The sequence below is a fragment of the Saccopteryx bilineata genome, chromosome 3 (genome assembly GCF_036850765.1).
Source record: "Saccopteryx bilineata isolate mSacBil1 chromosome 3, mSacBil1_pri_phased_curated, whole genome shotgun sequence".
Lineage (NCBI taxonomy): Eukaryota > Metazoa > Chordata > Mammalia > Chiroptera > Emballonuridae > Saccopteryx > Saccopteryx bilineata.
Window position 1 is genome coordinate 16059867 of NC_089492.1, and position 120435 is coordinate 16180301.

The window sequence follows — 120435 nt, forward strand, 5'->3', positions numbered from 1 at the left end:
GAACCATGTCCAAGTAGGGTATGGAACCACATTTGTACGGTCACAGAAAAGTGGTAGGAACCTCTGTGTTTGCCTTTTATCCTCCAGTCATTTTTTTCTTGGACACAAATGAGGTCTTTTCTTGGAAGGGTGAGACTCAGTACAGAGAACACCACTCAGACTGTCAGGGAAGGAGGCATCGAGCAGAGGTGGAGGATGGCGAGAAGGGACACCCTGTGGGGACAAGAGACAGGAGGCGGAGCTGGCGCACCATCAGCCCGTCCACTGAGGCCACGGCGGAGCCCACTGGCCCCATGGCTGCAATCCCGCCTTGGTGTGGACTGGGGCTTGGGAATGTTGGAACAAAAAACCCAAAACCTCTGTTCTTCCCAAGAAACAAAGTCAGTTATATTTTTAGCAAATTTCAACTATAATTCTTTGCATGAATAAAGCTCATTTCCTCCTAAGAACTCAAACGCAACATCCAAGAAGGCCCCTCATTTGATGCCTCATTAACTGCAGTGTCCCTGCTTCGCAAGTCTCACCTGCACGAGGGGTGGAGTGACTGGCTCCTGGGCAAGTTTCCTGAGGCTCATGAGAACGGCAAATCCAGACCAAAAAGCAGTTTTCCCTGCAAGGAGGGTATCCAAACTAAGGCCTTAATAAATGAAGTTTCTGCAACTTTCCTGACTGCACTTGGCCTCTCTGTGAATTCTTCAATGTGAAAACTTAATGTTCCCTCAAAGCACCTCGCGGCCTGTTATTTGTCACCATTCTGCGGGTTGGCCGGGCAGGTCCCTGCGGTGCTGGCTGTCCCGTGGGGCACCTCAGTTGTCCAGTAGGCTGAACCAGTTCCCTGTGAGGCTCCCTCCAGTCAGGGCCAGATTCGGAGAGAGCAGGCCAGAAGCTGCCAGGTCTGTGAGGACTAGGTTCAGCTCACACCATGTCATTTGTGCCATCATAGATGGTAAAAGCAAGTCACATCGCCACCCAGATGCCAGGACTAGGAAAACAGACTTCACTTCCTCAAGGGAGGAGCTCAAGGCTTTGTGGTCCTGTTTAACCTACCACATTTCACTCTGCCACAATTCTTTTCATTCCCATATGCCAAATATGCTCATTTCCTCCCAATACGGATCAAGTCCAGTATTTCGTGATCTTCATCTTTGGATTGTGGTCCAGAGAGCGATGAGACTGCCTAGGGTGTGGCTTTTTAAAATCCAGAATATTGGGTGACCTGATTAACTAATTAAACTAGTTGACACTCAATTATATATCCAGCACAGGCTGGTGAGGAGGGATAGGAAAACTGTCGCAGATACTTCGTTAAGGACTAGTGACCAGTCAGTCCATAGCAATTCTGCAATCCAGCTGGGCATATGTGACCAGTTCACTGTCGGGCAGTGAGTATGAATCAGACTTCATTTCTACTACCTGGGCATGGTGCTAGCTCATTATTCCTGGCTCTGCCCTCTGGGCTCTTGGCTATGACTTTCTAGGAAATCTCTTTTCTATAAGAAATAGTCCCTGTTTACAACTAAATAGTTTTCTCATCCTGCTTCCTTCCTGTTGAAACTTGGTGGCCTGGGGGCTTCTTCTCTTTGTGATATAAATTCCTTAAAACTTGATGTACTTTTGTTGTGATGAAACTTCAATGAAGTGCAGTCTTTTCAATGAATACTGCTAGAAACTGTATCTCTACATACAAAAGAATGAAGGTGGATCTCTCCTTCACACCATATATAGAAATGGATCATAAACCTAAATATAAGAAAACTCTCAAGTGTAAAAACAACCCATAGAATGGAACTAGAATCTAGAATTGATAAAGAATTCCTACAATTCAATAATACAAATACAAAAAATCCAATTCAAAAAACAGTAAAAGTTGACATTTCTCTAAATGGTCAACAAGCACATGAAAATATGCTCAGCCTCATCAGTTACCAAGTAAATGCAAATCTAAACCAGGAGCGACAACTTCACACTTCATATCATTTATCATATCGTTTAAATCAGTAAATATTTCTAAGATCTTAAAAAAAGGATTACATAACCACACCTTTGGTATGATCATTTTCCTAAGGCTACTTCGTACTTTGAGAATCTTTTGCCATTGGAGATACTTGAAATGGGTACCATTTTATTTCCCAATCCAGAATGTCCTAAGCCCTTAGTATCACTTAAATTCTTCTGGAAAACAATAGTGCCTTCTTTAGCTCATCTATCTTTTCTATATCTTTCCGTATTCATCTAAGTCAACAAATGGCCCCTGACACTTTTAACATTCTGCCCGGGGATAACCTTAACTGGACTCATACGTCCATTAACTACAACCTCTTTTTCCTAGGTTACACCAGCAATAGTTTTCCCAAATGTATCACTGCTACATGCCACAGCTGATGTAGGTGTGCCCTTGGCGCTCTCTCCCCCAAGAAAAAGGGTCTTGTTGGGGGGAGGGGAGTTAGGGGATGGGAAGTAAAGAGAGACAAAATATGTTGACAAAAAATGACTTGACTTTGGGTGATGGGTACGTAACATAATCAGCAGTTCAAATGCTATAGAGATGTTTACCTGGAACCTGTGTACTCTTTTATTTTTTAAGTGTAAGGGAGAGGGATAGACAGGAACAGACAGACAGGAAGAGAAAGAGATGAGAAGCATCAACTCATAGTTGCGGCACCTTAGTTGTTCATTTATTGCTTTCGCATGTGTGCCTTGCCCTGGGGCACCAGCTGAGCCAGTGACCCCTTGCTCAAGCCAGCGACCTTGGGCTCATGTCAGCAACCTCGGTGTTTCGAACCTGGGTCTTCAGAATCCCAGGTTGATGCTCTAACAACTGTGCCACTGCCTGGTCAGGCGAAACCTATGTACTCTTATTGATAAACATCACCACATTAAATTTAATTTTCTAAATAACATGATAAAAGAAAAAAGGGGTCTCACTGCTTTCTTCTCATTTTAAAGAGTATGAGCTTTCAACATTACTCCGAGCAGCAGTAAATAAGGCCGCAGAGTAGCTGGCGTCTCAGCTCAGCCTGTGCTCTCTCCTGCCATGTACCTCTCAGGGCCCCTTCCTGCTTACCTTCCGTGGAGGTCAGACAGGCTCCTCTCCTGCAGCCAGCTCCGAGTGTGTGCTGCTGTCCGTGTGCTTGGCCTGCCTCTTCGCCCACAAGGCTCGGCCTGCACCACGTGGCCTGTACCTCACGTTCTGCTCAGCGCCCTCTCGGGCTCAGAAAAAACACCATCAAGAAAATGCTAATGGGCTCATACCCTTAATATAAAAGGACCCTTACAAACCAGTGAAAAAAGTCACAATAAAAAAGGGCAATTAAAGGATGGTCAATATATTAAAAACGTGCTCTCCTTTACTATGTTCAGTCATCAGAAAGGAAACGGGCTCTGCTGTGGTGTGCAAACCGAGCTCTTAGAAATGCAATTTGGAAATAGTTACCAAACATCCTAAGACCCACAAAATCCACTCCTACTAAAAATGTTATACTAAGGAAGTATCAGTAATATAGTAGAAAGACTCATTAAAGTTTTATTTATAATAGGAAAAAATTGATCCTGTAAGTTCAACAAGAGATTGAGTAAACAAATTTTGGTTCATTTGTATTATTCAGTTTAAAAAATAATAATATAAAAGTCATGAAACTTTGTAAGTGAAAAGCAGACTATAAATGAACAGATACATAAGCACCAATGCACATATACATTCAAACACACACGTATGACCCAAGTTTGAAAAGATTTTTAAAATAATTACATATATAGTTTAAATATACTGCTCATAAAAATTAGGGGATATTTTATCGTTTCATATTCATTTTGAAATATCCCCTAATTTTTGTGAGCAGTATATTAACAGAGGTTACCTATACAAAATGGGGGCAATGCTGGAATTTGATTCACTCTTCTTTGTATTTTCCTCATTTTCCCAGATTTCTATAATGGGGAAAGCCACTGTTTCTCCGGGAATCTGTACTTAGTCATTTCTGCTATTTCATATTTTCATAATTTCTGCTCCATCTTCATTTTTGATCTCAAACAAACTAGTGCCCAGTGGTGCCTCCAGAGCAGGAGTAAGGCAAGAAATTTGAAATTTCTGTTTGAAATTTTTTGCCAATATTTTCTACATCAGAGCAGTCCAACAAGTTTGGCTGTTGAAACACAAGAGGAAAGTCATTGGTACTCTCTTATTTGAGGCTCAATCATTTAAACAGAGCTGATGACAAAGACATTTACCAAGAAGTAAAGAAATATTTTTTTCTATTTATTGGAATAATTAAGTAACCAAGAGTAAAATTTTGAAAACGTATATAAAAATATTAACTTTAAAAATTAAAATATAATGAAACTATAAAATATGGATATAATTCAAAATACATTAAGTATCCTCTAAACTACATCAATCATTTGTGAAATCCTTTGGAGAGGTAATATCCGTTCTTTGAATACAATTTGAGATTTGTTCATAATGTTCAAACTAAGGAAGGAGTCGCAGTGACAGCTCTGCCCAGTGAACACTGTCCAAAGAGGGATTCTGCGCTATTTCTTGCTCATCTTTTCTAATACCCATTCAATCACCTGGAGGGAGAAAAAATATGGTTATGGTTCATTTGTACTGAAAATATAAGTGCTAGAAAAAGATACTGTTAGAACTTCAAAAGAGTATGATAGACATTTTAAAATAAAAAGTCACATGTCAAAATCTTAAAAGGTTTTATCTTAAGAATGCGTTTTATTTTTGTTATAACTGGAGAGCACTTTTTGCTTGAGTTCCCTGGCAGAGTATGACTTCTCTCACTGGACAAAAAGACAATTCTGCTCTATTTTCTCACCTTTATTTAAAAATGTTTGCAAAGGGTCACTAGGAAGAAATCAAGCCTTTCAAAAGAACTAATTAAAATGGATTAATTTTTCCAGCTCTTCGGATGATTTATTTTCTGAATTTTTCTTGCCTAGCATCATGTTAGAAACTCTTGTTCACAGAGCAACCTGTTAAATCCCAGTAAATACTCTGCTTGCTTACGTCTATTACTGAGTACTGTACAGACGCACAGACCACAGCATCATAGCTGCCCTCACCTAAAACAGAAGTGTAACTGAACGCAGTTCCTGGGAATAACTGATTTACCTGGACAGCATTGTTGTTTGCGGTCTTCTTCATTTCTTCAGTTAGACCCCTGGAAGTTTTAAGATCCTAAACATAATAAAATAGAGTGCTTTACAACTTGTACATTAGACTGCAGAGAACAGTCATTATTCAATAAACTAGAAATTTTCCTTTATGTTTTGTCATCTCCTGTGTGAGAAGCACTCCTGAAAACTCTGTTAGTCCTTGGGTATCCAGTCATGTTTAAAAAGATACTGAGCACGTTACTGGAAGCTCTGCCTTGTGCAGAGCTTATTCACGGGTTGCTCTCCAGGGCGGTCAGGGCTGGTTTTTCAATGCTGTCTCTGATTTTTCTCCAGAGACCACTTCCTGCCCTATCACAGCGATGGGGAGGAGAGCTCTGTGTAGTTCGCATTGTGGGGTAAGGACGTGAGGAGCGAGGCGAAGGGCGAAGGCTCCCCGGTTCCTTCGGAGAACTTGATCTAATTTCCATTTTCATCCTGGCACCTCGCCCCTGCTCTCCACGATGCCTGGCGCCGAGTCCTGGGCATCTCAGAGACGCCGTCGGCCGACCTCGCTGCTTCTCACTGGTACTGCCCCAGGCGGGCACTCAGGTTGTAACCCCTCTTACTCGGCTAGACCACACTTCGGTGAGCTTTTCCTTATTCACAAACCTACTGAAAAATGTGTCTACCTTTTCTCCTTTCTTCTTGCCTTGGTTTTTGTATTTTAATATTGTCTTTCTTGAGACTTTGGAAAGGAGGGGCATTGAATACATGTCATCAGTATGCATTTTAACTAGAAACTCACATAAAACTGTTTCGGGTCTGAAACTCTTCACACTGGAGCTAATCTAACACCATCTAAGTTTTAGAAAACTGTCCCCTGAATGGCTGATCTGTCCCATGTCTTACAACTAATTAGCTGATACTGGACCCAAAATTAGCCTTTTCAATATATACTCAAATTAATATTCATTAAATATTTCTGGAAGCTTATTATCAACTTCAAAGACTCGTAAGGGAAATACTGAGGACACAAATTAAAATGTAGTTTTCTATATATGAGGACTAAAATCAAATAAATCTAAATATTTTAGCTTCAATTTTTCTAGCTCCATTTTTAAAAGAATCTGGCACCGTGTTATAGCAATCAGTGTAAAAAATCCTCGATAAACGCTATTTCCATAGGCGTGTAAGCACATGGCCGCAGTTCTGCCGTTGGAAGGGAAGACACCGTACCTTCAGGTAGAACTTGGAGATCTCAAAGAGACGCTGGCTGCAGGCAGTGAAGCACTCATGTGTCTCAGTGATGCTGTGTTTCCTCAGGGTGTCAGTAACCACTTCTTTCAACATCTTGAACAGAACAGAAGGTATGACTAATAACTCTTGGAAAATGTACAAATATCATTTCAGCTTTACAGTTCAGTTCTATAAATTCCACAATCCTGTGGTTATGCCACAGAAATAAGCACACAAAGACAAAACAATCAGGAAGAAAAGCGATGTGAAACATTTCTATGTCCATACACATGTCACAGGATAGTATCTGTTAGCAAGAGATGACAGGAGTATGTGAAGAGAGGAATTCAGATCGTGAGTTCTGAATCAAAATCCGAGTGTAAAAATTATACATAGCAGTGTTTTTATTTTTTATTACAAAAAAATTTCAAACATTGAAAAGTAGGGATTTATGATAAATCTGTCTTAATGTATCAAACACCATCAGGGAAGATTAATTGGTGGCTAATTTTGTTTCATTTACATACTGGCCATCCACTTTCCCACTATCCTTCTTAAACTGGATTATTTAAAAGTAAATTATAGATACCATTTCATTTGTAACATTTTTAGATACACATTTTCAATGAATCAAAGAAAGGAATTTCTCGCCATATAGAACTGAGACAGAAAATAAACCTTTACCCGTGTATGCTTCTGTGATCTTGATTCCTTAATTGGCCTTGGTGCTTTTGTTGCATGCCCACTTTTTGGACCTGAACTGGCCTTTGTCGTGACTTTGGAAGTTTTACGGCTAATCACTGGAACAGACGGACAAGGCACAGCTCTCTCTGACCGTGGCTTTCGGGATGTCACTGCACAGTGGTGATGGTGGGTACTGCTACTTGTCTGAGAAAGAAGAGAATCTGAACTTTCAGATTTCACAAGCCTATTGTGGGGGAAAATATCAAAAACCTAGATTAAGATGAGGTCCATTTCCAATCCTATATGTTAAAACCATATCCACTGACACATAAACCCAAGTAACACAGACAAAATTTCTTGCTACTATTGCAATCAATATCATATACAGCTGTTCCTTTAGTTCAAATGAATGATTAAAACGAAGAAGGCAATGAATGACAAACTAGAATTTCAGCTAATAGGAAAAGCAACAAGCAATACTACTTACTCCCCAACAATTCACAATTTCTCACATACCGGTAAATAAGCTAAGGAATGCCTGGTGGTGCTATTTACAAACTCAATACGCATGTTAAGTACTTATACTTTTTCATTAAGATGATTTTGCTGAAGAAACGGTAACTTATACTTATTGTACCTATGCAACTACCTATGCAAAATAAAATGTGTTAAATACAAATAAAACGATACTGCTCACAAAAATTAGGGGATATTTTATTGCACATATTTATTTTAAAATATCCCCTAATTTTTGTGAGTATATAAAACAGACTCTTGCTTTATTCTTTCTAATTATAAGACAGGGTCTCATATTCTTCAATTCTGCTAACCAATGGGCCACAGTATACTTTCTTTTCTAGAATACATGCCAGAAATAAGAAATAGTATCACATAACACAGTATGCTAAATGTTAATTGATTTGCATTTTAGCTTTATTATGTGTAAAAGGGACAATGAATTTATAAAGGCCTCATGAAAATAAGTTAGTTATTCAATATCAGAGAAATAGTATTCTAACATTTTTAATTGTTCAAAAATAGATTTGAAAGGTTTCACTTTAACATATTTTATACGTTTTTGAAAGGTTTAAACACAGTAAGAATTTAAGGCTTGCTTTAGATGCCAAAGACATAAAGTTCAAAGATTCTAAAAATATATGAATTGGACAGAAATTACAAGTTTATGTGATTTGGAGATTTCATTTAGCTAGTAAAAAAAATGTATCTAGAAAAGTTTCACATAATACATTATTATATTATGCAGACTTTAAAGCTTTATTTATATGAAACAAGCAGTTTTAAAATGGTGTGCCTCATGGAATGCCTTTGGAAGGGGCTAATACAGCAGGAAGCAGGGAGAGAGGGAGCAAGGAAAACACCCTCTTCCACAGAGCAGCTCAGCGGCTTAATCTAGCACACAAGAGCTCCCGTATTCCATGGCTTAGAAACTTTACAAGCCATTGTGCTAATGAACTGTATAGTAGCAAATAAAGCAAGAAAGTGTGTTTTTTCCAAGTCATTTCTTTTCATAACTTATAAGCAAATCATCAAATGCTCACAATAAAAACAGAACTCCTGGTATGAAGGAATTAATCTAAAATCTATGCAGAAAACAATTTAAATATATGAAAGGCTCCCATGGGGGCGGGGGAAGAACTACTTTCTGTCGAGATGCTAACTGTATGGACTTAACATAGCACCTTTTCGGGGGATAAAGGCAACTCAGATCTTTTGATTTCCTTTTCGATCGGGGTGCTTCGGTCCGGAGTTCACCCTGTAGAGCTTCGCCGTTGGGGACACTTCCAGGCTCCGACAGGACTGCAGGAGATGGAAGAGGACTCAGTACAGTAGGTACTGGAAAACTCTCTCTGGTGCAGGTAGTTTGAGTTTCAAAACGAATAAGACGAGACTGAAGTTCAGAAAATCCTCCATCTCTTTCTAAAGATTTTCGGTCATCCAAGCAGTATCTAAAGGCGAGAAAGATCATTACAATCAAAGCCCTCACCACAGCAATGGAGCTTTTTCCCTGCCAATTTGAAAAACAATAGAACACTTACTTTAAAAAGTTCTTAGCTCACTTTCTAATAATTGTTGGAAGGCTGAGTGAATGATCCCTTCCCACACAAGTTTTTTCTAGCCTGCTAGATGACACGGCAGAAGATTTAAAAATCTCAAGTACCACCTGATTCCTCTTTGACTGTTTCTGGGCAATAAATTAAGTTAATCCTCTGGCTTATTTTCAAAATAACACAGTTGCTGTTTTAATACCTTTTAAATCTCTACCCACCTCTGATTTCTCAGCATGGCTGAGATGCAGCAACATGAAATGCTGACTTCTGTTAGAAAAGGCAAGTTTATTTTCAACACAAAGATTAACAGCATATAAAAGCATTTTAAACTGGCTCACCAAACACAGCTCAGAACATCTTGAATTCTTCCTTTGAAAGCGACTTTCCACCTTACTGAGTGACTGACAGGTTTTCCTTTAAACCCTGCGGCTGTCTCTGCATCTGGCTTCTAGCTAAACCTGACTAAGGAGATCAGTGAGGTGTTAGCCCCATGAATGCTTTGGGATCTGAAGAAACCCCACGTTGGTGAGTACAACAAATAAGCACGTCGGGACAAGCCCTACGGGACAGGTGACCTTGCAGAGCTCTCCGTCTCCCGAGCTGCAGTGACTCGAGGAAACACTTCATTTCACACACTGATCACGGATAAGAAAAATTAAAACCTTTCTTGGTTATCGGTCTTCTTCCCGGTAAAATTCCAAGATGCTCCCTAAGCTTTGCGTTCAGTGCCCAGGGAGTGTACTGTTACCTTAACAACGGATGGGGTTATGAGAGTCTTCTCTTCCCTTCACTTACATATTTGATCTCAACGAGGACAGACTAGGGAGCCACACTCACTGGACTTAGATCTGGCTCTACCACTGAGAGCTGGGTGAACTTGACCAAATTACTTAACTTTATCTTGGCTTTTTGTTGCCTTGTCTACAAAGTGAGACTTACAGCAGTTATCTCAGAGGGCTAGTGTGAGGATTCTTTGAAGGGGTATAAGTAAGCACTTCGAATCAGTGCCCAGAACCTGAAGCAAAGCAGTCAATAAATGTATGCTGCTGCCGGTCATCACGGTTATTATTATATAATCATTAACATTAGGCTATTTTCTATCACAGTGTATCTTAGAGCATGCGGATAATACACGGAAGAGTCAGAATTGAAACCCAGGCTGATGACGTCAGAGCGTGACTTGAACAGTGTAGGGTACTATCCCTTGTGTAAGGTATACGGATCATCTTCCTCAGAGGTCACACTTGTCTGAACCTTAGAATCATCTGAAGAATTTTAAGAAATCCTGACACCTGGTCTACATATTCAGAGTTTCTGATTCAATCGCTCGGAGGTGACACCCAGCCACAGGCATTTTATTAAAAGCTGTGTGGGTGATTCTAATGTTGTAGCAGGGATTGACAGACAAATCTCTGATCTAACCCAGCAGTTTAATTTAACAGGAGAATACGAAGCCTCTAAGTCGGAATGTTAACTGGTGGCAGAGTAGTGACTAGAACCAGGCTCTCAGTTCCCTAACATCCTTTCTCCAGTTTGTTGTTTAATAAAACAGATTTCACTAAAAAGCAGCAGCAAGCCGAAGATTTACTGGTAAGTCCAACTTTAATGATAGGCAACTAATAGAATCTATAGAGTAAAATCAAGAACGATAAATGTGTAAAGAGGTTCTAGGTAATAAGCAATGTAATAATACCTAATCAGCCTATGCAAAATTTTAGAGAAAGAATGCATATTTTGACCCTAACAGAATATTTTTTTCTATTCTAAGAGTTTGATACAAAGATGTAGAATTTTTTCTTCCAGCTTTAACATCTCTTGTCACAGCTGTTCATGTCATCCCTTTGACTGAATTTTAATTGCCATTTAAAATGTGTTCAAAATTATTATGTCATTGGTACGTTACTTAATAAATAATAAACAAAACCAGAGTAACAAAGTGTGTACCTGACATTAGTGAAGTGAAACATGCATGCTCAGGTGAATGACTACAGTTCCATATTTTCTTGCAAAACAACTAAATGTTTTTTGCATCCAAAGGAAAAAAAAAAAGTATAAAATGAAGCTATTTTTGTCTTGTAAAATACGAATGAGGCAAGATACTTCCTACCATACGCTACGCCAGTGCCAAAGAAAACATGAGAAGCTGCCAAATCTCTTGAAATAGATGAAAGAAAATTCAAAGCAGCAAGAGGCTGGTGTTACCAACTGATTGTCACAGTTTGACAGTGGAGTTTAATTTGTTGTTAAAGATAACAGAGCATCAGATCATCAGTATCTTACACTCAAAGATAGACTAGATAAGGTAGGAAACAAACAAGCCATCAGTGGGTCATCTCACATTGCCTCAAGAAACAGTGAGTTGCGCTTGCGCAGTGTATATTTATCCTTTTCCACAGAGTCCGTGTGTCAGATCAGGGGAGAGCTCAAGGGCTCTGACGGCTTACAGCAACACAGGAAGAGAAACGTTCCGTTGCAGTCTGATATTTACTTTAAAGTGCCCCTTGAATTTTGTGCCTACGGTCCAGTCTATGTTTAACATAAATAGGCCCCCACTCAATACACCTTGATCTTCTTGAGAATAAAAGCACTTCTGGATTCACTCTGCTCACCTCCTGCCACTTCCTTAGTTCAAGCTCAATGCCCCAAGTTTAACAAGATTAAACTTATAAAGGAAACTTGAGTCACAGCTAGATTTATTTGCTTCTAGGGGTGGATAGCTAGTAGACAAGAAAACTTCTTTTATAATGAATCAGAACCTCATAACAATATATGCGTATAAATTAGTAAGACTGGATGTCCCTCTAGGCCAATTGGGAAACAGTGCTCAAAATTTTGTGAAGAATATATCCAAATTCTATAATTTATATGTACCATTCAATTTTTTTATAGCACACTAAACAGATGAAAAAAGTATAGAGATGAGATTCAGAATAACCAAGAGAAATTACAGCATTTTGGGGGAAAATATTTAAAAATACGGTTATGTTAGATACTTCAGTCATCTGTTAAAGTGGAATTATATAACTTATTCCATCCAAATGAGTGCTTTAGTGAGCTTTTAGGGCTGGAGAGGAGAAAACCAGTTTCATGGGGTCAATATTTTGACCATGTAGTAAAAACAATGTTAATATTAGTAAATCTGTTAGTAGAGTTGATCATTATTGTGGCACTGTTTACTGTTTCAACTTTCAAACTCAAATTACACTAAAAATATCTTAAATTCTTACTAGGTTTCACAAAAAAATTATCAAACAAAATGGAAAAAATGCTTTACAGCTGATGAAATAAGAAATAGAAGTTTAGATATATCATTTGAAGATGTGAAAATAAATAGAAAACTCAGACTGAAAAGGGAAGCCAAGGCCCTGGCCGGCTGGCTCAGTGGTAGAGCGTCGGCCTGTGTGGATGTCTCGGGTTCAGTTCCCAGCCAGGGCACACAGGAGAAATGACCACATGCTTCTCCACCCCTCCCCATCTCCTCTCTTTCTCTCTTTGTCTCCCGCAGTCATGGCTCAAATATTCGAGCAAGTTGGCCCTGGGCACTGAGAATGGCACCATGGCCTCACCTTAGGTGCTAAAATTGCTTGGTTGCCGAGTAATAGAGCAGCAGATCCAGAAGGGCAGGGTATCCCCCCTCCTCCCATTAGGGGACTTTCTGAGTGGGTCCTGGTTGGGGTACATGCAGGAGTCTGTCTCTCTGTCTCTCTGCCTCCCCACCTCTCACTTGAAAAAAAGAAAACAAAAACCAAATCCTTAAATTTCATAGTAGGGAGTCAGTAATATGTTATATGAAGATATTAAAATCTTCAAACAAATAAAACACTTGTTTCTGAAAATGGGGACCAGAAATCACTCATTTTTATTATCAACTTTTCTATAATGCTTAATTCCTAGGTCTTTAATAAAATGAAAAAGAAGGGAGAAAACAAACTATCCTATGAACCAAGTTTTTATATACTAGAACAAAAGAGGCTTCCACTTCAATCTGACTAAGGTAAACTTAGTATAAATAAAAAGTTCAACCTGTAATCTTTGTACAATATATAATAAAGAATACACAGCTAAAAATACAAACAGTCTAAACAAAAAGTTTAGGTAAATTCAAGTTTACTCAGGAAACATACCTTTTTGATGTGAGATGGACAACCCTAATCCTCTCAAAAAAGAAATTCAGTTCCTTGAATACCAGAAATAAAAAGCTTAAACTAATGGCATCTCTTATCTTTTTATGATTCAGTAGTTATCTCTGAGTTGCCTGTTAACAATTGAAATTCTGAACAATTTATGATTTATATTTAAATTAGCACTTCATAGGGGACTTCCTTTAGTAATGATTCATTACTAGATGTCAGAGTTCCTACTGCTCATTTTAAAATCCTCAAATCCAACTGTCTTTTTCACACTCAGAAACAGAGAAGTTTAATGTCTTAGTTTAAGGTTGCATGTTCAATTATGGTGTTCCTTGTTATGGTTTACTGGTATGGCTCTGATTAAATATAAGTTATCAATCTCTTCTGTTATATACCTAGGCTGTTTCCAGATGGGGCTATTATGAATAACACTGTATGTTCTCGTAGGAGTCTTTTTGCAAAGTTGTATCTTCATTTCTCTTAGGCAAATACCTAGTAATGGAATTTCTGAGACTCAGGTCTGAGTTTGCTCAGTTTCCTCCGAACCTGCCAGATCCTCTTTTGAAGTAGAGTTATCACCTTAGGCTCCCACCATCAGGGCAGGGCCGTTCCCACTGTGCCACAGACTCGCCAATGGGCATCAGTCTTTTCCATTTCAGCCATTCTGGAGCTGACTGAGAATTTTATTTTTATGGATGTTCTACGTTTTATTTAACCAGACCGTTAATGTTAAAACATTATTTCTAGTATTTATTTTTAAAAACACTCACTATCCTTGCATTAATGCATAATAACTCTCAGTGTACATCACTGATTTTTTCATTACGCTAAATTAATCAATCAGCTGTTATTAGCATTTGCTAATTTTTCTATTTTATATTTCTTGCTAAGATCACTTCTGATAGTTATGGTTTTTATTGCTATTTTGAAGGGGTTCTTTTTTATTGTGCGTAAAATTGGAAATAGCTGGGTAGAGAAAAACTATGCTTTTTATATGTTTTGCAAATTCTTCCACTACTTCTAACAGTCTTTCAGGTCTCTTTTCCGCAAAACAAAAAACAAACAAAAATACATTTGGTCTCCTTTTCAATACATATAACTCTTTAAAACTATTTCATTTCCCTTACTTTAATTCATTGGCTAGGACATGCAGAACGATTTTTAAAAAGTGGTGATACTAGGTATTTTTTCTTGCACCTGACTTTAATAGGAGTTTCATTTTGACGTCCGAAAATAAAGTAACTAAGGATTTTGCCCCGAGTGGCAAGCATGAATATTTTTTAAATAAAATAAGTCTTACTTAAATACAGCAAGGAGCCTGCACATTCCTAGAATGACGTGTTAGGTGGTGATGGTGTATTTTCTCTGACCACACTACTAGCCAGCCAACGTTCTTAAACTGGAAACACTAAAGAAATTCTCATCTTCTTCTTTCTCAGCCCCAACAGCTAACTGGTTTCTCAGGTCCTTCACATGGCTCTTAGTTTGTATTTTCCTTCCTGTTTTTCCCATATTGATAATAGCTCAGTCTTTCAACATCTGTTGCTTAAAATACTTCAGTTTACCAAAAGACAATGAGATGTCTTTCAATGAAATAAGCCCACGCATCTAATTTCATGCTTTAAAAATAATGGTTTTCTACTGCCCCCTAAAAGTCAATATCACTTTCCCTGCCAGGTCAACAATGACCTTCACGACTTCATTATGACATGGTCTCATTGTAATACAATAAACGTATTAAAAAATGAAAATACTACTTCCTCTAGAATCTGCACCTCTGCATGCATTCATCCCCCCAAGATACTCCTTTTCTGTCAGGTTAACACCTAATCACTCTTTCAAACTTAGTCCAGACATCCTCTTTGAAATTCTCTCCAATCGCTCCTGTCATTAATCTGTTCTATCTACTGGGCATTAACTATCAATACTGTAACTTTATACTAAAATTTTGTGTTTCAAGTATACAAGCCAATAAAAAGAATATGTTTCTGGGGGCCCCTGCCGGTTGGCTCAGGAGTGGAGCATTGGCACGGCATGTGGAAGTCCTCGGTTCTATTCCCCATCAAGGGCACAAAGGAGAAGCACCTATTTGCCTCTCCATCCTCCCCTCTCTCCTTTCTCTCTATCTATCTCTTCCACTCCCACAGCCAAGGCTCCATTGGAAGAAAGTTGGCCCGGGCGCTGAGGATGGCTCCATGGCCTCCACCTCAGGCACCAGAATGGCTCCAGCTGCAAAGGAGAAACACCCCAGATAGGCAGAGCATCACCCCCTGGAGAGCATGTCAGGTGGATCCTGGCCGGGCGCATGCAGGAGTCTGTCTGACTGCCTCCCCACTTCTAACTTCAGGAAAAAAAATAAATAAATAAAAGAATATGTTTCTGGCCTGATTAGCCCCTGGTACCATGGACAGAGAGTTGACCTGGGACCCTAAGGATCCGGGTTCAGGGCCCGAGGTCGTTGGCATGAGTGTGGGCTCACCCGACTAGAGCACAGGCTCACCAGCTTGGGCATAGGGTCAATGGACTGAGTGTGGACTCAAAGACATGACTGCATGTCTTTGGGCTGGCTTGAGCCCAAAGGTTGCTGGCTTGGGCCCAAGGTCACTAGCTTGAGCAAGAGGTCACTGGCTTGGCTGGTCAAGGCACATATGAGAAGCAATCAATGAACAACTAAGGTGCTGCAATTATGAACCAATGCTTCTCATATCTATTTCTTCCCATCTGTCAATCTATCTCTCTCTCTTTCTCTCTCACTAAGAAAAAAAAAGAATGTTTCTGTTTTTCAGTGATAAACTTAAAAAGTTGCTTCTTAAAGATTAAGGTAAAATCAAGTCCTTTTCTATTTTAATTTATAAAAATATAATGTCTTGCCTTAAGAATGTCAAGTATTTTACAAAATAAATCTTTAAGGTCTTGAAAATTTAACATAAAATATATTATTTATTATCCGGTTCCTCCTGAAAACGGTAGGTGTGCACATGCCCTCAGAAAACTGCTAACACCTTTAAGCAAGAGAAGCCTTTGAAACTGTATTCAAACTGGTCATTTAAAATTCTACGCTAATGCACACATAATGAACATGTTATAAATGGAACACATTTCATATAATACAGTTTGAACAATGACAGTGAAAGAAGTAACCAGGGAACACTAATGTGATCTGTAGTAACGCAGGAACCAAAACAATTTTCATTAAAACAGTAATATCTAGCAATTAATTATAGAATGTTTAGTCATCAAAGAACTTTTTCCTACAATGGAAGGCCAACTGTGCGTACATACCACTTTGTTTTTTGACATACTTTCTCTTTGGCTCTGTATCTCAAATCATATCACTTTATTACGCTCACTCTTAAAACCGACACAAGATACGCTACATCAGCAACACCCAGAAGAGTCCACTGCAAATGAAACACTTACTCAATTCCATGGTAATGGCACACCGAGGCTGTCTCAAAAGGCAAACCTCGCAGTTTCCGAGGACTAAGTTCCGGAGTCAGAACAAAAGTTTTTTCCCTGAAACAAAAAGTGTTTCATTGGTATTTAAAGTTTATTTAATGACGGAGAGAAAATTCCAGAAAGTGTCTGAATAAAGAAGTCTGACTTCCTTCAGTACAACTGAATCTTACATGAAATAAAAGTTAAGTTGCATCAGCCAAGGTAATAAGAAAATGAAGCAGGCACTGGCTTGGGGATTTTCCGTTCCGTTTTCTGTGCCTCACGTTTCTGAAATTGTAATGTCAGTTATGTTACAAAACTATTCTGAGACATGGATTAATCAAGAACGGAAAATGACTTGTAACGGAAATTCAAAAAGCAGCATTATTCTGGAAGGGTTTTTTTTCCTTGATGTAGTGAATAAATGTGTATGCCTTTACTCTTTTCTGCAGAGAAATAATTAAAGTCAATTTGAATCTCTGGTAACAAAGGATGTATTCACTTCCTACCATAACACATGGAGGACCGAAGTCTTTCTTTTTCTTTCTTTTTTTTTTTTTTTTTTTTTTGTGGCAGAGACAGAGAGAGTCAAAGAGAGGGACAGATAGGGACAGACAGACAGAAAGGGAGAGAGATGAGAAACATCAACTCTTTGTTGTGGCTCCTTAGTTGTTCATTGATTGCTTTCTCATATGTTCCTTGACTGTGGGCCTACAGCAGATGGAGTAATCCCTTGCTCGAGCCAGTGACCTTGTGCTCAAGCTGGTGAGCCTTGCTCAAACCATTGAGCCCCTGCTCAAGCTGGCGACCTTGGGGTCTTGAACCTGGGTCCTCCACATCCCAACCCGACGCTCTATCCATTGCACCACTGCCTGGTCAGGCGACCCAGGTCTTTCTTTACCTGGGAATGTAGGTGTCTTGACACTTATTTTTAAGAGTCAGCAACCTTTTAAATATTAGGGGGCACTAGAGACTAATGGCTGACTCAACTCTTCCGAGGCAGGGTTAAAATTAATCATACGGTGAGCTTATGTAAAGTTCTTTTCATAACTACACCTAGCAGGGGACATCAAAGTCTCAGAAGAAGGCCACTGCACTCAGGCTGAGCTCTCCTGGTTACTCTAACAGGTAGCCCCTTTCTCTGCCTGAGTCCGGAGGCGTGTTCTAATGTACAGATCGTGTTCCTGAGGCACACACAGGCTGTATGGGAACAGGAGGATTAGGCATCAGTGGTCTTTGCAGTACTAAGAATGAAAGACCAGGGGCTTGAAATCAGAAGATTTGGAAATGGTATATAGCAAGGTGTTGGGCAAACAAGTTTGTAACAAGTGTTTTTAGTTTTGCTCACTTGTATTGGGGCAGTACCGTGTGTGTAGTCTCTGGAAGGCTGCAGGTGCTTGGGATTGCCTGCCTCCATGGGGCGGCGCCACTGTTTGCTACTGTTTGCCTGAGAAGGGGTATTTTCCTCCTGGCTGTTTTGCTTGTGGGAGAAAGTGAGTCCTGAGAGTCAGGAGTGCTGAGGGGCCTTGGAGCTCTGTGAGAGGAGGAAGTGATCTTCCCTGCCTGTTTGCTCCTCCGTCAAAAAACTTTAATAAAGGAATGGCCCACCGTTCTCCTGCTCCACAGTTCCTTTACATCTGCCCGAATCCACTGGGAACCTGCGTGGCCATGGCGGCACCCACTGGCCTTACAAAAGGCAAGTAGATAGTAGAATACAAAGAATACATTTTCTAACACATTTCCCCCCTGCAGCATTAGAGATGAAACTGCGCATCTGCCACTGAAATTTATCTAGGGTGCTGTGATAAGCATTTGAAATTATTATGTTAAAATGTAAGACATACGCTCTTTAATCAGTGGTGGGATTCAAATAATTTAACAAACGGTTCTCTGCCCTAATGACTGTTTTAAGTATAAGAAAAATGATATACCAAAAAGTAGTTTATTATTTCACGTATTTAATACTTAAGTAAAAACAATAAAAGAGGTACACAAAACTAGATTATAAGAACAAATTTTAAAATATTAATGAAAAAATATTGAATAATACCTGACAAAAAAACAATACTGTTATTTAAGATATTTCCATATCGCTTCTTGACTGGCGTCCTCACAATATTTTTCACCTATGGACGAAATAAACATTTCTACGGGCGCTTAGAATACGCGGTTGTGCAGATGAATGTTCAAAAAGAGTAAGGAATGTAAATGTGTGATTTCCACAGCCGCCCACCTTAGACAACCCTGATGACAGGTGCCATTTTAACAACCGGTTCGCTGAACTCAACAAAAATTAGGTATCGATGCTGCCAAACCGGTGCTAACCAGCTGAATCCCACCACTGTCTTTAATCAATTCTAAAGACCAGATTTTACATTCTAATGCATCCACTTAAGCATTCCACAAATAGTAACACTGACAAATTGCAATGACCCCAGTATTTTGATGACTATAAAAGTGAATAATTTTGGGCCTTGGCCGGTTGGCTCAGCGGTAGAGCGTCGGCCTGGCGTGCGGGGGACTGGGGTTCAATTCCCAGCCAGGGCACATAGGAGAAGCACCCATTTGCTTCTCCACCCCCCCTCCTTCCTCTCTGTCTCTCTGTTCCCCTCCCGCAGGCGAGGCTCCATTGGAGCAGAGATGGCCTGGGTGCTGGGGATGGCTCCTTGGCCTCTGCCCCAGGCTCTGGAGTGGCTCTGGTCGCGGCGGAGCAACGCCCTGGAGGGGCAGAGCATCGCCCCCTGGTGGGCAGAGCGTAGCCCCTGGTGGGCGTGCCGGGTGGATCCCGGTCGGGTGCATGCGGGAGTCTGTCTGACCGTCTCTCCCCGTTTCCAGCTTCAGAAAAATACAAAAAAAAAAAAAAAATGAATAATTTTGTAAGAGAACTGTTTAGGTATCTAGCATTTTACTTCTTTCCTTTATCACACTGTATTCCATTTCTTACTTCAAGACTTCTTAGTAACTTTAACTATTTTTGCTCAATTTTCCTAACTCCTTGTTCTTTCTAAAAGAAACATTTTAATAACCATGGGCTTTGTCAAATGTGTAATGTGTCCTTAGTCTATCACACAGGAGCCGCGCCTGAACTTCGTCTACTGGAATGGAGCATTTAGAGTGGCTCCTCACCAGGAGCATTTAATAAGAGTCCACAGGGTTTTCGTTCATTGCCATGGAAACACATCCCTCAACCTAAAGCTTAACGGAAAATATATTTGATAACGATGCAATTCTTTACCAACATCAAGGACTAAATAAAACTCCCCTACATAAATTACTTGTAACTACAGGAAGAATTAAATATACCTCCCCTACAACACTGCATCCAGAAAGCCATCTGGCCACAAAGAGTAATGATCTACATAAATCAGTTTGGGCAGACCCCTCTGACACTGCCAGTTCAAGCTTATTGATTCATAAGGATAATAATCCAAAACTAAAGAGGTGAAAATGTGTTCATACTCCTTCACTTTCTTGATTCCCACAGAAAAGGATACCAACCTCTTAAAGCTACGAGAAAAGGAAAATTACTCTAAAATCACACAATTTTTATGTCATTAAGAAGATGAAGTCATTAAGACCCAGAGTAAAGATCCTCCGGTTTTCAAAGTCATTCCCTCCTCTCTCGCTAGCAAATGTGCACATGAAGGCAATAAGCTGTATTATCATTTTTGAGATATAACTACCTTCAAATAGATGCTTTCCAAAAGTTAATTTAAAACCAATATTTGACAAAACAACCTTTGTAAAAGTGAGTGAAATGATTTATAACTTTAAAGGTCATTTGAAAGAGTTTTCAAAATAATGGATTAACAATTAAAAAAAAATTGGGGTCATGAACAAATGATTCAAATCTCCCAGGTACTTGATGTCATGATTTTACCTGTAATTAAGTCAACTGCAGCAACATCCCGTTTTTATTAACAAGTAAGTTAGCAGAAGTTGTCTTGGAAGTCAAATTAGTTATAAATTATTCATGTAGACACTGAATTCTTACTTGGTAATGTTATAGTTTCAAAAGAATTTTGATTACATTTTCCTATTTTCTCCAGTTGAAAGACTGTGCTTTTTGCTACTATTAGGCATGACTGACAATGTCATGCAAGTACACAGCAGCAAAATCAAAACTAGAAAGTAACACAGAAAAGAGAATTACAAATATATATTTGCAATTCAGATGATCATTGTCTCCTAAAAAGTACCATCCTTGGTATACAAAGTAGCAGCTACTGAATTTTATAAGGAACACGCTGGGGTTAGTTTTATTATTTCTGTTTCCCCTACATTCAATACCACTGAACACAAGGACATTTGGCCATAGTCAAATGTGATTATGGCCAACTTATAAACTTTGGGATCACCTTGTGAATTGTGCCTAAGTGGTATAGGGCATCAGTGAACTGGGGAAATGAGATACCACACACTTTTTTAAATGGTTTTTAAAAATTAGTTGGAAATTATAAGTTTATAACTTACCCCTTTCGAACTTGTAAAGGTTGAAGATCGCCAACTGGTAATCCATCTGAGTTAAAGAATTTCAGTAATTCTTTAGCATCCAACAACGTGATCGAATCCCGTGCACTCTCTTTATGACCCAGCAACTGGTCAGATGAACAAGGCAATGAACCAGCTCTGAGAAAATAATGTTATATAGATGTATTAAAAGTAGATTAGAATCCGCCATAGTCAGGAGAAGAGAACATGAGCAGAAACCGGAAAAATACACAAAGAAAACTGGAGAACTACACATTTAGAAAAAAAGATTAAGCAAAATCTTTGCAAATCATTTAGAATTAAAGTTCCTTTAAAAAACCTGTGGATCACAGTGAAACCCGCAGTTATCATATTAACAATGATACTTAACTGAAATAATTACATCCTTTATAAATGATGGCATGATTAACTATTTAATGTGAAGTTATCAAATCCATAAAATTTTAATCAAAACTCTCTTGTATGTTCTGAAACCTCACAATATCGTAAAATTGAAGGGGAGAGTCTGGCTGTCCCGTTTCCTATGAGCTGGAGAGATTACTCGAAGCACAACCATGAAATGAGGCAGCAATCAGACATCTCTCCCAGACCTCTTCTCACCACGAGTACAGCATGTGGGTAAGTACTGCATCATTATGATACTTGAAATATATGCAGGACTGTATACTTTTCACTAGGTTACATACAATCTATTCTTAATCCTCCACAACTTTCCTTGAAAATGACAGAATAGTTCTTAATTCAAAATCAAGTTAATGCCTGATAAGTACTTTGTAAAGTGAAAATCACTGTTCTAAGCCAAAAAAGAAAAAAAAAAACCACAACTCATTCCTATTTTTCAGATAAAGATACTAACACATAATAGTTTGTATTACAGACCTAGGGAAACATAGCTATTTGAAACGACACTCAGAAGTAGACTGACTGTGAATTAGGTACTATTTCTACTCTATCACCCTCTATATAAAACCAAAAAGCTCTCAGAAAGTTTTAAAAACTGGGAGGAGAAAATCATTTCCGTTTCAGAGAATTTAAAGGCTTTATCAAGTACTGAGTCACAGACTGGGCTATAGCTCTGTCACCAAAGCATAAATAAAACACTCTAATACTGGCACATAAAATTAATTCCCTGACTTCCTATCAATTCAACTATTTCTTGATTATCTTACTACTCAAATCAAGCATTTACTGATAATTATGTGATTAAAATGTTGACATTATGGGTTAGGACTTACATTTCTATTATTAAAGATCAATAATATATTGATGGTGCCCCTTTCCCATTCTCTTTATTTTTTAAATTGAAAATATAAACCTAATTAAAACAATCGAACAAGAAAATATTAAAATATGTCCTATGAACTTTATAGTCCAGGAGGACAAGAACCACATTATGAATTTAATTTAATTTTTATATAGCTATTCTCTAATAGTAACTCACAAAGGTTTCTTAATGAGAATTACTTTCATTTGTTTTACAGGCTGGATGTAATAGAGAAAAGAATAATTTGCATTTATATAGAATCCTGGACACAAGGATATCAAAGCAATTTAAAAGATTGTTAGTGATAAGTTATACTACCAAATACATCTTGGGTTAAAAAAAAAAGAAACAAACACCAAAACACTGACAACACTTTATTTTGTTCAGTGTCTCAAGCTTACAAAGTATTTGTTCATACATTATTTAAATTTCACAACTTTGAAGTAGAACTGGTATTGTCATCCTCATTTTAAGAACGAGACCACAAAGTCACAGACAAGTGACTGAGTTTGTCTGAAAATAAACTCGTATGACTTCTGAGTTTCACCAGGGATTGGTCCTTTGTTCTCCAGTTAAGCCCTTTTTACCACAAAACAAATTCTGAAAATGTTCAACATAACTCTTGTCCACAACCAAGAATTCAATGGTATCTCCCATATTTTGAAGTGTCCATAAGTATTTAGAGCATTTACTTTGTAAATCTCATTGTGAGGTACTAAAAAGAGTTCAATGATAATTTATACACTCAGAATCACTGCTCGTGATTTAGTGTATAGACTGACTTGAAATAATAAACATGCCAGTGTAGAATGAGGCTGAAAAAGTACAGTAAAATAAGTTTCATGAAAAAATAACAGAGTCCTCAAGTGTTTAAAGAAGGAAGATAACAATGAGTTACAGCATTTAAAATGGCTTACGAGAAAGGTGATACTTGATCTAGAATCAGGGGTCCCCAAACTTTTTACACAGGGGCCAGTTCACTGTCCCTCAGACCGTTGGAGGGCCGCCACATACGGTGCTCCTCTCACTGACCACCAATGAAAGAGGTGCCCCTTCTGAAAGTGCGGCAGGGGGCCGGATAAATGGCCTTAGGGGGCTGCATGCGGCCCATGGGCGTAGTTTGGGGATGCCTGATCTAGATCTTGAATGACAAATAAGCTTCTAGTTCAAGATGATTAAATAAATACTTTAATCTCCCACTAAACTAACTGAAATTACAGTGTTGAAATACTAGACACTAAATTCCTAATAGGTATAAGAAAAGGAAGATGTAAAAAATGGTGGACCAGAGTTCAATGAATTTCAAAAATCTATAAACTAGAGCAAGAGCCTCAAAGAGAACTAGAGAGAAATCTACAAAACAGGTAGAATGTGTCTTCTTCATCCCCTCCCACAAAGCCACAGTGACTCTAAACCTGGATTCACAGAGTGGCACTGGGTAGAAATCAAACGACATTATTTTAAGAATCTCACTAGAACGGTTATTGAAGTACCACCCTCCCACACTATACCTTACCCCTGTGCTCTTTTACCTCCAAATTAAAGACAGAGAAACTGTTCTCTGAAGACCTAGAAAAGGTGTCCACCCCAGTGTCAGTGGGGATGTCCCCAGAGTACATCCCCTTAGTGCTGCTGGGTGAAGACCAAGGCTGCATAGCCAGGTGTCCCAAAGTGAAGCTTGCCAGGCATGCTCTACCCTGCATTTTCCCCACCCAAATACATAAACAGGTGACACAAGTTGGGAACTGGACTACATGACTATAGAGCAAAGTATATGCCAACTACCTATGAAGAGCAGCCTCGCACTAAATTCTTAGCTGTGAACAAATACAAACCCCCAGACACTGGAGAAAAAATACACATGCCAGAAAAACACCAAAGGAACAAAACAAAACAAAATCAGACCCAAGGAGTAATGAGATCATTCAACCAACAGAAAACAAGTTAAAAGACTCTAATATTGCTGTAGTATTTTCTCAGTTCTCATTACCAATAAAAGAACAGGTTGTTAATGAAAAGACAGGGCAGGGAACAGATAAGAATTATTAGAAATTTAAAATATGAGTACAAAAACATTTAACAGAATAAAAGAAAAAATCAAGGAATTATCCCTAGAACATAGTGCAGAAAAAAGATGAAGATATTGATTATTGAGAGAAAATCAAATTAGAATGAAAAATTAATCCAGAGTACCTAACATTAGTTTAAAAAGGTATTTCAGAAACAAGGGGAAAAAATGGGAGAATATTCTCTAAAAAATAACAAAATAATATTTCCCAGAGTTGAAAAAAAGACAAAAGTTTTAAGACCAAAATACGTCACACCATGATGGCATCATGTACTTTCAGAACATTCAAATTTTAAATGTTCCAGAAACAGAAAATAAAACTACACACCTGTTAAGAAACAAAAATTGAACTGGCATCAGACTTATTAAGATATGAGATGCAAGAAAGTACAGGTTTAATTTAGAAATACGGTCAAAGGAAATACCAGGATAATAGTTGTCCAGGCAGAAAGGATGAGTGCAAATAGAGTAGGTGTGAGAAAATGGTTTCAGAAACATAACAATTGTCTATTGCAAATAACATACGGTGCAGAGGTAGAAGGAAGATTAAAAGGGAAGAGAAGTAAGGGCATTAATTTCCTCATCTTTCACGATGGGAAGTGTAAAGCCAGTAGCCAACATTGTGGCCATTCACATGCAGGTTCGCATTGGATTCGGACATTCGGTAATGAAACAACAGAGCCAAGAACTGATGAGCCATCATCTTTAATCCTAGCTTGCACCCGGCGGGCAAGTAAAAACACACACTGGGCTCCAAAACCCAGTCACATTCAGTGCTCACAAAGCTACTGACTTATCCGAGTTTCCTAGAATCAAAGGTTTCTAGCTCACCAGACTTATTCACCTCTGTTCCCCATCTCCTTCCTTCTCCCTGCACAAACTCTACACAAACTGGCTTCTCACTCAACACTCCACCATCTTGGCTGCTTCTCCTGGCCTCCTCCACATGGCCTTTCTCTGCTCTCTGCTCTCCTTTCTAATGCTAATCTCAGGAACTAAGAGCTCAAGCTCCTGTTCTGTCCCCATTTTATAGTGTAGAAATCAAAACCTTTAATCCAATATACAAAATAGGGAAGTCTCTAATACAAAGTCACTTATCAGAGACATGATGGGATTGCACCACCCCACATCAAAAAGGGTGGGAAAAGCTAAATCCCAAAACCAAGCCCCAGGCTCAAGGATTCTGCCTGCCCACAGCCTGCCCCCAACACACATTTATATCATCTGGGTGATGGCCTCCACATGGGCAGCGCCATCTTTAGCAAAGTGAGCATAATACATTTTATCTGCCCAACAGGAAGTAAGGACACACTATCTAAAATGGATGTACAAGAAAAAGAAGTTCTTTTGTGAGTAACCTGTCCTTTTCCCCAATCTTCTTTCTAGACTGAATCCTTCCTCCTGATCTATAAACATGAGAGACTCTCAGGGAATGGTCTTATACCTTTTTCTTTTCTCTCTGTGGTCTCATCAACTGATTTCATCCATTAGCTGTATTTAAAAATCCCTCTTTGTGACAACTCCAAATTGACTTCCATATTCCTTCTCCAGTCCACTTGATATGCCCACTGGCACAATGCATAGGTCAGACTTAGCACACCAGCAGAAGAATCCTTGATTTTACTGCCCAACGCTGTCCTTAGCCCAGCTTTTCACCATCTTTCCAATCCCATAAGCCAGAAATAGAAATCACCTTGGACACTTCTCTTTGTCTATCCTCCACATCCATTCCATCAAAGAAAAGTTTCCTTCTGGCTTACTACCATAATATACCCCAAATTTCTTCTCCACAACTACTCTAGCGAGAAACCAAAGTCATCTCTCACTTACCCTACAGAAATGCCACTTAACTGATCTCTCTACTCCTAATATGTGCCTCCTGCAATCTATTTTCCACAAAAGAGCAAAAGTAATTTTGCAAAATCAGATTGCATCAGTTTTTGGTATAAAATCCTTCAAAAGCTTACCAATGCACTGACAATAAAACCCAACAGCCATCTGACCTATAATGTACTTCACTTATTTTTATCCATGAGGTCTCAGCTCAAACAAAACCTCCATGGAGAGCTGCCCCTGCTCATCCAACCTCATCTAAATTAACATTACTTCTCTCCCCTCAACAAATCAGATTAGTCTCCCCTAGTCCCTTTGTTTCCTTAATGAGTTGGGGAACTAATTAAGTCAGTATTCAATAAGTAGCTGTTGACATATATGAACAAATGTTATAGCCAGTCAGAAATGCTATCAACAAAAGTGCTAAAACTAAAAATGTGATTTGCAATACTTTGGAAGAAGGCAATGTAAGAGTTAAATCCTTTCTCTCTTATTCATTATTCCATCACTCAACAATTATGTACTGAGTGCCTACAATGTACTAAAAATAAAACCAAAACCAAAAAAACAAAAATAAATTCTACCTCTACATTAAATACATAAATATAAACATTAAAGAATGTAAATAGAAGTAAGTAGAAGTAGTTTAATGTGGCTCAAAAAAGAAGAAAACTCTTACTTCATTTTATATGCTCCTGTATGCTTAAGCTGTTCTTACATATTCACAGACTAATGTAAACCCGATGCAAGTTGGTCTGAAAAGCCATTCACTAAAATGTTCACTGTGGTTATGTACACCAGAAAGTACAAGTAGAAGCCAGGGGAAGAAGATGATTTTCTTGATGTATGGCTAATACCCTATTTATCTATCCATCTCATCTCATCTCATCTCATCTCATCTCATCTCATCTCATCTACCTACCTGCTTACAGTAGTTAAGTATGTATTTCTTTTATAATAAAACTATACAAAACTATTATTTCGTGAACACAATGTAAGAAGAAAGTTCACTTAAAATACTGCACTGTTTAAGTATTACCTCATTTTTTGTTTAGCTTTTTCAAATGTTTCCAGATTTCGAAGAGCATGCCTTTCTGGCCAGTCTAGAGGACTGGGCTCCGTTTCACTTGCAGAAACGGGTTCCACAGGACTGGTGTCTAAAGAGAGAAATACACGGAGCGCTGAAAAGGACTCACATACTGAATTTTGCTACATATAGTAAAAATGTACACATGTAGACACAAATCTGTGTTATTATTTAAACTTATAAGACATATTTTAATTTGACCAATATATTTTATTCGTTTTAATAATAAATAGTGACTCTCATAAATGCCACACACAAAAGAGAACTAATATTTAAAGTGACAAAAAAACTTACCATTTAACAGATTGGAGGTATTAATTTTGTCTGTTTTTCTGAGAATTGTTTTAGGAATAATAGCATCAAAATGATCTAAGAAGTGTTCCCTTGTGAATGCTAACAGACTTTTGAGTTCCTCAACAGAAATTACTGCAGGTTGCTCTGCCAACTTCCTCCTTTCTGCAAGACAACAACAGATCAATAGGATTAACTATATCACTATTACTTTAATCCTCTCGAAAACATACCTACTACTCATTTTATGAGAAATATTTCCCAACTAAAACAAGTGAATTTGTCCAGCAAAGCAACATTCCTGTGCAGGCCTGCTTTCACTTTAATCCCACCTGTAGATAACGGCAGAATTTGGAGTTACGTGACAGAATCAGAAAAAGAGTGATTTGTTCACACTGCACACCATGATAAATGCTGAAGCAAGTTTACAGAAGTTTTCAAAGATACCTTGCAGAGCCTGATGCTGATGTCTGTGTAGAAATAAAACCTGGAAGACTTTATTGAAACAAGTGAAATGTGATATCATGGCCACTGCCACTTATTTCTCCTCTGTCCCCAAACCTAAATCAGAGTACAGGAGGAGAAAAGACAGCGAAAGCAGCAACGACAGGAATGAGTTTTCTTGGGAGACAGGATGGCAGGGTGGGCAAGGCGGAGGAAGGGTCGGCTTGGCACCTGCAGTGGCCCCACCAGGGAGGTGTTAGGAAGATGCTGGCGAGGTCCCGCCTAGGCTAAGACAGGACTGGATGCATGGATGTTTACGGAGGGAGCAGTGAGAACCAAATGTCCCCTCCCCTCCACCCTCCAAACCCCATAGCCAGATGAGTCTGACCTCATTTTTTAGGGCAGAAACTGAAAAGAAGGGGTCTCCATTAACAGGCGGTACTGTTGCCGGGGCTAACAGGGGGTAAGAGTCTCATACGAAATGGCTGGACTCCTAGCCCTGTGGTCAGAAAGCTAGCAGCTACAAATGCCCGCAAAGGCTGAGGCACTGGATGCTCCCAGAGAAGAGACTCATTTTGATATTGAAGTGAAGGAAGGGACAGAAACTCAGAACCATTGAATTGTTACTCCACCACTCTGCAACAAAGCTTGCCGGATACTATACTAGAATGCGGCATACAGCACTTCGCATTTGAAACAGGACAGTCAGAAAAAAAAATCAGCAGACATGTAAAGAAAGACGTTGAAGGGAGGGGGACTCTGCATTTCCATGACCCTATTACACGTGTAGGAACTGAGGGACACTCCCCACTCCCGTCTCCCTCCCATTGCTAACAGAGCTAGTCTGGAGAAGAAACTAACATGATCTGATCAGCCACTTCCTCCCTAACTTTCCTCTAAGCTAGCAAGTCCAAAGAGCGCATGCTCTCTGCAAGGTGGCCACGGCCCTGCCCCCCTGGGTTGATCTGCAGTTGCTTAGCTTGGGCACCCCTTCAGGGGAGAAATTCAATTCTTGGTGTACGCATCAGAAAACCTACTCGGCCATACACCTAACAGGCCATTCCCTTCAGTCCAGCTTTATCTGCAATTTATCACCATCTGCGTGTGTCTTAAGTTTATTTCTTAATTAGTTCCAACTTTGGGAGACTAACAGGGTATTATTTACTATCTCCCAACTCACCCTCAATTTAAAAAAGTCCAGGGTTGAAGAAGAGAGACTAAAGCAAAAAAAAAAGAAAAAAGAGCCCAGCAGAAATAAAAACACTGTAGGAAAAAGTCTGCTGTAACTAATAGTCTCATAGAAATAAAAGAAAATACTATACCCATGAAACAAGTACAGGATGCTCTGACAAAGGAACAGTCAATGAACAAGAAGAGACTTTTCTAAATTAAACACATGAGGGCTCAGATTTTTAAAATTCCATGAAAGTGCTTAAAATAAAATGCAAGATACCCCCAGAAACGAGAACAAAAAGATTATATGTAAATGGAAAGGAAAAGCAAGCGTTCTGTCCAGGAAGGCTGATATATAACTAATAAGAGTTCTAGAAAGAAAGAAAAGAGGAAATGAGAGGAAGGAAATTATTAAAGAGTTAAGAAACTTTTCCAGACTTAAGAATATGAATGTCCTATTAAAATGGCTCACCAAGTACACTCAATAAATTGGAGAGGGAGGGGACACACACACCACGATTAAGAGGACAACTTTTAGAGACAAAGCTTCTGGAGACAGAGGCTCCAGAGAGGGTAGTAACAAACCAAAACAGATCCTGCAAAGGATAAGAACCGCGTTAGATTTCTCAACATAGCAACACAGACCAGGGAGCAATGTCGTCAAAGTTCTGAGGGTAAATGATTTCAACCTGGGATTCCGTATGAATTATCAATCAAGTACAGATATTTTCAGACACGCAAGAGCTTGAAAATTTAAACCCCGTTAAACTTTATTCCAGAAATTACGGAAAGATATGCTCCAACCAAACCGGTGAGTAATCCCAGGGACAAGGAGGCTGACAGGTTTGGAGAAAAGGAGATTCTGAAAGGAAACAAAAAAAAAGAAGCTGAAGATGCCAAGAGGGCTAAGAAACAATTTGTCTACAATGGAGCAAATATGAATCAAATTAAGAGAAATAATGGAACTGCAGGGTTGGACACAGGATGAATTTAACGATGGGTGTGTGGCAGAGATACTGGAGTGCCGGAAAACAACAATATTTTGACTGCATGGAAGAAGAGGCAAATTAAAAATAAACCACAAGCAAAACAAAGCCTCTGCAAGAAAGAAACTCTGATCATCATCATACATAACATGACCCAGCTGTGAACTTCTGTACATAGTCATAGTAATGACAAAATTAACCAGGTGACTTCACGACTTCATTGGAAAGGGTTGGGGGAGAAAGTGAAGCTGGTGTAGAAACGCTGTCTCCATCTTAGACATTAAGACAATGCCTGAAATTGGTAAATCAAGATAGCAGCCTGCACATACTGTTTAGAAAACTGGAGGAAATGTCAGAAAAACCAGCTGGAAGAGCAGAGGGCAGAGGCCCGGGACGGAGACGGAAGGATGGGGGGGGGGGGGGGAGGGCACTGCTGTTTCCCGGATAAGTTTTCCAGCTATTTCCATTTTTAAACTATACCCATGTATTAGTTTAACAAAAAGATTTCATTTTTAAAACACATCTGGACTAATAACATATTCTATAATAAGTAGTGAAGTAGAAATTCAGAGAGAATTCAATTCAAGGAACATTGCTTATGTACCGCCTGCAAAGCACTGCACTGCGCCCTCGGGGACAGAGGACTGGAGTGCCTGACGTCACACGAGGTGAGGCTGGGAGTAGATGACACAAGGGAACGGCTGAAAAGGCAGTGGCCAGACTCGTGCTTCTACTTTAGGCGATCGGCTTTGTGAGAGGCCTCTGGGCAACCCCAGCTCACCAGTGTGGATCTTGGGAGGATCCTTCCTGTTCTGATCCAAGAGAAGTAACACACGGTGTCTGCAGCCAAGAACACTAGTGACCGTAAAGCAAGAGCAGTGACACATGCTGCTTCTACCACATCTTCCGCCTGAGAAAGTACAAAGCTGCTGGGAGCCAGTCTAAAGCTAAAGTTATCAATGATTTCCTTTCTTCTGAAAGATGTTCAATAAGTAATACACTTTGGAAGTCAGTCCTATATTTATAGTAAGTCTAAAAACATACTTAAATAACGAGCCTGACCTATGCTGTTCAAAACTGCCAGTTATATAACAGTATCAGGCAATCTGGAAAGCAGGGTGAGACCTCTTACTGATGATCCTGAAGACTTCACAACGAGAGAGAAAGCAGATGAAGTGTAACAGGGCTATGAGCCGGATAACTTACGTGGGGGAAACATAATCTCTGCACAAATAAACAAGTTTGCACACAACTGATAGAATAAGACTTGGGAGACATGCTGGATTCAAGTCGAAGAATAAATTAGAACAAGAATGCTATTCCTAAAACAACTGGTAATGACTAAGAATTTCTTAAAGGAAAAGACAGAGTAGACTATCTGAAGGGTCGGCAGACTGAACGTCCATCGGCTTTGCACGGGGCTCTGGAAACATTACAAAGATGCAGAGAGCTCCGAGCAGCGGCGTAGTACTGGGACAAGGTGACAGCCTGCTGTTTTCTGCCTCACAGTAAAAATAGGTAAAAATTTATAAAATTACAAATGTTAAACATCATTCAAAAAATAGGATTAGGCCCTGGCTGGTCGGCTCAGTGGTAGAGCATCAGCCCAGCGTGTGGATGTCCTGGGTTCAATTCCCAGACAGGGCATACAGGAGAAGTGCCCATCTGCTTCTCCACTCCTCCCCCTCACCTTCCTCTCTATCTCTCTCTTCCCCTCCTGCAGCCAAGGCTCCATTGGAGCAAAGTTGGCCGGGGTGCTGAGGATGGCTCCATGGCCTCCACCTCAGGCACTAGAATGGCTCCTATTGCAGTGGAGCAATGATCCAGATGGGCAGAGCATCGCCCCCTGGTGGGCATGCTGGGAGGATCCCAGTCGGGAGCATGTAGGAGTCTGTCTGCCTCCCTGCTTCTTCAGAAAAATACAAAAAAAAAAAAAAGAATTAGATACAATTTTTAAAGGTAATTAAGAGGAACAAAAAGAAATTGTTCTAAAAAGTAAACCCTAACAAGAATTTTGATTTTTGATCTTAAAAAACAACATGCCTCAATTAGGTGAGTACATTTTCAATGCAAACATTTTCGGTTGCTCTTTTTGGTTCGGAACTAGTTAGGGGAAAGAGCAGGTGGAGGTAAGAAGAAGTTTACGTCATCTTAACAATTCTGAAAAACCTTTTGGAACAACCTTTTGTTTTTGAGCAAAGGCTAGCAATCTTTGTATTGCTTCTGAATCATTGATTTTTTTCCCCAAAGAAAGCTGCAGCCATTACATTACAGAGTTTTTATCATGTGTAAATTAATTAACAATATCAATTTAAGTACTTTGATATTCATACTTCACTTCTTTGAGAGTTGCTGAAATAGACACTGAGACATTCTTACATGGGAAACTGTGTTTTGTACTCATTTTCTTCTGACACAGGAATTCCAACCAGAGGCATGGTTTTAAACCCAGTATGAACTCTCTTGGCAGAGAAGAGCACTTCTATCGTAAATGGACTAACTGTGTCATTAATCCTACTCAGATTTAGTGCTTCAGATTGCAAACTGGCCATTTCATGGATCTGCCCAGAGCAGTGTCTCCCGCAGCTACTAGCTCTAAGACTTCCTTCACCTTCGGGCCCCCTTGCTGCCTCTGCCCTTTGCCTGGAGTGGAGCATCCTTACAGCTCTGCCCAGGTGAGAGCTCAGGGCTGGTGCTCCTACAGTTCCAGCATTCATCACTTCTGCCTCGCCCTGTCCCAGCGGAGCGTTCTGTCTCCCCTACAGGCAGCTACGCAGTTTCAGCAGTTAGCATTTCCCTTCCCAACCATGTAGGAGGGACAGCCCTATTGGGGATAACTCTTCTTACTCAACGATGAGATGCACCAGCTTCAAAGAGGTGCTGTTCTTCCATTCTGACAGTTTTCCTGGTTGAAAGGGTAAGGAAGACAGGTGAAGATGAGAGTGAGGGGAGATGTTAAAGGAACTGATTTAAAAAGCTGCAGGAAGCCTGACCTGTGGTGACACACAGAGGATAAAGCAATGACCTGGAACACTGAGTTCGCTGGTTCAAAACCCCAGGCTTGCCTGGTCAAGGCACATATGGGAACTGATGCTTCTTGCTCCTCCCCCTTCTCTCTCTCTCTCCCCCTCTAATGAATAAAGTCTTAAAAAATAAAAATAAAAAGCTGCAGGAGGCTCATGGCAAGGAATCAGGGCCTGCAGAGGGTTCAAAAGAGATAGAACAAAGTCAAGAAAAGCAATACTGACAGCTGATGTCCACAATAAAGGGTTTCCATCCACAAAAATATTGGTATTCAATTCCCCCCCCTTGGATTTAACAGGTACTACTTTGTATTAAAACTGATTTGCCTTTTAAATTATATTTTCCTTGAGCTAATATCATTTTTATAGTTAAAAAAAAATCAATGGCTAGAGGTATTCAAAACTACACAATTATCCTGGCTTTGTAATTGAAAAAGAAGGTAATTCTTACATGAATCACCGAGACCAATATTCTAAAATTATTTTCCATGGAATAAAACAGGCTACTTAATTCAAGATATTTTTAAAATATTGTTAAAGAATGACAGTTTTTATTTTATAATGTATCTACTTAATTCTAAAATTTTTTCTATATGAACGTAATAAGGCCTCACAATTTAATTTCTTAGAAATTCTGTCAATTAATTAGCTTACAATCATATTAGGTACTAATGAATAATTATTTATAAAAAAATGTTAAGACTGATAACCAACAAAACATTTGTAATAGAGAAACAAATCTTAAACTATGACCCATGTTAATTTCTTGAATAAGGAAAAATCCATAATGCCATCTTCACCCAGTATACGATATGTGCTTAATTATTATTGGCAATCATGACTAAAGTCTCAGAATCAGTGCTCAAGTTAACGTATTAATTTCTCTGAACTTGCATTTTCTTCTATTCGTAGTCTCTAACCTCCTATGGCAGCTAAAAATATATAGAGACATTTGACAAAGAGATCTATATTAACCAGAATAAAATTTAGGTATGTTTCTTATCATACCTAAATTTTAAAATAATGAAATACAAAACTTTCCTGGAGAAGTATTTCTATAAATGTTAACAGTGATGTACAAATCAGCAGGAATATTTTGAACCTGGTGGAAACAAAGTTGCAGATTTTTTCGACTCTACATCAGTCTACAAGAAAAAAACCTGTTCTACAAATGGGTGTCATACCTAAAAGACAAAGAACATAAAAAGTGTGGAAATAACAGTGCATTATGTCTGAACAAGTCAACATTCTTAGAGAATAAAATGTACAAATTGTTACTTACTCAGACATTCTTTCAAAGCCAAAGCTTGAACATTAGCTAACTGCTTCTCTCTCTGTATAAGCTGCTCCCCAGAAAAACGTGGAAGTGACTTGAAGTCAAAAGGAAAGCCTGAGACACAGACAAAAGATTCGGTATTAAAGATGTTCCATGACAACAATACTCAGTTCCCAGCTAATGTGCTACTTTATAATTTAAAAAGTAAAATTCAATTACTCATCTCTCCTGACCTTGCATATTTCAAAATAAGTAATACTTAAGCTGCAAAAATAAACATTATTGTACATTTTAAATTCTGACCTGCTTCTTAAACTGAGGGAATTTAGAAGCAGAGTAGAATTCCCTCCACTACATGTTCTTCTAAGGGCTCAGTTACTAAAACTCCTACACAGAAAGGGTGGGGGAGGGACAAAAAGAGGAAAACGGGTCAAATGTACGGTGATGGAAGAGGACTAGACTTTGGGTAGTTGAGCACACAATGGAGTATACAGATATTGTATGATAAAGTTCTATACCTGAAACTTACATAATGTTATTAACCAGTGCTACCCGATACATTTAATTAAAATTTAAAAAATGATAATTAAAAAGCTAAACTCCTACACAAAACACAAACGGAGTAGGGCAGCTAGTTTCTGAAGATGGCCCCCCAATGTCCTGCTATTCACCCACTGTGTAGTCCTTCCACAATCCAGGCTAAAACCAGTATAGAATGGTAAAAGTGACCATGAATGACCTCTAAGCTAGGTGATAGAGAGCCTTGAGGCTTCTCAGAACACTTGCTCTGAGAAAAGTTAGGAACCATCTAAGGAATTGGACTATCTGCAACTATGATGTTGTAAGATAGCCAAAGTTGGCCATGAGGAAAGGACACAGGAAGGAAAAGTCAACTCTCATCTGTCCCAGCCATCCTAACCCGGGTGCCAAACATGTGGGCAAAGAAGCCATATTCTACACCCAGCCCTGCTAAGTCTTCCGGTGACTGCAGCTCCCGCTGTATGACGGCAATTGTATGTAAGACTTCAAAACAGAAACATCCAGCTGAGCCCAGTCACCAGGACCGAGACATAAAAACAAGGAGTCATTTTTAAGCTAAATATGGGATGGTTTATCACATAGTAATAGATAACCAAAACATATAGCTTTAAGAGAAAAGAAAAGATGAGAAATGAAACAGAACAAGACACTTCTGGGAAAGTAAATGAAAATGAGGATTATAGAAAGACAATCTGTGTTTAAAGTGGAATATACTAAAACTTTACTATTTGGAATCGAGGGCTGAACTAGTAAATCTTACTGGCGTATAATGTAAAAGGGATTGATTCTCTATACTCTAAATTGTCCAAATACATTATAATGCATTTAAAATAAAAGATAAATTTGCTGAAAGTGAAATGGAGTTGGGGGAAAACAAAGTTTATTGAAAACCAAGTAACTTAATTACATATACAAACACATGTAAAAAAGTATTCCACTATAGTTAACACTTACTCAATTTAGTTTCTTCTACCTTTGCCTTCATCTTTCCGTGAATTAAACTGAGTGCAAATGAGCCGTTGATCTGGTTGGCTGAGTGAATCAGTGTGGCTTTACACTGTCTACTGGCATTACCTTGTAACAACAGGTAATAGCTAGAACACTCTCCTTTCACTTCAACATCTGGAACTAAACAAAGACAATTATCTTGTTAAGTAGTACATGGGAATTCAGCATGCTTCGTGGCAGAATCACACACCTGACCCATAAGATGTAATAACATCTCTGTTACAGTGGTACCTTGAGATACGAGCAGACCAACATACGAATTTTTAAGATACGAGCTGCGACTCGGTCCGTATTTTTGTTCGAGATCCGAGCGAAATTCAGAGATATGAGTCGTGATTCAGAAGCTGCCGCTAGTTGGCACGTTGGCACATGGGTCCAGTATCGGCAGCACAACACCAGCATCTCGTTCTTTCTCATGTGTTACCCGCAGAATCAAGTCAAATCTCGTGCGCTGTACTGGTTCTTGTATCATTTTTGCATTTTTTACTAACTTTTTTTGTGTGCTATCATGGAGCCAAAGAAAGTGAGTGCAAAGGACAGTAGTGAGAAGAAAAAGAGAATGATGTTGATAGAAGTAAAGCGAGAAATAATAGAAAAACATGAGTGTGGTGTACAAGTAACTGAACTGGCAAGGCTGTATGACCGCAGTACATCTACGATTTGTACCATCCTTAAACAAAAGGATACCATCAAAAGCGCAAATCCAGTGAAAGGAACTACAACTCTGTCCCAATTAAGGACAAATATCCATGAAGAAATGGAGAAGCTTCTGCTGGTGTGGGTGAAAGAGAAAGAGCTGGCAGGAGATACAGTGATGGAGACTGTAATATGCGAAAAGGCACGTATTATTTACAGCGACTTGAAGAAGAAAGAACCATCAACCTCAAAAGAGGCAGCAGAAGATATATTTAAGGCAAGTCAAGGCTGGTTGGAAAATTTCAAGAAGAGATCTGGCATCCACTCGGTGGTGAGGCATGGTGAAGCTGCGAGTGCTGACGTTAAGGCAGCTGAGGAGTACATCGCACGTGTTGCTGCGCTTATCGCAAAGGAAGGCTACATCCCCCAACAAGTGTTCAACTGTGACGAAACAGGATTGTTTTGGAAAAAAATGCCCTGGAGAACTTTCATCACCGCACGGGAAAAGAAGCTGCCAGGTCATAAACCAGGGGTCGGGAACCTATGGCTCGCAAGCCAGATGTGGCTCTTTTGATGGCTGCATCTGGCTCGCAGACAAATCTTTATAAAAAAATAATAATGTTAAAAATATAAAACATTCTCATGTATTACAATCCATTTCCTACCGCGCATGTTCATGGTTGCGGGTAGCTGGAGCCAATCACAGCTGTTCTCTGGGACACCAAATTTTTATTGGATAATGCATAACATACACGGGTCGTTGTATGGCTCTCATGGAATTACATTTTAAAATATGTGGCGTTCGTGGCTCTCTCAGCCAAAAAGTTTCCCGAACCCTGTCATAAACCCATGAAGGACCATCTGACCCTTGCATTGTGTGCAAATGCTAGCGGTGACTGTAAAGTAAAGCCACTGCTAGTGTATCATTCTGAAAATCCTTGATCCTTTAAGACTCACAAGATTCTTAGAGAAAAACTGCAGGTTATGTGACGCGCCAATGCTACGGCATGGGTTATGCGGCAGTTTTTTATTGAATGGGTAAATCTCGTCTTTGGTCCTGCAGTGAAGAAATATCTTCAAGAAAATAAACTCCCGATGAAAGCATTACTAATCCTTGAAAATACTCCAGCCCACCCACCTGGTCTGGAAGATGATGTTCGTGATGAGTTCAAATTCGTGAATGTCTTCTACCTCCCACCCAACACAACTTCAATCTTGCAACCTATGGATCAGCAGGTCATTTCCAACTTTAAGAAGCTTTACACAAAGTACTTGTTCTGCTGTTGCTTTGAGGTGACTGAGAATACAGTTCTAACCCTTCGAGAGTTTTGGAAAGATCACAAAAACATCGTGATATATTTACGCATTATTGACTTGGCATGGCAAGAGGTTACAAGAAGAACCTTGAACTTGGCATGGAAAAAGTTATGGCCTAATGTTGTTGCAGACAGGGACTTGGAAGGATTCGAACCAGAGACCGAGACAGAGGTAGAAGCGTTGGAGGAGATTGTGTCCCTCGGAAAGTTGATGGGTCTGGAGGTAGATGAGGGTGCCGTAAACGAGCTTGTCGAGGAACGTGAGGAGGAACTCTCAACTGAGGAGTTGAAGGAACTACAGATGATGCAACATACGGAGCTTCTGCAAGAGATTAGTAGTGAGGAGGAGGTAGAGTTGGAGGAAGTGATTTCTACAAGTGAAATTAAAGACATACTGGCAATGTGGGAGAAGCTTTCAAGTTTCACTGAAAAGAAACACCCAGCAAAAGTTTCAACTGGTCATGCTTCAGCACTTTTTAATGACACTTGTTTGTCACATCTCCATAACATTTTAAAAGGCAGGCAAAAGGAAACCTCTTTGGATAGATTTTTATTCAAAAGTTCTGCAAGTGAAAGTGCTGAAAGTGCAGCCAAAAAGGTAAAAACAGGTGATGATTAAATGAAAAATACGTAATGTTAAGCTTAGGTTAAGTTTAAATTTAAGAAAGTGCATTTTTTTACAATTGTTTTTGTGGTTTCACTTTAAGTAAAGAAAGTGCAGTTTTAGTTTTGTTTAAAGAAGAGAAAATGTAGTTTTAGCTTACATTTAGTGTTAAGAAAGTACAGTTTTAGTTTATGTGTCTACAGTGCCCGCATCCCTTCCTCCCTCCCTCCTCCTCCGCCATTCACCTCCGTTAGCCGCACTCGTCTGTCTCCAAGGTAAGAATACAGTACTAAATAACACTTTTTTCTTTTATTTCATATATTTTGTTATGCATTGGTAAAGTATACATGTGTGTCTCTTAATTAAAAACATGTCTTTTTTTCATAATTTAGGATGGTTTGGGGATATTTCACAGGGCTGGAACGGATTAAATCTATTTCAGTTATTTTAAATGGGAGAAATTTGTTTGATATATGAGTTGACTGACTTACGAGCTTGATTACAGAACAAATTAAACTCGTATCTCAAGGTACCACTGCACTTGAAAACAACCTGTACCTAACAATATGGGGCTAGCAGCTGTTCATTTAAATGAGAAAGCTATTAAAATCAGAGAATCAAAGTAATCAAATCAAATCAAATCAGAGAATCATAACAAAAAGGTGCAAAGCATAAACATTTTAATTTAAATTAAAACTATGTGTACTCATTTATTAACTTCTGATGTAGCTCACTGGAGTACCATATTTTCCTTATATACCTACACTCATAATCGGTCACCTACTGTTCCAAATTCCACTTCCTTAAAGGGGAATAAAGTGTCCCCTGCCAGTATGCACAACTCAGCCAGTGGTAGTTGAAGAGTACAGGTGTAGGTAAGAGCAGCTTTTCCTCCTTGCAGTGGGCACCCATAATGCATTTTCAGAGAGGGAATGGGGAGCATTCATTAATCTGCCATGCCAGTTACATGAAGGTCGGTTAAGACAGCTTCCAGTATATTTTAAAAACAAATCAAATGAGGGTTATAGTGAAGGTCGAAGAAAAACTGTGAAGCCTTTGAAAGTAAAAATAGAAACAGTCTTTTTTTTGTTGAAGATGGTGAATTGGGCATAAGCATTTATTTTCTCTATCTTCTGAAATTCCATGAAATGAGAATAAAGAGAATTTTAAAACAGCATAAATCTACAAGGACTAATATCAGAGAGAAGAGAACAGCAACTACACTTTGAAAACAGGAAAGCAGATGAACAATTGGTAACAGTCCACAGCCTCTCAATTGCTAAGGAAGCTGAGAAAAATAGGAGAAAGCTTAGAAGCAAAACAATTTCTACTACAGCCCTTGACAAAAGACTAGGGAATGGTGGCCCCAGACGGCGCTGGAAGCAAAATAAAGGTGAAATAAATAGCCATTTGAAAGTCTGTTTGGGAAGCAGTGTGGCTTCCTGATTCCTCCTTATTCTGTTTAGGTAAATGACTGTCCTTTCCCCAGCCAAGATGACTAGTGGTTTATTCTCTGGAGAAAGTCAACAAGGTGTCTCTAGCACGAAAGATATAAACAGAGCTTAGGGTAGAACTGCTTATCAGTGGATTAAGTGAATGCCTCCATACAGAACACTGAAGCCTTTTTCCCTTCTTCATCTACATAACTTTCAAAATTTTTGAAGCAGCTAACAGAATCAAGTCTTCTTTTGGAATTGTGGTCAGTTCTAGAAGATAGACTAAAGAGTCTCAATATTGGGGGTCACCTAATACAATGTCATAATGAGATCACCCTAACATGGAAGATCCCAGTCAACAAGCTCCACTCATGCACCCAAATTTTCCAATCAGCTCTCTGATATTCTCTCTTAAATAAAAGCAGACACCAAACAATATGAGATCTTTTTTTTTTTTTTTTTTGCATTTTTCTGAAGCTGGAAACACGGAGAGACAGTCAGACAGACTCCCGCATGCGCCCGACCAGGATCCACCCGGCACGCCCACCAGGGGCGACGCTCTGCCCACCAGGGGGCGATGCTCTGCCCATCCTGGGCGTCGCCATGTTGCGACCAGAGCCACTCTAGCGCCTGGGGCAGAGGCCACAGAGCCATCCCCAGCGCCCGGGCCATCTTTGCTCCAATGGAGCCTTGGCTGCGGGAGGGGAAGAGAGAGACAGAGAGGAAGGCGCGGCGGAGGGGTGGAGAAGCAAATGGGCGCTTCTCCCATGGGCCCTGGCCGGGAATCGAACCCGGGTCCTCCGCACGCTAGGCCGACGCTCTACCGCTGAGCCAACCGGCCAGGGCTACAATATGAGATCTTAAGGACCGTATCTACTATGAAAGCCAGACACCACAATAAACAGGAAAACGTGACTTGTAGAGAAGAGAAACAAAGACTCTGCAGTAACAAAAAATCACAAAGACGAAAACAAACAAATCAGATCACTAAAGTCCTCAGAGATGGTACTGCATCTCCTAAATAAGAACAGAAAATTACAAGGAAGGAACATTAGCTAAGAAAGAGTTTGTGGAAATTAAAATTAAGAAATTAGAAATCTTCAACTCATTGGTCAGAAGATAAACTTCAGTGACTCTATCAGAAAGTAGAGTAAAAAGAAAAAGAAATGGAAAATAGGAGAGGAAGAGAAGCAATGAGAGAAACCCCAAACAGGATTAACAAAAGAGAGATCATTAAAACATGAGGAAAGGAAATGATCAATGAAATAACTGTAACAACATGGTCCCAATAAAAAGACAAACATCCAGGCACACTGAGTGCCCAACGCAAGAGTCAAAGCAGACCCACCAAGGTGATCACCGTGAAAAGTCAGAAGCCCAGGAGTGACGAGTAGCTTCTACAAAACACCAGAGAAAATTCATGTTTCTTATTAAAAAAAATAGTGAGGATGCCACTAGAATTCTAAACAACACCAAAACTGGAAGACAATGGAGCAATGCCTTCGAAATTGTCATACACACTAAGAAAAAAATCTACTGAAAGCTGATTACAATAGATTATTTCACAGATAAGTAAGAGCATACTGTGGGTTAAAGCCTAGCCATCTAAACAATTATGCAGTACAAAAAAATATTTTTTTGCAATTAGGTTGCAACAGAGATATTAATCCTATTCATAAACATCAATCTTAGAAAAGGAATTTAGATAAAGTTATTATAATGGGAAAACACTCGTTTACCAGTTGTATTTGAAACTAAGGTTTGCCAACAGTTACGGTGATCTTAATTCATCTATCAGTTTAGCGCTTTGCCAATTCCTTATGTATCTCCTTCAATCTATGACATCCTTTTAACATTTATTTCCACCCCATAACCTTCATCAGAACTTTAGTCACTGAAGCCTGTAACCACAACAATCTTATTTTCCTTAAAAGAAAAATATTTCTGTTACAGAACTACCCTGACCATAATGACTATGCAGCCATTTAACAAATGTTGTTCCAGATTTGGCAGGTGTTAATTGAAGACTTATTAAATAATTTTTATGTAAATACAGAGAGTAACAGATTTATAATTAACATAGTTATTCAATTCTCATAGCTGTGCCTAAGGAAGCAGGAGAAATGATTACAACAGAAAATTCCTATTTTCATCTGTTATTTTTACACCATCAGCTTATAAGAGTGACTGGCTTGCATGGCCCATCTCCACCAAAAACAAATATCCATTTTGGATGTACTGTATATAGATCAAATAGGAGAAGCAGAAATAATGTTTCCTTCCGTTGTATCAAAATTTATAAGTAATATATAAACGATAATGAAAGATCGTATCATTATTAGTTTCATTTAAAAAGAATATTCTAGTATAATAAAAACCGAGCTATATTTTATATCAGTAAGTTTCTCAGCAGCTTTTAACACCCTGGAGCAACGCACCCTCCCCTTTTTGTAACAGTTCAATAATATAAAAACAGCATTATATTAATGTAAAGGGAAAATATATTTCAAATGATATAATGAAAAATATCCCAGGATAATTCAGGAAACAGAATATCCTGGTTAAATGATTATTCTGATTTACTTAAAAGTAGTGTGTGTGTGTGTGTGTGTGTGTGTGTGTGTGTGTGTGTATTCCTTAAAAAAATAAAATAATATACCCAATTAGTTTGATAATCGTGATAAATATTAAACAGTAAAATAAAATATCCTCACAATAGGCATTTTAGGGGGCTACACATTTTCCAATGATATCATTGTTTAACCAATTCTAAACCCAACTTTTGAAACGGCCCTTAGGGTCAGCTCAAGAGGCACAAGATAAAAAAAAATCAATTTACTTATTTTATATTCATATAAAGCATTTCCAAAAAATGTATTGCCTACTCCACCTCCATCTCCCACCTTATTTGTCAGACTAAGCTTTGAATGATTTAGTGCAAAACTTAGCTGCCACAGACACTGTCCAAGAAAATTCCCTGCCTCAATTCTAGAAAGAGAAAATGGTTCAGGAAGCAAACAGTAGTATTGTTCAATAGATGTATGAAGCCTCTCACTGTGACAATTACAGAAATGCAGGATTTAAAAACTCCACTATGACTATTTAAAGCAATTAAATAACGTTAGGATCCTAGACTGTATTCATTTCCTCTTAGTTACAACATAGTAAAATATGCAATTTGAAAGCTATCGTGAATAGAGAAGCTATTCAGAATGTTACTTCAACACCCTACTCATTATCATAAACAACAATGGTCTTGTTATTGTTCCAGACACAGACGGCGTTTAAGATTAGACAGAATAACAAAAAGCGACTGCAGACTTTACAAAGCGTTTACCTTCATTACCAGTCATAATTCAAACAAGTTTGTGAGAGACATTAAGCAAGTATTATGCTCATTTTCCAGCCAAGGAATTGAAGGCCTAACATAGTGTTGCTTAATCCTTTATCTGTCTCAGAACATCTGAAAGACTCTTCAGTAATAGCTCCAGCTTATGGTTCAAGAGAACATACCTAGGACACAGGTTCTCAAATCCTGGATGCACATTTGAAATACTTGACATCTGACCGGTGGTGACTCAGTGAATAAAGCATTGATCTGGAACACCGAGGTCCCAGGTTTGAAACCCTAAGGTTACCAGCTTGAACGTGGGCTCATCTGGCTTGAGCACAGGCTCAGCAGCTTGAGTGTGGGTTACTGGCTTGAGCATGGGATCATAGATATGAGCCCATGGTCACTGGCTTGAAGCCTAAGGTCACTGGCTTTAGAACAAGGTCGCAGGCTTGAGCAATGGGTCATTGTCATTGCCTCGGCTGGAGCTCCCCTCTACCCCCCAACCCCCTTCAAGGTACATATGAGACGCAATCAATGAACAACTAAGGTGTAGCAATTACAAGTTGATGCTTCTCATCTCTCTCCCTTCCTTCTCTCTCTCTTTCAAAAAATGTAATAAATTAAATACTTGGGTGCTTTGGGTGCTATTACACACTGTTGATGCTCTGGTTTTCTCAGAGGCAGTTGTTCTCAGGTAGGGCCCAGACTGACTTTCTTTCCTTTTTTTAAAAAAACATCAGGGTGATTCTAATGTAATCTAGTGTTGAGAATCACTGACCAGCTTGACTAGGCAGTGGCGCCGCAGATGAGTGTTGGCATGGGACAGAGGACACAGACTCAAGACCCCGAGGCCGCTGGCTTGAGCATGGGCTCACCAGCTTGAGCATGGGGTTGCAGGCTTGAGCGTGGGTGGGATCATAGACTCATGTCTGATTTCCCGTGGTCTCTGGCTTGAGCGCAAAGGTCACTGGCTTGAAGCCCAAGGTTGCTGGTTTGAGCAAGGGGTCACTGGCTCAGCTGTAGCTCCCCAGTCAAGGCACGTATGAGAAAGCAATCAATGAACTAAGGTGCCACAACAAAGAATTGAAGCTTCTCATCTCTCTCCCTTCTTGCCTGTCTCTCTCACTCTCTCTTGCTAAAAGAAAAAAACAAACAAAACACTGAACAAAAGTTTCCATTTAGGTCTAAGGTGATTCTTACCAAAAGTTTTAATGAGGTACAATTTACATATACATGTTTTCACATATGTCAAACACTAAGTTTGATTATTTAAGAGAATTTACACTTGGGAACCCGTCTCTATAACCCAACTTTGGAGTCTCTCCTACTCATGGCCTCCACTGACCTGCTTTACTTCTTTTGCCTTTCACAGACATTTCTCATAAATAAAATCACATAATAGTCTTTTAAGCCAGACTTTATAAACTTAGCATACCTAGGTAACTAAGGTAACTAAGGTTACCCAAAACTTTTCATGCCTTTTCACTGCTGAGAGTATTCCATTTTTATGTACAAAACAATTTACCAGTTGATGGATATTTGCAGTTTCCCATTCTTAGCCATAATGAATATTGCTTTTATAAACAACTGCTTGCAAGCTTTGCATAAACATATGTTCTCATTTCTCCTGAATAAATACCTAGGAATGGAAGTATGGGGCTGTGTAGTTAAGTTTAAGTTTAACTGCCAAACTGTTTCCCATAGAAGCTGCATTATTGTACCTCCCCACCAACATTGTGTGAGGTTTGCAGTTTCTCCACATCCTCAGCAACGTCTGATAGGCACTGTTTTCAATAACAGCCATTCTAGTGAGCATTACAGAATTGCACTGGGGTTTTAACTGGCATTTCCCTAAAGACTAATACTGTTGAGCATCTTTCATGTGCTTTATTAGCTATTCATGTGTCTTTAGTGAAATGTCTATTCAAGTTCTTACCCACTTATTAATCAAATTACTTACTGAGTTGTAAGAATTTTATATACACATATAGATAGATGTCTTTTCAGATATGTGATTGAAAGTATTTTTCCTTAGTAGCTTTTCAAAATTTTCAAAGTGCTCATTTTTAATTGAGTGAATTCTAGATCTTTTTTCTTTTTACAGATCATGCTTTTGGTGTATTTTTTCTTACAGAGCTTTGTAGCTTTAGTGTTTACATTTAGGTAAATGATCCATTTTGACTTAATTCTGTGTAAAAGTTCTATATATAATTTTTTATGTATAGCTATCTTATCTTCCAGCACTATGCTAAAGAGTCTGCCCTTCTCCCATTGGCATCTTTGTCCATTCTGGTCCACTGCTATCTGTGAGTTCTTAGTCCAAAACCTCTGTCTTGATGACTGTGGCTTTATAGTAAGTTGTAAATCAGGGAGTGTAAGTTTGCAAATGTTGTCCTTCCCTTTCAAAATTGACTTGGCCATTCTAGGTCCTTTACAATTCCATATAAATTTAGTGTAATCAATTTCTATGAAAAGTTTTGGAATTTTGTTGGGAGACTGAATTGAATCTACAAGTCAAGTGCCATTGAAATAAACCTAGGTTTCCCGATTTATGAACATGGTGTCTCTTCCCATTTTCTTACATCTTTAATTATTCCATCATATTTTGTTATTTTCAGTACAGAGGTCTTGCTCTTCTGTTGGTAGCAATGGTCCTCAGTATTTTATCCACTGATTTCTGGTCTAATTTCCTTCCTCTTATTTACTCACATTTAGTCTTCTAGCTTCTTGAGGCTGATGCTCAGATTATTGATTTCAGGTCTTTCCTGCATTCTAAGATAAGCATTTAAGATCCTCTAAGCACTGCTTAAACTGCTTCCCATAGACTTATGTTTTGTTTTTATTCCCATCCAGTTAAACCTATTTTCTAATTTCCCCTTTGATTTCTTTGACCTATGGGCTCTTTAGAAATGTGCCATTTAATTTCCAAATAGTCAAAGTATATCTCAGATCCCTATTGTTTGGTTCTAATTTAATTCCGCTATAATTACAGAATGTCCTGTGTATTATTTCTACCCTTTTCATTTTACTGAGCCTCATTGAGTGGCCTAACATACACATGATCTCTCCTGAAGAATATTCCCTGTACCCTTGAAGGGAAGGATGATGTTGCTGAGTGGTGTGTTCCAAGAAAGCACAGGGAAGCTGGTTGATAATTGTGCACTACTGAATTCCTAGCACCAAGAATAATGCCCTGAATACAGGAGGCACACAATAAATATTTGATGACTGAGAAAATACTTTGTCTTGCCACTAAAATCTCTTTCAAAGTCTTTATCAGAGTCCTTTACTTTTCTCAATATGGAAATTATTTATAGATCAGTTACGCTGTGTCATTTTTAACCTGATTAGTTTCAGCTCACTCCTTTGAAACATTGATTTAAGTGTGAAGAAGGTATATACTTCATCAATACCAAACATTTTATCAGTTCTTATTAGTCTGGTCCCTTTAAAAATATTTTTATTAGAAGACTTGTCTGCCAGCAAAATAAAAAAAACTTTCTTTCCCCAAGAATACCTTTATATGGTTTTTCCTTTCAAAAGAATTCTAATTGAAAACAAAATGAGGCAACAATAAACTCAGAAATGAAAAGTTATTGTGGATGGCCTATGGATACATTGAGATTTGGGTGAAAATTCTGATTTCACCTGGGGACATTAAAGTTTCCTGATTTCTCTGCAGCTTAGATTTTTCATTTGAAATATAAAGGCAGGCAATGATGAACATCCAGTTCTTAACAATTTCATAAAACTCTGTGAATATATGGTGAGCCAGGCATTTTTTTATTATACAACTGGCTTTGCAATAGTACAAGTTTTAAATATAGACGTCTTTCTTAAGAAATTAATAGTGTTTGGTTAATTGCATTTACTCATATAGTTCTTTTGCATTTTGCCAGTATCATAATAGCTTCTGAGTGAAAATCACTTTTAAAAACCATTATTCTGTTATTCTTAATTTAAGCATACTTCAATGGGGCATTGTTTTTCTATTTTAAGTCTAACCATACGAAATTGCTCATATCTAACAGTTTTTGATATACCAATATAGCAATACTATGATTCAAACTAATACATATGTATGTATATTGTTCATTTCATCAATGGATAATATGTTAAACCTAAGGAACTGATAAAAGCTGGGCATAATTTTTGGTTTAAACTGCATAGACAAATTTCATTACAAGTTTTTCTGAGTGGGTGGCTCAATGGATAGAGCGTCATCCAGGTGCGCAAAGGTCGCGGGTTCCTCCCCCAGTCAGGGTGCATATGAGAAGCAACCAATGAGTACACAACTAAATGGGACAACTACACAAAAAAGTTGATGCTTCTCTCTCTCTCTCTCTCTCTCTCTCTCTCTCTCACTCTCTCAAATAACTGGGAAAATATTTTTAAAAGCCTTTCTTTACTTTTCCAGGAAGCAGTTATTACTACCTGGAAATAGATATTTCACTTATTACTTAACACATATTTTTGAACACCTATTAGGTGTCAGGCATTGTTCCAGGCACTGAGAATAAAGCAATGAGTAAGAGTAAAATATTTCATCTCGTTTAGTCTCACTTCTGGTGAGAGAAACAGATACATACTTAGTATATTAAGACTGTGATAAGTACTCAGGCAAAAAACAGAGCTGAGAAGATAGACATAATGTCAGAACAGTCCACTTGATCCAGCGTGTAAAACGTTGCCTAGTATATTGTAGGTACTCAATAAAAATCTCTATTGAAAACCAGTATTTAATGCATATATGCACAAATGCTCACACACACACACCCTGAACTGTTTTTACTACCTTTGCACGCCTTGCTTTTTTTCATGTAATGTGTCTTGGGGATTGTTTCTAATTGGTTGCTACTGAATACAACGGTATTATAAGTAACTCTTGAAATTATTTTCTATGTTACAGAATAAATTCCAGGAGAGCAGGGGCCAAGTCTGTCTTACACAGGTCGAATCCCCAGATTATACTACCATGCCCAGTATCTAAACAGTCCTTGACAAAATGAATGAAAGGCATAACTGAATAAATAATATAATCACAAAGGAATAAAACCAGCGAATGGTTTTAGGGAACAGTATAAAGTTTAGTTTGGAAGGTACGGGACATGGAGAACAGCAGAGAACAGCTGGGTATAACTCAGTGGATTATAAGAAAACAAGAGTTTTGATTTAGGAGGTTGATCTGACAGCTGATATCTGATAGGCACGGTGAAAAAGGTTCCTGGTAGTGGCTATAAATGCGATACAAAGTTTTCCTATTTAAGAGCTATAAAATTTTAATACTAGCTAAAACTTGACTATTATTTTTATAAAAATAGTCCTGTTGATGGGATAAGTAATTTTCCCTACAGAAATGGTTATGGGTAGAATGGAACTTAATAATCAACTGTCCAATGTGATTGTGTTTCTACCTCTAAGATTTAAAAAAAATAATGTCAAGTGGCAGCTAAATCAGACCTTAATGATCCAGCCTAATCAGTAATTGATACTCGGGCATCAAAGATGATCATGTGGCATGTATCTTATTACTCAGAAGTTACCAACATTAACCCCCAAATTTCAAGAAGATATAACTGAAAAACATCCAATCAAGCATACAATAAGGTATTTTCTTAAAGTTGTAATGAAAATCATGGAAAAAACCCAAAAAAACAACTTTCACGTTAAGAGTAAATTATAAATCAATAAATTACCTTAGAAAAAGTTACAGGAGGAAAAATAAGTTTCCCAGAATAGGCCCAAGTTTAGTTAGAAGACATTAATATTTAGTTCATAAGTCTTAAGTATATGGAATGTTGAGAAGTGAATATTATCTCGTGATTTCATGGAGTACAAATGAAATCAACTCTATTGCCACCCAGAAAATTCCCTTTGATTTTGTTTTAGCATCTGCCAAAATCACAGATGTACATTTTATCCCCTGTGAGGAGTTTAGAGGGGTTAAAGCAGCACTTCTTCATTTATTGGGGCAATAAGCAATATTAAGTGCCCCTTCCTCCAGGAAGCCTTCCTGTACTCTTTAAGGTTTTTTTAAGCCACACACTCTAAAAGGACCCTCCCTTTCACCTTCACTGTCAGCTGAACAGATTCACACTCAGCTTTCAAAGTGCCTTCGTCACTTGCCTTTAAATTTCACAGGCCATGTGTCTACTTCCTCAAGTGTAAACACCTAGTTTGACTCCCCTTTTATTTCCCACACCTTGTGCCATACTCTTTATCATGCAAGAAATGGTATTTTGATGTCAATATTAATGATTGTAACTTGCTAGGGTCTCTGAACTACCATTTACTAAATCACTCACTAACTTTTCCTCTACTTTCACCAAAATCCTATTCGTGGCTCCCTTCTCCTATCTTGTTGTCTGTGTTTTTTCCAACCACCCCTAAGGCTTTTATATTGGTGGCTTCCCAGTATTGGTGGCTACCCTTGTGTAGCCCCCTCCCCTTGAATCTGGGGCATTCTTATGAGAAGTTTCCTTAAATATCATAATAGAATATGGCAGAAGTGACAGTGGGTCAATTCTGGGACTAGGCCTTAAAGTCTTGGCAGCTTTGACTTTTGTACATTTTAGAGTCTTGAGTCACCAGGTAAAAATCCAGCTGAGCTGCGGTGAGACCACATGAAGAAACCATGTGGGAAGAAAAAGACTCTGAGACTACATGGAGAGAGGAAGAAGCTGTCCCTGCCTCCCAGTGGAGCCCAACTTCCACACAATCCGTAAGTTCAATGCAGCCACATGAGTGACTGCGGTGAGGTTGGCAGACGACCCGCTCAGCTGAACCTCACTCAAACTGCAGGACTGTGAGCAGTGACTGCTCTTTTAAGCCACTTAAGTCTTACGGTAGTTTGTTATAAAACAGATGCAACAACTGATAAACTCAAAATCTGAATTTCCAGCCCTTACCATTTTCTAGAAATATAGATCTAAAATTCAAACTCTAACTTTCAGTTTGCATGTAGCTATCATCTGTATTTCAAATTCAATACCTGCCAAAGTAGATTTCAGTATCTCACCTATTTCCTATCTAGTGCTGTATCAGCCACGACTTTTAAAATTGTGTTCTTCAGAATTCTAGGACTGAAATTTTTCTAGAGATTTCTTCTAGAACAATCTGGGTAGATATTTCCATTTCAGTTCTTAGTCCCTCATAGCATGGAGTCACAATATCTAACTGTAAGCTCAAAAATAATTTACACAAATTATTGTCCAAATAATAAAAGTACCCTTTACATTTAAGCGAAGTATAAAGGAATACACTTTAGCTATGTTACTTTGGGCAAGTTACTAACACTTTGAGCTTCAGTTACCTCATGAAGTACTAGGGTTTTCATTTAAATTATCTGATTTTATAGAAGTTAGGATTTCATTTGTAAAATGACATCTTGAATGTCATGGATTATTAGAAGGGTCACAGTGCAGTAGTTAAGAGCAGAGTCTGGGTTCAAATCCTTGCAGCAGAGCTATGAACTGGCAGAGCAAGGATTTGAGCTAAAATTCTGTCAATTAATAGAGCTGTAAAATTTCCTAGCCCCAGTTTCCTCCCCTGTTCAATGGGTACAAAGTAAGTTTATAGGACCATTATAGAAATTAAATGAATCAGTATTTCTACAGTACATATAATACAACATAACATATAATGAAGCTGCTAGATAAGTTCTGATTTCTTCCAAAAATTATAACAACTGTTTTTTTACTATACCATATAATAAATTAAGCACTTCATCTTTATAAATCTTATTCCTGAAATGTCTCAATAAACCCATGTTCAATATAATTAGCTATGTAATTAACTTAAAATTCTACCTTTAGATCACTGATATTGTTTGAATGCCTAAGGATGTACAGGGGGGTCCTTGGATTACGACAGTCCTTTCCTATAACTATAATGTAACTCGAATTTTAGTGTAAGTCAAAATACACCCTAGCCTAACACAAACAAACACTTGTGGTTTTAATAGTCCAAAACGGTGGAAGTACGCATACTGAGGGCCGCAAACTCCCTCACTCATATGCCATGTTACTGCATATTCTTTTGCTGTGTGCACCCAAACTAGTTTGTCCACACAGTCTGTAAGTATGATGATAACAGCATAAGCCAAAACACTCATGTCTCAATTTCATTAAGTTTCAGCTCTGGCCAGTAGAGCAACAGCCAGCATGTGCAAGTCCCGGGTTCGATTTCTGGCCAGAACACACAGAAGTGACCATCTGCTTCTCCAACCCTCCCCCTTCTCTCTCTCTCTGATCCCCTACTGCAGCCCCAGCTCAAAGCTTCAAGCAAGTTGGCCCTGGCACTGAGGAGGTCTCCATGGCTTCACCTCAGGCACTAAAATAGCTTGGTTGCCAAGCAATGGAGCAGTAGCATCAGATGGGCAGAGCATCGCCCTATAGGGGGCTTGCTGGGTGGATCCCAGTCGGGGCACATGTGGGCAGTCTGTCTCTCTGCCTCCTTATCTCTCACTTAATAAAAAAAATAACTAAAAAAAAAAATTTATGGGAGTGTCGGAAACTCGAAACATCATATGTCAAGACTGTCTTAACCCAAGAACCCCTTGTATATACTTTATGTTATAGTAGGTCAGAGACAATAAAAAAAATCTTAAAATGATGTCAGTCCTTTTTAATCAGTAGTAATACACTGCTCAGAAATTAGGAGATCAGGGAACGTGCAGATACTCTAGTACTTTCAGCCTTTTGTATGGTGCATTTTCACCAATGAAATAAAAGTTGGTTTTGCATCTCATCTGCATAATCAAACAACTTTCTTTGACTTGTCATTTGCTTTTCTGATGTTCTGTTTAATAAAAAAAATCAAATGCTTTTTTTTTATCACTTCATATGCATTTTGAAATATTCCCTAATTTTTGTGAGCAGTACATTATTCTCTCATAAAGAAACATTATCTCCATTTCAAATTTGAAATTGTATTTATGTTGTACCATTAAAACAATTTAAAATTTTCCTACTTACCACTGATAGTCTTAGGCCTTTTGGCTATGTATTCCTTCCACTTTCTAGAACTGAGCTGGTTGGCAGATGGATTAAGTATGTTGCTGACAGTACATGGCAATACAAAAAGTGCACCCACCTGTTCAAAACAGAACATACTTTGAGTGACTGCACACTAGAATTCATTCACAAACAGTATCATATGACAATCTTCCTCTCATGTTTCACCTAAACAACATGTATTTAGTAATGCTCTCCCCCAATAACTCTACCATAAAAGCTAAAAAAGACAATGCCCCATTTCCACCCTACCTCCCAAAAGAGCCAAAGACCATACAACAAAAATAGAGACAATTCTTCAAAGCTACAACCATTCTTTCTCTACTGGATTACAAAAACTCTAAAAACCTGTTATTCACATATTTGCTTCAAAGTTCAGTTTATGGGTGTAATTTCGTCATGTATCTGCAAACTATTGAGAGCCCAGGAATTCTATCAGCAAAAGATTTTGTCATACTCAGCCATAATTTTATAACCTTTCGATAGGATGTATTCCTATTCTGGCTTTAAAAATTAGAATAATTTGAAAGGCAATTTCAAAACCTTTGTTCCTAGAAATTAGCAATTTAATGCTAAAGGTATAAAATGCATGAATCATACACCAGAAAACACACAGCAGCTTCCCACTGATTTATGAGCAGACTCAACTTATTCGTCTTTGTATTTCCAGGGCTGGATATACAGATGTTTATTAAGTACTTGCTTCCAAAAAACACCATAATGTATTTAGGTAAATTCTCAGTTTGAGTAAGCACTGAATGAAACAAATTGCAATTTTGAAAGCGGTATCTCTCCAGTTACTTTAGAACACAAGCTGTAATAGCCAGCATATCCTAATAAATATCTTGTTTTAAACTTTGCAGAAATTTAGTCAGGGCATTTGCCATAGATCTCAAATCTAATGCAAAATCACTTTTAATTGTCCTACACTGGCCCTGGCTGGTTGGTTCATTGGTAGAACATCGGCCTGGTGTGTGGATTTCCCAGATTTGATTACAGGCTGGGGCACACAGGAGAAGCAACCATCTGCTTCTCCCCTCCTCTTCTCTTTCTCTCTCTCTCTTCCCCTTCTGCAGCCAAGGCTCGACTGGTTTAAGCACACAGGCTGGGTGCTGAGGATGGCTCCATTGGAGCCTCTGCCTCAGGCACTAAAAATACATTGGTTGCAAGCATGGACCCAGATAGGCAGAGCACTGGCCCCAGATGGGGGTTGCCAAGTGAATCCCAGTCAGGGCTCATGCAGGAGTCTATCTCCTCTCTTCTCACTTGGAAAAGAAGGAAAAAAGAAAAAAAAAGAAGAAAAAGAAAGATAATTGTCCTACGCAGATGGACAGGTTACACGAGATATGTGGTACTCAAATAATGCATTAAAGTGCTAGTTTTATTGCTATTTATTATTTCACTTATATATTCTTAATTAGCAGACATAAGAAAAGTGTATTATAAAAATAAGAAAGGTAAATTAAATATGCTTACTTTTCTTTCTTATTACATTCATAAAGTCAAATGTATTTTATGCAGTCAAGAATTAGGTATTAAAACTGTTTAGCAATGGAAAATAATCATTAAGGATAAAAGATCTATTTGTAATTTTCTAAATACTCAGTCCTAGTTCTTCATTCTTAGATAAATAAGACTTCACAGGCCAAAATGCATGTCAACACTCTACAATCCAAAGGGCAGACCAGTATGTCACGTGAGCATGCCAGATCGAGACCCGGTTATACTTGACAATCACAAAATTGTTATAGTTATAGCTTAACTTAGTTTAGAGATGCTAACGGGAAGCTCAACGCATAATTTATAGTCTCATGTAATTGTCCTGACCCCCTGGCCAAAGAAGTAGCCACTTTTTTGAGCCAGCCTATTTTTGATTAAACATTTGCTAGAAATATGAAAAACACTTCTAAATCCCCTCATAAAGTTTGTTTTTGAAATTCTACTAAAAAACACAACATTACTTCATGTCTACAGAGGGCTTTGGAGTTAATAATGGAAAAGTCCTAAGTGTCTTAATATAAATTAGTACCCAAATCATGTTCTATTAAAGAAAACCCATCACGCAAAAATGGATTCACAAACTACAGTCCCTTTTCTCACACCTCCTTAAATATTAAGTTAAAAAGAATAAATAATCTTCTCTACCTTGCCGCACAGAGAAGAAAGCTGCTCCCAAAGCAACATAGAATTCTTCTTGGTGTTGCTTTTTGTCAATCCTCTGTGCAAAGGAGTTAAAGAAATGACAGAATGGTAACTGAAACAATTCTACTATCTAATACAAGTCTGACTCTCCGATTCCCAAGGTGTTTCAAGTCATTTACTGACACTTTTAACTACAGAAATTCGCAACTACTCCTTTCCTTAAGGGTTTTTTCAGATTAGGAAAGTATGCCATGAAACAAGGCTAGTATGAATGGCATTACTGTGAACCATAGGAGCAGGAGATTTGTAGAACCTGTAGCATCGGAACAAAAATTCAAGAACACTATGCTAGTGTTCCATTTCCAGCCTATATCTTTTTAAACAAAGCGTCATGTACTTAGGTGTATTTCTAAAAAAAAATCTTACTTTTTTAAAAGAGATAATTTAAAATATGTTGAACACTTACAGGTATCAATAGTCACATTCATATTTACTCAAGGATATAAAAAGCTACAACAGACTGGGGCTTACCCATCCTGCTGAAGGCAAGAGAAACATCTGGACACTTCAGAATCTAGAAATCACAGTTTTCTCCACATATGCCTCACATTTCTCCCTCCTCCCTACCCCATCAGCAATTGGGAAGTCTTCTGCCAAGTCTAAAAGTATAAATACAGTACTTGAAAAAGAAACTTTCTTGCAAGTTATAGGACTTCTCTTAAAACAATGACGATGAGAAGCATACCGAAAATTATTTTTATAGAAAACAGCATGGCTACACATCAATGTGGAGAGGTACACGGAAACATTCTGCCTGACACAGAAAATGTAACGTAGGTGGAAGACGTAAATGAAAGGATACAGCTCAAACTCAATGTCCGACATGTAGCAGGAGGGTAGATCTGCTAAGTTTATCATCTGCACAAACTCTAAAGCAGGACCATAATAATGGAAAACCTGGAAAGAAATTAAAATTACACAACACTTTAAGTACTATAAAAGTGAAAGTGAACAAATGAGTGGTTTGGGTTTAAAACTTGAAAATGAATCTGAAAGTAGGTATTTACACAGTACGCTGAGCGAACAGTTAATCCTCTATAGCAGACAAGGACTTCTTCCACTTCAAGTCTACATTTCCGAGTAGAGAGACAGACACGGAGATTTCTCAGGAAGCAGGGAGAGTTTCATCAGGGAGAAAATGAGTACTACAGAAAGAGGCAAGCAGCCAAGGGTAAGAGTTCCCAACCTTTCCTGTTTATCTGCAGCAAGACAGACAACCCCAGAGCCTACGATGTTAAAACAAACCAAAACAATTAAGAGTCTGCAAGACTGGGAAGGTGAAGGGCAGGAGACTCAGGATGAACTCGGTTGAGCAGTATGCTGAGATTAAAACAAGTGGTAGAGCCTTGGCCTGGTGTGTGGAAGTCCTGGGTTTGATTCCTGGTCAGGGCACACAGGTGAAGTGATCATCTGCTTCTCTACCCTTTCACTTCCCTCTCTCTCTTTTCCTCCCCTCCTGCAGCTATGGCTCGATTGCAGCGAGCTGGCCCTGGGCTCTAAAAAATGGCTCTAGTTGCAACAGAGCAAGGGCCCCAGATGGACAGAGCACCGCCCTCTCACGGGCTTTCCAAGTATATCCCAGTTGGGATGTATCCAGGAGTCTGTGTCTGCCTCCCCTCCTCTCACTAAATAAATTAATTAAAAAAGAAATCCTTGGAGGAAATATTGAAAAAAATTAGAGAGAACTATTGAAGCCAAGAGTGCTAATTAACAAAGAAGTTCCACTCCAAGAAATAAAATGGCAGCATTTCAGTGGGTAGAGCCAACAACTAAATTAAGAGTGAGCTAATGGAGAAGAACGAGTGTTTCAGGACATGGGGCTAGAGTGCCTCCCATGAAGGGCAAAGAAAAGCGACCGTGTCTGAGGAACCTACACAGATTGAAACTCGCAGCAAGCTGAGTAATTTCATCCCACAGACACATACATACATACATATACATACACATACATACACATATATAACGTGTGGGCAGCGACTGAGACTAACATTTATTAAAGAGGTTGTGCCCTATGGTTCTCAATAGCTGTAAAAATTACTATTCATACTTAAATGGTGTACTACCAAAGATAAGTTGAGATCGCCAATCTTATGTTTCTAATGTTTAGAAAAGATTTTAATATTCCTGTGAATGATGGCCATGACAAGTTACTTAATCAATTCAGCGCAACTACTGGGAAACGTGTTTACATCAGAAACATGCCCTTTTTGTACTGCCCTTTGACTAGAAAATAATATCCATCAATCTGACATCATTATAACTTCATGACTGCTATATTTTGCACATTATTGAACTGGGTCTTTTAAAATGAATGTTTAAAGTGCTTTTATATAAATAGCTCTTACATTATTTTTCCAATGTAATTTCCAAAAAGCCAATTAAACTCTTTTTAATTATTATACTTTATCACCTCTTGCATTTTAAGAATAAATCTATGGTGATATGGGACAAGAAATAATATTTTTAAAATAGTAAATAAAGCATATGTCTGATACTGTGTCAGGGGCTATATTCTCACTTTCTTTAACTGTCGCGATAACTTTGTACGTGTGTTATTATTGGCTCCATTTCACCAATGAGTTCATCGATCTTCCAAGGTTATAATACCTTATCAGTGACAGAGTTAGGCTTCAAACCAAGGTCTAACTAACTTCAAAGCCTCTTCTCTTTCCACTATATCATACTCTCTCCCAACTGAGTCTTAGAAAGGTCACATAGTATAGTCCATGCCAAAGGTTTATTCTGATTTAAAGTTAAAATCATTTCATTTCAAGAGCTATGTAAAATCTAATACTATGATTGTTTTGGCAACATTCAATGTTGGTAACAGTATAATATAAGCACTTAATTATAATTATAATAAAAGTCATGTAAGCAAGCATACTTAAGCACATATATTAAAATGTGAATTCATGATTCAAACTTATCTCATAAGAACAAAAATATATATTAATGGAAAACTGCAAAAGTAATTATTACCTTTGGCAAAAGAGTCTTATCCTTTGATGGTATTATCTTTTTGTCAAGAAAGCAGGTATTTAAGTTTGATGTACTAAAACTCTTAGGTGTGATTCCCTTTAAACAAAAGTCAGGAAAACTAATTTCACATCCAAGCTGAAAAGAAACCAAGAGAACACAGTTCCAGGCATCATGAATAAAGTTACAAAGATTAATACATCGCATTACAATGTAAACGTTGAGAGGAAAGCCTGTGTAGATTATTTTCAGCGTGCGGTTCTTCCATTTATGTACACATCCTACTTATTTCAAGGTACACATGAATTTTTCATGAAAAGCTCGCCTTGGCCCTTACCCAGCCCACAAGAGTCTAGCAAGCACATTCTATGCAACCACAGAAGCAAACAACCTCCCTTATGTATTCTGTTCAATATCTGGCTTCCTACCAGTCTGGAAGTTCTGCAAAAACAGAACGTGTTCATGCAACACCAGGAGTTGTTGATGAAAGATCAATTCCTGCAGATGCAGGAATAGCAGGGTGCTAATAACAGCAATGGTAAAAAGAACAATGATCAGTATCACTTCCTGAATGGATCCTTTGTGTTTTAAATAATTGAGTCCTCATAAAAACCTATGGGAAACTATTATTATCCTTATCTTCTTTCTTTTTTTTTTTTTAATTTTTTTTTTGACAGAGGCAGATAATCAGAGAGAGGGACAGATAGAAACAGACAGACAGGACGGAAGAGAGATAAGAAGCATTAATTCTTCTTGCAACCCCTTACTTCTTTAATTGCTTTCATGTGTGTGCCTTGACCAGTGGATGGTTCCAGCAGAGCTAGTGACCCTTTGCTCAGTGACCTTGGGCTCAAGCCAGCAACCATGGGGTCATGGCTATGATCCCACACTCAAGCCAGCAACCCCGCGCTCAAGCTGGTGAGCCCACGCTCAAGCCAGCAACCTTGGGGTTTCAAACCTGGGTCCTCCACGTCCCAGTCTGACGCTCTATCCACTGTGCCACTGGCTGGCCAGGCTTATTATCCTTATCTTACAAATGAAGACAACTGTTGCACCAAAAGGCTAAATATTACCACACAAAACTACCAAGAAATAGAGTTGGGATTTGAATGCAGGCAATCCAACTCTAGACTCTATGTCCTAAATCACTGTAATGCCTCTAGGGGTAAGCCATTCTCTTCCCCCCCACCTCCCCCAAAAAGTGATTTCAGACTTTAAGTAAATACTGTGGAAATATGGACATTTAATTTCTTATTCAAAAAAGAATAAAAGAATCACATAAAAAAAACTTGCCATTATCTGTCTGAACAAAAACATGTAGTTTCAGAAAATGAATACAAAAGCAATTCTCCTAGCTAATCGTATCTTGCACTCTTCGGATGGTTATATGATTTGTTTACACTAAAACCACTGCAGAAAGCCTTGCCTGTAGACTTCACCTTCCTAAGATAAAGACGAAATAGCCACATTCATTCCTGTTTTCTTATTGAAGGCTGTATATCACCGTTATTAAAGGTGAATTGAAAAGGGAAAAAAAGTCTAGTAACTAGTATAATAAACCATTCTAGGGATGCAAGGGCCTACTCATGCTCCCATGCCACTTTGAAAAAGCATTAAGAAACTTGGGGAGGTTTTGCCTGACCAGGCGGTGGCACAGTGAATAGAGTATAGGACTGGGAGGCGGAGGATTCAAACCCCAAGGTCACCAGCTTGAGTGTAGGCTCATCTGGTTTGAGCAAGGCTCACCAGCTAGAGCCCAAGGTGGCTGGCTTGAGCAAGGGGTTACTCGCTCTGCTCCACTCCCCTACCCCATCAAGGCACATATAAGAAGGTAGTCAATGAACAACTAAGGTGCCACAATGAAGAAATGATACTTCTCATCTCTCTCCCTTCCTATCTGTCCCTATTTGTCCTTCTCTCTGTCTCTGTCTCTATCAAAAAAGAAAAAGAAACTTGGTTTTTGCCTATATACAAAAATACATGTGCCTGGCCAGTTGGCTCAGCAGTAGAGTGTTGAGCTGGTGTGTGAAAGTCCTGGGTTCGATTCTCAGTCAGGACACATAGGAAAGGTGCCCATCTACTTCCTCTCTCCCCTGCTTCCACCTTCTCTCTCTCTTTCCCTCTTCTCCTCCCTGCAGCCATGGCTTGAGTGATTCGAGTACATCAGCCCCAGGCACTGAGGATGGCTCCATGGAGCCTCCACCTCAGGTGCTAAAAATAGGTCATTGCCAGCAGCCCCAGATGGGCAGAGCATCGGCCCCAGATGGGGGTTACCAGGTGGATCCTTAACAGCAGGAATCTGTCTCTGTATCACTCCTACTCTCACTTAAAAAACAAAACAAAACAAAACCCCATGAAATAATAGGAACACTTACTTCAATAGGGACACAACTTAAGAAAAACACCAACATATTTATTCATAATAAGAGATGGCAAATAGAATTGTAACCTCAGATAAAGTTAAGATTAGAGCAGTCCAACTAATCTAATATATTTATTCTCAACTTAGGGTTGAGAAATCTGGGGTCTAGCAAGGTTTAAAAAAATTGCTCAGGGCCCTGGCCGGTTGGCTCAGCGGTAGAGCGTCGGCCTGGCATGCGGGGGACCTGGGTTCGATTCCCAGCCAGGGCACATAGGAGAAGCACCCATTTGCTTCTCCACCCCCACCCCCTCCTTCCTCTCTGTCTCTCTCTTCCCCTCCCGCAGTCAAGGCTCCATTGGAGCAAAGATGGCCTGGGCGCTGAGGATGACTCCTTGGCCTCTGCCCCAGGCACTAGAGTGGCTCTGGCCGCGGCAGACCGACGCCCCGGAGGGGCAGAGCATCGCCCCCTGGTGGGCAGAGCGTCGCCCCTGGTGGGCGTGCCAGGTGGATCCCGGTCGGGCGCATGCGGGAGTCTGTCTGACTGTCTCTCCCCGTTTCCAGCTTCAGAAAAATACCAAAAAAAAAAAAAAAAAAAATTGCTCAGAATCAGAGAACTGGTTAGTAATAGGCAGAGATCATCTAAGCTACGATTGTAAAAGATTATGTTCTAAGTAGTTTTCCGATGTATACAATAAAATTAAAAAGGAGCTTGGATAAACAACATAAAGACAGCTAATGTCAAATTCTTTATTTTAAAAGAATATTACATTCTAGAACTGCAGTGTCCAAAACATAATCATGTGACTATTTACATATAAATTAATTAAAGTTCTTTGCTTGAACAGTCACATCTCAAGTGCTCAGTAGCAATATGAGGCTATGCTGCACATAGACACACCATTTCCGTTACTGCAGAAAATGCTAGTCTGGAAGTTCTTTATGAGGTACATTTTCATTAAGATTCACTTTATCTGTCTGATGAATAGTTGAAAAGACTGCTTTACAAACTATGTTTCCTGAGAAATCAACTTACCTTTCTTTCCCAAATCTGAATCTTTCCCCTCCATAATTCCTTTGAGTCAATAGCATTTCCGAGATCTTCTGAAGATACAACATTAGCAGAAAGATATTCTGCAATTTTCTGACAATTTCTATAAATAAAAGATTAAGATATTAAATATAGGAGTTTATATTTTACTTAGACTTAATGTTATAGTGTACTACAAGTTGAACAGGCAGAAATGAAAATTCATATTGCTTTTATCTACTTTTTAAAATATAGACTACCCTAAATAAATATAGTCAGCCTCTAAAAGAGCGGCTATCACATGTTCATTTAATCCTACCATCCCCATAATTTGAATTACTACCTTAATACTATAGATGAAAAAAGTAGACTTTACTCTTAATATGTATTAGTTTAAATGTATCTGATGTACACACACTGTGCACAAACTTGATGCGGATTCCTTCTCTTAAAAAAGAGAACTGGTCTCCTAAATTATTCCCAGATGCACTTATCACAGACTAGCATGACTGTTACCACACCTGTTTCTCCCTCACTTTAATGAGAAAGAGCAAATATCACTTTCTAAACTCACCAGCATTTCTTGCTGTGGTTGGCATAAAGTTTGTTGAGTGAAAAAAAATCATTATGTTAATAAATCCAGTTTGAATCCTTTATTTCAGGATCAAGCTGTAACAGAAATTGATCACTAAAATTTCATAAATTCCACAACAGTATATATGTTTTTTCTATATTGGCACATGAAACAAAGAACAAATAGACATTGTAAATCCTGTGTACCCATGGCATCCAGCATCATGCTCACAGGACAATACAAGCCTACTTAACAGCACAGGTACTGCATTTGGAGAATTAACACTCAGTGATGGTTTTATACACATGTGTATACAAAGATATGCATCGATCATGTTTACTGAGAACTTAAACATCTCAGAAATACAATGTATAAAGTAAAAAAGTCTAGATTCTTATCAATAATCTTCAATCACAGTATGATATAAAACCTTGTCGCATGAAAATTTCCTCAAACGCTGAGTCTGTTAAAAAGAACAGCATATTAACTGTAAAAAGACAACAAAGATACTAATCGAATGAACAAAGACACTTACATTTCACAATGATTTCCTGCTATAACAACTTTTGCTGAATACCATTCCTTTAAATGTTTTAATGCTCCAACAGTAGGCAAACAGTCTTTTAATCTAGGAGGATCTTTGTCAGAGGGCAGCAGAATTATATCTACCATAGCTCTCCCTAGAAAGAGAAAATGGCATTTGAGTAATTTCATGAAATTACTAAATCTGAAATATCTCAAAATAGTACTCTGAACAACTGGAATTTTATGTTCCTCTCAAAGATAAAGGATAATTTTAACTTTAATTTTTGAAATTCTTAAAAACAATACACATCTTTAGGAGCTCAAAAAATTTAATTGTACAATCATTTGATTTAAGCCCATGTTATCTTGAAATAGCAACCATATGCTAGAAAACAATGAACTACAACTACATCACAATTACTTGTTAATTATGCACCAGGGGTTAATTATACATATCGCTCTTGAGATTATCAATACTATTGTTGTACTGAACAGAGGGAAAAAAACCTGAGCAATGTCATTATACTTTTCTATACTTAACTTTGTTATACAAGAGAATTAATTAGTATAAGAGTATAATGTTCAAATAAATTCTTTTCTCTTCTTTAAAAAAGCAAAAGCATTCAGAAACTCAATTATATGGGCTTCATTGGTTACTGAGAAGGATAACTTCATGAAACTTTAAGTTTTATAAAATTATGTACTGAAGATCTAGAATAATCAAAATGAAACAGAAGTCAAATAAAAATTTGATTCACTGGGGAACAATTTTTTTCATTTTCTGTTGCATGAGGTTTTAGAACGGTTTCTATATATTTCTGCATCGCTGATTCCAAATCTGAAATCCATTTTTTGGTGCATGCTCTAGTTTTTATGCAATTTTCTTTTTGTTACAGTTAATGGCATGCATTGGTTTTTAAATTGGAGTTAAAGGGCAACAACTCTTGGATTGAACAGAACCACAAGGCAATTAATGTTTTACAAACATCACTTTTATATAATTGTAGTTGTTTTTAAATGTAAAAAATTATTATCTGATAAAAACACCCTCTTATTTTAAGATTGACTCATGGCTTCTTCGAGTAGGCATAAATGTAAGAATAGTCCTGACGCCTTCTGTTACACATGTGGCTGTTACAGACTTCAACGTCAAAGGCACAATATTTCATCATTTGTGACATGTGCATATATTGTCATTTTTAAGTTCCCCTTGGTGATCAACAAGAATTGGGCTCCTCATATTGTATGTCATAACTCTGAGGAAATGCTTCGTGACTGGACAAAAGGAAAACGTAAAGGAATGCCTTTTGGTATCCCCATGGTTTGGCGTGAACCTAAGGACCACAACAGTGACTGTTATTTGTGTCTGATCCATACAAAGGGCATCAGCAAGAAAAAACGGCATATGATCGCATATCCTAATATTCCTTCAGCAATACGACCTATCCCACACTCTGAGACACTCTCGGTTCCAGTTTTCAATGGTTTTATTTCTTCTAAGGACAAAGAAAGTGAACATGGTGATCAAGTGTATTTTGATAAGATGCATGAGGAAATGGTTGTAGAATCTGGAGGGTCTTCTTCTGATGTCAAGCAGTAATTAACCCCTCAGCAGTTTAGCCGACCTGAATTGAATGACTTAGTAAGAGATTTGGGCCTATCAAAGAAAGCAGCTGAGTTATTAGCCTCCAGGCTTCAAGAAAAGAATGTACCTCACCGGTCAGCTAAAGTATCCCATTTCAGGAAGCGTGAACAAAGTTTTGTGGACTTTTTTTCCAAAGACAAACACTTTGTTTACTGTCATGATATCAGTAGTCTTCTCAGCCAGCTAGGTGTTACCACTTACAGTCCAACAGAATGGCGGCTATTTTTTGACAGTTTTAAACGGAATCTGAAATGTGTTCTCCTACACAACGGTAATGTTCATGCAGCGGTTCCAATTGGTTATTCAACTCATCTATGAGAAGATTATAATGACATGAAAATTGTCCTTGACTTTCTGAAGTATGAGGAGCATAACTGGATCATTTGCGTGGATCTTAAAATGGTAAATTTCCTGCTAGGACAACAGAGAGGTTTCACGAAATATCCTTGCTTTCTGTGTTTGTGGGACAGCTGAGCTCGGGAGAAACACTGGACACAGAAGGAGCGGCCAAAACGTGAAGCTCTGGAAGTAGGGATGCAGAATATTGTGAATGAACCTGTAGTTAATTGAGACAGGATCATTTTTCCCCCACTTCACATCAAACTTGGCTTCATGTAGCAGTTTGTTCAGGCTTTGAATAGAGAAAGTGAACACTTTCAACATATTATTTCTGCTTTTCTTGCCTTGTCTTTTGAGAAGATAAAAGCAGGTGTATTCAATGGACTTCAAATTCGAACCCTCATCGTGACAAAGAATTTGCCAGGAAGATGAATAAGGAGGAGAAAGCAGCTTGGCAGTCTTTTGTGGCAGTTATAAAGAAATTCCTTGGCAACAAAAAAGCAGAAAACTATGAACTTATGGTTCAAAAGATGCTGTTGGCTTTCCACGACATTGGATGTAACATGAGCGTTAAGATTCACTTCCTGAACAGTCACCTTGATAAGTTTTCCAAAACTTGGAGCTGTTAGTGATGGCAGACTACTGCTGGAGCATCAAACGAGATTGTCCTCAACAAGTACACAAATGCAAGAGCTACAAACACAAATTTTGGCCTGAATTGAATTTAAATAAATTTTGCACAAATTTTATGATTAAAATAAGTGTTTTAATATGTTCTATTTCAAAATAGTAGACAAATTCTGATGCAATCATATCTTTTAGTGTATTAGTGTATTTACTGCATTATATAAATTATTATATTTTCACAAAGATGATGCCCAAGAAGACATTCTACTTCATTACGTTAAACTAAATGTTAAAAATTTTACAATAAAATGAAAACCTAAAATCTTGAATTGCAAAAAACTGTAGCTTACACAGAAAAACTAATGTCAGATTTGAGATCAGCACACTGGAATTAGGTAAGAATAAGCGTTTTTGTGGATGCAACAAAAATTTTGTTCCCCAGTGTAATGAAAGTATTATAATTTGCCAGAACAACAACTGTGTGTTTCAGTACATATTTTGAACTTCATTTTAAAAATTGATATATATTTTAATCTATATATTCAGTTATTTATATGTAGGATCTTTTATACTAAAATATGATTTTTTTTTTTGATTTTTTTTTTAGGAGAGAGGAGGGGAGATGGAGAGACTGACTTCCACAAGCGCCCTGACCAGAATCCACCTGGAAACCCCCATCTGGGGCCAATGCTCCAATTAACTGAGCTATCCTCAGCGCCTAAGGCTGATGCTTGGACCAACAGAGCTATCCTCAGTGCCTGGGGCTGACACTTAAACCAATCAAGCCACTGGCTGCGGGAGGGAAAGAGGGAGAAAAGTGGGAGTGGAAGGGGGAGAGAAACAGATGGTTGCTTCTCATGGGTGCCCTGACCAAGGATCAAACATGAGATGTTCATATGCCAGGCCAATGCTCTATCCACTGAGCAAATCAGCCAGGGCCTAAAATATAATCTGGAATATAATGATTGGACTGTGAGCTATAAAATCCGTGGTAATCACATAGGCTTTACTCATCACTGAATACTCAGTTCCTAGTACAGTGCCTTACATACAAAAGACACAACAGGCCCTGGCCAGTTGGCTCAGTGGTAGAGCGTCGGCCTGGCGTGCGAAAGTCCCGGGTTCGATTCCCGGCCAGGGCACACAGGAGAGGCGCCCATCTGCTTCACCCCTCCTCCTCTCCTTCCTCTCTGTCTCTCTCTTCCTCTCCCGCAGCTGAGGCTCCAATGGAGCAAAGGATGGCCCGGGCACTGGGGATGGCTCCTTGGCCTCTGCCCCAGGCGCTAGAGTGGCTCTGGTCGCGACAGAGCGACGCCCCAGATGGGCTGAGCGTCGCCCCCTGGTGGGCATGCCAGGTGGATCCCAGTCAGGCACATGTGGGAGTCTGTCTGACTGCCTCCCCGTCTCCAGCTTCAGAAAAATACAAAAAAAAAAAAAAAAAACAACAAACAAAAAAACCAAAGACACAACAAGTATGTTTAAAAAATGATCATCAGTAATGAAAACATTCAAAGAAACCTACTTGAAAGTATTTGTGGATGCAAATTATACCAAATTTTAGATGCCAGCTACTTGATTAACTAAAGAAAAATGAATTTCAGATAAAAAATAAAACAGTATAAGACTAGTATAATGCAGTACTCATAAAATATGCTTTGCATTATAAGATCTGTAAAAATGTTGAGAAAGGGGCTTCTTTTACTGCATAACTTTATATTTGATAATGTGTATAGTGACTCCACAGCATTAAAACATGATATCCATATTATCTAGGAGAAAGAACTTTTCCCAAGAATTGTTCATGAGACTAGTGTTCTACAAAACATACTCTGTAAAACACTGGCATATGATGCAAAGATTCTTCTTCAGTAATAACTAAATAAGAAAAAGATTGGGTACTTCATTTTCTAAGTTCTAATTACTGCCTCACTAAATAAAAACAATTAAAGAGAACTATAATGTCTCCATAACATATTTTAATGTACTGACCTATATTTTCTATCAATGTCACTAAGAACTTATTTTTCATTTTGAATTTCAAAGTTAAAAGCAACCAAGGATAAAGACTGAATTGATCACTCACTCACAGAAAGTGTAAGATAAGATAGAAATTATTGAAAGCAATCAATTTTACTAAGAATTTATTTTTCATTTTGAATTTCAAAGTTAAAAGACTGAATTGATCACTCACAGAAAGTGTAAGATTAGATACAAATTATTGAAAGTAGTCATAAAATATTACCAGGAGCAGGAAGTCTATCTGCTAACTGATGCAAATTTTCTGCAGATTCTTCATAGAGACTAAAATTAAAGGGTAAGTTAGAAAAAACAAAACCACATACACATTACATCTCATTGTGAAGGTAATATTAATGGATCTATGTACCAGACACTGTTAAGTATATTAGATGCACCACCTCATTTGATCCTCAGGACAATACCATGACTATTACAGTCCTCAATTTAAATAATTTTCCTAAAGTTACATAATTAGTAGGTGTGGAAGCTAAGAAGAAATCCCTGAGTTCAATTTCTCAGCTATACCCCAAAACAAACAGTAACAACAGACAAAAAACTCCCTAAATTATACTTGTATATTAAATATAAATCATAACTAATAGATCAGGTATTTTTCTGAATCTCCAAAGTGAGGCATTACTAAGTGTTTACTCGAAGATACTGCTTTTCTCTGAGCGGCATATAACGGCCCTGACTGGGAAATATAATGCTCTCAAAATCTATTCGTTTTATCCATATAATATTTCCCCCCCAAAAAAGTTTATAACAAAGCATAAACGTACTTAAATGCCACCACTCTCTGAAACACTTACCTTATGATAAAGTATAGTTTTCAAGCTCCCTCTTGTGGAAATAATGATTAAGTCACTTACTAGAAATATTAAGACTTGCCATCCATGTTGTAGTAGCAGTGGAGACCTAAGAAATAACAAGTGCTCCAAGGCCAGGAGGTACCATATAACCTCTGAAAGGATCTCAACACTTTACAAATAAGAAAGCGGCAGACTACAGAAGTTAAGTGGCTGGCAAGACATGCTCTGTCCATGGTTCTACAACGTCTCCCTTTGTTAATCATGCAAATATGATTGATATCAGAAAAGTAATTTTTTTTTTTTTTTACACAGATAGAGAGAGAGTCAGAGAGAGGGATAGATAGGGACAGAAAGACAGGAACGAAGAGAGATGAGAAGCATCAATCATTAGTTTTTTGTTGTGGCGCTTTAGTTGTTCATAGATTGCTTTCTCATATGTGCCTTGACTACAAGCCTTCAGCAGACCGAGTAACCCCTTGCTCAAGCCAGTGACCTTGGGTCCAAGCTGATGAGCTTTGCTCAAACCAGATGAGCCCACGCTCAAGCTGGTGACCTCGGGGTCTTGAATCTAGATCCTCTGCATCCCAGTCCAACGCTCTATCCACTGCACCACCGCCTGGTCAGGCAGAAAGTAATATTTTTAAATGCCTATAACAATTTATAGAAATATTATAATATGCAAATACTAAAACAAATAAAAGTGTCTTTTTGGTAATGCAATACAGAAGATTAAAATGAAAGGCATTCATTATGAGTCTGAAGGAATATTTCATGAAAAAAATATTATCACCATTTGAATCAACTTACATATTGTACCAACAATTCAAAATGCCTAAAATGAACTCAGTTATTTATTTAATCCTGAAAAACTCTTTATGAATTTTTAAAGGTACTTGAGATACTGAAGATACACATGAACTGAAGAAATACTCTTTCAGCCTCAGATAACAAAATAAAAATGATAGTTTGGTTTGAATGCCAGTTATTAAAGTTTCTACTCATTATAAAATACAATATCCGGCAGAATCTATTTTCAAGAAAGTGACATATTAAACAAAATATCACTTTTTATGATTCCTGAAATTATATAAGCTAAAGCTAAATATTACCTGATTCCAATTTTTGCATTTTGAAGAATCTTATTCAAATAAAAGGCCCAAATTGACTGTCTTCCAAAATGAAACATTGAAAGTTTCAAGTTAACTAAAAGCCCCTACTATAGCTGCTAAAATATCTACTTTTCATTCTATAGCTAAAATAGTATCTAATGTCACATATTTTAAAGACATCATAAAAAGCATAGAAGCATACTCAGCCAGGGATAATGACTCCTTGCTGTCACTATCTTCTTCTTCATAACACTCGACAGCGCTCAAACATTCTTCAATATTTGTTTGAAGAACATCTTCAATTTCATCTTTTTCCACACCAAAATGTATCTCTTCCCAGTCAGAACTACAAAACTAATATAGCAAAAGATGGCATGAACGATGGGTTCAAGAAATTATTTGTAAAGACATTCACTAATGAGTATTTTTTAAATTTACATTACCTGATAAAATCCACATATGGCCTGCACTGCAAAGAACCACTTTTTGGGACCAGGTAGACCGCCCACCGAACAGGCTTGAAAAAAATTACACTTATTAGAATAAAGGCACAGATGTTAGAGCACATATACTTAGGGAATGATTAATTTTGATATATTATATAGTTCTCTAAGTTTTATATATATATATAATGTGGATAACTAACACACACACACACACACACACACACACACAATCTTTTTAGAATCCCTACTAAAATTCCAAACAGAGCAATCTCCCTAAAGAGCAAAATTATTCACTCGCCATGGATACTTCGATCTAGTTCATCACAGTTCAAAATCCATGTTATTATTTTAATCATCATTCCAAACATTAAAATCTACCATAAAGAGTTTGGAAAAAACCCACTGTATGTCTATAGATTGACACAAAACCATGCAAGTCATTCTAGTGAAAACAATTCTCTCTTCAAAGACCATGAGGGTGGGGCTAGGAAAAGGAGGCGCCAAGGAGGAACTGGAACTTAAGACAAGGAAAAGACTTCTCTCGGAGCCTGGACAATTACATGAGGCTATGACAAGAAGGGTCCCCCGAGGGTCTGTGGCAGAAAACCATGAATCTAGAGCTCTGCTAGGAAAGACACTAAGTGTCTATTACTGCTTCATGCCAACAACCTCAGCAGAAGTCTTTTACCTAGTGCTTCCTTAGAAAAACAGAAACCATTAGATAATAACTCCCATAAATCCTGTCAACAAACATACGGCCTTACTTGCATTCCCATTAAGCCTTGCCTCTTCTGTCCTGTTAACATTCCTAAGAGGCACTGCCCTTTGAATCCAAGGTTATCCTTCAAACTTAGGCTTGAAGCCCAGGCCACTGTCTATATTTCTTGCATCTTCAATCTCTCCCCCTCTGTCAGTTCCTTTCTGTTGGCATTTAAGTTTGCATAAGTGTTCCTCAAATTGCTTTTTAAACGATCTCCTTCAAATTACCTCCTCTTCCCAGTTACTACCGTATCTCTTTCTTTACTCTTCTTCAAGGGTAAACTTTGTGAAAGCACTATCTTAACTGTCTCAATTTACACATCAACTTTCCTACTCCCTCCAAATCCATCTCAATCTGCCTTTTGGTTTCCAACATACTACTGAAATTATACTCATCATAGTCACCGATAACTAACATGTGACTAAATCTAGCAGACACTTTGTCATTCTGCTACCTGACCTGTCAACATAAGAGTAAGAAAGGAACCAATGATAACACGTTTGACTACTGTCTCCTTTGGCTTCTACGGAACTATCTTCTACCTACTCCTTTTCATGCCTTTGAAAACGGATGTTCAGTTCCTTTAAACATTGGCATTCACTTTGAGAGTTTCTGCTTTTCTCACTACCCATAAGCAATCCTGTCCTTCATCATGGCTTGAACTGACATTTACATGTTGATGATTCTACAAGCCTTACTCTGCCTTTCCACTTCCAGATACACATAACCAACTTTTACAAACCATTTTCACTTTGATATCTGTAAAATGTCAACTGGTCAGATGTTCTAAATTGAACATGTAATCTAATTCTCTTATCTCACTGACATCATCACACTATTATTAACCAAGCCAGAAATCTAACATCATTCTTGATTACTTTCTCATTCTTCTCTTCTCCTAAATCATACCAATCCAGTACTAAGTCAGGTGAATTCTACCTCCATAGTTGCCTTCAGATTTACCCATGTTCCTGCACCCTGGCTGCCCCTCTTGTTAATTAGCAATCCCCTCATATTATACTTTCCTCTAATCTGTCTACTATACTGTAATCAGAATACATCTACAGTACAGATTTGGTCATGTCTCTTCATTAAAACCTTAATGGCTACTGGCCCTGGCCAGTTGGCTCAGTGGTAGAGCGTCGGCCTGGCGTGCGGGGGACCCGGGTTCGATTCCCGGCCAGGGCACACAGGAGAAGCACCCATCTGCTTCTCCACCCCTCCATCCTTCCTCTCTGTCTGTCTCTTTCTCTCCCGCAGCCAAGGCTCCATTGAAGCAAAGATGGCCCGGGCGCTGGGGATGGCTCCTTGGCCTCTGCCCCAGGCGATAGAGTGGCTCTGGTCACGGCAGAGCAATGCCCCGGAGGGGCAGAGCATCGCCCCCTGGTGAGCAGAGCGTAGCCCTTGGTAGGCGTGCCGGGTGGATCCCGGTCAGGCGCATGCAGGAGTCTGTCTGACTGTCTCTCCCCGTTTTCAGCTTCAGAAAAATACAAAACAAAACAAGACAAAAAAACCTTAATGGCTACTGATTATCACTAGCAAAATGTCCAGACACCCTCACATGATTTACAAAGTCCTCTAAATAGCTACAGCTATTGCACTTGCAGGTCCTCAGACTTACCATTTTACCAAAAGCAATATCCCAGTGTGATAGGAAATTCAATGCAGGCAATTCTCTATTTGCAGGGTTCTGATATGTACATATTTCCGTTACCATGGTTAAAATAACTCCATTTCCCTCAACACAGGGTTCAAATTCTAGTTATCATGGTTTACTAATTAAGTGTAATTGCATAAAGTAAAACTTGATTGTTAGCTTCTATTACAAATCACTGCATAAATAAAAGATGTGTATCATGATCAGTGACTAATTTCAAAGTTTGTTGTCAGTTGGTCACTGCACATTATTCAGTTTGCACATAAATGGCAATAAATGTAATTGTGTTGCCTCCTGTCTTCCTGTGATAAATCCATGTGATATCTTACAAATACGGATAGAGGGAATTGGCAAAGGAAAAAAAAGTCAAAAGCACAGCAAAAAAACAAAAAGTAATAATGCTGAAAGTAATATTCAAATCTAACAGAAATGCAGTCCAAAAATAGCTGCTGTGATTTAAAAAAGAAAAGAAAGAACATTGTGACAAAATGCATAAGATGTCACAGAGAAAATGACACTGGCAAAAACTGTATTAAAGGAACTCAGGTAAGGCAATGGTTGAAAGAAAATTAATAATGTATTTGTACTCAAGACAAAATAATAATCCTCCTTATAATAACACACTATTTTTATATGGAGCTATAGATGGGCAAGAAAATCTCATAAAGGAAACGAAGCTCAACTTCAGAACCTAAAAAAATTGCATAACAATTTTATGACATTCAAGCATCAGGAAGAGGGGGATATCTTTTTGGGTTTTGTATTTCCTTAGTTACCTTCCAATCTCAGTGACTTCTACACAGTCAACAAGTATGTGTTGTATACTTCAGTGAGCAAATTAATTATTTCTGGTACAAAATTGTTATGCCACAGAAAAGAGAGACTTATGCTGTACTTACCAGGGAAAGTACTATCTTCTGGATTAATTGAAGCACTAATGTTTCTTTTCAGAAGATGATAAACATTTGCTGCTGTTAAGTCTAAAAAAGAAACGACAGACTAACTCAATGGACTCAAGAGTTACACAATCTAGACCTATTTATTCTCATTTCACCATCAGAGACACCCAAGAATAATATGTTAAACATAAAAGAACTAGGCTCTCTGTTCAAGTTTTGTTATAATACATCTAAAGCAGAGACAATAGAAAATGCTTCCGGTCTGTACACGCTAGCCAGGCAACACATACCAAAACTCCCCCCAAAGAATAATTATGCCAAAAAGGGAACCCTGTATACAACCTCATAACTTTCTCTTCAAAATGCCTACTATATCGAAATAAACAAAAAAATGCAAGAGTCTAGACTGGAACAGCAAAAGGCAGTGCCCTCTCAAATGGTTAGAAATGTTAGGCCCTGGCCGGTTGGCTCAGTGGTAGAGCATCAGCCTGGCATGCAGGAGTCCTAGGTTCGATTCCCAGCCAGGGCACACAGGAGAAGCACCCATCTGCTTCTCCACCCTTCCCCCTCTCCTTCCTCTCTGTCTCTTTCTTCCCCTCCCGCAGCCAAGGCTCCACTGGAGCAGAGTTTGCCCGGGCGCTGAGGATGGCTCTGTGGCCGGCTCTGTGGCCCCTGCCTCGGGCTCTAGAATGGCTCTGATTACGACAGAGTGGGCAGAGCATCGCCCCCTGGTGGGCATGCCGGGTGGATCCCGGTCGGGCGCATGCGGGAGTCTGTCTGACTGCCTCCCCGTTTCCAACTTCAGAAAAATAAAAAATAAAAAAAAAAAAGAAATGTTTTAAATGATCATTTTTTAAACTTATGTATGGAGTGTCTCCTCCCATTAGGATGTAAACTCTAGAAAACTATGACCCTTTTCCATTTTGTTCCTTTCTATATCACCTGCATTTGCAACACAGTGGGCAGAAATACCTATGGAATGCACATATTTCCAAGAAACAGAAATTCCATTACTAAGGCACAGGAAATTTATTCAATTACATTTCTACTGTTGCCAAGACCTTCCCGGCGCTGAAATCTTCCATCCACCAATTTGTCCTTGTTTTCCCACAAAGATAATGAAACATGTCAGCCCTTATTAGTTCGATCCCAGACGGAGTCACAGCTTCCAGAGACAACTCCATATAGTTACCTCCGCAGCAGAAGGATACTGCTCACAAAAATTAGGGGATATTTCCAAATGAATTTGAAATGATAAAATATCCCTTAACTTTTCTGACAAGTATAGATCACAAATTCAAATTCCTTCTCCTGCCCGCCAGCCGTTCCCGCTCTTTCTCAGCCCAGCACCTACCTGGCTGCTTCCCGGCACCTTGAGCGGATGGCGACCCTGGCCGCTGCTCCGCCTCCCCGCCCGCCGCCGCTGGGACCTTTCCTTCCCCCCATATCACAAGGAGCAGGTACCGATCCATCTCTCCGAGCTGAGCCCCAGGTCCGGGGCTGGGATTCCACATCAAAACAGCCGCGCGCTGTGACGCACTTCCGGTCCCCTTTGCTTAGGCCGGCTGGAAATTGTGAGCTCTCGGTCGGTATTCGCAGCTTTTGTAGCAAAGGGTCAATTTCTGGAGTTATTCTCGCAACAATATTATTATTTCCTCCTTCATGACGAAAGGGCGGCCGTGGGAGGACTGGAGAGGACCCAGGAAGAGCGGAGAAGCAGACAAGCGCGGGCTGGCCTAGGAACTTTCACGTCTGAATGTGCGCGTTTCCCGCCAGACCAGTGATCCTGCGAACCGGCCTTGGCCCCTGGAGGAAGGACGACAGTGCTGCTAGTGTGGAAATATGTCGAGTTTCTCTAAGGCGCCTCAGGTGAGCTCTCTTGCTGAATGGGATGCATTACACTGGCAGGAGGAAGTCAGTGGCTTCAGCAGGCTTAATGAAGCTAAGTGGGCAGGCAAGCCGAGTCCTTGGGCCTGCTGGTACGTCGGGGAAGCACACAGGAGGGTCATGATCCTGGCCAGCACTGGCTCTTGTTCTCTTTGTACTCGTGCTCTCTCCTTTTAAGTCATCCCTTTTCATGTCTTTTGTTCCCAGCAAGAGTTTTAGGAGAGAAGGTCAGAAAGCTAATAAGATGGATCACATAGGGCATTGTAGATCATTGCAAGAATTTGATTTTTTGCTTAGTAAAATGAGGACCTAGTGGAGGTTTTTGAGCCAAGGAGTAACATCTCAGGTGTTGGGAGCGCTCTGGCTGCAGAGTTTAAAATAAAGATGGGGATTGGTGGAGGATAGAAGCAAAGAATCCCTTTGAAGGTTATTGCAAATAATCCAGGCTTGCTACGACGGTGGCACAAACCAGGGTAGTGACAGTGTAGTGTTGAAAAAGGTCAGGGTTTATTTGAAGGTGAAGCCAGTGGGATTTCCTGAAGCATTGCATGTGGGAGGATAGCAAAAGAAGAAACAAGGATATTACTCTAGGGTTTTTGTTTCAACAACCAGAAGGGTGTGCCATCAACTGAGAAAGATTCAGTTGGAAGAACAGTTCAGTTTTGTATTTCGGTTTAAGATGTCTCTTAGCCTAGCCCGGTTCCAAGTGTGATTCCTTCCTGGGATAGGTAACTGTTTATTACCTGCCCCTAGTTAGGTAAATACAGGAATTAAACATTTTAATACTTGTGTAAATACTGTAGCATTGTGGCAGCATTTTAATTTTATCGAGGCTTTTTTTTTTCCTTTAAAGTATTGCCATACCATGGATTAGGGAATTAACTATTCTTTTGCTACATATGGTTTAAGAAGAACTGAAATACAGATGTTAATAGGGCAATTGGATCCAAGTATAGAGTTCAAGAAAGAGGCCCAGGCTAGAGGTGAAAATTTGGGTGTCATCACTATACATGTGTCATTTAAAGGTATGGGTCTGGATGCAGTCATTGAGAAATGGAGTATAGAGAAGACAGAGGGACTACAACTGAATTTTGGAACATTTCAGAGGCAAGAGATAACAGGAGAGCCAGCAGAGTAGGGGGAATGAAACCAACACAGGGTGGTGTCCTGGATATCAATTGAAGAAAAAATACCCAGGGGAGAAAAATGACCAACTGTATGGAGGACTTGGAATTGCCCTATGGATTGAGCAGCATGAAGGTTATGGTAACTTTGGCAGGCAGTAGAGTGATAGTGATGGGTGTGGGAGGACACAAGCCAGGTTGGGGTATCTTAAAAAGGGACCGTGGAGAGACGAATTGGAGTAAAGATCAAGGAGAGGAAAGAAATGAGGCAGTTGCTGATGGAGTACTGAAGTCAGGATTTACTTTTCTTTTAAATTTTATTATGGAGAATTTCAGTCATATATAAAAGGAGACATCACCCACTATCAGAAAACAGTGAGCCACTATGATTCTATCTGTACTCCCATTCACTTTCTTTTCTTCTTTATGAATTGAGGTAAAGCTTAGACTCATTATTTCATCAGTAAATATTTCAATATATTCTTTACAAGGTAAGGATTTTTAAAAAATCACAATATTTATCAAAACTAAATGAAAAGTTAACTGATTCCTTAATATAAAATATCAGCATGTGTTCAGATTTCCAAGGTTATCACATCACATATTATACAAATTCATAATATTTTTATACTTTGTTTTTTTGGAGTAGGGTCCAAAATCCAATAAAAGTTATTTGGAGTAGGGTCCAAAATCCAATAAAAGTTATTGTTTGTCTTTTAATAAACAGATTCCTATTATCATCTTTTTTTTCTTGCAATTTATTGAAGAAAGAAGGTTGTCCTGTAGATTTCCTGCAGTTTGAATCATTTCATTAGTTCATATGCTGCAGTGGTAGGGAAAAGATACGGGCATGAACTAGAAGCTGTCTTTATTTATAAAAAAAGGCATGATCATCTGTGTAAAAAAATCAGAACCTACGAAAAGCTACTAGAACTGATAAGTATCTCTAGCAAGGTTGCAGTATACAAGACCAATAGACAAAAGTGAAGTTTATTTCTATATACTAGTAACAAGCAATCAGAAATTTAAATTAAAAATACCATTTATAGCAGGGGTCTCAAACTCGCGGCCTGCGGGCCGCGTGCGGCCCGCTGAACAGTTTTGTACTGATTTTTTTTTTTGTTTTCAACTGCAGTGAGAAAAGTGTTGCGTAACAGTTGCCTTTTGTAGACCTAGTGCGGCCAGCCGAACGGCTGTGATCTTGCTCTGCGGCCCACATGCTAAGTTGAGTTTGAGACCCCTGATTTATAGTGTCATCAAAATATATAGAATAGGGGTAAATCTGACAAAAGATATGCTTGGGGAACCAGACAGAGACTAGAAAAATAAAACAGAATTGGTAAGCAGTTTTACAGGCTGATTTGAAGTTTGTGGTCATTAAGTTTAAGACTAGCTAGCCTTGTATTTTTTTTTCTGGCATTGTCAGGGGTCCCCAAACTACAGCCCGCAGGCCGCATGCGGCTCCCTGAGGCCATTTATCCGCCCCCGCTGCTCTTCTGGAAGGGGCACCTCTTTCATTGGTGGTCAGTGAGAGGAGCACAGGATGCGGATGTAAAGGCTGCATTGCTTACGGACAGTACTACTTCCTGTGATGCGAGCTGCATGCGTCACAGCTCCGGAAGCGCGTCATATCACTTGTTATGGCTACAGTGACAAATATGGAACCGGACATTGACCATCTCATTAGCCAAAAGCAGGCCCATAGTTCCCATTGAAATACTGGTCAGTTTGTTGATTTAAATTTACTTGTTCTTTATTTTAAATATTGTATTTGTTCCCGTTTTGTTTTTTTACTTTAAAATAAGATATGTGCAGTGTGCATAGGGATTTGTTCATAGTGTTTGTTTGTTTTTTTTATAATCCGGCCCTCCAACGGTCTGAGGGACAGTGAACTGGCCCCCTGTGTAAAAAGTTTGGGGACCCCTGGTTTAGCTGCTTGTGTATGTGCATAACGGAAACATCTGGTCTAGATCTTTCTGGGCTCTAAGTGTCTTAGAGTTTGAAGGCACTGCTGGTCTATACCTAAGCCAGCCTGAAGATGTTTAAGGCAGTTTTTTAAATTTAGGTTTATTCAACATCATCTATCTATACTTTCCCAGCTACATTCTCCGATTAACTTTCCCTCTGATTTAAACTCCTGAATAGTCTTCAATTCCTAATTGGCCACTCATCTTTCAATGTAATATATCCACTAACGTCAAAGTATTTTTAAGCCTTGGCTGGATAGCTCAGCCGGTTGGAGCATTGTCCCTATGCGTGGAGGTTGCCAGTTCAAAGGGCACATGAAGGAGCAGTTCCATGCGCCTGTTTCTAGCTCCCTGACTCTCTCTCTCAAAAAATATATATATTTCAATATATATACACACACACACACATACTTTTATATATAAATACATATATAATGTTTATATTTATGTATATTTGTATTTATATATCTACATTTTATTTATATATATATTTATTGAAGGCCCCCATAAACAACTTCTACTTCATACGTGTTTATTGCCCTTCCCAATTCTATGCTATGTGTTACAAAAAAATTGAGTCAATAATGTAAAGGGAAATAAATCTTTGGAATGTTTTTAATAAAGAGTGGTGTGTATTACCAGTAAAAAAGCAGGCAGGAAAAATTATCGTGTTAACCTTTGCAGAATAATCAGAAAAGACCCCCCCTCCTTTTTCAGCAATAGAAATAAAAGCAAAACTAAAAATTGTTTAGTGATAGGACCTTTATTTAAAAGTAGTTATTGGCATTAACTGTGGAATACATATGATGCTGTATAATAATTATTTCTATTTTAATTAGAATTTTATTTGTGTCCTCTTCTGCATTTTCAAGCAATGGGCCACTTTTGCTCGAGTTTGGTATCTCTTAGATGGGAAACTGCAGCCCCCTGGCAAACTTGCTGCTGTGGCATCAATTAAACTTCAAGGATTGCATAAGCCTGTGTATCATCAACTAAGTGAGTATCATTTTAGCTCTGTCAGTAATAACCACATGGCAGAATAGAATCTTGAAGTAGTTTGGGCAGCTTTTAGGGACCTCATTTTTTCCTGATGATCCTTTATTTCTTGCCAAAAAGCCACTAGGAGGCCCTGGCCGGTTGGCTCAGCGGTAGAGCGTTGGCCTAGCGTGCAGAGGACCCGGGTTCGATTCCCGGCCAGGGCACATAGGAGAAGCGCCCATTTGCTTCTCCACCACTCCGCCGCGCCTTCCTCTCTGTCTCTCTCTTCCCCTCCCGCAGCCAAGGCTCCATTGGAGCAAAGATGGCCCGGGCGCTGGGGATGGCTCTGTGGCCTCTGCCTCAGGCGCTAGAGTGGCTCTGGTCGCAACATGGCGACGCCCAGGATGGGCAGAGCGTCGCCCCCTGGTGGGCGTGCCGGGTGGATCCTTGTCGGGCGCATGCGGGAGTCTGTCTGACTGTCTCTCCCTGTTTCCAGCTTCAGAAAAATGGGAAAAAAAAAAAAAGCCACTAGGACACTAAAATGAATATGGTTTAGTCATAGGAAAACCTTACAGACCAGTTTGCCTGGGACAACCCCATTTTATACCAACCTCATATCTCTAAATGCATATAATCTATATGCTAATGGCTCCCAAAGTGATGTCTCCAGTTTTGATTTTTTTTCCCCCTGTATTCCAGACTCACATAGCCAGGTTTCTATTCGGAAAAATCCTGGGTGTCTAATTGGCATATCCAATAGAATAAGTCCATTTGGAGATGTTTTATTTCATGATTTTTCTCCCCCAAGACCAGCCTATTTCATCCAGTTTTTCTCATCTCAACTAATAGCATCTCTGCCCTTATAGTTGCTCAAGTTAGAAGTCTTTGATTCATCCGTGACTCCCCTTTGTTCAGTTGTATATTTAAATATGTCTGAAAAAAATATATATACACAATATATATGTATTTCTGAAATCTGGCCAACTCTTACCTTCTCTTTCTTCTACTCTAATTTTAAACCACTGTACTCTCTATCCTGGACTATTCCAAAAGCATCCTCACTGTTTCTACTACTGCCTACTTTGTAGGTATTTTCTCTGCAATCAGCTGCAGTTACCTTTTTTCCATATGAAAGTCAGAGCAAAAGGCAAAGTTCTACCAAATGCCCTCCAAGGGCCTAATCACGTGGCCTCTTAACCTGCGTGAGTTTCTTCCCACCTCTCTGTACTTCTGGTGATCTGCTCAGGCCAACCACTCTGCCTCACCTTGTCCGCCAGGCACTGTTTTGCCTCAGGACCATTCTGCATTTTGCTGGCTCTGCTAGAGGCTCTTTTCCGGATACCTCCGTGGCTGAATCCTTCGCATCGGTCAGATCTCTGCTCAGTCGTCTATTTTCAGAGAGAGGCCTTCCCCGATCGATTCCTTCATCTGCTTGCCCTCCACTCTCAATCCTTAGCTTGCCTTTTTGAAAAAATATTAGCATTCACTTACCACCTGACTTGTTACAGGAAATATTTATCACCTGCCTACCTTCCTCAGACTAAATTCCATGAGGAAAAGAACTTGGCCGATTTTTTCACAGCTGTGTCCCTTGTGCCTATTAAGAGTGCTTGACACAAGGTTGAAATTCAGTACATGTTTGTTGAGTGACTGCATGCATTCATGAATACCAGTTTTGAAAATGAAGACATTACTTTTAACCAGGGACACATCATTTAGGCTAAATTAGATTTTTGGGTTTATGGAGTGAGGGGAAGAATATTCTGCATGGTTGGATTTGGGCAAGAGAAAGGATGTTTGATTTCTCCAACTTCTTATACCTGTTGCTCTACCATTTTTCCTTTACATAATGAAAACTGCCGTTAGGGAGCAAAGGAAGCCGTAAAATTTATTAAGTAGAGAATGTGATTTAAGGATTTTATCATGTTAATATTTGTTTTTCAAACACTTAGTACAATGTCTGGCTCATAATAGAAGCTTGTCAGAAATATATTCTGAATTGACACTTTTAAACAGGTATTTTAAAAGTGCAGTCAGTTCTCATTACTCATAGCAGTTACTTTCTTTATAGTCACCATGAATACTGAATTCATAAACACTGAACCATTGTGTCTAGGTAGGAAATACAGAAATAAGTTCCTGTGACCCTCTGGTCACAACATTCTCATCCACCAATCAGTACATACTTAGCCTTGTTTTGTGTGTGTTTCCATTTAAAGACACATTACTTAATGGACATGTTGTTGATTCTTTAACATTGAACTTATGGCCAACAGCACTATAGCTCATGCCTGAACGAAGCTTATCTAAGACATGTATTTTCTCTGTAAGGCACATCGCAGCCTTAGGAACACTGGACAGCATTTCAGCATCAGGCTTGGGGGATATTTTAAACACTGAAGTCACTAGTTAAAATTAAAAAATGCCAAAATGCCTGGCATCAAGTAGATCATAAGACAACACTTGTTTATAGTACAAGAGGTGTAAAAAAAAAAGAGCATCACTGGCTTTGACCTCAGCTGGAAACGTGTACAATACGCTACTCAGAGTATCCGTCACTCTGCGCATGTCCATGAATGACCAGGAAAGCACTGCAAGTGTTGATGTGGGGATTGCAAAGAACTTTCAGAGAGGAGGCTAATTCGGATCAGCTGAACTTGCAAAGTGAAACAGTGATCAGCAGACTTCTGCTTGACTAATAGTAAGTCTCCTTATTTTAAAAGTATCATTTTGGGGGGTGGTCAGAAGAATGTCATAGTCACAGAATACCAGTTCATACGGTTGTTTCATTCCTTTGCCCTTTACATTATTTGTTTAACCACCTCACTGATAAATGAGAATGCAAAAGTCAAGAAGAATAAAGCGACCTTTCACTGTACTCGGCTATGTTATTGTAGAACCGGGACCAGGACCCGGCACTTTCTCCCTCATACTGGAAATCACGCACTCCACTCCACTGTGGTGCTTCTTAGTACTCATGCTGTTTTCCTGCTAATTTGCTTTCTCAGCAGAGATGTCAACAAGGTGAAAAACAAGATCTCTTAGGTTGTCTCTGTAGAAATGCTAATGATGCAAAATTTGGGGAAAAGTATAATTAGTAGACACCCAATTTCCTTCTTAAACGATAGCACTTACCTGTCCCTGGATTAAAATTCTGCCTCCTTACCAGCGGCATTGTTGCAGAGGTATTCCATACGTGCTTTTGTGGCTGCCTGTCACGACATCCTTTTCTAGAATAGAGAATAGCTTTTCTACGAAATTAGAAATTAAAGTTTTAAAGGCTGAATTATCTTTTTGTTTCACACTAACTGTAATATAGAACATACCAGCAAAACTTGTCCTGTCCACAAGATGTCACTAAAATCAAAACTCATGCAAGCAATTTTCAATTTACAAATGTTACGTATTTAGTTTATTTCATTCTTTTTACCAGCATTTATCAAGCATGTACTGTTTTGTTCATAATCACTGTAAACATGTTTATATGAAAATTGGCATTCAATTTCCCAGAAAAACAGTATTACAAATGATGGTCATATATTCTGGAATGGCTATAAAGATTAACCAGTAATGTATTTGAACATAACTTATATGATATTTGAACTACTTTATTGGTCCAGTGAACTTTGTGGAGTGTTGTGGAAAATCAACTTTCCATTTATAAGATTATATTTTAAGAAAGTGAGGTCTGGGTCAAGATTGAAATTATGTGGAACTAGGAAAAGTAGTTCCTCCTCCTTTTAGAGCTTTCCTCCAGAATTTGGGACTCGGGAACTTTCTGAACATAGTTCTTTTTCACTGATAAATGAAAAAAAAGGGTGATGTTTGGATTATGACTTATTCTTCATGAAGACTCCACTCTTCCCTGCCCATAAATTAATTATCTAAAGAGGACTATATAAGCATGTAAAAGAAGCAGAGGGAAACCTTTTTTAGGCATTACCTAAAGTTACTAAGTATCTTAAAATACGTCTGTTCTTCATGGAATGAAATAAAAGTTGGATACAGTTGTTAAAGGTTAATGTTATTAATACTAGTATACTAAATAACGCAACAAAGATTAGGTTAGATCTAATTTAATCACTAGTATTCTGCCTTGTATTATTTATTTAAATCTCTTAAGGACTTGTTAGAAAAAAATGTTTGATGTTCTTAAAGATACCCAGTTTGCACATTTTTCTCTTACTGTTCAGTTAAGTGTCAGTCTATTTCAAGTGTTAATTATAACATTATTTTAATTTTGCAATCTTAATTTTGCAAATAAATTCAGCTTCAATGGAAAGTTAAAGATTCCATTTTCTCCCTGTCACTCAGCTATATTATTGTAGAATGGGGACAGTTTCCCCTAAATAGGTGTTGTGGAAAGAGCCTGAACAGGGTATAAGTAAGTTGGTGAGTGAGCTGCTGGCAAATTGCTTAATCGTTTTATTTTTTTATTAAATGAGAGGCCGGGGGGGGGGGGGGGCAGAGACAGACGCCTGCACACACCCTGACTGGGATCTACCCGGCAAGCCCCTGCAGGGCCATGCTCTGCCCATCTGAGGCTGCTGCTCTCTTGCTTGGCAACTGAGCCATTCTAGTGCCTGAGGCAAAGCCATGGAGTCATCCTCGGTGCCTGGGGCCAACTTACTCAAAGCATTCAAGCCATGGCTGTGGGAGGAGAAAAAAAGAGAGGGGGGGGGGTGGAGAAGCAGACTGTCTTTTCTCCTGTGTGTTCTGATGGGGAATCAAACCCAGGACTTCCACGTACCGGGCCAATGCTCCACCATTGAGCCAACTGGTCAGGGCCAAATTGCTTAATCTTAACGGGCCTTAGCTTCTTCACTGGTAAATGCCTGGAGCGAGGCTATGGGATTTCAGCAGTCTTAGAAACTTATGTAGCTATCTTGTAACCCTCCGTATTTGTCATGCATGCTCATTTGCCCCCATCTGCCTTAGCTGCCCACCAGATGTCACTTTTAGGAACTTCAGTCACCCTAATTCACCAAATACTGTCAAACTGTCCTTTCCAACACACTCACAGCAAGCTTCCCGGGTTTTTCCTTCATGCCTCTGCATTCCCTTCGGCTCTCGTGGAGAAAACCCACCTGCTTTGTCCTCTTTCCTTTCCCCTTGCCCTGCACAGACTATGGACTTATGAGGGTTGTTTCTCTTTTAGTAGAACAGGCATTTAATAAATGTGTCTGATTTCTTTTTTTGTTGTTATATATAGACATTCATGTGAAAATGTCCGTGTTTACTGTTGAGATTTTTTTTTGTTTGTTCTTGTAAGACAAACAGCCAGACTTAGGGGTACTTTTCACTGGAAAATTACTCCAGTGCATATATTTTCATTTTCAGGTCATCCCATCCTGTCTAGTATGTATGTAGTCATCATTGAGAGTGGCAGTTTAAATTTGACTTGTTAAATGTGGTTGGAAAAAACCTTGGGTTAGTAGTTAAGCATAAGATCATAGTACTCTATTGTTCTCTAAATTTGAGAAGAATAATAAATTGTGATGTTTTACATTTGTTTTCAATTTACCTATTGGCAAACATGCTTTTTTATAATGATATGCATATTGTTTTCATTTTCTCTTGTTTTTAAGAGGAAATTTATATTAGATATTTAAAAGTATTTAATATAAACATTTTTAATGAAGTATAATTATTAATATGAAGATATGATAGAAATAACAATAGTCTGCCTTTAAAGATGTATTGTGGGCACTGGCATCTTTATTAAATTCTCTTTTCCCTTCCAGTGTTGGGATTTTCCAAATGGCTAGCCAACTCTTTCTATACTTAGACGTTATATAAGCAGTAACAGGAACTGTTCAAGGATTTGAATGGTGCACTGTGACTTGCTTTATATTTGATAAGCTTTGTAAATAATCAAGGACACTTTCTCTTAAAGTCATGATTTTTCATGCAAAGTCTTTTTATCTTTTTTTTTTTTCTTTTTAAATCTAGGTGACTGCGGTGATCATGTTGTCATAATGAACACAAGGCACATTGCATTTTCTGGAAACAAATGGGAGCAAAAAGTATATTCTTCACACACTGGGTAAGATGATGCCATTATCATGGAAGATAGGCGGTTGAAACATACTACTTTAATACTACCATAGCTCTGCCCTGGCCAGATAGCTTGGTTGGTTAGAGCATTGTCTCGTTACACAAAGGTTGTAGGTTCAGTCCCCGGTCAGGGCACATACAGGTCAGATTGATGTTTCTCTCTGTCTCTCACCCTCTCTCTCACCATCTTTCTCCTTTTCTCCCCCTCTCCCCTTTTCTCTCTCTGTAAAATCAATAAATTTTAAAAAAATACCATAGATATTATTTAAAAGAATAATATATATTTTTATAATTTGGCATTTAAGAAAATACTAATTTTACTCATGTTATATATGTAATTTACTCAATCAAAAACAAAACAAACCTGAACCAAATCTTAGTTATTATCTGACAGTATTTGTTTTTTCTGGAAACTTTTCACATAAACCTTTCTGGTCAAAATTATTATTTTTTAGTCAATCTTCTCACTTCTTTCTGTTATGTATAATTCATCTGCTATTGTAGTTCCAATACATCTGCTATTGTATTTTGAGAACCATCCTGAACATCTGAAAGTACTTGAGATGTCTTAGTGGTATGCAGAATCTCAAGTTTGGAAAATATCTAAAATCTCCACAGCATACCTTTTAAGTTGTAGGTAGGTCTGCCTGAGTTTAACTAATACTGACCTCGTAGCTCATAAAACAGCCCATTCATTCCACCTTGGAAATGGCCTGCTTTATACTATGATCTTCATGCCATTGAGTAATAATGTATTATTATAGCTTCACATGGGTCTTACTCTTTGGGACAGTGTAAAATAATTATGTCTCTTTGACATAACTTTTTTTTTTTCCAAGAGAGACAGAGAGGGACAGACAGGCAGGAAGAGAGAGAGATGATAAGCATCAATTCTTCCTTGAGGCTCCTTAGTTGTTCATTGATTGCTTTCTTATATGTGCCTTGACCGGGGGCTCAAGCCAGCCCCCTTGGGCTTCAAGCCAGCAACCTTTGGGGTCAAGCCAGTGACCATAAGGTCATAAGCCAGTGACCCCATGCTCAAGCTGGTGAGCCAGTGCTCAAGCCAGCGACCTCGGGGTTTTGAACCTGGGTCCTCTGCGTCCCAGGCCGATGCTCTATCCACTGCATCCACTGCGCCACCGCCTGGTCAGGCTACATAATGTTCTTCAGATAATGTTGAGACCGTGATCAGCCAGTGCCCACTGGTTTGTCTTTACCTTGGGCTTTAAACATCTGTAGTTCCTTCAGAGTTCTTTGTGTGGCTGTACGTCAGATATCCCCATTACAGTGTATCTTGGTCACTCTGTTCTTTTTTCTGTGTGTGTGTGTGTGTGTGTGTGTGTGTGTGTGTGTGTGTGAGACAGAGAGACAAAGAGAGGTACAGATAGGGACAGACAGACAAGAAGGGAGAGAGATGAGAAGCATCAATTCTTCGTTGCAGCACCTTAGTTGTTCATTGATTGCTTTCTCATATGTGGGGGGGGGGCTGGGGGAATACAGCAGAGTGAGTGACCCCTTGCTCAAGCCAGCGTCCTTGGGCTCAAGCTGGTGAACCTTGCTCAAACCAGATGAGCCCACGCTCAAGCTGGTGACCTTAGGGTTTCGTACCTGAGTCCTCCGTGTCCCAAGCCAAAGCTCTATCCACTGCGCCACCACCTGGTCAGGAGTGGTCACTCTTTTCTAGATACAATCATTGCTTGTTATTTCTCTGTTTCTATTGATTTACACTTTGTACATTCTACTTATATTATGCTCCCAATACTTTACTGCAATTATGTATTCAAAATCTAACTTTCTAGTTATAAAAGTCTTAATGCATGTTAATATTAGGATATACAGAGAAGTTTAAAGAAGGAATCAAAAATAATCCTTTGACTCAATATTTTAATACATTTATATATCATTTTTCATTTAATATAAGATTCTCAGAGAGCCCTTTATAAGTATTATTTTCAGTGCGCAATATAATGTGCCCTGCTCAAACATTTCTCTTCAAAATTAAAATTTAAAATATTTTAACTTTTTTAAAGAGCTAGAAAACAAGTCACCTGAGTATTGCATTATTCAAGTTATTCCGCTAATCAGAATTTTACAGTAACTGTCCAAATTTTTCAGTGTAAAATCAAGACTTCTGAAAATGTAAATGGTATTATACTTTAGAATTTGCTATCCCAGTGTTAAAAATAGATCATCTTTAGCATAGAAGGATGTAAAGTATTTTTCCGTGGAGAGAAAGACTACAGGACTAGAAGTCTAGACAGGTATTTCTTTTTCTGAAGCCAAAATTCCATAAAACAAAAGAATTTAAGTTTGAAAATTATCTCCTAGAAAACTTAAATATGCTTTCTTAAATTTTATTCCTAAAAGATGGTTCTTTAAATCATTTTCAAATGTTTTTAAGTCTTGTTAAAAAAGAAACTTAAAGGAAGCACATTTAGGTAATCTTAAACTTTTCTTGCAGAATTCACTGATTTTTACATTTTCTTTTTTCCTTCCTTGAAAATCATTTAGGCTTTATTCATCCATTCAGTGTAATAAAACCTTATATCTGAATTGTTTTTGTTTTAAATTTCTTAAGCACTTTTACAAACATATTCTCAGTTGACTCTCATACACACCTTGAGAGGAAGATGGGGCAGACATTATTTTTCTTATATGAGTAAACTCATATAAAGAGGTAAAGCAAAAGTGAAATAAGCCAGGCAGAGAAAGAAAAACTCATATGACCTCACTCATATCAGGAATCCAATGAACAATGTGAACTGAGGAGCGGAATAGAGACAGAGAAGGCTTGGTCAGAGTCCAGAGAGAAAGGGGATGAAAGGAGGGGATCAAAGAAAGGAAAGACATTAGTGAAAGTATACACACATAACAGAGAGATAGAGGGCAAGAGAGTAAATCATGGAGGGAAGGGGGGAGGCGGTAGGGGGAGGAGGCAAAGGGGGTATCAAGGAGAACACGGGGGGGGGGATATATTCGGGGGATACTTGTAACTATGTAAACACAACAAATTAAAAAAAAAAAACTGGTAAAGCAAGTTGCCTCTTACTATTCGGATAGCCACTAGCAAATTTATTCATAGATCCAGGCATTAATCTGCAGAACCCAGTTACTGAGCTGCCACCAATATTACCTCACATGAACACTTTTTAATCCAGTTCACCCATTTTATATATAATTTTGATCTGAACACAATGAACTATTTTATTACTAAGGACCAAGATATAAATGTTAGTTAATAAATAAAACAGGATCAAGACTTGTTTAGAGGTTGAACTTAACTTTAGAACCAAATGCTCTATCACTATTTCTTCCAAACTGGACCACTAGCTTATACAAACATTTTGTCTAATTTGGCAGGGAATATGAAACATTTTGATCGTTGCTTTTTCTTTCTTATTTAAGCAGTAATGAGCTACCACAAAATGAATGAATGAGTAAATGAATGAATGATCATTTTAACTTCAATTGAAATATAAGTAGTTATGCCAAGAAATTTTCCAAGATGTGGAACTTTTTATGAAATAATGAGAATTGACCACTTAAAGAGAAAAGCATTTCAAATAACTTAGGCTACTACTTAATTTTTAAGACTAATGAATAGCATAGTTTCCAGAAATAAATATAACTTCATAATAAAAAGTTTTTCTGTTATAAGAGAATATTGAAGAGCACTGTACCAGGGCCTACGCCCAGTTTTACTGCCTCTGTTCTTTTGACAGTTACCCAGGTGGGTTTAAACAAGTGACAGCTGCTCAGCTTCACCAGAAGGACCCGGTGGCCGTAAGTCCGTTGTGTTTTTTATTACTTATCGTCTGGGGAAAGGCTGGTTCAAACACTGCTTTTTCAGTCTTTTTCCTCTTCTAATGTAGCTACCACTCAAGGCTGTAAATTCTTCCCTTTAACTGTATCACACGAGCTTTGATAAGTATTATTTCACTATCATTCAATTCTGTATATATTTTTAAATTACTATTTAATACGTTTTACACTTAGTCAAAGAATTTTGATGCTTTTTAGACGAGATCAGGCGTGTTCAGGGTGGTATGGCCGTAGACAGAATTTTGATGCTTTTTAAAAAAATTTTGACACCTGTATGATCACCTAAAATATGATGTGTTTGCTGAAAATATCTTGGGGGAGATATATATAAATAAATATATATATATCCATTCCAGCAAATAATATTGAAATGTTCCAGTTTTTATATTATTATATTATGACTTTTTTTTGTTCATTTGACTTATTGATTACCTGAAAGAGATAGATTAACATTTCAGTTATAGGTCTAGCCCCCAGCGTCCGGCGCGGGAGAAGGCGGGCGGGAGGGAAGCGCGAGCGGGACGCGTTGCACTCAGGGCTCTGCGAGGCACATGGGCCCCGCCCCCACGCAGAAATGTCTTTCCTCCAGGACCCAAGTTTCTTCACCATGGGAATGTGCTCCATCGGTGCGGGGGCCTTGGGGGCCGCTGCCCTGGCTCTGCTTCTGGCCAACACAGACATGTTTCTGTCCAAGTCGCAGCAGGCAACCCTGCAGTACCTGGAGGAGATAGATCTGAAAACCCTGGAGAAGGAACCAAGGACTTTCAAAGCAAAGGAGCTCTGGGAAAAGAACGGAGCTGTGATTATGGCTGTGCGGAGGCCAGGCTGTTTTCTCTGTCGAGAGGAGGCCGCAGACCTGTCCTCCCTGAAGCCCCAGTTGGATGAGCTGGGCGTCCCTCTGTATGCAGTAGTGAAGGAGCAGATAAGGACTGAAGTGAGGGACTTCCAGCCTTATTTCAAAGGAGAAATCTTCCTGGATGAAAAGAAAAAGTTCTATGGGCCTCAAAAGCGCAAGATGATGTTCATGGGGTTTGTCCGGCTGGGTGTCTGGAACAACTTTCTCCGAGCCTGGAACGGAGGCTTCTCTGGAAACCTGGAAGGCGAAGGCTTCATCCTCGGGGGAGTTTTTGTGGTGGGACCAGGAGAGCAGGGCATTCTTCTCGAGCACCGAGAGAAAGAATTTGGAGATAAAGTAAACCCAGCTTCTGTTCTGGAAGCTGCTAAGAAGATCAAACCACAGACTTCAGCCTCAGAGAAAAAATGATTATGTGAAAACTCCCAGTGCGGGGATAACTAGGGGGGCTCACCGGTTCACAGGATGTTATGTTTCCGCTTGTGTCTCTGAAGGGTCAGACCCACTTGTGGCATATTCTCAGTGTAGATCATTAATGCATTTTAGTTAAGGCTCAATAAAGCAAAATAAACCCCATATAAGGACTGATAAAAATCTAAGAAATGAGTGAGGGGTATTTCAGCTAAAGCCTAGAAAATATGAGGCTTAAAGTTGTAATGAGGTACACCTCATTACAAACCTATTTGGTATTTGAGGTGTTGTTATTTGAAATGAGTTTTATCCTAATCTGTGGTGGTACAGTGGATAGAGTGTCAACCGGGAATGCTGAGATCGCCAGTTCAAAACCCTGGGCTTGCCCTGTCCAAGCACATATGAGAAGCAACTACTACGAATTGATACTTCCTGTTTCTCCCCCGCCCCTCTCTCCTCTAAAAACATTTAAAAAAAGAAGTGAGTTTTATTATCATGTCTTTAAAAATCTGAGAAAAGTTGATTGACTATAGGATTAAGGATATAAAGTTTTTGGCTTGTGTGTTTTCTATTAATGACTTGTTATAAAATGTCAAAGTAATACATAGAGGAATTGATGTGCTCTGAATGGCTTGATAAAGGTAGATTATAAAATGAAATCTGTTTCTTGTCTTCCATTCTAATCTCAGAGGTTTGTTTTTCTCGAAGATATGATGATCTCTGGCTCTAATAAAATTATACATCAGAAATTACCTGTGATACAAGTTTTTCTGATAAAGCAAAGTAATTTAAATTTAAAAAAAATTTTCAGTTATAGATTTGATTTTTTTCTTACAGTTCTTTCAGTTTTTGCATTGTAGGTCTTGAAGATTTAGTGTTAGATAAATTTAAGTTTAGAATTATACTCTTCCTAAATTGATCAGGGTACACACTGACCTTCTTTATTGGTGAGGTCTACTTTTATATGTGTGTGTGTGTGTATACAAAAGACGATAGAAATGTGAAATCTGCACCAAATAAAAGGAAAACCCTCCCAGTTTCTGTAGGATGATGTGGCAGCATGTGCGCATGTGCAGATGATGATGTAACACCGTGTATACAGCGGAGCAGCCCATCCACGGCCATGCCAGTCGAGATGTGGACGGTACAGAGGAAAGTTCAGTGTGTTCTGTGGCTCGCTAAATTTGAATCCGTGACCAAAGTGCAACGTGAATATCAGAGCGTTTATAACGAAGCGACACCATATAGGAATAACATTACTCGGTGGGATGAGCAGTTGAAGGAACCCGGCAGTTTGGTGGAGAAACCCGTTCTGGTAGGCCATCAGTCAGTGACGAGTCTGTAGAGGCTACACGGGATAGCTACCTAAGGAGCCCTAAAAAATCTGTGTGTGAGCCCACATCAAACTGCACTGAATAGATATGAAACTGGAGAGTTTTCCTTTTATTTGGTGCAGATTTCACATTTCTGTCGTCTTTTGTTGCTTTCCTGTGACCGGTCAAAAGTGCACCATGACTTTAAAGACACACTGTGTGTGTGTGTGTGTGTGTGTGTGTATACACACTAGAAAGCCCGGCGGTCATACGAAATGACCGCTGTTCTAGATATTATAAATTGTAATTAAAATGATTTGTGCAAAGGTGTCTGCTAATTCAAACTGAATTACCCAGGGCAGGCGGCGAGGATGCCCCTTTGCTTACTGCCCCATGGGGTTTCCCCCTTCTACTTGCTTAATTGCTTAAAGTAGAGTGAAATGAAGGAAACCACTGGCGGTACATTTCTTAAGAGCCACCGCTAGCTCAATAAATAAAGGTGATTTAAATAATAAAATGTTAATTCACATGTCAAAGATCTCTTTGTACACAACATTTCTTGTGTAGATCTTTCCATCATTTTTAAGCTCGCCTTGCAGAGGACCATCAATCATTTTTAATTTTACGTCCGTTCTTTCACGAACTCTTGAACAGGCAACATAAAGTTGACCGTGTCCAAATGCCGGCTCAGGTAAAAAAAAAATGCCAACACACTTAAGCGTTTGGCCCTGAGACTTATTGATGGTCATAGCAAAGGCAAGTTTTACAGGAAATTGTCTACGTCTCAATTGAAACGGCAACCCTGTTTGAGATGGAGCCAAATCAGTTCTTGGAATGACATGTATTTCACCTTTAGAGGAGCCAGTCAAAGACTTAGCTATTATGACATTATTTTTCAATTGGAGAACCTCTAGTCTTGTACCATTGCAAAGACCTCTTCTGGTGTTAAACAGCATAATAATTGCTCCACTCTTTAACCTCAATTTGTGAGGTGGAATGCCAGAAGGTGGGACTATTTGAATGCCATGGCAACTTCACCCCATTGGCTAATACAGTTAAGCAAGCAACCAATAAGCTATCGGCGACAGACACTTAAGCTGCATATAATAAAGATATATATATACATATATACATACACACATACATATATACATACATATATACATACATACACACACAATGTAGCTATATTAACCTTCTTTTGATAGTATACTGCTCAAAAAAGGGGATTTTTTTATCGTTTCATATTCATTTTGAAAAAGCCTCTGATTTTTATGAGCAATGTATTAGCCTAATATAACACTTTACAGTTTAACTTTAGATTTTATTAGGCTAAATTTTATTTTCTCCTTTCTGTCCCTCTCTTACTTACCTTCTTCTAGATTGGAGTTTATTAGAAGTCTAAGATAAAGCAACATATTTACTTCAAATCCAATCAAGACCCTTAGAAGATTTTTATCACCCACTCTCCCTCACAAACAGTATGCTTTTCCTAGTCAAGATTTTTACAAATCCTTTCAAATTCAACATTATTATTATTTTATACAATTGCTAGTTTTTAAATAATTTTCTTTGCCTACAATTCACGAAACTCAGCCTTTCTTCTTGGTTCAATTTTTCTTTTGAAGTACTTTTTATTGATGTTCCTATCATAACATTCTCTTCATAGTGAATTCTCCTTTTTTGTCTGAAACTGCCTTCAATTTTGCTGTTATTCTTTTTTCTTTTATTGATTTGAGAGAGAGGTAGAGAGAAACATCAATTTGTAGTTCCACATGTCTATGCATTCATTGGTTGCTTCTTATATGTGCCCTGACCCAGGATCGAACCTGTAACCTTGGTGTATTGGGACACCGCTCTAACCAGCTGAGCTACCTGGCAGGGCCTTGCCATTATTCTTGAAATACAGTTTTGCTTACATACGCAGTACTAGATTAACCATTTTTTCTCTTGCAGCTTTTTGAAGCTATTAAACAGATTCTAGTTTCTGTTCTGTTACTGATAAGTCAGATGTCAGTTTAACTGTTTCTTTGGGTTTCACTTTCATGCTTCTTTTTAGATCTTATTTATTTTGCTTAAGGATTTGTGTTTTCAGTTCTGAAAATCTGTCAGTTCTTATATCTTCTAATGTCGACTCCCTTTATTCTTTTCTGTTCTTTTCCTTTAGGAAGCTGATTATATTTATATGTACAGTGGAGTGTCTCACTTTATTGTACAGGATTCATTAACTTTCCTGTACTTTATGTCTCTCTGTTTGTGTAGCATTGTTGATAATTTCTTTAGATCTGTGTTCTAGTTCTCTTATCTCTTTTTTTTTTGGACAGGGACAGAGAGAGTCAAAGAGAGGGACAGATAGGGACAGACAGACAGGAAAGGAGAGAGATGAGAAGCATCAGTTCTTCATTGTGGCATCTTGGTTATTCATTGATTGCTTTCTCATACGTGCCTTGACCAGGTGGCTACAGCAGAGTGAGTCACCCCTTGCTCAAGCCAGCAACCATGAGCTTTATCAAACCAGAGACCTTGGACTTCAAGCCAGTGACCGTCAGTCTTGAGCCAGTGACCATGGGGTCATGTCTATGATCCCACGCTCAAGCCAGCGACCCTGCACTCAAGCCAACGACCTCGGGGTTTTGAATCTTCCACATCCCCGTCCGACACTCTGTCCAGTGCACCACTGCCTGGTCAGGCCTATTTCTCTTATCTTTTTAACTGTGTCTAATTTTATTGACCCTATTACTGAGTACCTAGTTTCAATTATTTTATTCTTTTCTTAAAGTTCTATTATTTGTTTATAACATTTGCTAGGCAGTTTCAATAGTCTTTCTGTTCTTTTATCATATTTGATTCCCTCTCATTTTCCTTTAAGCATTTTAAACTTGATTCTTAGCATTTATATTTGATTCTAATATTTGCGGTCTTTTTGAACCTGTGGTTGTTTCTCCTCACGATACTTGGTAAACTCATGTACTTGAAACTTTATCTCTGGGAATTCTTTGAGACGTGTGTTTAAGTGAATTTCTTCAGGAAAGGTTTACTGAGCTTCTGGCGGGGGCCACGGGGCTCTTTGAAGTATACTTTATACGTCTGGATTTTCTCAGACCTCTTTAAGCTATTCTTTAGATTCTGATCCTCACTAGAAGGGTGATTTGGGGACCTCAAGGCCTTGTGAGGTGAGGCACATAGTTAGCATTAGCTATCAGGAAAGACTTCTATTTTTCATTTCCTCACCCTACACTCTGGGTGTTATCTTTCTGTTGAAAGTCTAGGTTTCAGAGGGAGTCTTTGATCCCATTACCTGCCCCCAGAATGCAGTCCTTTAAGCCCTAGCCCTGCACTGAGCTAGTGCCGTCAGGCAAACGCCGGCCCTGGCGCTCTTTCTGGTAGTGCTGGCTCCTACTTCTGGCCTCCAGTTGGTGCCATACTTTACATAATTAACTTCACTAATGTTTATTACTTTATCATTTGAGTTATTTCCTGAGAGAAGTTTCTTATCTTAATATTAGTCTTCAGTGTTGCTAAAGCAAGGTCTCGCTTTGCCACTTACCAATTTCATTTTGCCTTCCTTAACTCTTTAAAATCCTAGTCTGGAAACCACTTGTAGGATAGGTGCATTTTCCCACTAGCAACTATTTTAGCTTTTTACCTAAGTGCATTTAAAAATGAGCGAAGTTATACAGTGAAGACATTCTTTTTTTTTAATGGTGAACAAAATAAACATCAAGATGCAACCATTTGTTTGGTGTGGTAGTCCTTAAAATTTCCCGGGGGGGGGGGCATGTTCTGTTATAATAAGGCCTGACATAACATTCAGAAGTTCCATGCTTTACTATTTATTTTTAATTTTTATCATTCATACCTGTTTTACAAAAACATACTCAGATTGCTTAACTATTTTATGTCTATTTCATAACTTATGTGTTGTTAGACTTACAGGTATTAAAGAAAATTAAAGTATTCTATTTTCATAATATGGATTGCATTTAAAGGTATGAAAAAGTTGTAATTGCTGCTGATAATGTATACAATAATCTTTACAACAAATTATAGTTTTAACATTAAAAGGTTTTTAAAATTAAAGTTTATATATCTATCTATACACACACACACACACACATCTTATGAAGTATTAGAGAGGATAGAGAGAGAAAGGCGGGGGAGGAGTGGGAAGCATCATCTTGTAGTAGTTGCTTCTCATATGTGCCTTGATTGGGGAAGCCCAGGTTTTCAAACATGAGACCTCGGCATTACAGGTCGATTCTCTATCCACTGTGCCACTACAGGTCAGGCTAGGCTAATATTTTATTTTATTTAGGCATGCTCAGTGTCCACTAGGAGGCAGTAGAGTCCAACTTTTTGATGTTGAGAATTTGGCTTTGGGTAATGTAGTAATTGTTTCAAATTTCTTTTTTTATATATATATATAAACAAAGACTGAAATGTTTTACAGAATGTTTGATGGAAGCTTGGAAAATATTTCAGAGTTAAATCCTTTTTGAATAATTATCTCATAGAAGATATTAATTTTTTTTTAAAGTCTTAATTTTGACTCTGTGTTTTGAAAAAGAATGGCGTGTTAAGGAAGAGGTCATTTGACTTCCACCGCATGTCTGTCTGGAGCAGCAGACAGTTTGTGAATCAGTACTTGGAGTGTGGCTTGTCAGAGAATTGGTTTGATAATGCATTCTTCTGATTATTAGTACAGTCTGATTATTAGTAGGTTATTAAATGTTTCAAAATATTTTCAGGCCCTGGCCAGTGGCTCAGTGAATAGAGTGTTGGCTTGGCTTATGGACATCCAGGTTTAATCCCCAGTCAGGGCACACAGGAGAAGCCACCATCTGCTTCTCCTCCCTCTCCCCCTTCTCTCCCTCTTCCCCTCCTGAAGCCAGTAGCTCAATTGGTTCAACTGTGGCCCCAGGTGCTGAAGATAACTTGGTTGGAATGCATCAGTCTCAGGTGCTAAAAATCACCCAGTACTTGAGCATTGGTGACCTCAAGGTTTCAAACCTGGGTCCTCGGTGTCCCTAGCTGATGCTCTATCCACTGCGCCACTGTCTGGTCAGTCTAAAACATTAAAAATTTTAAAGGCAAGTTTCTAGACCTGTGCTGTCCAGTAGAAATCTCCCCTTGATGAAAGTGTTCTGTGTCTGCACTGTCAAGTGTAGTGACCACTAACCGCGCGGCACCTGACCACCTGGAAAGTGTCTGTGTGGCTGAGGAACATGAAGTATTCACAGCATCAACCTAGACAGTAGATGCAAAAGATATATGAGCTGCCATTAGCTTTTATGTTTAGAAAGATTTTGATGAGAAAATAAAAGGAATGGGAAACACTTTCATTGTGAAACCCGGTTCTAACATGTATTGTTTTAGGGCATTTAGCTTTTTTTTTTTTTTTTTCTCAATTAACTGAGAGGTGGGGGCAGGGAGTCAAAGAGACAGATTCCTGCATGCACCCCAACAAGGATCCATCTGGTAAGCCCCTTACAGGGTGATGCTCTGCCTATCTGGGGCTGCTATTCCGTTGCTTGGCAACTGAGCTATTTTAGTGCCTGAGGTGAGGCCATGGAGCCATCCTCAGTGCCTAGGGCCAACTTGCTCAAACTGAGCCATGGCTGAGGGAGGGGAAGGGATGGAGAAGCAGATGGTCAGTTCTTCTGTGTGCTCTGACCAAGATTTAAAGCTGGGACATCCACACGCCGGTGGGCCGACACTCTGCCACTGAGCCAACCAGCCAGGGCTGGCATTTAGCTTTCATACATGTGAAATTATATCCTTGAAATGTGAGTACAGATGATAAAAGTCTGTGTAACACTCCATATGTCTCATACAGTAGTTTTATGAAGAGCTCACCATATATGTGTATGCATTGTATGCCAGGAGGCCCCCAGGAGATTATGGGGCACAGGGTGACACAACACATGTGAGATCACATTCTAACCCAAAGTGAGGATAACCTTAGAAGGGGAAGGTAAATCATGGATACGTTAGTTTGCCATATTGGTAATGGGTTTGGTAGAGAAAGGGGACTTTTTGTCTTGTTAAATTATGGAGAGAAGCACATGATAGGTGTGATTGTGTGTACTGTGTATCTGTTCTGAGATTAGACTGCCTGGTTTGAATTCGAGCTTGAACACTTATTAGATACATGAAATTGGGGAGTTCTATATTCTCACTAAATCTGTTTCCTCATCTGTGAAACGAGACTCAGTGTTATAATCACTGTAACAAATGCAATGGATGCACTGACCACTATACCCATAGCAAGTTTCAATGAATGTTAGCCGTTACCATTGTTGTAGATGTGTGACCTCGCGAGTCGGTCTCAGACCTGGATGGTCAGGCTTAGTGTTTGAGTTGGAAACCTCCTGATCTCCCCTACTCGGGAGAAACAGGATGAAAGCTTCCCTGGGCCTTGTCCATTCACTACTTGATAGAATGTTTGAGCCACAGGTATCTGAAAGCTTAGAGAACTTCCTCTTAGTCTGGCTAAAACTCAGCACATACATAGGTTATTTTTAATCCCTTACTTTTATCCTTTTTCTGAATAAAAATGAATTAAACAAATAGGCTAAAGAAAATGTACAAGGCAGTGGAGGTCCTTTTCTGTCACTACCGTGTGTCCACTCGGGTCTCAGCTTCTTCCCTTTCACGTTCCTATTGAGTCCTAGTCCACCTGTTCCCATCACGAGTCCCAATCGCGTCTGCCATCTTTATATCAGCAGTCAGGTTATTTTCCTGAGTCCTACATTTATGTTTTCCAGATTGTAAAACTAGCTATTTATGGCATGCTACCAAAAAACCTCCACCGCAGAACCATGATGCAGAGATTACATCTTTTCCCAGATGAGGTAAGTCACCCGTCAGTGGTGATGCTTTTCCTGAAATTTCAATTAAATGCTTTCTCTTCTTTTAAAAAAATTGCTGTATTTATTTTCAGTAATTTTGTGTCAACCTCTGAAGTATTGTCTATATATTTTTTAAATTTTTATTTATTTCATTTTATTTATTTACTTATTTTAGATTTTATTTATTTACTTTAGAGAGAGGGGATAGAGAGAGAGTGAGAGAGAAGGGGGGCAGGAGCAGGAAGCATCAATTCCCATATGTGCCCCGACCAGGCAAGCCTGGGATTTCAAACCGGCAGCCTCAGCATTCCAGGTTGACGCTCTACCCACTCCGCCACGGCCGGTCAGGCTATTTTCTATATTTTAGTGAGTTCACCATAATAACAATGGTTCTTAAATTTTAAGTCATAAAGTGAACTGTCATTGGATTAAGATTAAAAGGCTATCATTTTTTTCTCTTTTCTTTTTCATTTTAATACCGACTTTTTTTTTTTTTTTTCCTGTATTTTTCTGAAGTTGGAAACGGGGAGGCAGTCAGACAGACTCCCGCATGTACCTGACCGGGATCTACCTGGCATACCCACCAGGGGGCGACGCTTTGCCCATCTGGGGCGTCGCTCTGCTGCAACCAGAGGCATTTTAGCGCCTGAGGCAGAGGCCATGGAGCCATCCTCAGCGCCCAGGCAACCTTGCTCCAATGGAGCCCTGGTTGCGGGAGGGGAAGAGAGAGACAGAGAGGAAGGAGAGGGGGAGGGGTGGACAGGCAGATGGGTGCTTCTCCTGTGTGCCCTGGCCGGGAATCGAACCCGGGACTCCCGCACACCAGGCCGACGCTCTACCACTGAGCCAACCGGCCAGGGCTACTTCTTTTTTTTTTTTTAAAGAAGGAACTGTGTTCAAAGCTCCTGTGAAATTGAGGGCACTCACTGATGATTTCATCAGCTATAAAAACATGCATTTAGTTAACAATGGGTTTGACCAGTAGTAAAGATTTGATGACTTGTGGATTAATAACTGAGGGTTAGTTGCTGATTAGGTCCTGTGATTTAACTTTACCGTGTGTTTCTATTCAAAAGTATACATCCAAAAAATACTTGAAAAAATATAAACATTTTTTATTTATTACTATTGTACCATTTTAAGTGTTTATTTTTTCTCTTTAGTACCATATAATATAAGGTCTACCGGAAAGTTCTGTTCATTTCTATCACAACAAGTTTCGACACGTAAGCACATATTTATTTGGCGCATGTGTGCCTCTCTATTTTTATCACTTAATGTATACATACTGATGTAGCAAATTAACTAAAACAAAGTTGATTCACGTTAGTCTTATGTGTGAAGCCATAGTGTACCCATGGCTACTGATGAAGTTCATTTACGCCACTGTAATTTTTACGAATTTCAACAAGGAAGAAATGCTACAGAAGCATGTCTGTCGCGTCCACCATATTCCCCGGACTTAGCACCCTCCGACTATCACTTGTTTTTGTCCTTACAAAATTTTTTGAAGGGCAAAAAATTCAAAAATGAAGAAGATATCAAACAAGCACTGGTTCAGTTTTTCGCATCAAAAGATAAAGCATTTTTCAAAAATGGGATATACAATTTGCCCTCACGCTGGCAAGAAATCATTACTAATAATGGCAATTATATTATTTAATAAAGTTTATTGATGGTAAGAAAAATTTGTATTTTGTTTTATTCTAAAAATGGACAGAACTTTCCGGTAGACCTTATATAATACTAGAGGTTCTATAATAAAATAGTTGATTCCAGGCTCTGGAATTAGAGTCTAATCTGATTAGAGTGCATGCCGTACTACAATCATGGACTAGTTTCTTATTACTCTGTTTTCTCATCTGTGAAATGGGTATAGTAATCGTACCTACTTCACAAGATGTTTAAGGGTTAAATGAGATGCCGTTTATAGAGCACTTAGATCAGGGCCTGACACAATAAGTGCCAGCTGCTATCAACACCGTGACAATGATGATTGTCCTCATACTTCCTACGGGAGGAATAGTGTAGGAATCCTTTCCAAAAGATCAAGTTGTATCCAGCCACTTATGTGCTCTGTTAGCGTACAAACAGGAGTAAATTATTCATGCTTTTATCAAAATGAGTAATTTATTACCTGTGCTTTGTATGAATGAGTGAAATAGTTCCCCACCACTCACGTTACCTGGAGGTGCCAAACACAGGAGCGCGGCGTCAGTAGAGTGTGAATGGCCTTCATGAAATCACAAGAATTTAAAAACTCCCCTTTGGATTATACTGTCACATTCTTTGTAAGCCATAATTTCTAAAAGACACAAATATAGTATCGTTAACCCCAGTTTTAAGGTAGTCAAGTTTGAGTGTAAATGTTTAAGTATTCGTAATAGTTTAGTTGAACAGTAAATTACCTAAACTATTTCAGACTATAAAATAAATATTTTCCCAAGAATGGATTGTGAAATATTGAAAAGCCTGACAACACTTTTTATTGCCAAGGCCATTGGGAAATACTCAGTTACTGTGCAGTTGTAAAAATAGTGAGAAATACTGTTGTGACTTGATAAGTAATGTTGTTACATTTTCAGGATATATTGTTAAGAAAAAAAGCAAGGTGACAAAGAATGTGGATAGCATACCACCTTTTGTGTGCATATATTCATACTTATGTTTACACCATATATACTATATGTGCTTCTTTTTGCATAAAGACGTAACAGGATGGATAAATGAGAAAATGAAGTTGGCTACTTACTGCTGAAAGGGCACAAAGAGATAGAAGGAATAGAGAAGGAAGATTTTTTTTTTTGGAGATACCTTTTAGATTATTTTTTTACTTTTAAGATTTTATATATTCATAATATAAAATGGCAGAATGAACAGTAACACAACAGTGCCCGGGTCTTGTTTTTTAATTGTCTCTTGTTAGAAGAAACCTAGTTCTCCTTAGAAAAATGGTTGACTCTGGGTCTGACACAGAAAAACAATAGTCACTATGGAGTATACCTGTGCAGACAGTAAAATAGTAACAGCCTGACCAGGCAGTGGCACAGTGGATAGAGCATTGGACTGGGATGCAGAGGACCCAGGTTCGAGACCCTGAGGTCACCAGCTTGAGCATGGGCTCATCTGGTTTGAGCAAAGCTCACCAGCTTGGACCCAAGGTTGCTGGCTTCAGCAAGGGGTTACTCGGTCTGCTGTAGCCCCCTGGTCAAGGCACATATGAGAAAGCAGCAACCTTGCCATGAACAACTAAGGTGTCACAAGGAAAAACTAATGATTGATGCTTCTCCTCTCTCTCTATTCCTGTTTGTCCCTATTTATCCCTCTCTCTGACTCTCACTCTGTGTCTGAAAAAATAAAAAAAAATAGTAAGTAACAGATAGTAAGGCAGTGCTCAGACACCAAGAGAGAAATATCAAAAGAACATAGGAGGCAGCGTGAATTGGTGCCCATTGACCAAATGTGGGACTGTGTTAGCCTTAAAATGAATAGTAATAGTAATGGACTATGTTCAATAGGAAACAAAAATCTGTGAGCCCACAATGATAGTCTAAAAATCATCTTTAACTTGTAATTTGTCTCCTCCTTTCTGGAAAAAGAAAAGCTATTTTCTAGAGAAGAATACCATCTAAATAATGTAGGAACAATACTGAATTAGAAAAGTGACCATTATCAGCATATCCTATAGTCATCTCTAGAGATAAAAGATTATTGTAGAACAGGATATTTACAGTTTCAAACATCATGCTACAGAGTACTTAACTATTTGAAATGGGAAAGATACTTTTGTATTGATGATACCCAGTAGACAGATGCCAGCCATACCCAAGAGGTCAGCTATCCTATCCATCGGGGACAAACGGACAGCTTTCTTTCTCGAGTATGGATTGGAAGGCTGTGGCGTCAGAAGCAGTAGACCCAGTACACACATTCATCAGATGAAAAAGCATGAAAACGAGCCAGGGTGGTGCCTCTTTGCAGTTGAAAGGAGGGGAATAAAACTATTTAAAAAAAGTAAAACTTAATGACTTAGTAGTCTGAACTGAAGACATCGTGAGAAATGTGTTTGTCAAGATTGTCCAAAGTTTTTTTTCTCATTTTATAAATATTGCTTTTGTTTATTATTTTCTAATACTTACTAAGCATTACTAATTTATTACTAAGGCATATATTTTACAAAAATTAAGCTAACATTTTTATTTAACCCAGGATATACCAGAAGATATTCTTAAGAATTTAGTGGAAGAACTCCCACAACCACGGAAGGTGCCCAAACGTCTAGACGAGTACTCACAAGAAGAGAGAGATGCTTTCCCACGAGTGTGGTCTCCGTAAGTCTTTCTCCTGCCTGTCCTGTTTCTAAGCTGAGTTTCGTACCCTCTCTCTCCATGAATGTAAGGCCCTAGAGGTGGGGAGAGTGAACTCATGTTTCCTTCCTTGGACACTGCAGCTCCTACCTGCAAAGAGAGTCTAGACGCAGGTCGTTGAACCCGAAGTGTCTGAGAGTTAAGGCCTTGCTCGGTAAGTGCAAGGATGTTCATAGGTGCCTATAACTGTCAGATATTTTGTTTGGGATGACGTTACTTGGATTAATTGTATTCTCTTGGAATGATAAATGAATTGTCATTACCTAAAACAAAGCAATTTCCATTTTCCAGATTACTTCAATAAGCGGAGAATATTATCTATTGAAAAGTCATTAATTGTGGCTACTTATGGATAGTCTTCACCCAAAGTGAAAAGCAAAACACATTTCCTTCTCCTCTGTACAGTGCCCTCTACCTAAGACCTGGAAAGCTGCTTAGATTTGACAAAGTGTCTCCCCCCTAATGTTTCCATGCCGCTCTGCCTGGCCACAACCTGGTTCCCAGTGTGAGCTTTCCCCGCGCATGCGCTGTTCCTGCAGGAGCGGACTGTTTAAGATCGGCAGTCTTTATGTGCAGTTTAACTCTTCCTTGCCCTTGTTCTGCTGTTACTTCACCGGATCGTCTGGGCTAACTCTTATTTACGTGTCATCTCCTGTAAGAAGCCTTGCCTGAACATCAAGGGCAGACTCAGTGCCCAGCCATCTTCTGCTGCGTAACTGTCATGACCACATTTAGCTCTTCACGACTAAGGTCTGCGTCTTGTTCATTATTGCATTCCCGGCGCACAGACCAGTGCTTCACGTTACAGAGCCTCAAATGTTTACAGAATTATAGTCAGTCTCGAGAGCGCCACACCTCCTCCTTGCGTGACCTACACCAGACAGCTCATCTTCCAGTAGACGCTGCCCCCTGTATTCTGCAAATCCTGTCCCTTCATTGGCTCTTTGTTCAGATAGGTTCCTCCTGAAAAGCTAAGCCTTCTCAGGATTGGCTGATGCCCAGGAATCCAATCATTGACTCATGGCCAGTATATATATCTTCAGATTTCCACACAGAAGTATTTAGTGTATTTTGTTTAAATCTTTTTAACTTGCTGCTGTGTGTTGAAGTACTCCTTGATTAAATCTGCATACGCTGAGCAAATAAATACTATCAGTGATCGCTGAGCACTTTGCAGCTGCCCAGCGCTGTGCTGGTGGTTCCCATGCACTGTATCTAGTTCTCTCTGCAGGCCTGGAAGATGAATGGCTTATTCCTAGTTTTTAAAAGAAAGCCAAGGGTCAGCTGGTTTACAGCCTGGATTTGGACCAAACTGTGTCATTGCAAAACCTGTGTTATTTTCATAGAAGCAAAGTGCTTCATTCATTTATTTAATTAACAAATACATATTAGCTGTCTCTTTTGTGCAAAACACTGTAATAGGCACTAGCACACATTGGAGAAATTGCTATTAAAGAAATTTCTTCTTTATTTGAGAGAAAGGGAGACAGATTGGTTATGCCACTTATTTATGCATTCATTGGCTGATTCTTGTGTGTGCACTGACCGGGATCAAACCTGCAACCTTGACATATCAGGACAATGCTCTAAGCAGCTGTGCTACTGGAGAGAGCCTAAAGAAATTATTTACTTCATTTTCATTTATTTAATTCTAGGTCCTAACTAGGTTAGAGCATGGTCATAACCACTCTACTTGAGTGCTTCTTGTAGTCTCTTATGTAAATGTACTAAAGTCATATGTAATTTTCAGATACCCTGTTTTAATAAGTTATATGCTAAAAGTGTATTTTCATTAGGCCTTGAAGTTTTGGTAGATTACTATGCTGTACAGCAGGGGTCCCTAAACTACGGGCCACATGTGGCCCCCTGAAGCCATTTATCCGGCCCCTGCCGCACTTCCAGAAGGGTCACCTCTTTCATTGGTGGTCAGTGAGAGGAGCATAGTTCCCATTGAAATACTGGTCAGTTTGTTGATTTAAATTTACTTGTTATTTTAAATATTGTATTTGTTCCCATTTTGTTTGTTTGTTTTTGTTTTTTTTCCATTTTTTTTTACTTTAAAATAAGATATGTGCAGTGTGCATAGGGATTTGTTCATAGTTTTTTTTATAGTCCAGCCCTCCAACAGTTTGAGGGACAGTGAACTGGCCCCCTGTGTAAAAAGTTTGGGGACCCCTGCTGTACAGAGTTCTGTAAATCTAAATATGTCATACCTGATTGTCTTATAGAAACGCCGTAAATTAATTTATATACCTAACCAAGAAGAGTGTGATACTTCCCTTTCTTCAACTAGAGATACCAAAGGTGCTATTTAATCAAATAAATGACCAAAACACATATTATGCAGTCAGAGTGGTACATTATGACTATTCTAATGTGTATTCTAAATCAGTTATACCAGGAAGTATAGTATTATAACCATTCACAGAAAAGTATATATAATGTTACTTTAGTCAAAGCGTGCTGCTCAAAGTGCTCATTTTACTAAGCAATTCCTGTTCATTTAAAACTGATTAGAATGGTGACTGAGTGCTTTTCTCATATTAATGGAATTAGAAAGGGCTCTTCTATACTTATTTTTAAATAGACTTTTAGAAAAACTTAGAACCTTTGATGTGTGTTTTAGTTACTCCCCCAGGAATGGCTTTTCTTGCCCTTTCTTCTCATTACAGATTGCCCCGTGGCATTATGGATTGCCCCGTGGCAGGAATATGTGTTAGATGCCAGGCTTTCTTTTGTGCTATTGAAGTTGTGATCCTTTCTTAAAGTAGCCACACAACATCTGTGTATTAAATTGTATTCCAAAAATAAGGTACAGGTATACCTATTGAAATTTGAGGCTATATCATGATACAGGTATACTATTTATTAAACATAAATCATTTAACATTTTATTATTCTGCACATTAGAGCTAACATTAAGTCTGTTTATTTTTATTACCATGGAATGCATGTAATAAGGAAAAATATGCATTTTTGGATTAACCAACAATTTGTTATCTAAGAACCAGCTGAGCTTTTAGTTCAGGACTACCTAATGGAACTCTGCACACTGATTATCAGAGCGGTCTAATGTAGAACCACCTCTGGGCCACATGTGGCTCCTGAGTACATCAACTGAGAAACTGAATGTTTACTCATAAAAAACTTTAATTAATTTAAATTTCAGTAGCCTCACGGGGCTAGTGACTGCCCTGATGGACTGTGCCATTTTAGTTGTTTGCAGTGTCATCAAGTTTTAGAATTAAATGTTATGTACATTAGAATTAGAATGAAAATACTTGAGCTACCATGCAGTGCAGTCCGTTGAAAATGGGATTTTGGATTGCTGGTAGATTTGCTTTCATGAGTAAAAAACTTTTTTTTTTTCTCCTTTTGGAGAAGGAACTTGCTTAAAATATTATTTCGTTCCACCCAAAATCACTAAGCCAAGAATATAATCTTTATTTCGAATGCAGTAACTGGAACTTCTCCAGGAGAGATGCGCTGGTGAATCTGCAGAGACTTGACTGAACAGATGCACCTGGATCGCTCCATAAATAAATGGACACAGAAATAGCTTGCTTTGGTTTTTGTTTCCCTAGCAATAAGACTTGAGATATGTTTATAATATTAAAATGTACATTTTGTCATTGGGACTATCATTCGCTTTTGGTTAAATATTAATTTTTCTATTAGAGAATAAAAGCTTTTGAGCAACAATAACAATTGTCAGACTAAATTTTGAACCCAGCTGGTAACTGACAAAATTGTTTTCATCTTAATTAAAAGCTACCAGTGTTGGAATTTCATTTAAATTAAATTACTTACAAAAGTTGTAGTCTCTCAGGCCTAACTTTAGCCTACGTGAGATTTTTTTTATGCTAGTTTTTTAGTCATTTTCAAAGCAATGGTAGACAAGAAGGAAAGAACTGATTTTTTTTTTATGAGAAAACTATATTTTTTACGACTGAAAGCCATTTTCCATATGAGAAGTATTGCCTGTATCCCGCACTTCTTAAATTAATGGATATACTTGGTATTTTAGTATCTGCATCTCATGGATATATTAATTGTGTTATCAATGTTATGAAGTTATATTTTGGGTCTCTGGATGGTGCAGAGTAGATATGTGTGCCATGTGTAAGTGGTGACTGTAGGGTATACACTTACGACTTATTTCTCAAAGGAAAAACAATAGCACTGGCCTTTCTTCACGGCTCAGTTGTCTGAGATTATAGCTTTCAAATGGTTATTTTATTACTGTCAATAATTATTTCCATAATCATTGCAGTTTTGCCAACATTACAAAACCACAATAATCATGGAAATTATAATGCTGGCACTGCAATGGAAATTTTTCATTATGTAGGTTAAAAATAAAACTTGGAACATTTTAAAGCCTTTGTTTTCATTTTTAAAAAATTCTGTAGCAGTGCTTTTCTTAGGAAAATCTAGGTGTGTGGAAATTTTCAAGTTGAATTGCTTCAAATTATCCACAGTGATAACCCCCCCCCCAAAAAAAATGGGTTTTTATTTCTCACCCATTAAATCAGTTATGCTTCATTTTAAGCAGAACCCTCAGCATTGTAGAGAAACTAAGTGTGGAAAGTTTCAGCATCAATAAATGCTTGAAAACAGACATCTTTAATGAAGACCCTTGTTCCTAGTGCTTAGCCCTTTGAGTAGCACGAACGTTCATGTACAATATGTTCTCGTGCTTCCTGACCATTCCAAGTACGATCGATTTATTATAAAAATGTGTAAGTAAGGCAGCATTAAAAAAAGGTAAATGTATGTCTTTCTTGTTTTCATAAATTGGTTATCAAACAAACATGATTTTAAGTTAATAAAACTGTAACTAGAACTAATTTCATTTTTTGAAAAAGAACTCACTCCCAGGGCTCAGCAAGCAGGAAAAATCTCACTACTCAAAGGGTTAATGCTCTTTACAGAGCGTGGTATCAGAGATGTGCCCGCAAGGGAGAGAGGGTGGTAAGGATGAAGGGTGGGGGTATGAGGACAGCCACAGTGGGCCCTGGAATTCTCTTTCCTGGTGGTGCGATTAGGTGCCCGGGGTTACTTGCTATTTCCGGCAGCTCTGTGGAAAGAAGAGGGTTCTTCCCGCTGGAACGGGAGCACTGGAAAGGAGAGGGGGTGAGCATCCTGTCCAGTCTGTGGTTCTAGCAGACAGCAGAGATTTAACCTACCACATGCCCTCTGATGCAAACGCTGTTAATCCTAAAAGTGTACAGCTGTCCAGTTTTAGTTAAATTCATACCCAGAGGGAAGAAAAAACTATTTTACCTATGCCTTTAGAAAATGTGCTTCAGATCTGAGACTTCATTAAGGACAGTGGAGAAGGACTTGTACCTTTTCAAAAACCCATGAGGAGTTAGTATCTAGACATCTTGAAGATTTTCCATAATTCCATGCTACTCTAGTCATGGGCATTTTCCTGCAAGATTTAATTTAATTTGCTGCTTTTCAGAGTCAGAAGTTATTAGCTGGACTTGGGGAGCAAGGTTACATTCCAACTTTCCCATTCATTTTAACCAGCTCAGCATTGGCTTCAACCATATACTACCTCAGTATTTCCAGTGCTGAATGTTGCTCAAATTAGACATTCTAAACTGTTCTTTTAGATGTGAATAGATTAGAGCTACTTGTTAAAAATAAAAAGCAATGTCTATATTAATGACCAAAACTAAATCATATATAGTCTTAACCAACAGAATTTAGGAGTTTAATGCAATAATTGAATGTAAGAATTCTTGTTAGTTGAAGAAACAGTAATATGATTTAAATAATTTTTTAGCAGCCTTATCAGTTTATTTATTTATTTTTTAAAGCACTGGTGAACTTTTTCTGACCAAGCTGGTCTGGTGGTGTGGGGCCAGAGGAACTGACTAGAAAGGCACCCCTTCTCTGCTGCTGTTGCCTGGACAGCCCATAGTTCAAGGAATATGTGATGTCACCTGATGTCCTGCAATTGATGATTCTAAATAATTGCATCCATATGATGGAAATGACTTAAAACTCAACCAAACTGACCTTTTACTGTTTTTAAGTTTACTCCACTGTCCAAATTTTATTCTTGTCTTAAATATTTTGTTGGAATGAGCAATATACCAAGAAATATTATTTAGGTCAATTCCCAGTCAGGGCACACAGGAGAAGCACCCATCTGCTTCTCCACCCCTCCCTCTCTTGCTCTCTCTCTCTTCTCCTCCCCTCCTGTAGCCATGGCTCGGTTAGAGCAAGTTGGCCCCAGGCACTGAGGATGACTCCATGGCTTCCACCTCAGGCGCTAAAAAATGGCTCTGGCTGCAGTGGAGCAACTCCCCAGATGGGCAGAGCATTGTCCGACAGGGGGCTTGCTGGGTGGGTCGGGGCACATGTGGCAGTCTGTCTCTGCCTCCCCTCCTCTCACTAAATAAAAAAATAATAAACAAAAATATTATTTAGGAATGAAAAGACATTAGATCTAAGGGAGATTAAAATTTTTAGATTTATTTCACTTAAGTTAGACTCAATTTTATGGATTTACAAATGAAATTTGGATGCTTTTCTTTCCTTAGAAATCAATTATTTTAATGGGGCAAATAAGTGTCTCTAAGTAAACTGTGACATAGGTGTTTTATAGCTTTATGTTTCATTTTATTCACAAGCCAAATATATTTTCCACCATTTCACAATGAAAACTAAAATCTTTCAAAAGATTTTCCTGAAGTCCCTGTTTTAAAATAATGTAAATGCGTGGGCCTCTGTCATATCTGTGTTCTACTTGGAGTCTCTGCATTTTTGAGGTACCCTTGTGTCATTTTAACGAGGTGCAGTACCTTGCTGGTTTCTTTCCATGGATGACAGGCCGTAGTTTGATTGGGATTTGCAGTAAACAACTGCTATGAGAATTGTGAGAAATTTAGTGTGATTTTCATCATTTTTGAGCAATCACAAGGACCATAGAGTATTTTCTGTAGCTCAGATAGATCTTTCTATAAGTTGTTTTCTCATTCAAAAAAGTGATAACATTATTTGTGTCAAGCTATATTGTTTAAAGGCAGTTTTCTGCTGGTGGCAGGTATTAAGTACAAAATGAATTACTGCTATAGAACATTGCATAGCTATGAGACAGCACAATTTAGAAGATAAATTAGAGAAAGTCTTAGGTTGGATAACTCTTTGAAGATTCGTTAAATCTCCCAAGTATTCCTAGGCACATATATGAAAGCTTAAAACTTTTAGCTTTCACTGTAGGCGTGTGTGTGTGTGTGTGTGTGTGTGTGTGTGTGTGTGTTAGAAAATGAACTCGCAAAAGACAGGACTTTGTCTTGTTTGCTGCTGGGTTGCCTGTGCCCCCAGTTGAACCTGATATTCAGTCATCTTTGTTGAATGAATGAATGAGCCTTATTTCCCTGGAAGAGGAATTGACTTTTAATTCATGAAGTGTGGTCAATATGTGGGTCTTTGCAGTGTACTTAAACCTTGATTAATAACTATAACTAAAATAGAAATATTCTTAACAATCTGTGGTTTAGAGCAATTCTGATATACCCAATTTTGGGTACTTTGTATTACAGATATAAAGAAAAGAATATGTTAATTATGTTAAGATATAACATATATTTCTGTCAAAGTAAATTTCTGTTAAAAATAGATTATTAGCTATCAGTAATAGCATTGAAGTGTCTCTTTAAAGGTTTCCTAAGATTGTATTCTAAAAAATAATCTTAGGAATATATATAAAATAAATAAAATAGTATTCTTTACAATTTTTTAAGCTTATATAATATCTTTTATTTTAAACTTCATAATTTACTGGCAATGAAACAGTGACAAAGAACTAAAGCATATGTAGACTATAAATCACTCATCAGACCTCTGACAAAAGATTAAACCATTTCATTAAAGTTTCAAATAATAATTAACCAACTATAGTATAAAGGCAATATACTAGATGCCAGTTTTCTTGCTTTGAAAATTTGTCATAAAGAGATTAGGTAGATCTAAACATAAAATAGGATAAATATGTAAGCACCATAATCTCAGAATTCAATTCTGATTAATTAGTGTTGCCATTGATAAATTAACAACTTTTAAAGAGCCTAAATACACTGACCTTTCTTCACTTACTAAATTACATGGACCACAACTTAATTTTTCTTTGATGATAAATACCAAAGGAATTTCAGTACCCAGTACACATGATTATTATAATTAAAAATTACTTATTATTGTATCAGAACAGCATAAAACTACCTGTTAATAACATCCTCTGGTGGGCAAAGAGCCAGGAAGGATCATATATCACGTGGAATCGTCTCTGGCCAAGAAGGAAGTCTGTGAGCTTCTGTTAGCATAGTTTAGAAATTTCTTTCAGAACGTGCTTCTTGGGCTCTTGAACATCTTCAGGTGGCCATCTCCTCTGCCATATGACTAGCTCTGTGGGTCTGAGGCCAACCCTTGCTGGTCAGTCCGGTGTGTGGACCGCAGTACATTGTGTGAGAGCAGGGAGGAAATGCGGAGGCGTGCGCCCCTCCACAGACCGAATGATCAGAATCTGCAGTTCTGCAAGAGCGTAGGTGATTGGCACGCACACTGAAGTTTGAGAAGCACTCAGGTAGCTAGCCCTGCCCTCCCCCTTCTTCTGTCATCTTGAGTTTCTTCTTTTAGTGCAAGGGCAGAGGCAATACCAATACATTGTATGTGCGCCTGCTTCCCTTTGTGTGGAGAGAGAGAAACAGATGCATATTCAGTCAGTGTAAAAACTTCCCTTTCTCCCCACGGGCACCTCCTAATGTCGCATACTACAATGTGTCCATAAAGTGATGGTGCACTTTTGACCGGTCACAGGAAAGCAACAAAAGATGATAGAAATGTGAAATCTGCACCAAATAAAAGGAAAACCCTCCCAGTTTCTGTAGGATGTGACAACATGTGCAGCATGCGCAGATGATGATGTAACACCTTGTATACAGCGGAGCAGCCCATGGCCATGCCAGTTGAGATGTGGACAGTACGCAGGCATCCCCAAACTACGGCCTGCGGGCCGCATGTGGCCACCTGAAACCATTTATACAGCTCCCGCCACACTTCCGGAAAGGGGCACCTCTTTCACTGGTGGTCAGTGAAAGGAGCACTATATGTGGCAGCCCCCCAACGGTCTGAGGGACAGTGAACTGGCCCCCTGTGTAAAAAGTTTGGGGACCCCTGGTACAGAGGAAAGTTCAGTGTGTTCTGTGGCTCGCTAAATTCTAATCCGTGACCAGAGTGCAACATGAATATCGGAGCGTTTATAACAAAGCACCACCACATAGGAATAACATTACTCAGTGGGATAAGCAGTTGAAGGAAACCGGCAGTTTGGTGGAGAAACCCCGTTCTGGTAGGCCAACAGTCAGTGACGAGTCTGTAGAGGCTATAGGGGATAGCTACCTAAGGAGCCCTAAAAGATCTGTGCGTGAGCCCACATCGAACTGCACTGAATAGGTATGAAACTGGGAGAGTTTTCCTTTCATTTGGTGCAGATTTCACATTTCTACCGTCTTTTGTTGCTTTCCTGTGACTAGTCAAAAGTGCACCATGACTTTACGGACACATTGTATTTAATTGTCTCCAGTGTGAGCTGATATTTCTAGCCAGGCCAACATCTGAAGTATCTAGTCCTTGGCCATGAGATTGTACCCCCCTGATTACTCAGTAGAAAGAAGATAAGTTTGTAAACAAAGTAGCATTTTCAAGGCATTCACCATACTCTAATGACAAATGTCTTACAAGCATTCATTACGTGTTGGGCACTGCTAATTATTGGACGGATAAGATGAGTGATGTTGGGACCCTGCCTTCAAAGGACCCAGCAGCCGAACGGGACTCACGTGGAATAGAATGGTGCTTGCACATGCTGCCGAGAGCCCTGCCATCCTGTGTGTCCTCAGGTGTGAAATGGATGTGATGCTACTGTCTCCGTCACAAGGCAGTGAGGAGGATGGGATGAGGTAATAAACGCGCAGTAGTGTATGTAGTAAACTTCACGGAACCTATTAAACACTTAGCCCATGTTATTTACAGAAATAACAGCATGTATTTCCAGAAGGGCAAGTATTCCAGAAACACTGAGGTAGAAGCGCGCATGAAGTTCAGTGGCAATCTCAGAGAAAGGAGCCCTGCCACCGTTAGAAAGGAGAGGTGTGGAGGGCCTCCCAGCACACTTGAATCTTGAGGCGGATATTGAAAGATTAGTCAGGTCCCTTCAAGCAGGATAAAAGATGATATCCAAAAAAGGAAATTTCAAGTACCCAAATCCAGAGCTCTGAAAGATTTTACCTATTCCACAGCAAGTAGAGTAACAGGACCAGATGTAGAGGAATAGGTATATCAAATATGACTTAGGCCTGACCAGGCAGTGACGCAGTGGTGAGAGCGTCGGACTTGGATGCAGAGGACCCAGATTTGAAACCCCGAGTTTGCCCGCTTGAGTACGGGCTCATCAGCTTGAATGTGGGGTCACTGGCTTGAGCATGGGACTGTAGGCATGACCCCATGGTCGCTGGCCAGAGCCCAGAGGTTGCTGGCTTGAAGCCCAAGGTTGCTGGCTTGAGCAAGGGGTCATTTGGTCTGCTGCAGCCCCCTGGTTGAGGCACATATGAGAAAGCAATCAATGAACAACTAAGGTGCTGCAACAAAGAGTTGACACTTCTTATCTCTCCCTGCCTGTCTGTTCCTATCTGTCCTTCTCTCTTTCTCTCTGTCCCTATCTTTCTCGCTAAGAAAAAGACTCAGAAAGGTTAGCTGGGACCATGTCATCAGAGCGTTCTGTATTGAATTCCAAGGTGTTTGAACTTCGAAAAAGCAGCGAAGGGCTCTTGGAGGTTTTTAATCGGGGCCACCTGATATGTGGAAGTGAAGGGAGAAGAAAGGGAATCTTCTCAGAGACTCAGAGGTCCTCCCCATTGCCTCGTTTCTCCTAATCTCCGAGTCCTAATTGCTAGCTGCCTGCTGTGTCCAACTGTCATCAGAATTCAAATCCAGCATTCTGCCCTCTGAGCCCGTCCTCCTGCCGTATCCCCTGTCCTGAACCAGTAAATAGCTCTGCTGCTCACGGAGTTCTCCGGCTGCACGTGGGCAGCCGGCCTTGCCTTGCCGTCTTCCAGTAGCTCCTTCCTCCTCGCCTCCCTCTCCCTCGCCTGTCCGCTTCCCTCGCTCCAAACATGCGGCTTTCCTGCTGCCCAACTACTGAACCTGTTCTTCATCACCTGCTGTCCCCTTACCGGAGTCCTCATCTTCATCCCCCTCTCTTTCTCCGAAAAGGTCCTGAGCCAGATCTGGGCCTGCGCGCCCTGCTGCCCTCAGGTTGCTGTCTCCGCTCCTTACCGATCATACCCTTTCCCCATATTCGCAGTTCCACTTCTACTTCCCCTCAAAGGTGCTTTTGTCATCTCACTGTTACTTAGTAAATTAACCTCTGCTGTGGAAACAGCTAGACTGTGACTAAGCACATTTAATTTATTAGTTGGAGGTACAGAGACTTCTTGTTAGATTTCTTTCAATGGCGTCGCCACCACCCTTTTGTAACTATGAACCAGCAGGACGGGAGAAGCAATTGTTTCTCAGAATGGACTGGTGTCTCTTACCGTAGCTTTGATTGCATTGAGTCACATGCCAAAGGTGGAAAGCTACACTTCAGAGCACCCTCAGCCGTCCTTTCAGACGGTCACTTCCCAGGCTTTGGATGCAGTTTCTATGTTTGGAAAGAGCCGTCAGAATCAGTGACCAGATTCTGCAGTTTGCTGTGTTAGAATGTGTTGGAATGGCTGATACGGGGGAGCAGATTTAGCTTGTTTCCCAGCTCAGTGCTGGGTTCCTCGGAGTTAAGCAGTAACTGGAAGTTGTAATATAGTTCATTTACTCAGCCTCTAGCCTGTTGGTCTTCATAGTGGGGCTGTCTAGTATTTTGTGAGTCATTTGTTTAAGGAAACACACTGTAAATGTAGAAAGGGACCAGATAAGTTGTTTCAGGGCAAGTAGAGTTCATCTACTTTTTATCAGAACTCAAACTGTCAAATATTTTTACAGCTGTTTCAAAAATATCTATTTAGTTGACTTAGTAATAAGTTCCTCCCGAAAATTCCATGAGCTCAATACCTACACATATGCTGTGTAAAAAATAACAGCGAACTTTATGTTTTTTTTATAATTTCCTTTTCTTCATTGTTATAATTGAACATTTCCTTGCAAATATTATTTGTTGTTATTTACTACTAGAAGCAACTTCAGGTATGATTAATCCTATAAATATATGAATGATAAAAGACCAGTTTCATGTATGTAATTAAATATCAAAAAGTTATTGTTTATATATTTATTTTGTATATGGGTCATAAGAGAAATTAAACTTAGTGTATAATAATAAATAGGGAATTTATACATTTAAAATTTGCCTTTATCAGGTAAATCCATATCTCTATATGAATCGTAAAGATCACAATAATCCTTTCTGTGAAAAAGACTGAAAAACTGCTCTAAAATAGAACACAGAAATTGAATTTAAATTATGAGATATATTCATGCATAGATACAAAGCAGCCTGTATTTATACTCTCAGAAGAACTTGAGAATTGTCACTTAACCATTCTATTTTTTAAGGATTTGGCTGTAAAGTTTTGCACCAAAAATTTAAATACAGTGTCTATAGATGAATAGTGGCTGTCATGTTAAATCAGAAAGATGGTCTTCCTTCTTCCTGCAAGTGGAAGTGAATACAGTTCATGAACACACAAATGTTGCTCTTTTTGTCTTTCAGCCCTGAAGATTTGCGGCTGTAGAGGAATGATAATGGCAGAAAATCCCAATGAGGTGACTAAAACTTCCTGATAAGTTTCTTCTGACCCGCGGGCCGAGGGAAACACTGCTGCGCCAGACGGGGCTCTGCTACGGGAGGAAGGTCAGGAAGGGCTCTTCCTTCAACAGGAAATTGCAATAAAAATACATTTTAGTCTTGCTTTATCGTGTCACTGGCTTGGAAAGTTATGAATGGTGAGAAGAATAAAGTTGCTTACTTAGCTAACTTCAATTTTGCATTTATGGAAAAGCAAGCCTGACGGGCACACAGTGAAAGCTGCCCGCACGTCCGGTCCACGTGCATCTCCTCACGTGTTCGGTCACGCTCTGCCTGCTGGGAAGGCGCCCGCCTCCACTTCCTCTTCCGGTGACTCTTCCATCTAACCTCCCAGCCATCTGGGCGCATGCGTCCAGTTCAGAGGCTTTGCCCCGAGGCATCCACAAATTGTTATCCTTTTTCCATGGAGCCCTCGGTCTCCGTGACACTAAGATAAGCTAATGCCCACGGACTCCCTACAGATCTCCTTGCCCCCCTGTGGAGCTGTTCGCAGCCCCGGGCTGTGTCTGCAGACCTCTCCGGATCTCCCGGAGGCCCCTGTTCATGTCTGAGGTTGGGCTGCTGGAATCCTCGAGCAAAATCTCTTCTCTGGAAATTAAGGTGCTGAGCCATTGTATTTGGCCATGTTTGTGATAGTTTTTCTTTTTTCCCCTTCTCTTGCCCTAGCCAATCGGGAGGTGGATTTCAGACCGCCTTTCCCATTCATTCTGCAAACGTGTATTGAGTGCCTGCTACATGCCCAGACCAGGGCTAGGCTGGGATGCAGCAGTTATACATGTCCCCCGACGCATGCCTCACCGAAGGGCACGTGGGCTGTTGTGGAGTGGGGAGGAGGTGATGACAGGCTTGTAAAGAAGTGCACCTGGGTGTCCGAGGCGCTGGTGGAACAATGCAGCCTGTAATGTATGTTACAGTAACTGGGATGTATGTTACAGTAACAGGATGAAGTATTGCTAGTAACTACCTGGAAATGTACCAAACGCAACTGCTTTGTGTATAATTCATTTACTCCATACATCAGCCCTATAATATAATAATATTATCCTCCCCTGTTAAAAGCTGGCACACTGAGGCAGCAATAAGTTAAGTAACTTAGGCAAGGACACAGAACTAATGGGTGGTCGATTGAGGATTTGAATCCAAACTGAATGACTCCAAAGCCCAGGGACTTAGCCACTGCTAGATGAGCAAAAGTGTGTATTTATTTACCTATCACAAATTCTGTAATAAAGCAAGCACCACCTGGTACAGCTCAATGGCTGCCACTCACAACGAAGTGGCCGTTCAGTTTAAACTGTTGGATCAGAAAGCAGCTCCACCCCCTCCGCCAGCCCTCACTTCTGCTGCGGGCATCTCTTGTCAGCCAATAGGAAATAAGCCCCCAGCTCCTGGTGCAGCAGCTTGTGTCAGGAGGAATGTTGGTCTCTATCCTAAGTACCTCCAAGGATGCCTGGCACAGATTTCTTGGTTGCAAAAGGCCACAGAAGAAAGTCCTCATTTATAACAAAAATGTAGGATTTGAAAAGGTGAGATTATAACAATATGCTCTAAGAATATTGAGCCGCATGACCAGGCGGTAGTGCAGTGGCAGTGGATAGAGCATTAGACTGGGATGCAGAGGACCCAGGTTCGAAACCCTGAGGTCACTGGCCTGAGCATAGGATCATAGACATGACCCCATGGTCGCTGGCTTGAGCTTAAGGTTGCTGGCTTGAACAAGGGGTCACTTACTCTGCTATAGCCCCCTGGTCAAGGCACATATGAGAAATCAATCAATAAACAACTAAGGAACTGCAACGAAGAATTGATACTTCTCATCTCTCTCCCTTCCTGTCTGTCCCTCTCTCTGTCACACACACACATGAAGAATATTGAGACTAATCAACCTCACTAGCTGTGGGAGAGAGCCCCGTAGGTGGGGAAGGGCCAGCCTGGTCCTGCAGACCCATGCAGACCTTAATGGGGACTGTGTATTGGTAGTCTGAATTGCTCCTTGCTGCTAGGAGCTAACTCCATTTTACATGCAGAAAGAACTAAAGCAGAGAGGCTTTTGCACCAAATAAGTGGCCTATTTGCCATTGCTTAAATAAAACAGCCTGACCTATACAACCACAAGTAGCCAAAAATATTCATAAGTGGGAATAGGGGGCCCAGAAACCTGAGGGAACAGCCTGGACCAACAGGATCACAGCTCCTACTGAAGTAAAATGAAGAGAAGACACAGAAGAGAACTTTAAAAAATAAAAAGTCTTGCAGAAAAAAGAAGAAACCTTAATAATTCCAAGAATCCTGTGGCAAGGAAGAGCAAGATGATATATACATACATGCTCTTGCTACATATGTCTATACTGTGAAAATTAGTGTGCATAAATAAGGAGTTAAGTCACTCTGCTTTGTTCACCTGCAATTTTTCAGCAGGTGCCCGGGTGCCGTGCTATTGGGTAACGCCAGGTCAAGGTGAAAGGCAGCTGAGCAAAATGACCTGTGGGAGAATGATACGAAACACCTTATCGCTCCACTTTACCCAAGTGCATTGCCTGCTCTAGCTCTCAGGAAAACCTGAGGAAATGCCCTGATTATAAGTAGCAAAGAAAAAAGAAAAGCCTCCGGGAACGTGAAGTTTCAAAGTAAGAAAATGGGATAGTGTAATGTCTGTCAGCCTAAAGTGATCACAGTGACGAACATAGACAATGCTGGAAACAGAAGAAACAGCGTAATCTCAACTTCCCCATAATCACCTGCTTCCCGGGGAAAACTGAAAGGCACCCATTTGCAGTGAGCTCAGGATGAGGAGGAACGTCAGGCAGCAGGAGAGTAATTTTCTGTCATCGGATCTCATTTGAGGCCAGATAAACAGCTCTTTACCAGAGAGGGCAATTAGCAAAACAATGAAAGTTGGATTTCTGTTTAAAGCCAGTTGAGAGGAACGAAAAACAAGACAGTAACACAGCCCTTTCACTTGGAAAAACTATAAACATCTCTACTAAGCAAACTCTGTCTCTTTTCAAGAAAACATTCTCTATTTAAGACAATGTGACTTTTCTTAGGAACTCAGGATGTTTACATAAAAACATGGTAGTTTTCTTGTTATCACTGACAAGATGGTTGCAGGTTGGAGTTTTCTGCCCCAACTCCATTTTCCCATCAGCCCTGTAATTTTGGGAGTGCAATATTCTATCACACAGGGATTTCTTTTTTTAGGAATGCATATGCCATATTATAGGACAGATGTACTGTTGGTCAAGTAAGTTTGCAAATATGACATATATGTTTGCTCACTTATCGTTTGCATTAGGTGTGGGAGACAGGTTGGCTGTAAGCAGGCTGGGGTGTTATAGCCTAAGGCTTAGTTTTAAGACTAAGCTTTTCCCCACACCGTTGACTGTTGCATGATAGGGGATAATGCACTCTTATGAGGAATCCCATCATGCCTTAGATAAGTGACTTTGGATCAGAGACTTCCCTGTTTGTATGCTGGATTAAAGGTTTTGATTTCTACACTATAAAATGGGGCAGAGGAGCCCATGCAGGAGGAGAGCAGAGAAAGGCCACGTGGAGGAGAGGAAAAGCAGCCAAGATGGTGGAGTGCTGAAGGAGAAGCCAGTTTGTGCAGAGAGAAGGAGAAGGGGAGCAGAGGTGAATAAGGGTGGTAAGGTACAAACCTTTGATCCTAGGAAAACTCAGATAAGTCAGTGGCTTTGGGAGCCCTGAATGGAAAGGGAAGTGTTTTCCCACTGTGTGTATTTCTTGCCCACCGTGTGCAAGCTAGGATTAAAGGTAATGGCCCACCAGTTCTTGGCTCCGTTGTTTCATTACCGTCCGAATCAAATGCGAACCTGCACTGGCCAGGTGGCTGTGATGGTGGCCGCGGCTACTAGCTTTACATGTACTCACGGTAAAGGATGGTGGCTGGTTTGTCACATCCTCCAGCAGAAATGGCCACAGGAGTGAGACTGTTCCAAAGGATGGTGCTATCTTCTCGTCATGGCTGTGTTGCCGTCCGTAGTGGGGAGCACCTCACTGCAGCACCTCCTGAATGCGCAGAGGGTGCCGTTGTCACTGCCGACTCTGAGCTCCAGGTGTGGGCTATCTCCGGGGCTCAATCAGGAACAAGCAGGTGGGTCAGGGGAAATCTGAGTTCTAAAGCATGCCTTAAAAGCCATCCTTTGCCCACAATGCAATGCTTTCCTTTCTTACTCCCATTTCTACTCTAAATTCGCCAAATTAATTCTAAGGACTATGGTTGGTGAGATTGCTCAATAACGTCTCATGGTTTAGACAGACTGGGTCATCCGCTGGCCCAGAGTCAGGAAGCAACGCTGCCATCTTTAAAAAGACCGAAGAGCAGAATGTTGTTTCACTTGTAAGGTTGAACCCACGTGAAGGAGGCTGTAAGAATCTGCCTGCAAGGACAAACAAAACTGAAACAGACATGGGTACAGTGATCAGACTGATGGCTGCCAGGTGGGAGGAGCATGGGGGGATGTGTGGGAAAAGGTGAAGGGAGTAAGAAGTACAAATGAGTCGTTACAGGATATTCACGGGGATGTAAATAAAGTACAGCATAGTGAATATAGTCAATATTGTGATAATTATGTCTGGTGACAGGTGCGGACTGGCAATATCGAGGGGGTCACTTTGTAAAGTATATATATGTGTGTACACACACACACACACACACACACACACAAACACATGCTTGTCTAAGCACTAATCTATGCACCTGAAAGGAACAAAATAATACGGAATGTCAACTATAATTGAAAAAAAAAAAAGGTCTGGAAATAAAAGCATGTAAATTGCAATTTTTATCAGAATCTTACCACAGTCCCTTCTCTTTTCTTCCTATGTCCCTGGAAGCCAGATCCAGACACTGTCCCCTTTGCCTGTGCCCCCACCATTTTCTTATGCTGAAGTTGACAGATTTGTTTTCCTACCTTCTCCTGGAAAGGGGGCGGGAGGAGGTTCGTACCACCCTCAGCCAAGAACAAAATTAAATGTCCAGGTCTTTCCTGGCTGAAAAGCCCACTGTGGAACAGGTAGCAAGTTCTGAGCCTGCAAGGCCTGGAGCCCCAGGAGAGACTCCACTTGCCAATCCCCACAATGCCGAGTTTGCATTGGACAGTGCCCTATTTCAGAAGGCCAGAGCCTTCCAAGACAGACACTCAGGTTCCATTTCAACTTAAACACAGGCTCTTACAGAGAAATGCTCGCTCTCTCTCTCTCTCTCTCTCTCTCTGCCCAAAAAGTTAAACTGAGAGCTGAGTAGTTTTGCAGCTCTGCTACTGCTCGGGGCTTCACCTTAAAAGCCAAACCAGAGCTGGGCTGGCTACCGGGGAAAACAGACGGTCACTCCACCTGCGGGCCAGCGTGGAGTAGGCCAGCTGCCAGGAAGCTTTAGGACACATTTTCCACAAGGAGACAGCATAAACAGGGCCTCTGGAGGAGACCCACGTGTGTGTGTC

At 39.3% G+C, this 120435-nt stretch overlaps 2 protein-coding genes and 1 non-coding gene across 6 annotated transcripts; 1 reads left to right on the plus strand and 2 right to left on the minus strand.

The window, feature by feature from the left end:
* Positions 1 to 3526: 3526 nt before the first annotated feature.
* On the minus strand, positions 3527 to 73969 carry MTBP (MDM2 binding protein). 2 transcript variants are annotated; one of them, XM_066265745.1, is made up of 22 exons: positions 73818 to 73969; positions 72464 to 72544; positions 69145 to 69218; positions 68904 to 69055; positions 67004 to 67062; positions 62161 to 62305; positions 61058 to 61175; positions 57666 to 57800; positions 55489 to 55583; positions 54630 to 54702; positions 52446 to 52563; positions 36091 to 36264; positions 34603 to 34710; positions 27698 to 27859; positions 27356 to 27473; positions 21134 to 21289; positions 16643 to 16738; positions 8724 to 8990; positions 7024 to 7267; positions 6340 to 6453; positions 5120 to 5185; positions 3527 to 4569 (listed from the first exon to the last, which is right to left on the minus strand). In XM_066265745.1, the coding sequence occupies exons 1-22, from the start codon at positions 73933 to 73935 to the stop codon at positions 4531 to 4533; spliced, it is 2712 nt and encodes a 903-aa protein (XP_066121842.1). In that variant the 5' UTR covers positions 73936 to 73969; the 3' UTR covers positions 3527 to 4530. The 2 variants fall into 2 exon arrangements, with proteins under 2 accessions (XP_066121842.1, XP_066121843.1); XM_066265746.1 differs by lacking the exons at positions 3527 to 4569; positions 5120 to 5185; positions 6340 to 6453; ... (1 more) ...; positions 8724 to 8990; positions 16643 to 16738 and adding an exon at positions 18653 to 19495.
* A 50-nt stretch (positions 73970 to 74019) lies between these two features.
* MRPL13 (mitochondrial ribosomal protein L13) lies at positions 74020 to 115144 on the plus strand. 3 transcript variants are annotated; one of them, XM_066265749.1, is made up of 7 exons: positions 74020 to 74332; positions 78314 to 78437; positions 84372 to 84465; positions 88199 to 88259; positions 97643 to 97729; positions 101936 to 102057; positions 114875 to 115144. In XM_066265749.1, exons 1-7 carry the CDS (start codon positions 74306 to 74308, stop codon positions 114894 to 114896), a joined length of 537 nt encoding a protein of 178 aa, XP_066121846.1. In that variant the 5' UTR covers positions 74020 to 74305; the 3' UTR covers positions 114897 to 115144. The 3 variants fall into 3 exon arrangements, with proteins under 3 accessions (XP_066121846.1, XP_066121844.1, XP_066121845.1); XM_066265747.1 differs by lacking the exons at positions 97643 to 97729; positions 101936 to 102057; positions 114875 to 115144 and adding an exon at positions 88888 to 90314; XM_066265748.1 differs by lacking the exons at positions 78314 to 78437; positions 97643 to 97729; positions 101936 to 102057; positions 114875 to 115144 and adding an exon at positions 88888 to 90314.
* On the minus strand, positions 98512 to 98587 carry TRNAT-GGU (transfer RNA threonine (anticodon GGU)). Its single transcript has one exon. It is a non-coding gene; the product is annotated as a tRNA-Thr (tRNA).
* Positions 115145 to 120435: the final 5291 nt, after the last annotated feature.

Bases quoted from the DNA above. Each gene is read 5' to 3' on its own strand.
- MTBP (XM_066265745.1), bottom strand. From the start codon at position 73,935: ATGGATCGGTACCTGCTCCTTGTGATATGGGGGGAAGGAAAGGTCCCA. The intron at 34,711-36,090 runs GTAAGTGTTAAC...TCTGTGTCTCAG, and splicing joins GGTAGAAGAAACTAAATTGA to GCTTTCCTTTTGACTTCAAG. The intron at 7,268-8,723 runs GTGCTATGTTAA...CCCCCACAATAG, and splicing joins TGCCTTTATCCCCCGAAAAG to GCTTGTGAAATCTGAAAGTT.
- MRPL13 (XM_066265747.1), top strand. From the start codon at position 74,306: ATGTCGAGTTTCTCTAAGGCGCCTCAG. The intron at 74,333-78,313 runs GTGAGCTCTCTT...TGCATTTTCAAG, and splicing joins GTTTCTCTAAGGCGCCTCAG to CAATGGGCCACTTTTGCTCG. The intron at 78,438-84,371 runs GTGAGTATCATT...TTTTAAATCTAG, and splicing joins GCCTGTGTATCATCAACTAA to GTGACTGCGGTGATCATGTT.